Raw genomic sequence first — 137,445 nt, forward strand, 5'->3', positions numbered from 1 at the left:
AATCTTTCTTGTCAGTAAATTCATTATTTGGTTAAAGAAAATAAGAAAGATCACATGATTCCAACACTGTCCCAAGAAAATTATAGATACAGAGACCAAAAATAAAGAAAATTAAGTGCAGAGTAGAAGAGCATCTTGCTTGATGTATTTTTGTTAAAGACTACATTCAAAAGAATTATGCTGAACTTTTACCAATTCTTAAAACTGCTTCGTCACAGGATATTGATAAAGAACATGTTAAACAGCATAGACCAAATTATAACAAGTACACAAAGAGAGATTAATCACTGCTCTTTTTGTTTCTTCTAGATCCATAAAAATATGAATAAGAATACACACACAAATCACAATAGTGTGATATACCAAATGAACAAATCCACAAAGACCTTCATGAGGGTTTGAACTTATGTACGGGATGTTCTCAGATGTGACTTGTGGATTTGTTCATATGAACAAGAACTTGGCCAGGATTAACTTGCTATAAAATGTCATGTCATGTTATCTTTTCAGTACTGTACTGTACTTTTGAGAGGGGGCAGAGTATTCCATCCTTGCCTTCATTCCCTGGGACTTTAAATGTTTAATTATTTCAATGTGGATATATAAATAAACAAATCTTTAAAGTTGATAGCAAGTTTATTTGAACAGAAACCCTTTAATACATAAGGATACATATCACAGACTTCACCTACCAACTCAGCAAGAAATATATGAAAAGACAAGGCCTACCTTGCAATTGACACCTCATTTAAGCCAATCAAGTGAGTCACTCATTTCACAAAAGCAAGAATTCATTAACCCTGCCATCTAATAAATAACTTATAGTTCTAGTGGCAGAACTTGAGTCAGATCATCCATACCCTCATAGATGGTTATAACTAAGTTACATAGCTCATATGATAATGATTACTGTACACCACTTGATAAACTGAGCTGCCATATTGTTTATGTTCATGTTCAAAAAACATCTACAAGCACTCGCTGGATGGATTTCCTGTTATATGATGCTCTACACGTATCCCCTTCATTGTCCTTTATAATGCTCATATAACAACCAGATTAAACATTCTCTCCATTTTCTGAGTCACCTCTCAAAACATTTTACTAATAACTAAGTTTTACCTGTGTATATGTAATATGTGCAAGAAATTTACAGATCTGTTTCTATTTACAATTATATTTAAAAAATGCCAATACATAAGGCAAGATTTTCGTACTGCATGTGATACTTTGATTTTTCCTCAAGAGCACATTTATAAAATTTAGATTACCTCAATAAGTCAATCCAAGGCATATAGACCCCCTTGCACTAATGTCATACTGGGGGGACAAATAATGTCTTACTTGAATGATGTCTGTGATGTCAAATATGAACAATAAGCTGGTTCTAGCTGATTCTAGCATTGAGAATAACCAAGATACTGTTCAGAGCTTGATCATTGTTGTGATGTGCCATAATTTTCATTCTCAATGCCAGAACCACCCGATACAGCTTGTTATTGACACCTGCTACCAAGATATAATTTGAACCCAGTTTTGGATGATTATCAACATAACAAGCTCAAGGGGTGAATAACAAAAAGGGATTAACTTATCAGAGCCAAGTTGTAAACATCAGTGCTTAAAGAAGAAATGTACAGCGGTACCTCGGAATACGAGTGTCCCTGTATACAAGTTTTTTGGAATACGAGCAGGATTTGCTCGGAAAATTTACATTGGAATATGAGCGTTGCCTCGGAAGACGAGGGTGTTGATACGCGTACAGGCCGACTAGTGCATGGTGGCATGGCAACAGCGCCTCAGTTTACCAGTGCCTCGCGCCCAGTGACTATCCCGCCTGATTTCTTCACAAGGATTTACAGTTTTTTGTCAGATTTTTGGCTATTTGAGCATAAAAGTTACTATATATCTCGCCATGGGTCCCAAGAAAGCCAGTGGTAAAGTTCAACCTAAGAAAATAGTTGTGAGTAGAGGCAGTAGAGGATGTCCCTTCTTCATTAAGAAAATGTGTGAAGTATGGGAAGAACTGCAAAGTTTTGTTGAAAAAACTCACCCAGATAAAGCTGTAGCAGGCCGTTGCATTGACCTTTAAAATGACAATGTGATGTCTTACTACAGACAAGTGTTAAAATGTAGGGAAAAACAAGTGTCTTTAGACAGATTCTTAGTAAGACAAGCAAGTCCTAGTGGTATGCAGACAAAACGTGCCAGAGAGTGCACACCAGTGAAGTCCTCACTGCCTGATGTTATAATGGAAGGGGACTCCCCTTCCAAACAGTAACACCTCTCCTCCTCCTCACTATCTTCCATACGCCAACAGCAGTCATCAGCAAGGGTAAGTAATAACTTGAAAATACTTTTGTAGTGCAGATTTAGATGAATTAGATATAAAATTTAGTTTGAAGTGAGGTTTTTGGGTAGTCAGGAACGGATTAGTTCATTTCCCATTATTTCTTATGGGGAAAATTAGCTTCGGTTTATGAGTTTTCGGATTACGAGCTGTCTCCTGGAACAGATTAAACTCTTAAACCGAGGTACCTCTGTACATATAACGTAATGGAAAGCACTGGACTATAAGGATATGCAGCAAAGTGGCTTTTTTAAGACCATTGATTGAACCAGGACAATAGAACTTCATTACAAGGTATGCAGTTTAAACAAAAAATAATAAATAAATAAATAAACGACATGGATTGTTATATTAAGGCGATCTTTAAAGTGATGTTTTGCAAAGCTACACACATTGGGAGTGAGTGACGCATGTTGTTGCTGAACGGAGTAGACCATTAAAGGAAACTATTCTGCATGAACCAACCTCTTCAAATGACATTACCAACATATTAAACAAATTAAGGAATGTAAAATACAACTGTGGGACACATGAGGACAAATGGAGCTGCAAGGTGAAATTGTTTGGAAAAAATTATGATTTGCAATTTATTACAGAGACAGTGGACCATGAATAGAAGAATGTGATAAACTAAAAATGGATTCAAAAGACACAGATATTATTCAGTAACTAAAGAACATAACATTATTTATCATGGATTTGCAGAATGCCATATATAAAAGCAACAGAGATTTATAGTGTTAATTCCAGCATACTGTGGAATTATTATTGACACTTTACTGCTGATCAGTACATGCCACACCCTCTATAAACAGTTTTGTATGCACCATATGGGGCAGTCCTACTACATAAGTATGATAATAAAGAGTGAAAATATACAATTATCTTTTAATGTTAAGTTTTGTTTTAAAATGGATACAAAAGGAATATCAAACGTAATGGAGAGTATTTCCTTCATTTGACATGAAATATACTTGAAAATCTCAAGTTCTCCCGGTGCACTGTAACACTTCTAGGCAAAATTAGTGTAGGAGATGCAGGCAGAGCAGCTGCCACTCACGTGAAAGCAAGACAATTTATATTAAATCCCACCCTCTTGGTTCACCAGTATTCCATACCTGAGAAAGAATGTGCTCGATCTAAGAGCTATAAAATGACACTATAATTATACACAGTTTATTTTGTGGAACCATACTGCACATAGCACGAGCTTATTGAAATTATAGTTTCCTCATAAACGCACTCAAAAGTCGCCAGTACAATATGAATCTTTTGCATATATTAATTTTTTTGTACAATGAAATACATTATTAGTTCCTCTTTCTGGATTCTGGAATAAAGTGGACATTTGTCAGTTGCATATTTTTCTTCAATAGTTGTCAAGTAAAATAGAATGAAATAAGAGTTAGATTATCTACACAAATTCTAATCTAGCATAAACAATATCATTATCAATATAGCATTAATCATGTAAAATTGATTGTTACTAAAAATGGTATCATCCTTGCACAAGGAGGGTGGTTTGGTGAGATATGCACTCATATAAGTGATAGAAAAATTTGTATAATGAGTAAATATACATCATTCTACTTCATGGCAAAAAATATTGCAATTGATGATTATACTGAAGTTAATACAGTAATTCAAAATGAGGTCCTCAATAGCGAAGAGCTGCCTACACTGCATGACAATCAACTTTTCTACCATTACCATTGCTTTAAGTCTGAAAACTTTACTGCAAACAGTGCTCATTATATTACTATCCCAATTATCATTTAACAGTTTAAAGACTCGTAAAACAAATGGATGACTTTTGTTGAACTGAAAGGACTAAACATAACATATTTTGGTTAGACACTTGCAAAAGAATATCAGAGAAAAACTACACATCTTACAAAACCTTTTGAACTCCTCAATGTTCCACATCAACAATAACATAGTTTGCCGTAATAAACATACCGCAGTTCACATTTTTATGGTGATGCTTTATGAAAAGAGAATTTTTTAGTAAATGATGAAAGCCGAGGGCGATGAAACATTCTGGAAATTAAAGTTTTGCCTTAAAGATTTCACTCCTTTTCAGCCTACTTGCTGAGGCACTCCTCATTACATAAATACTGTACTGTATATCTAGCATGCAGAATTCTTCATAAACTGATTCAGGTATGTCTATCGAGTTTTCAACATATCGATATACAGTATTGCCATGGTCCACAACTATTGTTTCCGCAGATGATTCTATTTGTACCTTACCCACTACATACAGAAAAAAGAAGTGGATGATACAAGGTGAAACAGCATTCATAGCCTAGATCAATTAAACATTTTCTGTGGAAAGCCCCTCTGGCTCACTGGAGGTTACCAGTCTGATATACATGTATTGGACGTCAACGTCCCTCAGGTGGGTTTCCCGTCTGTTCCCAGTCCCGAAATGGGACTGTGCAGATCTGAGGTTCATTCTGGACTTGTCCCATTTGTACCCCTGGATCCAGTGCCCCTCGGATGACCAATCTGTCCCAGGTCTGGTTTCTTTTGGAGCCAGATGTGTCTCTGGACCTCTAGACACGTATTGGCATGTTCCAATTCATCTGGGGTTCAGGGACTGGTTAGGTTTTGTGGTGGGGTGGCTTACCAGGCTTACCATTTTCGTTGCCTTCCTTTTGGGCTAAATCTGGCACCTCGTGTATTCACGCGTCTTACCTGGGTCGTGGTGACCCGTCTGCGTCTTTTAGGGGTTTGGGTGCTGGCCTCCCTTGACGACTGGCTGGTGTGGGCTTCCAGCCAGACCGTGTGTCTGTTCACCAGGGATTTGGTTCTTTCCCAGTTCACCAGGTTTGGGTTCTTGGTGAACTGGAGGAAGTCCCATCTGGTTCCCTCTCAGGTTCGAACTTGGCTGGGTCTTGTGTGGGATTCTCGGACCGCATCCTTGTCTTTCCCTTCAAAGGGTATGCTGCGGTCCTGCCTTCAGCTGTTTCTGGAGGGCTCACGGGTCACATGAAGGTTGCTCGAGCAGCTGTGCAGGAATTTGAACTTCACTGTGCTGGTTTACCCGCTGAGTCAGGTTTGGCTGCAGCGTCTGTTCTGGCTCCTTCAGGGCCATCCCTTCCGCCGCTCTCACGATCGCTGGCTTCGGGGTCTGGGGGCCTTGCATCAACTGCTGCGTCACCGGCTTCCTCTTCGGGTTTTTCGGGGTTCAGTGACGTGGCACCTACTCGAGCCCTCACTTGATGAGGTCACAGATGCCTCGTCTCTCGGCTGGGGCTTTGTGACCCGTGCTCACCAGGCCAGCCAGGGGAGATTGGGTCCATCCTTCCGTCGGGCTCACAGTACCGTGTGGGAGTTCGCGGCGGTGTGGATGTTGCTTTGGAGGGTTCGGGTCACTTGTGGTTCGACAATCAGGCTCCATCCGGACTGCTCTCTGGTGGTTCATTGTCTGAACCGAGGAGGGGGTGAGTGTTTCTCTGCAGTCCTTGGCTCTTTGGGGCTGGTCGCTTCGGGTGGCTCGTCTTCTGTGTTCTCAGGGTTTGGCTCTCCTAGCCATTCATATCCAGGGTGTGTCCAACATCCTGGTGGACAGCCTGTCCCGTTTCATTTTTGTCTATGGAATAGATAGTCGACGCCGACTCCTTCCATTGGCTCTGTCAGACGTACGGGTGCCCGGAGGTGGACCTCTTTGCATCAGGGTGGTCGAGGCATCTCCTAGTATGCTCTTCCCCGACTGCGAAGTCATCGGGGTCAATGCTTTTCGCCTGGACTGGTTGAGGTGGGGTTTCCTGTACCTCTTTTCCCTAGTCCAGTTGTTGCTTCGGGTCTGGCTTTGTTGGAGACTTACCAGGGAAGAGTAGTCCTGTTGGCTCCTTGGTGGCCAGCCCAGCCTTGATTTCAGGCGCTGCTTACCCGGGGTCCTTCCCACGGCTCCGCCTCTTACGCCAGATCGGATCAGTATGGTACATGGCTGGTTCGATCTTCTCCTCCGATCTTCATGTCTGGTCTTTCTTACGTGCATTTATCACCACCTGTATGGTGAGGTGAGGTGCGAGTGGTGGCCGCCTCCCAGGAAAGTCCGTTTTTTACTTGTCTTTGGTTAGGTAGCTCCATAGAACTGGAGGGGCTCTTCACAGAAAACCAGCGTTGAATGTAATGAAATGCCATTTTCTGGGCGAGTCCCAGAGGCTTCTCGACAACCTTCCTCCCCCCTTTCAGTTGGTGGTTTTTGTAGGTTTTTTGATATTCAGCCTTTGAATTGAGGTGTGGATAGCCCAGCGCGAGGGGTCTGGCGCTCCCACTTCCCCCTCTGGGGGAGGGGAGGAGCTGCGCAGACAGCGGCGGTTGTGACGTTATGCTTGTTTGAAACCCACCCAACTACATGGGGGTTTCTATAGGCCACTGCTCCTCGTGCCTCTCTGAGGGGAGCCAGGTTCTGGTGCTGGTCCCCAGTCGGCATTAGAACTCGATTCGAAGGACTGTTGCCATGGTCTAATACATGCATATCAGCCCGAGAAGCACTGAGGAAACCTCTGGGACTTGCCCAGAAAATGTTGTTTAATTACATTCAACGCTGGTTTTTATTTTAAAGGGTCAATTTAGATTGGATTACCTTAGAAAATGTCCCACAAATGTCCAGAAAGGTTAAGATGATCATGAGAAGACAAGTATAGAGAGTTACATGCTGCAATTACTTAAAATTATTATAAAAAATTTAGGGAGAATAATATGAATTAAGTCTAAAGATAAAGTTAGGGATATTGTACATTAACTCTCAAGTTATGCATGCTATCAGAAACAAAAAATGTCGAGCAATGAACTTACATTTTTATGATTTAAAATAGATAAAATTTAATGAAAAGGTATATTCAGTGTGTGGAGATTCTGTATATGCAATTCAGCACAGCAAATCAAGAGTTAAAGAGGAAACATTAACACCAAGATTATATTTGTACAGTATATCCAACTTATATATAGTATAGTGTAATATGATTAAAAATTTCAAACTGATCCATCATGAAAAATCCCTCATTTCTATATCGAGTCAAATGTTAATAAAAAAAGTTTGGAATATTGTACAGATATAAGAGTAGCCAGCTTTTCTGCTTATCAACTCCTTAAATTTGATTAGGCATTGGAACATCCCAGTACTTTATATTGTTTACATATATATAGAACCAGCTTTCTATATACACTTGTTTTATAGAATACTGTAAAAGCAGAAACTATAATTTATCTTTTTTTTTTTTTTTAGCTCTATTCTTCAGATATTGAATTGTGTTGTATTCTCAAATGCAACAACAGTTTGCTTTATCCTTCTTGTGTGCTGTTGTAACACTATTCTTATAGGTCTATTCTATTATGATCCATGCAAAAAAATCTAAAACTATTTTTGATTTAGTCATTCCACAGCAAAGTTGCTGAATTCATTGCCCTCTTGTAATTTTTTTTTTAGGTAGTTGGTCAACTCACTGAATGGCAGAAGTCAAAGTTTACCTAATAAAATATAATTTTTTTCATTAGTCAAATTAGACAAAATTGACAAGTCTATTTTTCAAGACTTGATGCTCAATTCCACTTTACCCAATTTTGGATATGTCCTAAAAACTAAACCCATTATAATATATTTTTAATCTTGTTCTAAATTTTCTAAATATTCACTAATAAAAAAATGCGAAGAAAAAATTTGCTTAAGTCAGAGTTGAAATAATATATAGATGACTTTACAAAGTGATATTTTAAAATTCTAGGAGCCCATGCTTCATTTTCCAGGTTTCTGGTTACCATCAAACTACTGGTATTATAAATCAGTCTTGTTTATTTAAGCGGTGTTAATAAATACAACAGCCTTAAAATTAATTTTCCAATACCACATTCACCGGTTATGTGTGGAGTTATGGAATACATAACTCCAATTGTTTCTTGAAATTAGTGAAATATTTTACACCAGTCACTTCACTCAACTTTTCTTGGCGGTAAAGAAACTGGATGAATTCCACTGTTAGTCTGCTACACACAAGAGCAGAACTTTACTGAGAACAACACATGAATGCCTGACACATCAGGCCGTACTGGCAACAACACAAGATAATGTAGAACATAATATTCACCTGTGGAAGCCACGAGGTTGACAATCATTCCAAATTCCAACGAGTTCTTTACCAGTTAACAATCTTGCAGTTTTGTAAGATATAAAATCAAAGTTGAAAGTACAAGTATGATAATAAATTTTATCATTAATAAGATAACAAAAATCTGTAAATACATATCATATACAGATATAGGTGTGGAAATAAACATTTCATTAACCTGGGCACCAGGAGATTTGAATTACCGACCCTACAAGTGGGGGAGAAAACGCTCTATCCACCATACTATGAACAACTTTAATAAGGAAGAATTCCAGAAGCAACTAACTGCTGCCAAACTGGAATATTTGAAGCCTTCCCCAGCTGCCACTAAAGCACAGAGGAATTAGTGAACCTTGCCCACGTCAACTGTCAACCACACTACCGTGGATATTTATTTTGCAAGACACTACTCTTCATATACAATATATATACTTTATTGGAGTATAATTCTTTATATTAAACCAAACCTGTATAATAAGTGACTACTAAACCTATTATAAAACAACACATTCTAGTATCACAGAGAAGCATAAACCTAATGTGTCCATCTAACCATACATGATCACAACCTCTTCAGATAAACACTAAATAAACCTAATGAAAAGTAAACAATAGTACGGTAAATTGTTCTTATTCTTAAGGATTAAAAGTCATTCATTCATTCGAGTGTATGTATGTATACATGTAGGTATGTACAGTATATGCATTCATATTATATATAAATATATTGTGCATACACACACACACACACACACACACGGCGGGACCAAAGAGCCAGAGCTCAACCCCTGCAAACACAGCTAGGTGAATACACACACAAACTCACTCAGTTCCCAGCACAAAGAGTGCTAGGAAGACGGGACACCACGAGCGTAGCTCTCATCCTGTAACTACACTTAGGTAATTACACACACACACACACAAAACATACTTTAAGAATAAGAGGACACAGATTAAGCTAAGGAAACAAAGGTGCCAAAAAAATATTAGAAAGTATTTTTTTGCAAACAGACTTGTAGATGGCTGGAACAAGTCAAGTGAGAAGGTGGTGGAGTCCCAAACTGGCAGTACAGTAGTTTCAAAGGATTAAATGACAAAGAATACTGGAAAGATGGGACACCACGAGTGTAGCTCTCATCATGTAACTACACTTAGGTAAATACACCCACACACACATACTGTATATATAAGGACGAATTTTTGAAACCTGCAACGTCAAGAAAAAGTGACCATAGTTTCAAGCTAAGGAAACAAAGGTGCCAAAAAACAAAACATCCAAAAGTTCTCATTGGTGAAGTTATAAATACTTGGAACATTTTAAGTTAGAAAAGCATCGGCAGATTCAAAGAATCATATGACAAAGATTGTAGTGAAAACGGGACACCATGACTTAGCTCTAATTCTATAACCACACACAAAATAATACAAGTTCAAAATGACGAGGACAGTGCACATACCAAACTAAAGAACAGAAGGAGGTGAGGAGATATAATAACCATATTCTGACTTGTAAAGGAATAAGAAAAGACAAATGAGGTAGTTTAAAAAAATACATACAAAATAAAGTGGATTAAGCTGCAAGCTGAAGAAAATATATAGAAACTCATGGATGAGCTTTTCAACAAATGTAAAAGCTGACAAATGTAGTGTGCCAAAACCCACTACCAATTTTAAAGATACAGTACAGTATATCAAATATATAGAGAGAAGAGCCTGGGGAGTCGGTCGGCCGAGCGGACAGCACACTGGACTTGTGATCCTGTGGTCCCGGGTTCGATCCCGGGCGCCGGCGAGAAACAATGGGCAGAGTTTCTTTCACCCTATGCTCCTGTTACCTAGCAGTAAAATAGGTACCTGGGTGTTAGTCAGCTGTCACGGGCTGCTTCCTGGGGTTGGAGGCCTGGTCGAGGACCGGGCCGCGGGGACACTAAAGTCCCGAAATCAACAAAAGATAACCTCAAGAAGACACTACTAGTACAGCTCTCCTCTTTAAACCAAAATTACACATAAAAATACTGAACACATTCAAATACACCACACAAATATACCCACTAAACCTAACCAATGTAAAGAACCCCTTTTGTTCACCGGCACTTCACCTGCACCTGAATTTCAAGACAATTAAGATAAGAGAATACCATCAGCACTATAATGGACTGGGGCAAGAGTAACTAAATAAATACTTTACTTCAGCATAAGCTAATATCATTTCATTCAATAACTTCATTAACAGACACTGTTACGTAGATTTTATTTCATGGTAATAAACTTCGCATCCTGATAAAGAGCAAAGTTCTAGGGCAGACCGTTGTCACTTTCATTTCTTATGAGGGAGTTGGTTTATTTATCAGTGAAGTTCACATCACAAATTACTCACTTCTGCCACAATTACACGTTTTATTTATAAGGGGAAATATAAAGCAACACTAAAATAAATAATAAAAAAGAATAAAAAAATTAAAATAAAGTATATGGGCAATATCCTTGAGCATTTGTAAAAATTTCAAGCCCCTTGAGCATTTGATACAAGTGATTATGAAATAACTGTAATCCTGTTTGGACGACTAGACTCCTAACCCTTCAGATAACCCTAAATAACTATTAAGGTATATTTAGAGCACTAGAGCACATCAATTTTATCAGCTTTATTTTAACAAAATAAAAGCTGGTGAACACTGTCAAGAAGAAGCATAATGCAATAAAAGGTAAATACAACATGAAGATCTTTGTATGCGTACACAAAAGCATCAAGAAACTCCCAATAAGTCTTTTTCACAAACTATTCTGAGAGGATTATTTACAGACCATAATAAAGAGGACCTCACCAACCAAGAAACATTATGCACTTGAAAGTACACAAAACACAAAAAATACTATAAACAAATAATCCCATTAATATATTGGATATAAATTTCTATACTGTATTCAGTAGAGTACGTAAATTTATACTATTACAGTTATGTCTCAGTTGAGGGCTCTTGTCAGAGGGTATAACTGTGCTGGTCTTTCTTCTACAGTACAATATGGGTTTTAAATACTGCACAGCATATTCTATGCTAATAAAATAAATTATATACAGCATATATGTATATATATATATGTGTGCATATATAGTGTTTGTGTGTGTGTGTGTAAATAAAAAATTTAAATAAAAAATGTGGTCCCTTTATACAAGTGAGCAAGCAGATAGGAGCTACTGAACAGTGTCACTGACGTGCATTCCCTGTAAGATTCTGGAGAGATTTACAGGGAGACGACTCATGGAGCACTTACAGTAAAAGTGCTTTGCCTCTAGGCAACATGGGCTTAGTGATGGCAAATCATGTCAAACGAATCTATTACAGTTCTATAACTAAATGGCAGCAATGAAACTGGAGAGAGTAGGGTGTGCTTCCTTTGTGTTTCTCGATCACTTGAGTTTTTTATTCCTTCCCACACAAAAACCCAGCGTTGAATGTAATGAAGCCACACTTTCTGAGTGAGTCCCCGGTGGCTCCCTGATTGAGGAGGCCACAAGGGGCTTCCCCAGAAGGCTTCTATATGAATTTGAGAACAAAGTTGGGTAGCTGGAGGTGCTGGTAAGGCGCTAGGGGGCTTTGTACTGGGACTAAGGATTCTATTTCCTGGCATACATAGCTGCTTACTTAGCAGAGGTAAGTGACCTATTCCTCTATAGGCAAAGAAAACAAATAGCAGAACATCTCAAACGCTCTACTCTATCCCAACAATGACGAGGAAGGCTATGTAGGGAAATAGAAATGATTGAGCTCAAGCTGAAAGAATCATATATAATCCAAGAGAGGCAGAGAGAGCAAAAGACCGTAAGTGAAATAGAGAGGAACCCAAAATACTTTTTCTCATATGCAACAACAAGAACAAAAACTGCATCCAGCATTGGGCCCTTGCACAAGGGCGATGGAACTTTCAGTGATGACAACAAAGAAATGGGTGAAATACTGAGGCTTCAGTACGATTCTGTTTTCTGTGAACCCCTAAACACATTGAAGATCAATGATCCAAATGAAGATTCCATTTGTACCTTACCCACTACATACAGAAAAAAGAAAACCCTACTGGACTTTGAAGTAGCCATTGACAGCATGCCCTGCACTCTGCACCAGCCCCATTCGTGGAATTCTATATTCATCAACACAAGCAAAAACACCACTATCAAAGGCTCTAAACATCTGGAGTTGGAGCCTAGATACTTGTGTCATCCTTGACATACTTAAAACAATGGAGATCGCATCACTTATAGACCAATAGCTCTAACATCAGACATCATAAAAATCTTCGAAAGTGTGCCAAGAAGATTACAAATCACATGGAATCACAACATCTACATAACCCCAGACAATATGGGTACAGAACAGGGCGCTCCTGCCTCTTACAATTGCTACATCACTATGACATGGTCTTAGGTGCCATGAAAGACAAGCAAAATGCAGATGTAATATATAAAGACTTTGCAAAAGCTTTCAACAAGTGTGACCATGGTGTTATTGTGCACAATATGCATATGAAGGAAATTACTGGCAAAGTAGGGAGATGGATCTTCAAATTCTTAACAAACAGAATGCAGAGTGTAATAGTCAACACAGTAATATCCGGATCACCTACTGTGAAAAGATCAGTACCCCCCAAGGTACCATACTTGCTCCGGTACTTTTTCTCATTCTAATATCAGACACAGACAAGGATACAAAGGTACTGTATCATCATTTGCAGATGACACTAGGATTTTCATGCGAGTAGACAATATAGAGGACACGGCAAACCTCCAATCAGATGTAAATTGGGTCTTTCAATGGACCACAGATGATGATTAATGAAAATAAGTTCTAACTCCTGTGCTATTGGAAAAAAAAAAACATAAAACTGAATCAAATCACACCATAGAACGAAAAAGCAATGTAAAGTATCTAGGAGTAATCATGTCGGAAGATCTTACCTTTACAGAACACAATAAAGTAGCTGTCACGACTGCAAGAAAAATGACAGGTTGGATAAGAAGGACCTTCCAAGCAAAAAAAAACATACCAATGATGATGATACTTTTCAAGGGGCCGTTGATCCCCAGAAGCTACACAAGGTAGACACAAGGTAGGTAGGAAATGGCTAATTCATATTCCTGTTTGAGATGATAAGCTGATCAAGTGAGTTAAAGGCAAAGAAGACTGCTATAGATTATAGGGAAATCTGGAAGCATTGCAGCACTAGTCAGAAAAATGGCTGCCAGACTTAAATCCGGACAAATGAAAAGAAATGCATTATTGCACTGCGTTCTTACTCTGCCGTGGTAGCTGATGATCATGTTAAATCCTGGATCTTGTTTGTAGTTTATTGAGTAAGTCCTTAAGGTAACAGCTTGTACACAGAAACATACCGAGTTCTCCCACTAGGCCTACACATTGACAATGCGGCAGCCAAGAGTGAACTGGTAGGCACACATGCTGAGCTCCACATAGAGATACAAATCTCTAAAGTCTGTCCTGATTGACCAACCCCAGCTTCTACAAATATGCATGTTAAACATATAACTGACATGGCTCAGGTACTCTACTGTTGGCGTCCTTGTCGAGAGACTAACTCAAATAAAATTCTAGCTAATACATGAAGTAAGCAGACTCGGTACACAATGACATGTGAATAGTTGGACAAATGAGAAAAGGAGTGGGGAAAAGGAGACCACAGCCTAAAAGAAGATAACTCTTAGAAACAAAAAAGTATAAACATCTGGAAGCTTATGTAACTCCAAATCTGGCATCTGGCATCAGCAAACTAATGCCTGCAGCATATGCAAAGTTGGCAAAAGTCAGAGTTACTTTCAGGTATTTAGATAAAGACTTTCAGCACCCTTCTGCAGCCCCAGCCTGAAGTCATCACCCATAAAAAATAAAAATAAAAAAGGAAGAAAGTTGATACATATGCAACATGACTTCCAAAACTGCGAGACCTGGTTACACAGTTCCTGAGAGAATTAAACTTAACGTTAATGGAGTATTAACAATATATAAGATATCAAGACAAAGTGTCAGAGTGGACAATGAGGCACTGTTCAAGATAAGAAACGGTAGGACCAGGGGAAGGGGGAAAGAATAGGAGGAAGAAAGAGAGGGACGAGTCAGGGGAAAGTCAGGAAACACTTCTTTAGATTAAAAGTTATGAACAAGTGCAGTGTGTTACCACAAGAGATTTGTGAGGCAAACTCAATAAACAAACTTAAAAGGAAGTATGATGAGAAACATGAGAATAGAAGTTACTGAATTAATTGACCAGGTGGTTGGAGAAGCAGGAACAAGGAGCTAATGCCTCATCCTGCAAGCAATTCGAGGTGAATACAAACAAATATTCATTGCAAGCTCAAAAATCCATACAAATTCATACAAAATCTATTCTGAATTTTTGTAAATTCCACATTTTTTTTTTAAGAATTTTATCTTTTTTTGTTAACCACCAAATTATTTAAAGTTTTCCTATAACAAATGATAAAATACATATTTCAGCATACTTAGGCATACAGTATATATATAAAACAAAAATTTTAATTCAGTAATTCATTTTGCTGGGGACAGGCAGCCTGTAAATGTATGTATCTTTTATCAAATCTTTTATCAAGGTCCTCCTAAGTTTGAACCACTGACCTTCCCCAGAATGCAACCCCATAACAGTTGCCTAATTCTTGGGTACCTTATTTACTGCAAAGTGAAGAGAGGCATTAGGTGAAAGGAAACATGCCCAACTATTTCTGGTGCACCCAGGATTCCCATCTGAGTCAAGAACGATCCCAACTGTACTACTGAGACCCAGTAATAGTAATACAAATGTGATAAAAACTGTAATTGTTACTTACCTGTAAGTAGTTCAGGTTGTAAGTAGACTGGTCAACCAGTCCAGCAACCAGGAGGCCTGGTCGACGACTGGGCCACAGGGACGCTAAAGCCCCGGAAACACCTCAAGGTAAGGTACCTTACTGAAGATCTTCCTTATCCAGGCAAACTAAAGTACAGTACAGTACTGTAATTGTAAACTCCTTATCAAACTTGTAGAAATTTAAGCACTGAGATTTTCTCTCTCAATCTTTGCCACCAGAACTCTTCCCTGGTAGTTTTGCCATAAAAAGGCTGTGTTATCACCAAGCTCATCTGCCAGCCTCCTCAGTCCTAAGTAATGATCAACTCTTTTTCTATTTTTTCAATTTCTTTATCTTATATAATTCAACTAGACTACTCTTATTGGCAGATATCTTTTCTGCTCACAAATAATCTCAAAAGAAAATGTTATGAAGGTTACTGAGAATTTAGAGGTAACATCGAGCATAAGGTTATCCAGCAACATTATGGCTGTGCAATGCAAGTGTTGACAGGGAATTTCCAATATCAGACACCAAAACAGCCAAGAACCCTTGTACTGGGGCATTTTGAGTCAACAGCACAGACAACTCCATAAATAATATCTTGAAACTGAATTGAATCATTTTTGTGAGAAGCTATGAGAGCTAGACTTTTTTAACTTTGGCCATTTCTTATAATATATAGTATGTAAACATATACACCAACCTCAAGTAATATTTATATTCATTGCTCAGCAACATCCTGTCATTGAAAACATAAGCTGAACCAATAGGGAAATATTAGCCTAAAAATAATGTGGCGCTTTTAAAGGCATTTCTTTAGCAAAAATATCAACCACACGATGCATGATGTTCTATGATTGAACTCATTTAGCTTTTAAGAGACTATGATGGCCAAATGTTTTTAAACTTGAATGTTCTGAGTTATATACATTACAGTTGTACATATGAAAGCACATTTAGAGCAATCAAGTAACAAAATTATCAGGTCTTATTACCTTTATCATTTGACAAGAGTTAAATTTATTCCCAAAGAAATCCTCCATCAAATGGTGCAGACAGCTGGACTGAAATACTTTAGCCCGAAGGTGTGTGTTTCATGGCACAATAGGTCAACTGGTGAGACAGTAATGGGGTGGCAGAATGTCAAGATGAACTTCAAACGGCACTCAAGGCAAGTGAGCATTTTCTCTCACACACAAACACATACACATTAATGAAGAGACTGATAGGGGGAAAAGACAATGATAGCTGTTAGTAGTTATGAAAAACTACATCAAGGATAAATATAAAGAAGAAACCTAATACAAAAACTCATGAAAGACATGGACAGCTTAAGTTGGACAGAACATGCAGCTACTAACAGAAGAAGAGGCAAACAACATTTACAAGTGTCACACAAATAGAGCAATCACTAGTGTGGGTTTCACTAGGATCAGTACTAGCTCCAATATGTTCACACTTTATCTGAATGGCTTGCCAGAGGGTGAGTTACAACCTGAATAATTTACAAATGATGCAAAATGGGAAAACAAAATAAAAATAAAACCCCTTATAAAGGATTTAGATTAATGAACAAATGGAGCTTAAAATGATGATGGCATTTAATCCTTGGCAGTTTGGTCTCTCCCGACCAGTAACGTTTTGGGGCCCCCTCTCAGTAATGCACAAAAATGCTTACAATAATTTTATGTTTTCTATTACTTGCATTATGATTACAAATTTGGTGTCAAAATGTTTACAAATTAATTCTCTAAAGTATAGATACATAAAAAATATATATTATAATAGATAAGGTGCAACAGCACTGAATATACTGTACAAATGTTCATGTTATGTGAGGTCTCATGGGCAAGCAGGAAGCGCTCTAGTTAGTCCACTCATGCCCTCAATATGTTCTGCCTACATAATACATAACAGCAATTTTCATAAATTTTCAGACTGGCCGATGCAAACAGAATAGCTCAGTTAATGAAAACTGAAAATTTGGCAATAAGTTACTTTACTTTGCGGAAACCTTGTGATGATTTCGGGGCTCAACGTCCCCACGGCCCGGTCCTCGACCAGGCCTCCTGACCTGCATAGGATGATGCATTTTAGCGTAATCAGAATGTTTACTGTTGGAGTACAGATGATACATTTTGAAACAACTTTCACGTTCCAATGACACTGAAATGTGTCATCCGATGTATATAAAGGGCATGTAGGCTCAAGGGATTAGAGTGAAAACATTTTATGATGACTTAAGAAAATCACAAAGAAAATGACCTCATCACAATTATCAGCAGCAGTCTTGTGAAATGATGGCACAAGATTGAAAAAGTAGTATAGAACATACTGAACCTCTTTAGAGCTTTGTTGGAATGGGCCACAAAAGGAGGTAGTATGTGTGTGTGTGTGTGTTAAAACCACTGAATTTTTTGTTTTATGATAAACAGAACAGAGTGAATTCAAGCAATAAAATATAGGTATCCCATGCCAGCATGTTTCACAATACAAACAAGGTAGTTAAGTAGGCAGACAGGATGAAATGACTACAGGGTATTGAGACCAGATTGTAGAGGCAAGGTAATTATCAGGAGAAATTGCTAAGCCATTACAAATAGTGTATATAGCACTTGGAAGCAATGATAAGGATTTGAGATAGGATGAAGGGACGGAATGATGCCCAACCACTTGGATGGTCAGGGATTAAACGACGACCTGCAAGAAGCGATACCATCACTTGCTACCTACGGGCTCACCATAGCCCGTGCTGCTTGGAACTTTGTTCCAGGTAGCGAATCTTTAGCAACAACAACAATCACTTGCTTCTTATCCAGTCCAAGTGGTTGGACTCTGGAGTGTGGAATGAATGAGTATTATCGGGTGGAGTATTACAAGTTGGTGTAATAAGCACAATGGATGAATATGGGGTGGTGGTTGGAGGAGGCCTGGTCGGGGATGGGGCTGCAGGGATGGTGAGCCCCGAAATCATTGCAAGGTAATCGCAAAGTGGTAGTAATAGCGGTAATTATGGTTCTTGCAGTGGATGTTGTGGATGGTGGTAGATAATATGGTAGCTGTTTAGTGTTCATAGCAATTGTGGTAGTGTTTGAAGTATTATGTTAAAAGTAATGGTTATTGTTGGTGTTGTGGTTAGTTTTATTATGGTAGCAATGAAGGTGTGTTGTTATGGTAATAGTAGTGGATAGAGTAAGTGGAAAGAGAAAGATCAAATTGCAGTGAACTGGCAGGAGGATTAAATTGTAGGCCTCACTACCCACCTAAATTATATCGGTATGTATATGTGTATGTACTGTATACCTCTATACATATAATTTTATAAACGTGTCACTGTGGCCAAAAGGTTGAAGATAAATATGAATCATAATTATACAAGTAAATTTCTTAAAACATTTTGATGCAGTTCTGCAAGGATATATCAACCCATTCTCTTGATATGACAAGTATACAGTGTGTGTGTGTGTTTCTACTGTGCCAAAGCTGTGTGTGTGTGTGTTTCTACTGTGCCAAAGCTGTGTGTGTGTGTGTTTCTACTGTACCAAAGCCATGTGTGTGTGTTTCTACTGTACCAAAGCCAATGAACTTCCACCAACCCACCTAGTCTATCAGATGATTCTAATTAGTTAAAAAATCATACATTTCAAATGTTTTAGCAATTCATAAAAGCATCTAGTTGCTATGTTTGCATCTATAGCCAACAAATATGAGGCAGTTGGTGTGGGGACGGGTTGGCTACTGATTAAGGGCAATATCAACTTATTTCAATTCAAATCTAAAAACATGCAATTGACTATTGAGGTCAGAATGCTGCAAATTTATAATCTATATTACATGATTCTAAGGCATACATTTCAAATTTTAACTGAATATTTTAAAGTTATTGCAGTAAACATGAACAGCCAAAAATTGGCTCTTAGTGAAAAACTTATTTAGACAGCATGCAACTGAGTCAGACTACTGGGATCCTTCTCAGGCATCAGGGCACGTGTGGAAATTTTAGTACAGTGCAACAAAATTTAAACTTTTAGAGATATCGCTCAAGATGCACCAGTCACACTCTCCCAACAATGTGCTAAAATGCTGCTAAATCCTGCTACCAGGTTACATAGGCCAAAACCATGAGGACCTTATTTGAATAATCATACATGTTCATATGTATGTGTCTTCAAATAATCATATAGCTGAAATGTTCAAGCTGATCTTAATATATATATAATTTTCTTTCAAACCTAAAAGGGGTACCACCTCTGGGCAAGTGTAGGGACCCATAGCCTCGGAGAAGAAAATAAAGAGTACTCAGGGAAGACCTTGTGGATCCTCACTGTTGCCATATATAATATATTATAATATATTATATATATATATAATATAATATAATATAATATAATATAATATAATATAATATAATATAATATAATGTGTGTGTGTGTGTGTGTGTGTGTTCGAGGTTGTTGGGGGTCAGACACCTAGGGCTAGTCTGGCCAAACATATCAGGGCGGTGATGGGCAAGTTAGGTGGTGAAGAATAAGGAAGGTGTGTAGTGTTTGTGTAGAAGTGTGTAGGGAAGATGGTTACAGTGAAGAAGATAGTGAGTAGTGAAGATGATGGTACGTACTAAAGATGAGATGTCCTTCCCCTGAGCAATGCCAGGTATTCCCCCATTGTAATTAAATAAAGAAGGCAGGCGCACCATGCGGATAACTCTACTCCAGTGTTCACAAGTATTGACTCTCTCTCTCTCTCTGGCTCATTTTCACCCCACACACACCATATCTATATGAAGCAAAGGTGTCATTGTAATTCACTGTGCAGATTCAAGAAAACCTTCCCCTATGAGATGATGAAAAAAATTACATTACAATTATATTATATTGTAATTATATGAACCTGTGCAACCAATACGTATAAATCTACATAACACAAAATATACCTCAATTTTCCTATATTACATGTAAACGTCATGCACTTTAAATGCCATGACATTAACGTAAATATAATTGTTCAAGTGCACATACCTTAGATTCTGAATCAATATTCAACAATTTAACTTGTGTTTCCAATAAATATTAAGTACATGCAGGAAAACTGAAACCTCTTCCCAAGTAGACAAAATAACGTCACCATCCAACACACTACAACATAACACTGCTTTTATCGTCTGCAGCTTAATGCACCTCCACCAACTGAGGCTTAAAATTAAGAGTAAGAGGAACAAATCTTCAATTAACATTAGTCATCATAATTACACAATGTTCATTTGTTATGTCTACAATGGGGACTGATAAGCATTAATTATGACGAGTCCCTCTTCAATCTGCTGTGCTACGCATCTCCCAAAAATAATAACGTACAGTACCATGACAAATTGCACCTATAGAGACTTAAAATTTCTTCAGTATTATATGAAGGTTCAATGAAGTATATCATCCTAAGCTCCCAGATGCTGGGGCTGTTTTTCCATTACACAAGTCCTATTCTAAAACAAATTGGACTTAATATGTGCCACTTAACATAACAGCTCTTGACACTCCACTTTGTTCCTTCATATATAACCTAGCCATGTTCAACATGTTTAATTCCATACCATGGCTGTTTGCTGCCAAAGATTACATGGCAGTCCTCAAAAGACAACTCTGGAGGGGGTGTTAAACCCTCCTCCCCCTGGACCAACCCCACAACCACCAGGAGGAGGAGTATCATCATGATCCGAGTCATGGGAGAAGTTCGTCCCGCTCGACACCTGATACCTCCGTCTTTGAGCTTCGCGATCCTGCTCGCTGCGATACTGGAGGTTATCACTCTCGACAGCTTCTCGCAGGTCAAAACGCAGAGATTTAAAGTCTTCCATCAGTGGAACATCAGGAGTTAGACAATCACTTAGCTATGGAATAAACAAAAATTATAAGTTTTAAGAGTTATGGGAAAGAGATTAAAATATCATATCCTCACAAAAATTGCTTACATCCTTGATGATGTCACAGAGAATTATACTACCCTGTATATGCAGTCAGTGAGCAGATCCGTAGGAGCTGTGATGAGGGTTCAAACCTAAGCACTAGGTTCGTAGCACATAGGTTTGAACCCTCATCAAGGCTCTTACGGATTTGCTCACTGAGCATCACAATAATGTTATTACTCTCTGTGTACTATATGCAGTCTTTTAATAGGCAATGTATGTATTTTTGTATAACAGTGGCTTTCGTCCTACTGATGAAGTTAAAAATGAGAATATGTAAGCTGCAACCATCTTGTGTTAGCATAAGAACCTTAGTGTCAGACATATATTTAGTACTTTGTTCTATGTTAGCTCCGATCTTAAAAGCAACAGAGCCTCTTTATTAGGACAATCACTCTAAACATACTTGTGATTCAAATTTTGCATTGAGAGCTGACTTCCATGGTGAAGAATTTAAATCCTCAGATTCTCAGTTGACTTTCGAGAAAATGCTTTTAACCATTATCTTCTGTTTCATGGCCAAAGAAACTAATATTATACAGCATAGAGAAGTCAAATGATACCTGTATTTTGGAGTCCCTTCATATCTTTGACATACTGCACTTGGACCCACTGACTGAAAACATTCTGGCCTTTGGAGTTCACCACTAGGTTAATATCACACGTGAAAATGTGTCTGGTTAAGCAGACAACCACAATAGTCACTCTACTGTACCAACCATAATAGTCACTCTACTGTACCAACCACAATAGTCACTCTACTGTACCAACCACAATAGTCACTCTACTGTACCAACCACAATAGTCACTCTACTGTACCAACCACAATAGTCACTCTACTGTACCAACCACAATAGTCACTCTACTGTACCAACCACAATAGTCACTCTACTGTACCAACCACAATAGTCACTCTACTGTACCAACCACAATAGTCACTCTACTGTACCAACCACAATAGTCACTCTACTGTACCAACCACAATAGTCACTCTACTGTACCAACCACAATAGTCACTCTACTGTACCAACCACAATAGTCACTCTACTGTACCAACCACAATAGTCACTCTACTGTACCAACCACAATAGTCACTCTACTGTACCAACCACAATAGTCACTCTACTGTACCAACCACAATAGTCACTCTACTGTACCAACCACAATAGTCACTCTACTGTACCAACCACAATAGTCACTCTACTGTACCAACCACAATAGTCACTCTACTGTACCAACCACAATAGTCACTCTACTGTACCAACCACAATAGTCACTCTACTGTACCAACCACAATAGTCACTCTACTGTACCAACCACAATAGTCACTCTACTGTACCAACCACAATAGTCACTCTACTGTACCAACCACAATAGTCACTCTACTGTACCAACCACAATAGTCACTCTACTGTACCAACCACAATAGTCACTCTACTGTACCAACCACAATAGTCACTCTACTGTACCAACCACAATAGTCACTCTACTGTACCAACCACAATAGTCATGGAACTAGCATGACATGTGCATGACAATTATGAAACCGACTTTAATATTACTGCACAAAGAAGTCACGTTAACAAGTATCAAAGAGAAATTCTGAAGGAGTAGACTTAAAGACAAAATATTAGACAGTTTTCTGCAAGAAGTTTTAGACCAACTGAGATGTAGTGGACATGCGGGACTGTGGGCTACTCCAAGCAACAGTCTGTTGAAGCAAGCTCTCACAGGTCAAGCCTGATGCCAGGCCAGCTTCGGGAGTAGGAGGACTCCCAGAACCCACACCAAATAAAGTCCAGATGCCACTATCTTCACCAATTAGCAGGGCTCCAGCCAGACTGAATTAAGTGATAAAAGAAGATAAGCCAGACTGCCAGCAAAAGTTACCAGAAGCAACAGTGGGTCCAGCCTATATAAGTGGGTGACTCCTCATTTTGTAAAGTACTTGTGCATGGAGGTAGCTAAGTCAAGGTGGTACAGTAAGTGCCTTATATTCCTAAAACAGGTGAAGAAGAGGTAAATGATTTTACCTTTTTGTAAAACAATTGGTATGCAGTGTCCCGACTGAATGTTTTAGTGAGGTTGCATATGGTAGAAAAGGTGGTGTTGGTCACTCTCTCGTCATTGAAGTTGTACCAGCCACCCAGTGCCCCATACCTAGAAAATAAACATTACAATTTTATGTTATCCTCCAAAGGCAATAAACATATTTTTAGCTGCACTGCTAAATCCTGTGCATTTATAGTGAACATTAACATTCATACACACAAAATTATTTGGAGATTTTGACAATGTTTAAACAAACCAGCACCATCTAAGATTCATATCGAATCTCACACTTGCACTCCTTCTCTTTCACATATTTTGTACTGTTTGTTCACTACATTAGTTGTCATACATGAAAAGAACTGCATCTCAAACTTTCAAATACAGTACATAAATGTTTTTTTCTTCCCTCACAGATTCTAACGACTCTTTACATCCCAACAGTGTAATAGATGCCCAAGGATCTGTGGATAAATCATATTATATACAGCATATCAGTGTGAAGATTTAAGATTAAGAAATTATTAATAAAAACTTTTGTTGCATCCATACTGTATTAGGGTAAAATATTACTCTAGTTAAGGCTCTAAGTTACAGCCACATCAGAATTTATAAGTACTGTATCATCATAAGAATTAAGGAAACCGCAGAAGGCCTATTGTCCCATACATGGCAGCTCCTATTGGCCCATACATGGCAGCTCCTATTGGCCCATACATGGCAGCTCCTATTGACCTATATGAGGCAGCTCCTACTGGCTCATACAAAGCAGTTTCTACTGGCCTATACGAGACAGTTCTTACTGGCCCATACGAGGCAGCTCCTACTGGCTCATACGAGGCAGCTCCTACTGGCCCATACGAGGCAGCTCCTACTGGCCCATACGAGGCAGCTCCTACTGGCCCATACGAGGCAGCTCCTACTGGCCCATACGAGGCAGCTCCTACTGGCCCATACGAGGCAGCTCCTACTGGCCCATACGAGGCAGCTCCTACTGGCCCATACGAGGCAGCTCCTACTGGCCCATACGAGGCAGCTCCTACTGGCCCATACGAGGCAGTTCCTACTGGCCCATACGAGGCAGCTCCTATTTACCTCCGTCCAAACTCATTCATATGTATGCCTAACCTATGCTTACAACAATCACATAATCCCATGCATATTATATTACCTGGTAATTTGTTCCATAGATCAACCACCCTATTTACAAACTACTTTACCCATCTTTGTACTACATAGAATACTTTCTGTACAGTGTCCATATTGTATGCAGGAATCATATGAACCATAATACTATTCATAGTTTATTAACTCCAACTGGGTGTCTGCTGTAAAATGAAATTTAGTATGCATGACTGTCATTTTGGCCAAAATGTATTTACCTAATTATTTGACTGTTTCTATGACAAATAAAGAAGCTAAACATGAATTTAATATCTGCTGCAATGGGTGAATAAATATATTGAGTAAGTAAAGAAGCAATAGACTACCCTTCAGTGATCAGGAAATGACATTTAAAGATTAAATTGTGTATTTTATGAAGTTACAAAAAATATAAGCCAAACCTTTCTCTAGCCGACTCTGGCAAGGAGGCAATTGAGGAGTTGCGAGCATAGCAGTAGTAGTGTCCACCTTCTGACGAGAAACCTGAGTGCACCACCACTCCATATAATGCGTATCGTGCATACATCACTTCTTGCTCTTCATCACAGTCATCTTTAGGGGTCATACAATCTGATGATCCTGAGCTGGCTGGATATTCTATAGGAACTTCTTTCTCTAGACTTGTATTGGGCACATAACTACAACTTGGTTGAGGACTTGGCTGGCTGGAGAGTTGATGTGTATGCTGTAAAGTGGTATCACCAGACAAGTGTGTATCATCTACAACAGTCTGAACAAAGCTGCTTCTTGAGCTGCTATTAGAGAAGCTGCAACTAGCCTCAGAAATGACATCTGCAGAGTAACTACAGCTTGGCTGTGAATTGTTGTACGAGCTGCTAATTTTATGTGAACTGTTTTCATCATCACAAATGTCTCTAGACCATGAACTATACCATTTGTTAGTGTCATGCGAGTTTCTGCTGGCACCTTCATGAGTGCTGGAAGTGGCTTGTGAGCTACAATTCATATTCTGAGTGCTTGTGCAAGCCTCCGAAATGTTTTCCTCTTTCTCTGAAATTGAAAAATGCTCCTGAGAAGTGCTACAACATGCCTGGTCACTGCTGCTGACAATCTGCATATAACTACAGCTTGCCTGAGACTCATAAGAATGTTTTGGATGTGGAGAGCTGCACATGTCTTGGGAACCACTACAGCCACCCTCAACATTGCTGCAGGCTGCCTCTGAAGTGCTGCTGCTAACCTCTTCTCCACTCCCACTTGACTGTAAACAATTTTTGTTATAAGAACTACAAGAGGCTTTTTCACTATTCGCATTATTTACACTAGAACTTACTTGAGAATTATTTTTACATGCTGTATTGTCACAACAATATGAATTGCTTTCACTAGAAGTGCTAGAACTTGACTCTGGATTTGTTCTAACTGGTATGCTGCAACTAACCTGTGAATTATGCCTACTAGACAAGTTGCTACAATGTCCACTAGTGGCCTCTGAAAATTCTTCAGTGGGCCTCTTGCTCTCCTCCCCACTTGGAGACACCAGAGTTACAGCCACAACATCTCTGTCAGATCCTTCTTCACACCCAATGGATAAATTATCACGCAGCAAGCCCTGTGTGGAGTACCTTATTGGCAACAGAAGTTCTTCTCCAAATTCCACATTGGTAAATACTTTTTGTCGTTGGCCTCTGGCAGTGTCGTAGTAAAACCGTAGTTGAGTAAGAATCAGGTGTTCTGGCGGCTCGAGTATCTGAATGGAGCGTTCTGCATCCTGCTTTCCCCCACACCTCTCACATTCATACTGATTCTCTCCAGTTAATCTCTCCGAGGTAAGGTAACTGGTTATCAAGTCCTCTATGCTCAGATCAGTTGGGTTTTCTTGATGCTTTTGCTTGCACAGTCTATCTGGATTTCGTCTTGGAGCACCATCAGCGTTAAAACGGTCTGAATCTTGGAATGCTAAGTGAATATCTGTGAAGACATCTTTGTGTATAGATTCAGTTTTACACTGTAGACACTTGATACAAGTTGCTAACTTTCCACCAAATACTTTGTGAACCAGACTAACAAAATATTCATTTTCAGAATCCTCATTGTTACAAGTTTCTGTTACCACTTCCTCAATTGTTAAACCTCTGTTGCTTGCAAACATCTTCGGGCAGGGGCTGTTTGGATTGGGACTGCTTATATGCAACTCAATATCTTCAGCCAAGTCACCACTAATACCACTGTCTGAGCTATTGTCAATGTCTGATGTTACGTCACCCTTGGGAGATTTTAACATCTGTCTGTGGACTCCTTCGGGTGTCATATTATGTTTACGTTTATAGTTGCCTGCTTTGGAGCCATTTTCTGGGAGAAGATCCATCTCAACTGCCTCTGATTGACCTGTTGCAGCATTCACAGTATTTTTGTTTTCGGTTACATTTTCAATAATCAGATCACTTGTTTCTTGAACAGACTTCACTACGTCACTGGTTTCATCTGTCATATCTACATCATTAGGTTCTAACAATATTTCAGTTTTACTAGACTGTGCACTGAGAGTTTTTGTTTCAATTTGATGAACTCCTTCCATTGGTTCTCCTTCCAAATATTCTTTAAATTGTCTTACGTGAATAGCAACATCAAATTTTTTATTGTCCATATTCTGAGTAACTTTCATTGGACCCACATGCCTATCTACGTCTCTACCAACAAACACATCTTGACTTTCAACACATGCCCCAAGTTTCAATGTCTGCTCTGCATCGGCAAAATCTTCCGTTGCCGAGTCATAAGGTAGAGGCTGGAGGTCAGAGGCCAAGCTAGCAGTCTCACTCTCAATGATCACTCTCTCACGGTACTCGGGAAGGGTCTGGCCAGCTCGTTCCTCTTCATGTAAGGTAATCATTAAGTGCCTGAAATTAGTGCATTAAAACAATAGACTATTAATTATCACGGGTTAACCCTTAAACTGCACATGGTGTACATATACGCCATGAGTAACATGTCCCACCATGCGCATGGCGTATATTTATGTCATAGGGTACCAGGCATGATTCAAATGGTCCGCGGCTACACGGGGTTCACATCAGCTTCCTCAGGGCTATTGTAAACAGACGCTATGTTTAAAAAAAATCGTGGGCAATATTCTCCAGTGTGAGAGCCACAGTACTATGGAAGCAACCAAGGCTGACGCACGCAGTATTAGCTAACAGCATTGCTATTCAGCTTGTGACCACAGCATCGCCTAAAAATGTCAACATAAATATGTAACTGCTATTATTTAGCAATGACAGTACTACAGATGACCCCTGTGATAAAAATGACCAGGATTGTGATAATAGAAGAATTGTTGTGATAATTAGAGCTGTGTGGGAGGAGTAATGCTGAGGGAGGGAGATAGCGTCGTTTACTGACTGTGTGGCCACCTGTTATTGTCTGCATTCACCATACCAACTCAGTGGTTCTGCTGAATGAACCCACCATACCTCAGAGCTGGCATGCAGACAATAACAGGTGGCCACACAGTCAGTAAACGACGCTATCTCCCTCCCTCAGCATCACTCCTCCCACACCGTGCTAATTATCACAACAATTCTTCTATTATCACAATCCTGGTTATTTTTATCACAGTCAGGGGTCATCTGTAATACTATCACTGCTAAATAATAGCATTTACATATTTATGTTAACAGTGGTTCTCAGTGGTTCCATACCAGGTCAGTGGTTCTCTATGGTGAACACAAATGTAGATTCTTATATATAATGTGTGTATTAGTGTAATAACAGCAAAAGGATTATGTTGGGAGGAGGCATTTCGGTGACAGAGGTGGCATCGTCAGCATGACTTGTCTAGCTAGGTAGAGGGTGCCCAATATGCTCTTTAGGCACTCTACAAGCTTAGATGTACAGTTACGGTGCATACAACATGTAGATACTTATATATAATGTGTGTATACACCTGTATAGTGTAATAACACTACAAACCGTATTGTTGGGGGAAGAAATTTTAGTGCGCCTGATCTTGAATGAGTGAGGGAGGCAGCCGCCAGCTGACTGTGTGTGTTGTAGCGACGTCTCTTAGTGCCTGAACTAACTATATCAGCTTAGTTGTACAGTTGTGGTGAACAAAACATGTAGATACTTATATATAATGTGTGTGTATATAGTGTAATAACAGCAAAACTATTTGTTTATTGTTTTATGAACATAATAATTGAATTATTAATATGAACACCATACTTTTGAGTATAATGATGATTCACACATTTTATTATATAAATCCATAACAATACACACTATTGAATAATATTACTGCAAAAAAACTAAGAAAAAAAATCAGAGACATTGAAATAATTAGGTAATAATATCTTTGTGGCAACTCCCACCTGACAGCTCGGGTGACGCTGACCGCCTCTGACAACTGCTCTGTCAATGCCCACATTTTGCCAGACTTCCTCGGCCTATTGTGCCTAAAATATGTTGCCTACGATTTTCTTTTTTCCCGTGCTCAGGGAACACAAATTAACATTTTGAGAAGACGAAGAAATATTTTAGATTATTTTTTTCTTGCGCACAGGGGTGTAAATCTCCTCAGGACCCCTTAGCAGCTTAAGGGTTAAAGAATAAAGAATTAAAATGTTATGTTAGGGTTTCCCAGAAATGTTGAAACCAAGAGCACTTCAGATTTAAGATTTCAAGTTTTGTCTATCAAAGGAATAAAGGATATATCATCTTCCTTATGCCACCCTCAACCCGCATTCTAGAAATCACTAAATATTTATACATACACTAAATGTGTGTGACTTAACCAAATGGAATTTATTGCAGACAAATATTACATTATGGAGTGTGGAATAATGTACACTAATAATCAGGAGAAAGGAGGGGGGAAAGAAACTATCAGTAGAAAGCTCCAAGCCATTATGACTATATGGCACTTGGAAGGGATATGAGGATAAGGATTTAGGATAGGACAAAGGAAAGTAATGGTGCCCACCCACTTGGATGGTCAGGGATTGAACACTGACCTGCATGAAGCGAGGCCGTCGCTCTACTCTCCAGTCCAAGTGACTTGGCAGGGAGTGTAGGATAAGTGAGAGCTGTTCTCCTTCAGCATACAAATTATGTGACAACATATAAAAAAAAAAAAATCAAAGAAAAAGATTCATGAGCAGCTCATGATATTAAACTGTCACCAGTAGACCACACCAAAGGCATAGTCAGAGGAGCCTATGATACACCGGCCAATTTAAGAACTGCATTTAAATATTTAATATGATAGTGACATGCTTAAAAACTCCTTCATGAAGTTCTTGAGATGGAATGATCTAAGATGGGATGTGCAGCATCTCTTTAGTATCCATACTTAAAAAAAAACAGCGTTGAATGTAATGAAACATCATTTTCTTGGTGAGACCCGGAGGCTCCCCGGAGCTTATCCAGGTTGATATGAAACTATTAGACTTTGGCATCAGTGTGAATGGAGTTCTTAGGCCTACCGGGGACCACGAGCCAGAACCCTGGCCCCCTCAGAGACACACGAGGAGCAATGGGCTATAAAAATGCACATGTGATTTGGAGCATTCTATGTCTGCCATCAACTGGGTCAGACACCCAGAAAGGTAAGCATCCCAAAACAAACCCGTATTCTGGTTGAAACTACTACTAAAAGTCAAACGAGTGGACAGAACTCCCCAAAGAAAAACAAGCAAACAAGCATGATGTCACCAAGCACACAAGCATGATGTCACCACGTTGCCGCACTGCCATCTGCGCAACTCCCCCTCCCTGGGTGGGGGAAGAGGGAGCCCCAGACTCCTCACACAAGTGCCCCACATATCTAGTTCAAAGCCTGGATGTCAAAATACACAAAAAAACGCCGACCGGAGGGAGGGAGGGATGCCGGGGAGCCTCCAGAGGTCTCACCCAGAAAATGGCGTTTCATTACATTCAACTCTGATTTTCTGGAGGAAATCCCTTCGGCTTCCCGGAGCTACTTATCAAAAGATGAAAACAAGAGGGACTTACCCGAGAGGCGGTCGTCACTTGCCCCTCAACGAGAAGTCGAGACAACTGGCTGCAACCGCCGACCCAAAGTGACACAGGCCCGACTAGACCTCGAAACATTGACCAGGTAGCGAGCAGCCAGGACCCTGTTCGACCGTCAAAAACCCTGCGCCCAAATGTCAGCCCAAGACATGTTACCGAAGACGGCAGCCAGAGCAGCAAACTTACGAACGTCATGGGCACGGGGATAGACCGCAGGCTGGCTAGATCGAATAACCCTGTGGACGACCTGGGAGACCCAAACCCTGGAACAGGGAAGGAAAACTGGATCAACCCAAAGTGCGTCCCCAGACACAAAGGCCGTGGCACACAAATAACAGTGGAAAGCCGCAACCGGACACAACACATGATGCACCCCCGGCCTGACCAACCTAGCATCAACACCCCAAGGACCTCTCTGGAAAGCAGCAGTCTCATTCTTTGCCAGACAAGGAGATGGCTGCAAACGAACAAACCTATCAAACCTGTTCCCAAGGAACAGCCCCCACACCACAAGGCACCGAGCTGGTGACAATCAGGAGTCAGAGCGCACGACCTCAGCCTAGCACATCAACCTCAGAACCGAGGCTTTGGGTAGCCGGCACGAGGTTTCTGGGGCTTCCCCTTCCCGGGGAGGGGGGAGCTGCACAGACGGCGGTGCGGCAACGTGGTGACGTCATGCTCGTTTGCTCATTTTTTGGGGGAGAGTTCAGTCCACTATTTCGGCTTTCAGTAGCAATTTTTTTTACCAGAACACGGGTTTGTTTTGGGGCGCTTACCTTTCTGGGTTCCTACATGGTCGATGGCAGACACAGAACGCTTCCAACCACACAGGGATTTCTATAGGCCATTGCTCCTTGTTCTTTTCTGAGGGGAGGGGGGGGGGGGGGCCAGGTTCTGGCTTGTGGTTCCCGGTAGGTCTAAAGAACTCCATACACATGACTGATGCCAAAGTCTAATATAGCAATATCAACCTGGATAGCTCCAGGGAGCCGAAGGGGCTCCCGCCAGAAAAGATAAAATATAAAATACATAGACATGCTACTAGTGTGCTCCCACACAAAATATAAGAGCTTTTAGGAAAAGTTTCCACTAAATGTACGAAAACAAGAAAAGAAGAGAAATAGGATGGTATGACCACCACATACTTAAATTATAAAGGAAAACACAAAGTTTATAAGAAACGTTTGAACTGTGCAATATCAAAAGGAAAAGGACACTGCTGGTAATTGTAAAACAAATCTCATAAAAACATACAAAAATTCTCCTTTCCAAACAGTGGTACATAGTTGGAATAAATTACAAGACTGGCTAGTGTGTGCCAGCACCATTGAAAGCTCCAAATGGCTCTTGACAAGTCATTAGGAATAAGGGTTACCTTAAGAATATTTCTCATCCTGTAACAACATTCAGCTAACAGTGTCTGGGAGCTCCCAGAATTCTCATTACTGTACTATTTAGTAGTGTTGGGAGTATGATTATGAGTTGCAGTGGAAATGGAATGGAATTCAGGTACATGAAGCCATTACCATTTCTGACTATCTGCAGACAATGCCAATGTTCTGGGCTCAGACAACTTGACTCCAGGTAACCCTTGCTCCGTGTCCCATCCAATGAGTGAGGAAAAGGAAGAAACCCAAATCCAGGTAAATCCTAACCTATTTGATAGCAAAATTGATAATAGCCTATCTAAGGCTGGTCAGGTGATCAGACCCACTGACTCAGCAATAAGCAATAAAGACACCAGGCTTAGCGAAGCAAGAAAAAACCTGTCAACACTGATGAGGAACTAAACACCGAGCATCACATCGTGTCACCACCAGTATTTAACAAGTACTATAAAGCCTGAGAAACAGGCTGGAAAAGAACAAGGGACACTAACAAATCCAATAATGCAGCACTAGTTAATTGCAAGCCTCCAAGCTATCAGGATGGCAATCACTTTCGTGATCGTTAGTCAAACCACCAAAGTCCGGATGTGTGGTGGTGGCGTGTGAAGGATGGGGACATGCTGCTACCTGCAGGCATCTGAGTACGTTTCACAGACCTTTTAAAGTTATCCTTGGCCGAGTTAAATTAATTTCCAGCGACTCTTCAGAATCTTATATTACTCTGCAAGGACTATGAAAAGTTCCTGGTTTTGCTGGGGCATTCACTCCTGCCTGACTCCAGTATTCATTTCCAAAACCACAATACTGTAATGTTAAAACTTTGGAGAGTAGCAGAACAGGTAGATTCAGAAATGTGTATGAGAGAACATAGGGACAATTAACAGAAATCTAAATTTATTGCAATTAAAAATGAAATCCAGCTTAGCATCTTTTTAAGACCAGACTTCAACTCACAGTACAGATCAGTTACTTCTCCTTTTCATGATGCTTTCAAAGTGAGAAAAATTTAATACGCCAAACATTTTTGAAAATTACTACCTGTAATTAAACTGTAAATTTTTTATCAGGTGTGTAAAGTAGCTGTGAAAAGGAGTGATGTCCTTGGAAAATTTATCACTAAAAAACCAGCTTTGAATGTAATGAAACGCCATTTTCTGGGAAGAGCCTATCGGCTCCCCAGAGCTATCCAGGCTGATGTGCTAATGTCAGACTTTGGCATCAGTCATGTGTATGGAGTTCTGTGGGCCTACCGGTGACCACGAGCCAGAACCTGGCCCCCCTCAGAGAGGCATGGGGAGCAATGGCCTATAGAAAACCTTGTGTGGTTGGAAGCATACTATGTCTGCCATCGACCGGGTCAGGCACCCAGAAAGGTAAGCATCCCAAAACAAACCACTATTCTGGTGAAAATTGCTACAAAAAGCTGAACAAGTGGATAGAACTCCCCAAAAAGAAACGAGCAAATGAGCATGACGTTACACGTCGCTGCGCTGCTGTCTGCACAGCTTCCCCGCTCCCCAGGGACAGGGAAGAGGGAGCCCCAGACCCCTGTGCCAGCCATCCACCCTTCAGTTCTAAGGCTGGACATCAAAACACACAAAAAAACGCCGACTGGGGGAGCCCCGTCGGCTCCCCAGAGCTTACTACCCACAGAGGAAAATTAGAGGGACTTACGCGAGAGGCGGTCGCTGCTCACTCAACCCGAAGTCGAGACAACTGGCTGCAACCGCCGAGCCAAAGCGACACAGGCCTGACTAGGCCCAGGAACGTTCACAAGGTAGCGTGCAGCTATGACCCAGTTCAAATGCCAAAAACCCCGTGCCCGAATGTCAACCCAGGACACGTTGCCAAAGACAGCAGCAAGAGCAGCGAACTTACGAATGACATGGGCACAGGGATAGACCGCAGGCTGGCTAGTCTTAATACCTTGCGGACAACCTGGGAGACCCGCTCCCACAAACAGGAAAGGAGGGAAACCGGATCAACCCAAAGCATGTCCCCGGACACGGAAGCCGTGGCGCGCAAATAACGGCGGAGGGCCACAACCGGTCACAAAACATGATGCACCCCCCCACCAGGGCCTGACTAACCAAGCATCAACAACACAAGGACCCCTCCGGAAAGCAGCCGTTTCATTCTTCGCCAGAAAAGAAGGAAACGGCTACAGACGAAACAAACCGATCACCACGACCGAAAGAGCAGAAACCCCTGCGCCGGAGGAGAGCATGAAGCTCCCCGACCCGACCCCCAGAGGTGAATGCGACCAAGAGAAGAACCTTATCAAAACAGTCCCGAACCGAAGGGGCCACCACAAACTGAGGAGGAGAGAGATAAGAGTGCTCCCAGTCTAACGACCAGAACGGCTCAGGCAGTGAACGAGCCAGAGTTAAACGACCTCCACTCACCATCACAGCCTCATAACTGGAGTTGGACAGCTGGTGCAGGGGTCTGGGGCACCCCCCCCCTTTCCCTACCTGGGTGGGAGAAGCAGCGCAGACAGGTGGAACGGCGGTGGGTGTGACGTCATTCTTGTTTGCTTGTTTTTGGATTCAGTAGTTCTGCTTAGCAGTCGGTTTTCAGTGGTAATGTTTCATCAGTTGGGGTTTGTTTTGGCACGCCTACCTTTCTGGGTGTCTAACCTGGTAGATGGCAGACATAGAATGCTTCCAACCACATGGGGGTTTCTATAGGCCATTGCTCCTTGTGCCTCCCTGAGGGGGGCCAGGTTCTGGCTCGTGGTCCCCGGTAGGCTAGAACTCCATTCAAATTGACTGATGCCACGGTCTAATACATGCATATCAGCCCGGTATAGCTCCGGTGAGCCGGAGGGGCTCTCCACAGAAAAATTTCTTTGACATAAAACTTTAGATGAAATTCAGTATTAATGCAATAATATTTACTGACAAGAGTTCTAGGGATAACATGACACTACAGGTACCAATAACATGCATCACTACGTAAACCCACCTAGAACCAAGCACCAATCGTGTAGAACACTTAGTCTTAATTTGTGTCTTACACAGAGCCACATCAAATCAAGACCTAAAACCAGGAGATCTCTGTATTAATTATAAGTTACAAGGACAGTGGGCACCTCATTGTAGAAAACTACACACACACATACACAAACAATGCTCTAAAATAGGTAATTTTCCTGTGTATCATGAAAAGATATACATGCAATATTTATCATACAGATGTCATTTGCAGCTAATAAGATGTATCAATGGGTAATGTATATGAGAAATACAGCATCATCATCATTCCATTTCTCACATTTATTAGGTGCAGAGGCATCTGCTGAGAAAAAGCTCATCCATTCACCATATCATATAAAGTATGAAGCTTCATGGAGAAACAAACACTACCACTCTTCAGCTGGAGATCCCCAGCATCTCTTAGCATATTCCATGTGCTCTTCAAATTAAGTTTCTTGAGATTATCTTGAGGTTATCTTGAGATGATTTCGAGGCTTTTTAGTGTCCCCGCGGCCCAATCCTCGACCAGGCCTCCACCCCCAGGAAGCAGCCCGTGACAGCTGACTAACACCCAGGTACCTATTTTACTGCTAGGTAACAGGGGCATAGGGTGAAAGAAACTCTGCCCATTGTTTCTTGCCGGCGCCTGGGATCGAACCCAGGACCACAGGATCACAAGCCAGCGTGCTGTCCGCTCGGCTCCCTAAGTTTGTTTTCTCACACATTTATACACTCCCGGCTTTCTTCTACACCTACCCTCAACTTGAATCAGTTACTCTATTCACTAGTCCGTCATCACTTGTTCATTCAACTTCTTAAACAATTAAAGGAATGTTGAAGAATATTTATTGAGCTTTAATCACAATTAATCTGTCAGACTTTCATCACATAACCTGTCTGTTATACAGACATACCATTTTCCTTGTTCTTGTTGTCAAACATAAGCATACTCACAAACTGATCAAGACAATAGTTTACCAACCTAAGATATTCAGAACAATCTTGCTGCATGCCTGGATTGAACCATGGGGGTCGAGACTTGTCGTGAAACTGACGAGGAGCCACATACGTGCGATGGGTGAAACACAGCAAACTGAACAGCTGCTGCAGCTGCACCAAAAGCTGCTGGTTGCTCCGTGGTACAGCATGCAGGATACCATGACGAAAGCTGTTGATTGATTGATTTTTTAAGTAACAACTTTACTCATCATATTTTCTTTACCTATGTCCCTGCTTAAATTTTAATGTTAAATTTTAATTGAATTAAACCTATTTTGGAATTTAAACTGAATCTCCAGAAATAATACTACAACCTTAAGTGCCACTTGTGACTAGCAGTCTACAGTATCCACAATTCATAATAGTTAGGCAATGCTAAACTAAAGAGTTTTGGGTTTTCTCCACTGTGTAACGAAGTGACAACTCTTCACCATCCTTTATTAGAATACTTTACTTTAATATATAAACTACCAATTAAGCAACACTGTATGTAGAATGTTTAAACAAACAATACAAGAATTAAATATTTGTGCACAAATTTCAAACAAGTCAGTGAAAATCTAAAGATTTCAGAGCCAAAATATAAGGTACTCTAAGGAGAGCCTTATTATTTAAAACAGTAATGAACCCCTATCATTTACCAGTTTAAGTAATTATACAACTATCAACATATTCATCCTCAATATTTAAAACAAAATTTGCATGTTCATACATTTACAATATTGTATACTGTATAACACACACTATACAAAAGAATCTCTTCCACACACCTTAATCACACCCCATCACATTTATGCTTCCACAACAGCATCTTATGCAAGTGCTCAATCTATAAAAATAAATCTACCGACCTGTCTGTCATAAACAAGGCTTGTATAACAGAATTCATGTAGCATGTGTTTCCCAAGTTACGAAGGCCCACTCTCTGGCTTGCCGGTCTCTGCTGGTATACTGTGCGCGTCTCGGCAGCCACACCCACCCCATACTGGTGTGTACCAATCCCTCGTGCTCCACCCTCCGCCACGGCCCATCGGTGCTCTTGGATCAAGCCTTCAATGTCTTCTTCGGACGGAGACTGGTATTTCTACAATGACAGGAGCAACGTTAGCTTATCTTTAATATTTATTCACCTCTCTATACCATTCATTACATAATTAAGAGAATAAATGAGAACACCATTTTTTAACTAAGGAAGAAGTAAAAAGACTAACTATTAATCAGCAGACAACAAATCATTGAGATATCATTTTTATTATATTCAAAACTATTAACCAAAGACATGACTGGGCCAACATTAAAACCCAGATGCCACAGTCAACAACAATATCTCATCTTTACACTAAACCCTTTAAGATAACCCAATGCAAGCTCTTGCTTTAACAATGGACATACAAATGTTGTGTGTGTAATTACTAGGACTAGGAAACCGGCAGCAATATGACACCCTTACCTAAGCTTGCCATTTTTTGTAATCTTTTACTGATACAGAAGGCATTGATCTAATGTAGAAGCCTTGAAACATTTTTGTGTTTATGTTAGGCACTTTAAATGTTTATATTTTAGAGTGAGATTACCTGCATTCAGCACTAGTGTGATGTTACAAAGACGGGTCATAAATCGCCATGCCCCAATGGTGTGAAATATGAACCGGCACTGTGACAGATTCAGACCAGACATGTGCTGGATTCAGCCTTAGGAACTAGATGGGCCAAGAATGAACTAGATGGGCCAAGAATGAACTAGATGGGCCAAGAATGAACTAGATGGGCCAAGAATGAACTAGATAGGGCAAGAATGAAACTTACAAAATGCATGAAGTGGTGTTAACATTCCATCAAGAAGAGAAAGCCACGGGTAGCATGAATGATATCAGATTTATTGCAATAAAAAATAGAATACTTGAGGCAATTATTGAAGTCCAAAACTTGATTAAGAAGAGTTGTATCACTTAATGGAGCATAAGACACAACTGAACGTATGGAATGGAAAAATAATTTACAGAAAAATGTGATGCAGTGAAAATATAAAAATGCACAACATACAGTTCAGAATGCCTCAAGTTACGTACGAAGAAAATGACTTGAACAACAACATTCACGAGCCACACCTAATAAAAAAAAAAGACCCTAACTTACCATAAGAATATCCATAAGTGGCTGGTAAGTGTCTGGGTGACCTGGATGCAAGGCCATGAGGGAGTGGCCGAGGGTGGCCAAGCGACTCAGTGTTGACGTTGCGGACTGTGACCCCTCTCTCTCGAGGCGGTTAAACACATCAATGACCAATGGAATGATCTGAGCAGCAGATTCACAATGAATTAAATCAAGAAGTGTTAACTTGTTGACCAGACCACACACTAGAAGTTGAAGGGACGACGACGTTTCGGTCCGTCCTGGACCATTCTCAAGTCGATCGACTTGAGAATGGTCCAGGACGGACCGAAACGTCGTCGTCCCTTCAATTTCTAGTGTGTGGTCTGGTCAACATACTTCAGCCACGTTATTGTGACTCATCGCCTGCAAGAAGTGTTAATAAGTCAGGCAACATTATTTTAATTAAGAATAAATTGAATACATCATAACAGCTATATGATAGTTAAAGCAAATGTATTACACATTCAGCGAGAATCCAGAACAAAAATTTAATATGGGGTACCATTAAGAATTATTAAATAATTTAACATTTACATCTTCAATACAGGATTGGCTGATTTACAATTAATTACTCTGGCACTGTAACAATGCGGTCATTGGCACAGTAAACAAAAATATTCACATGAAAACTGGATATGGTTTACAATTTTGGTTCAATTCCCCCAAAATAAGAGCCAAACCAGCAGATAGGTTGTGATCCAACAAGACCACAATACTTTATCCCTAAAGGATGGAACACCCCGAGTCTGCCTAATATTCTTTGACCATAAAAACAATAAAGGCTTCAAAAGCCTTACTCAACTGCCTCCAGGTCATCAACACACACAAGCCCCACCACCTTCCAAGTTGAGTTCAAAATACTGTAGACTAGGAGGCCTGGTCGACGACCGGGCCGCGGGGTCGCTAAGCCCCGGAATCACCTCAAGGTAACCTCAAGGTAAGCACTAACTCAAGTGACCCATTCTTCCAAAATCAGTTCTTCTGAGATTGGGAACAAATATTATTTTAATTTAGTTGCTCTTTAATTTTAAATGCTAGAGAGAGAGAGTGCTGAAAACTGCCATGGAAGGCATCTGCTCAGTAAAATTAAAGTAAATTTACATACCAAGTAAAATGTTTATGTTCATCACGTTGCAAATCTTACCTTATGAAAAGCTATTGGCGAGTGCTGAAATGATAATAGAAGTGTTGATATCACAGACACAATCCCATTGCGAACCACAGGGATTTGCAGAGCATTCATCAACTGAAACAAATATATTTGAATAAATACATTCATATTCTGCATATCATGATCTTGGTAGTAAACAGGTCGCCCTGGATATCCATAACAAACCAATGATAGTATCTTAGTCTACACACACTACAGTATTGCATGCTGCTCAACTCTTACATCAACATATTATTCCATGTACAATATTTCACTTTATTTTGCCCTTACTTAGGCCTCCTTATCTCTTGTATTCCTCGCCATCACCTTTCTCATTATATATATACAGTATATATATATATATATGAATAAAGACTATATCTGAATAAAACTAAATTGTAAAGGCATTTCATGAAATTTATTACCTTTGGTACTCCATCCAGGGTAACACGTGCGGGCACAGACGAGCGTCCACTCTGATACAACAGCTTAACCAGGGTGCGGACCCACAAGCCTAAAGTTACGTGAGCGGTGGGCCACGTCACCAACCAGGCAGTAAGGCGTGTCAAAGTTGCAGTCAAAGCAGCATCGGTGGTTGTGGGATCCGACACAATTCGAGGAGCAAGAGCCTCTACCACAACAGTAGGAACTAGAGAGAGCAGGTGTGCCATGGCAGGACATACTTCCCATCCACCGTCTATTTAATAAAGCCAAATATAAGTAAAAGTTCATGGCCAAAGATTATAGAGCATCTCTTTAAATTCTGATTTTTTCTCCAAAATTTATAGTATGTTATAGACAAAATTAATAATCCAACCTCTCATGAATAGGGGAGTCTATAACACATCATACATAAACAAAAGAGCACTATTTCTACTAATTGTTAAACAATTGTGCAATATCAAACATAATTCTTGTAAGTTATATTTTTGCCTTTATTCGTACATACAAACTTTATTACATAAATGCTTTAAAAAGAGCACTGGACAACTCACCAGTGTTGGAAATAATGGCGTACATGGCATTAAGGGAGTACAAGATGTCTTCAAGTCGTAGGCCATTCCACAGGGTGTTGACCAGGCCACCTACACTCTTCATGTGGCCTAACACCTGGTGTGAACGAACAAGTGAATAACTTCATAATAACTATATACAGTATGCTACTTTAAATATAATGTAACAAGATACCTCAGGACTGAAACTATCTGTAAAACTTGCTGGACTCAAAAATCCAATCATTATTCATTAATATGTAAAAGCTAGAAAAATTTGTACTTGCAAAATCTAAATGTGACAACGTGGAATGTAAACTGGAGTTGATTTATTACTGTAGTACTAATACACTGTAAATGTAACCCTGCCAGAGCTAAACATTTGGGACCAAACACATCCCGGATTTTCAAGATTTTCGTTGAACGTTACAAAGGTTTTATGCAGATTTGTGCAATTTATATAGTACTGTATTTGTTTATTACAAACAATAGAATACATCTTATGCAATATACACAACAAAATAATATACAAACATAGATCTTTTACATATACAAACATAACTCCAGGAAGGTAAGGGAGTTTCAAATTGAAGAATGTGATTTCCTCAATTTCCTATTGTGATTTCTGTGTGTATTGAAGGGCGAAAAGGTAGAACAGCTTGTTGACAGAGCTCGGGTGCATGGGGGAATTGTATAAAAAGTGTACTACTTAAGCATTACTGGAATGGTAGTATTGTAGTGCAGAAGTCAATGCTGGCATTTTTTTTTCAAGGTAGCCTTACTTACTAATAAAGTCTCTACTTTATGCGAGCCATCTGCACTGGCACCTTACCAGAGCCAAAATACTGCACAGTATCACCAATATTTTTTGTTTACATTTTAAGTTAAAATTATTATAACTGGCTGCAGTACCTAATATTATAAATACTGTAATATAGTAATTGCATTCAAATTACATACTTCTGTTTTTGTTGGTGTTGGAAATGAAGCAACGCAGTTCATGAGTGTGACAGTAAAGGTGAGACGGGTGTGTGGCTGCGGAAGAAGTGCGGGACACACTGCGTACACATCGGCAAGCTTGGCAACAAACGCAGAACTGCCTCCACTCTCCCGTAGCTTGTTTTGCAAAACCCCTTCCAGGACCTACAGATAACATATTATTGCAATACCTATACTGTATACCTTCAAACTGTGGAAAATTAAGAACATCACAAGCATAACATATTAACACTGAAAACTAAACAATTTAAACTTATTATTTAAATGATTCTAGGAATTAATTTCTTTTATTCACAAAATGAAAATGCCAATCTTAAAAGTTATTATATAAACATATGAAAACTGTAATGCTAAAATACATATCACTAAAGTATTATGCTGTGTGTGAACTTTTTTCCAAGAGCTGTATTATTATGCCTTTACCAAAAGTATAGGGATCCTCTGTCTTTCGTCAGGATCGCCAGTTATACACGCACAAACCCATCTGCCCTTTGCTACAAGAATCTGAGAAACTGGATAAAATTTGAGGACTGGGTCCCCATGAAGTGAGGGGCATAATAAACTGTGCCCAAGGGTAAATGAGCTAACCTACTTGCAGTGCTCACGAGGATATGCACATATATGACTAAGATTGGGTGGTCATAAATGCCTCGTATGGGCCTATAGGCCTTCTGCAGTTACTTTCATTCTTATGTTCGTATAAACAAGTTCCCAAAGCTTACAAAATTGTTCTTTTGGCTCCATGTATTTGTTCCCACATGAGATAATAAATGAACTAGCCTCCAGATTCGAAAACTGATAGATCCATTCAGTTAACCCATAAACAAAGGATGAGTCTTGTAATTAAAATGCAATGCCTGAGTAACCTAATTAACTTGTACTTCCTTTACATAATATAATTCAGGCATTATAGTGTCTTTTGCAAGGCAAGGCCAAGTGAAATCCATGTGAAAGACATAATAATCCATCAGATTGTAAGCAACAGAAGAGTGCCAAGTTTTATAAGCATTGATTTAGCAAAAATTCTCCACCTATTATAGGAGTTCTCTCCGAGCCTGGTCGAGTAGGGGGTTTATTATTCATGCAGTGCAGACAGTGAGGATCAATATAAACTAAACAGCACTGCAGCTGACTCAACTAGTGTTTTCTTTTTTTATAAATAGCCAATTGTCTATATTTTGTAGTGAGGAATCATGACAGTATGAATGCACCAACTCTGCCAGCTAATTATACTGGTAAATGTGTCTTTGAATTGTCAACAATGCAGCAGGAAACTGCACTTGTTACCCTGGACAGTCAGGATGTATGTGGGTCAGAGCCACTCTAGCAGCAGTGCTACCACCTAATGGGGTCTGAGTAGTAGGCTGGTATTTTGATTACTGTATTTGTTGGCATCGTTTGGGCTTCCTTTCATAGTCATGTATATGAAGTAACTCAAACCAATTTTGCATTAGGCTTTTGAATAGACCCTTCTGACTATCTGCTACCTGGCTAGATGGCAATATATACAGTGACTTCCAGCAACTTTACCTGGACCAACAAAGGCACTGTACAGCAAATAAATAACATACAGTAGAGTAAAAATGTACTTTAAGTACAGTAAAATAAAGGCACTGTATAGTAAATACAGTAAATAATGTCTAATAAATACAGTACATAATAAAGTGTACATATACATATCCCCTTGAAGCACCATTGCCATGTGAGGTCCTGCCTAACTAACCCATGATCCATTCAAGATGCAGAGGATCATGATACCTTTGAGAGAGAGTTTATAATACAGGTCAAACATTATTTCTTACAATCTGAAGCAAAATATGCTAAAATAGCTCACAAAAATCAAACTCTAATTATATAGTGTGTACTTTGTTTAAATAACAAATATCTTTAGGAAATAAAAGCATACCAGAGCTACAGTTCTTTATCACTTCAAAACTGGCTACTGAACTTACTTGAGTCAAGGTGCATAGAACATCTGCATCTTCAGTTAAATGACAGAGTGCTTCCTTCAACCACACAAGGAGCAAAGTGACATTATTCTGACTTGAGAGAATATTGGTCACTCGTTCTGGTGTGATATAATCTCTCAGGTAGGACTTGTACTGCCCAGCCCAGTTGCTGAAGGCAAACACTGCAAGCTGAGCAGTACCCTCATTTTCAGACAGAGTTAAGATCTCCACACACGTGTCAAAAATAGATATTACATCCACTTTCTCTAAGGTTCTGGTGGTCTTTAAATTGGGGGTATGGACCAATTTAGCTAGCAGTGCTCTTTTGACATGGTCTGATTGGTTTGGCATGTGTATAATGCTGTACACAATCTTGTCCATGATGGCTGAAACAGGAAACCATTGAAAAGTTAGCACCTATTTGATAAACACATCATATACTGTACACGTTAAAATATTGTACCAAAAAAAGAAAAAGCTTTACTATTGTTGTTACTTTACTAGCTATTTGAGGATTATACTGCAAATACTACTTCTAAAATCAAATTTGTATTAAGTTATTTATAGCATTCAATCAAATACATACATAGTTTAAACAATACTATAATATTTTAATCCTCATCATCATCACCACATCATTTCCGACTTTAATAGAGATGAGAAGGCATCGACCAGGAGGAACTGGGTAACAAATACAGTATTGTACCATATTGGGAAAGAAGGTTTAAAATGCTCACAATGACACCTACCCATTCACCTAATCTTTCACACTACACACTATCACATAACCTCTGCACTATTATACTGGAGCCAATCCTATTTCTAATCTGTGTGTATGACCTAAATTCCTTCCAATCAATGTCTTGTACATCCACTAGTACTTGTAGCTCTTCAGACAAGTCCTAACTCCTATGTTCCCTGGAATACGACCCCGCGAAAAATCGTTTAACAACCAGGTACCCATTTTACTGTAGAGTTAAACAGAGGCTACAGTTAAGGATTTGTGCCCAGTAAATCCTCCCCGGCCAGGATACGAACCCAGGACAAAGCGCTCGCGAAATGTCAGGTGAGCATCTTAACCACTACACCACGGGGACTGCAAATGTTGATATTAAATGTTATGACAGAGCCCACTAGCTATAATTAAATCAGCTACTGAAAGACAGTGTTTAGAGTAAAATCAAGATACAGTATATTGAAAGTTTACAATGCTTGGTAAGTAAACAAATAAAAATGTTACCATACAGTAGAAGGAAATAGTTACCCAATAATAAACAGAAGAGAACATGAAAAAAAGTGTACTACACATTGTTTATAATTAAATAGTTTGATAAAGGTTAAGATCATGAGCATCAACGGTTTACTCCCTAAACAAAAATGTCTCTTAGAAATATTACTGGGCGTTTGTATGAGATTATAATTCAACCAAAATTTGCGAGTACTGTACATGTTGTTTAGATGGTTCGATGGTACACAAGCTAATTAGGATGTCACCGAATGCAAGGATCCACATCAAATCCACAGTTGGCACACCATACTGAATCACTGTTACTAATATTGTTCTGATGTTAGATCAATGTTACCAAAATTGGCCTCACATTAATTAATGCAGTGTGCTTTCTGTGGTGCATAAATGTGTAATAACTATATTTATACTAAATATTATTAATGTTTTATCAACTGTAATATTTAGTTTTAGCCATCTGCTGAATATCTTTCTTTTTTAAATTACCTAGCAGAGGTTTGCTTATGGGAAGGAAGTTTAAAAGAATTTACAATATTAGTGGTTGACATTATATTCACACACTATTTGTTTCTCCTAGCCATACACCTAGTGAGAGATTGCCAAAGTATTTGCAAAATGTACATACACATTTGAAACTAAAAATATTCACATAGTGCGAGTATGGCAGCGACTCTCTCTAACCTAAGAAACATGACCTGAGGAGTAACATGCGAGTACTCGACCTACACATGTATATACATTATGGGAAAGGGCACGGATGTCAAGCCTCTCTGTTCATTGTTTGGAGATTTGTACAGCCATTCATGTATAAATACCCCTCAAATCCCTGGAATTATAAAATTATGAAAAATCTTTTCCAATGAATTTGTTCAAAACATTGCCTGTATGTTTACAAGTAGTAAACATGAGAACATGTGCTGTGATGCTAACTGCAAATAAATTTAGGAAGCGTATTAATGGTACATGTAGTGGCTTTCTGATGACAATGAAGGAGTATATTGGTGGTGGTGGTGGCACCTAGTGTAGCAATATCAACTGAGGGAGATGTGTGATGGAGACAGGGAAAGACTGCTGTGCCTGTTGACAATTGTACACAGAGCTGCTTCCATGCATGAAGTAACTCAAAAAGTGACTGCTACTTACTGGGAAGGGGAAGGAGGGGTCTGCACAACACTCAGCTCATGTCAGGAGACTTGCAAACATTTCCCAGAAGACTGGTGCATAACTCATAATTCAGCCACAGCTGATATTATCAGTTTTCTTTAAAAACCACAAACTGTTTACAATCTGGAAGGAAAGGATACCTAATAAATATCATTATTTTTTTGCCCTAAAGGTACTGTACTTTTTGACAAATCTTCCTCCATAAATTATACTAGGTCAACAAGTACTTAGAAACAATGGAGTCGAGTAATGTGTGAGAGAACTTCTCTCACAAGTCTCATAAACTGTACCTCACTCATCTGGAAATAGTCCAAAGCCAAACTGCGACAGGGTAAAACCTCTCTTCACATTCTCAACTCCGCTACGTGGTCGGTGACGCGACCCTCCTCCGAGCATACTGTTGCAGCTGATCCCGAGGGCTCCTCGATGTCATTTATCTCGCCACAAGCCTCCTCAACACACTCATTTTCACTAATTTATCTGTGCCAGAGTAGACCGACGTCGTCCGATCAGAGGAAGCAATTGTAAACAAAGGTAGTAGAGTTGAACCCTGTGAGGCGGGCTAGAGGGGCCGTCCATCCCCCTCCCCGCGCGCTCTCACTACTCTGCGGATGCTCTCTTGTCTCGTGCTATAAGTTCCTTGAACCTCCTCCATAGCCTCTAGTCGCCCTCAGCTGCAACCTCGCTCATTCATATGCATACAATTTTTTTTACCCCCCTTGGCCTCTGTATTGCAGTTATGTAAATATAGCTATAAATACGATTAAAGCAGTACCACTTTTACCCTTTCTTCAGTTTATAAATGTTTTTGTGACATACAATATTTAGCATTATATATAGCTGCCTATTAATACCCGTATGATTAACTTGCGACCTTATTTATATAAAGCTCTGAATTCGCATTTGATAACGTAAGGTGTTAAAACAAGTAGCTAGAGTGTGAGGGAGAGGCACACTAGCTAAGAACAAGTATTGTCTCACAATGATCAACTAAGACGCAGCTAAAGACATTCCAACTGCGGAATATTTATGTGCGCGCTCAGCTCTCTACTCTTTTACGGGCTATTCATGCCCGTGTCACCTCTTGGGTGGCTTAATCTTTATCAATCAATCAATCTCTACTCTTTTACGGGCTATTCATGCCCGTGTCATCTCTTGGGTGGCTTAATCTTAATCAATCAATCAATCTCTACTCTTTTACGGGTTATTCATGCCCATGCCACCTCTTGGGTGGCTTAATCTTTATCAATCAATCTCTACTCTACTCAGAAACTATGTACTTATATCCCTGCTTGTGCTGGTTGGGCTCCAGCTCCTGGCTCCCATCTCTTTACCTTATATGTAATCAATTTTCCCTGGAATACGTTCCACCAAATCACCCAATGTACCTTCTTGTGTGTATATATATGCAAATCAATAAATAGATAAATTTAACAACCAGGTACCTATTCACTGCTGGGTGAACAGATGCGTACAGTTAAGGATTGGCGCCCAGTCAATCCTCCCCGGCCAGGATACGAACCCAGGCCAACTTGCTGGCACAGCGCCGGGCGAGTGTGTTAGCACTGCGCCACGGGGACTATCAATGCTCACTGTATTGACTTAAGTGGTTTACTTTGTCATTGTTCCTCTGTGTAGTGCCTACTTCTCCCCCCCTTCCCCTATTATTAAACTTCCGCTTCTGCACTGTACTTCTGTATTCATTTATTCGATGAATTCAGCTACAGTCCATGTAACTCTTAACACTTCCAATGTTACTGTTTCCCATTGTTAGGTTACTCAAGGAAAAATTTTCCCTATGTAAATTCCTCATTGTTAGATTTTTCCACTGAAGATACTGATATAAAATTACCTAAGCTTAAATTTACCCTTGTTATACTTACCAAAGTTACCGTAACTACACAAGGTTAGATTTATCCAACATTTAATTACATGCTATTTATTCATTCCTTCATTTCCCAATCTTAAATTTACCAAAGTTAAATTTACCCAATGTTGAATTACAAGTTATTTAAAAATTCAACATTTATAAAAATTCTATTAATTTATAATTAACATTTATATTTATACAAACCTTTATTCCTCTATTGTGTTGGAATCATCAAGATGAAAATAATTGATTCTCATCGCAGCTTACTAATGAGGAAGTGTAAATAAATAAAAATAATAGTGTGACAAAAAAATTAAAATTGTGGCATCTACATTATAACAATATTTTCCTGGGGAAAGAACTCATCTTTCTCCAAATCAAAAGCAAAAAAGTTTCTATATTTATCCAGCAATTAATATTCGAACCTGCTTCATGAAGACTTGGGTCAACCTACTGTATTCAAGAGAAAACATGAGGTGATAAGACATCTCTACATTTCAAAAAACAACTTAAGATACACCACCATATTCATGGATGAAATAATAATCATGCACAGCTCTTAATCATATATATTTAAAAAACTCATACATTATCCCCTTACTATAACCCTGATTTCCATGATTCTTCAATGGCTGATCAGTCTCATTAGCTCTGAATTAGCTTTGCTCAAAGCTCATTAGCTTTGCTTGCAAAAAGCAAAAATTCAATAAAATCAAACCATTCCAAACTTAATTTATGTATACAATGCTATCCATGTTTACACTTACTACTTCCTATAACTACAATTCTTTGTACAAAGAAGTTAACATAATTTTGAGGAAATTTGGTTCAGATGAATATAAATCTTCTTTATTATGCACGATTTGTCTAATGAGTTGTTAAAAATATACTAGTGAATATAATTGGGCAAATCAGTGCTGCTAAGAAAACGACATCATAGAGTAATGACACCAGCGAGTAATGACAGCAGAGAGCAATGACACCAGAGATTAATGACACCATTGTGCAATGATACTATAGAGTAATGACACCAGCGAGCAATGATACTATAAAGTAATGACACCGGAGAGCAATAACACCAGAGAGTAATGACAGCAGAGAGCAATAACACCAGAGAGTAATGACAGCAGAGAATAATGACACCAAAGATTAATGACACCAGCGAGCAATGATACTATAGAGTAATGACACCAGAGAGTAATGACATCTGCGAGCAGTGACACTAGAGAGTAATGACACCAGAGTAATGACACCAGAGTAAAGACACCAGAGTGTAATGACACCAGAGTAATGGCACCAGAGTAAAGACACCAGAGAGTAATGACACCAGAGTAATGGCACCAGAGTAAAGACACCAGAGAGTAATGACACCAGAGTAATGGCACCAAAGGGTAATGACACCAGAGGGTAGAGTATACCAGATGGCTAATGATATTAGAGTGGGTAATGATACCCCATTGGTAAATAACACCAGAAGGCATTGAACCCTAAGGGTAAATGACACCAGAAGGCACTGAACCCTGAAGGCAAATGACACCAGAAGACAATGAACCCTGAGGGTAAATGACACCAGAAGGTAATGCACCCTGAGAGTAAATGACACCAGAAGGTAATGAACCCCGAGGGTAAATGACATCAGAAGATAATGAGCCCCGAGGGTAAATGACACCAGAAGATAATGAACCCCGAGGGTAAATGACACCAGAAGATAATGAACCCCGAGGGTAAATGACACCAGAAGATAATGAACCCCGAGGGTAAATGACACCAGAAGATAATGAACCCCGAGGGTAAATGACACCAGAAGATAATGAACCCCGAGGGTAAATGACACTAGAAAGTATTATCGGAGAGGGGTTAAATTAATTAAGGTAAACTTTTTTTTTTTTGGTGTACAATCACATGTTGTCTATTAGTTTAATTCTCTAACCTTCCCAACTTTATGGAATTTCCTATATAAAGTATCTGTAACACTGTATTTCCTGTTAGATTTGATACTTTTAAGCATCCACTTAATGATATAAGCAGAAAAGTAACTGATCTAGTTACTTGCATCATACGGTGATTACCTATGTTTAACCACCTAAGTCACTAATGCTCTTGTATGATCTCTGATGCTGGTGTATGATTACTGATGTTGGTGTATGATATCTGGTGCTGGTGTATAATTACTGATGCTGGCGTATGATTACTGATGCTGGTGTATGATCACTGATGCTGGTAATTACCTAAATAACTACGCCTAAGTGTAGTTACAGGATGAGAACTACGCTCATGGTGTCCCGTCTTCCCAGGACTCTTTGTAATATAACAAATAATATGTGTTATTAAACACAAAATTATTGTGTTATTATGCTGGTGTATGATCACTGATGATTGAGTATGATCACTGATGCTGGTGTATGATCACTGATGATGGCAGACCTCCACTGTAGGTCTGAGCCAAAATTTCTCTCCAACCACTCCAATATTTGTTTAAATATACATTAGTTATTTGATCCGTTTCAGCCTAAAAATACAGAATTTTTATGGTCCTTCGAATCTAATTATACTCTAAAATAAAGTCCCTGCTCCTTTGAATGTTGAACAGCAATTTAAACTAAGTAGTGTTCAACATAAGAGTTAGGAAGGCTTTCAAATAACAATGCAACATTCTTGCAATGTTCCTGGAAAAAGTTGATTTCAAAACATTTACACAACAAAATTCTTTGATCAGGTTTGATGTTATAAATGAATAAGGTCTTCATATATTTATACTGTATTACAATTATGTTTGTTTACACATAAATTATAAAGTTATGATGAAAACATATTGACAAGGCAGCCACAGGCTAGGCTGCTCAAGTAGAACAACTCTTAACATCATGAACAGGCAACAGGTTTTAATTACTGTTCAAAAAGAAATAAAATGTTACACTACCTATCTAGTCCTTGCTTTAGGTTCTCTGTTAATCAAATGCTGTATTATTGGAAAGGATACAGAATGAACATTGGTACTGGAAGAGACACTACTATCTATGTTATCAAATAACAATGTAAGAACAAATAAAAGTTATGAAGGTTACAGAAAACGAGTAGGTTATGAAGTTACAAAGAAAAATGTATTTTAAATAAAGAGTACAACCAAATAAACACTGGAATGTTATTCATGTATGAATGGATTGAAGATGGCAAAATTTATGTAGTCTAAATATTTTGATGAGTTAAGGGGATTGGCATTGAAGATCACCAGTGTTTCCTGCATACCGAAGAACTTAATTGGAAGGTTAAGATAATTCGAGGCTCTTACCATTTCAAATTAGAATCTTTCATGAAGGCATTTAGTGTCTGTGTTTAGTTTGCCAATTGTGCACATATACTGCCCCATTTTCTTTGAAGAGAAGGAATGTTGATTAACAAACTGGTATATGGATAAATATATATAATATATGAATGGATTGAAGATGGCAAAATTTATGTAGTCTAAATATTTTGATGATATCCATTATTAGTACTTATCAGTTGCATATGTCCTGGGGACCATTCAGGCTTGTTCGCATATATTTAAATTTACATTTAGTAAGTACAGTAAGACAAAAGATGTGACAACACTGCAAAGTACTGAAGGTATAAGAAATCCAGTCAAATAAAAATAATTTGAGCCACAGGTGCAGACAAGCGTAATATGACAAAAAGATGCAAAAATTTTAATTGTCTTGAAGTGGGTGAGTATAAAAAGAGTGGAATGATCAGTGAAATGATCACTGAATAACATGAGTGGAGAGAGAGCAAGAAAGGATACATTAACAGTACAGGTACTGTACAATATTTTGAGCTTAAGGGAAGGAATGACTTATAAGAAAGAAGGATGGTGTCTTGTGTACATACAGTACTTAAAAGAGTGTAAATATGTAAAAAAAAAAAAAATGCATCAAAGTATAATAGAGGCCTGCATTGTAACAAAGATTTTTCTAAGATGCATGGAGATGATGTGCAGGGTAAACCTGGATGAGGTGAGAGACTGAAATGAGAAGGAAAGTATGCATGCAAGATGGGATAACGCCAGACAATCTTGCTTAAACCATAAGTCTACACAATAATAAAATAACCTGTGAAAGAGATAGCCATTATTAGTACAGTATACTTATTCAATTTTAAAGCTTTAGAACGTAAGTCTATATACCTAACTATATCATAAATGCATTATCTTGCTACAATACAAGGCTGTTGGTGCAAATCTTTTACTCTAACCAAGATCTTCACAAATTTTTGCTACCTTTCACATAGTTTGCACATACACACACACACACACAAACACACACACACATCTCATTGGGAGAGTATAATACATGATATCCAGTCAAAAATTTTAAAACCAAAAATCAGATCATGACAAATAGATCAAGTAAAATATCTGAACTAATATATACAACAGACTGCAGAACATTTTAACAAAGTTCACCATTGTATTATAACAATGCATAGTGTAAAGGACATTACCGTTTATATAATACAGGATACAGTACTCTGTACACTGCAAGAAATGTATGGTAAGGTGGTTTGAAGACAGGAATATGTACAAAGCCTAGACATTGTCAGGTAAGTCTAGGTGTATACATGCCAACTTTGTATGTATACACATTCAGATGAGTGAAACCAATAGAGACAGAGAACAGAGAGATGTATACAGAGATGTATGGAGTGCTGCTGTCTGTATCCATTGTATAGGTCACTTATGGCGTGTACCCATCTGTTATTGTTTGTGCTGTGGATTATAAATTCATATTATCTAATAAATGAAGTACCCACCATTGTCCAGGTGAAGAACAGGGGGGGCCACATCTTCACTGCTATGGCCAATCATCCCAGACCGGATTTACACTTGGGTAATTACACATACACACACACCGATACGCACACGCACACACAAAATTCTCAAGGGAATAAACAGGGTGGACAAAGACAAACTCTTTAGCATGGGTGGAACACGCACAAGGAGACATAAGTGAAAACTAAGTACCCAAATGAGCCACAGAGACGATAGAATTTTTTCAGTGTCAGAATAGTTAACAAATGGAATGCACTAGGAAGTGATGTGGTGGAGGCGGACTCCATACATAGTTTCAAATGTAGATATGACAGAGGCCAGTAGGCTCAGGAATCTGTACACCAGTTGATTGACGGTTGAGACGCAGGATCAAAGAGACAAAGCTCAACCCCCACAAGCACAACTAGGTGAGTACACACAGACACACTCCCTGTCTGAGTACTGTACTAAGGAGATGGGATACCATGATTGTAGCTCTCATCCTCTAACTACACTTAGGTAATTACACATACACACTTTCTCTCTCACCCAAATAATAATTTAATAGTCATCAATTAACTCCCAGGTACCTATTTACTGCTAGGTGAAAGGAAACGTGCCCAACCCTTATTGTCCCCCAAGGATTCGAATCTCAGGATTCCCGAGTGTCAGTCAAGAACAAACACAACTGTACTACCAGAATCATGACCGAGTTATACTATAATTTTATTAGCATTAAATCCAGATTATGAAGCTTAGTGGTCGAGTTACTTATGAATGGTTTATAGACATTTGCTAATATATTAAGAAAATGTATTAATAACATGAAATAAGTAATTAGTGTGTGTAAATACCTAAGTGTAGTTACAGGATGAGCTATGCTCAGTGTCCCATCTTCCCAGTACAGTAGTGTCATGTAACGCTTTGAACTACTGAGTTTTGGCCACCACCACCTTCTCACTTACCTTGTTTTAACCATCTACAAAAGAAAACTGTCTAATATTTTTTGGGCACTTTTTGTTTCTTTAGCTTGAATCTATTACCTCTTGTTCTTGAGGTTGCAAATTTCTAGAATTAATATTTGTCAATTTGGTTGATTCTTGTTGTGTGTGTAGTGAGCATATCATTTCTTTTTCTTCTATCTTCCAGCTTTGACATATTTAGCATCTCTAGCTTCTCCTCGCAGCTCGTGTTTTTCAGTTCCGGAAGCCATTTGGTACCATACCCTTGCACATTTTCCAGTTTAATGATGTGCCTCTTGAGTGTATGTGTATATATGATGTGTGTAAGTTAATGTATATGTAAATACATATTTTCTACACTTAACTAGACCCCTCACTAGATACTGTACCACCAAACCAATAGATACTATAACAATGGGAAATTGGACACTGCAAGAGTACTTCAAGTCAAACACACATCAAATTGCCAACAGGCATCTGACATCTAGGTATAACCTTCTATCATCACTTCCAAGAGGGCCGAGCAAGGTGATACTCCACCCACTTCCCCAGCTGTCCAAGGAGAATACAGGACCAGATTACTCTGTTAACTCAATATTGATGTCACCTCTTCTCTTATCACACCTGCTTGGGCTATATATTCCTATGTTTATTCTTTTGTATTAATATTCCCTTTTCTTTTGAAGATGCTAAATTGAACTTAGAAAAGTATGTCAGTTTAATTACAAGTAAAATAAACTTTTGAAGGCAAATTTTGTAACTTTTCCTAAGTGACAAAAAAACTAAAAATAGAGATGACTTGTGCCAGAATTATTGATCTAAATCTTTTGGGAAAAAAATTTGTAAATTATACGTAACATTAAGTTTTAATTTTATCTTTTTGTTTGCAGATACTGTACTGAGAAAAATAAGTGCATATACACCAAACTTCGTACACTGGAAAACATAAAAAAAAAAAAATTATAAATGAATGCATAAAAATTGGTGGAGAAATGTTACACATTGCCGTAACCATTCTCAGAGTGCAGATTGATATATGCATGATTGTAGGAGCTCTATTTGAACACAAGGCTATAAAACAAAAAAATTGTCAAAAAATAACAGAATCGAGCAAACTTTGGTTGGCCTGGATCTAATACAAATTCGTTCATTCAAGCAAGTTTGTCTATACATAAACATTACATATATTTCTCACTTGATAAGCGAGATATATTCTGTGAACATTGTTCAGAAACCAGAAAGTCGTTAAATGATTGTCAATTTTCCATTGCCAATAACATGAATAACTTTCTTAACTTGGGAATGTGCATTATAATTTTATAATGAAGTAATCCAGTAAGTATAAAATATCACATATGAAGAACCACAGTGCTTGCAGGGGCCTAGCACTTATATTATTTGAAAATGAAATGTCAGCATTTTCCTTTAGATTCTATTGATAAATATTTTAATTTTGACATTGGCATGTCAGTTGTGTAAGGCACTGAGGAGGTTGCAGATGGTATTGATCTTACAGACGCAGAAATGATGAAAAGCAATTTGATGTCAGACTGTGAAGCTTGGCTGTGCTCCTCAAGACACAGTTCATTGAAGCATGAAATTACTTCACAGATCATATAATTCACTTCACTGCTATGTTCTAAGTTTGGATCAGGTTGAAAACAAAAGACTTCTTACATTATTCTGTTAGCTTCAGCCAAGTTTTGTAGGTTAAAATTTTAGGTGGGTGTTCAGTAGCTTTAATATCATCCTCATATTAAATCTTTAACACGAAGACCTAACAAACCCATTCAAATGCTGTACCCTTATACTTTAGCCTCAACTGCTTTGCCATTAACACTCACTGTCACACCAGTCATCTTCAGATGAAGCAAATTGTACCATTTAATTAATTTTACTATCCACCTATTTACTATTGTTACTGTTAGTAATAAAAAGGAGGCCTGGTTAAGGACCGGGCTGTGGGGACGCTAAGCCCCGAAATCATCTCAAGATAACCTCATCTCTCAAGATAACCCGGCACAAGAACCAGATTTTTTCACTCACAACTTTCTCACCTGTTAGCTTCCTTTTTGAAATGCTTAGACAAACTAAGTGCCTTCACCTAAACTAGCACTGTACTGAGCACTGTGCTGATTCTAATACTAATAAAGCACCATTCTCTGCATCCTGACTTTTAATGTTCTTAACATTCTTGGGTACAATATAGTACAAACAACTGATGGGGCTATGCTCATGTTGCAGGCTTTTTTCACTGCCTTTTAGTTGCTTATTATTTATGGCTTCATATCAAGTTTTATTGCTTTCCTCTCACTTTCAGAGCACTAAAGCTACTGTGTCCACTTGCTAGACTTTTGTAACTCATGGAGGATGCCGAGGAGCAATAAGAAGCAAGGGGGGAAATACTATTGTACAGTACGCACGGGTGTATGTGGACTCGGCAAAACATTCATATAAATGGGTCAAACATAGGAAAATTTGACTTTGAAGCCTCCTTGGGATCAAGTGACCATTGTGTACTAATATCCATGTACAGTATATAGTGAAAGTAGGAATGAGTAGTTTGGGAAATGGATCAGGAGTTAGTAGGGTTTGCTCATTGAAAGGGCAATTGAGATGAGAAAATTTATATTAGGAATGCCAAGGGACACAGAACTCAAGAAAGAAACTCCCATATGACAACATGATTCATCTACCAGAAATGCTGGGAAACAGTATAGTACAATAAGGCTTTCCTTGTCTCAAGAGTTGACAGCAGAATAGTTAACAAATATTTTAACCAACTGTCTAAAGTGACAAAACTCACATACATAAGTTGATTGAAAACTTATTTGAATGAGGGGATGAGCGAGTGGTACAAGAGAGCCAAGAAACAGAGAGAGAGAGAGAGAGAGAGAGAGAATTTTAAAACACAGCAAATAGAGAAGACCCAACCCAAACTGCTACACAGCCTCAGCCATATTAAGAGGAAAACAAGAGTAAAATAATAAGTGATAAAACTGAGAGCTGGGAAGGACACATTCTAGAAGAAAATAACAATAAAAACATGTGAGGAACCAAACAGGATTGCATAAAAAGAGAAAAGTCCTGTGTGAACTGACATGAAGTAAGGAAATACTTGCCGGAATAAAATATAAGCGTGCACGCACACACACACACACGTATAAATGTGCCATCATATTACATATGAACTTGCATATTTACATACAATTTTAATAACTGGCAGTCTTTAACCTATCCCCACATTTGTGCTAAACCTTTATGTACAGATTTTTAACACCAATTAAAATGAAACCATTTAGTAAAAAATTCACTTACAATTTATTTTTTTGAGATGGGGAAGCCAAAATGAAAGTGAAATACAACCTTTTCAAGTATAATGTAGGCCTAACATAGAAATAACTCTATATTAATTTGTTACGCCTAGATTAAATTGGCTATGATTTTCATCTTTATTTGAAAATATCCCATTTTGTAAATGCATTTTAGTACTAAATGGTTAAGTTCCAAAATGGACTTTTTGATATGTACATATAGCACAAGTATAACATAAACCATGAGGATAGGTTGCTATCTGCATTCTGTGCTCCACCTGAAGTTGTGTACACTGACCTGCAGAGCTGCAATCATACAACTTCTTATATTCTGTTTACACATTAGTGCTTATGAAATGACCTCCAATTCTCTGACGTCTTCTAATACACACCATCTTCAAGCAACAACCCTTATTATTTTCTCCATTAAATGTTGCTAATATTAATAGATTAGCCAATCAGTGCATGATGCAGCTGTAAACAAAGCTTGGATAATTATGGTTCAATTCCTACAGGCAATCAAACTAGTCAGACTCTACTGTTCAACTATATATTAGCACACCACAAAAATACACATCTATATGTGGGTGATGTTTTAACAATTAATTTTTTTGTCTGAACAGTCAATCTAACATACAATTAAGTATAGTACAAAAATACAATGAAGTACAAGAAGAAATTCACTTCTTAATACTGTACTACAATGGAACCATAAGATGGTATGTATTTTACATAACCATTTCTCATTTCTTTTCATATCACTATATTCTTAATGCACCTTAATAATTTTGAATGAACTGATGCTTATATATATTTTTCTGAATGAAGGCATTACATACTGTACAGTTGTGGCCATCATTTGGTGGCTTTTATTTTTTTATTTATTTTTTTATAAAATTCTATGCAAGGGCTTAGTGGAAAATAACAGTACTGTATAAACTTCGGTGATTGCTTGCCACTGGAGATAACTTACATAACTATGATAACCTTCGTATCAAATAACAAAGCAATTAATATTCACAACAGGGCTACTTCTTTACAAATAATGTGAATATGCAGTTATTTTTGCTTCTCCTCCAAAAGAAAACATATCACCACAGAAAAAATACTGTAATAATATACAAATATTCCACTTTTTTTTATCCATTCACTCACTCACTCACAATTTTTTACTGTAAGCTTAGGAAAAACACAAATGCATATCAAGAAAAGGAAAGAAAAATATGTTCAACTCAGATAACACATTCCAGATTACTCGCAAGTAAAAGAGAATATTTTTCACAGAAGCTTATCTCATTACAGCCTTCAGATGAATATAGTAATAATAGCAGAAGTACTGAATATCAGTCCTTCACCCCTCCCCCCCCCCTACTGTTAATGACAATTTCTTTTAAACATTTCCAAAATATTAGCAGATTTTAAAATAAAACATCGACCATTATAGGTATATAATTCACACTATCCTTCTTCTTCACTTAAAGTCGAAACAACGTACGTCACTGTCCATGCAAATAAGGCAAAACCAACAACAACCAGCAGGTTTGTTAGTGCAGACATCTGGCTTGCGTCGAGGTTCTGGTTCGTACTATCATTGCTTGTTGGGCCTCTGTCACTTTGGCTTCCACTTTCTGCAGCCTTCGCTCTCTCTGCAAGCTCCTGTTCACGCTGGGTCAGTTTATTTTGAATTTCCTGAAGTGAAAGCAAAGAAGAAATAATTTACTATAAAATATGAACCAAAGATCTTAAAATTAGATACATTATCAATACAAGAGGAATAGTAATAGAAAGACGTCTACAGAGTTCCATAACATGGTTCCTGGTGAAGTAGATACATAATCTAAATATCTACTATTGAAACTTGAATACCAACAGCCAGGCTAACTAGTAAGCACACATCTTAAATTGCCTTTTCTTATAGTTAGTGGAGAATCTGATTGTTTACCACTTAAACAACATGTTATGTGATTACAAGTCTCCTGTAATGGGCTTAATAACTATTGGAAAACCTATGATATGAATAAAGAGAAGCTTATCTACAGTCTGACACTACAGTCTACTCTTCATTAGTGGCCAATGTTATGTTAAACACAAAATATGCAGCCACCTCAGTACTGGTACTTGGCCTGAGCGTTATATAATTTTTTTAAGAAATTTCACCAATGTTAACATATGTATATAGTTGACCTTCCTTTTAACAATTTTGTACAACATTCCTATAATAACATTCTTGACACCCACAGGAGCATACATGCACCAGAAAACAAAGAACAAAATAAAAAATAATGCTACATTAAACAATATTTCTTACTTTTTTGCAAGAATCACGCACACGATCATGAAAAACCAAGAGCTGTAATTTGTATTCTCTCTTTTCAGATACTGTTCATATTTCAACATGTTATTGTAATGTATTTTAAGAGTGCTTGGTATATTTGTCATTTTGTTAAATCAATGCTTGAAGATTAACACTGAATATATAGTGAAGGAGCATCGAGCTAAATAAAATTACCTTAATTCAGGTTTCTCTGTTTATTTGTATACTTACAATACCTGTCCTTTTTATGTTACTTGCTGCATAAGTTCATTCTAGTAGGTACATATACTGTATAGGACTGTATTTGTGCATATAAAACCAACACCACATAGAAATTATCATCAGCTAACATGAGCACAAGCAGGAAGCAGCAGTCACCCACATAAGTACATTTTCTCTGGTGGGTTTTCCCCGAGAGTGCTCTCACTCTCGTGCTACTTGAGGCTCACATCCTTATCCTTCACTTACACATTTTCTTTTAAATAATTACCATTTTGTTATTCTCTCCTTTTTTCTGCTCATGTGTTCATTTTTTATAATAAAAAAATAATACTGTAGTAGTAGTAATAACAATAATAATAATAATAATAATTAACATTTCAGGAGGGTTCTAGGAGACTCGAACTGCGGACCCCAGGCATGTGAGACCGAAGTTCTATCAACTGGGCTACTAAGGTTGGATTCTCCTAGAGTCCATGTGAATACAATGTTTATTTCCATGGAAGTGTAGATGACAATTAATAATGATAATGATAATAATAATTTTTTCCCTCTCTTCTGCTACTACTTCAGACTACAACTTTGATGTGTTTCAAGGATTCTTGTAGGTGTACTTGAAACATCTGTCAAAGTATATCACCTCCTGGTAATGTTTGCTTGGAAGTGTAGCAATCACTACAAGGAAAAAATATGAGGACTGACTTCCAGCAAGACCATTCAGGTGAGTAAGTAGATAGGAAGATAAATAACAAGATAGACACTTCTCTAGCTCTTCTATTCTCTCACTACCCCCAGGAAGTGAGATAGTCATCTCAAGGTAGTCATCTTTCTTTGCACATATTCTTCTTTCCAGTTCATGAAAGCAACTGTACTTAAAAATCTGTTAACAAAAAATTTGAAATGATCATCCATGATGGAAGGGAAGTTGCCAGACTGAATAGGGCATCAAGAACATAGAAGTAATAGCTTATGTATTCTTCCTGAATCCTCTGACATTTACTGCAGATTAATCATGTTAGAGAAAGTATTTGCTCTGTGAACCTACTTTGAAGAATAATACTGAAAGGCATTGCTAATTTAATATGAAAAACATGCAAATACTATACAGAAGTGACACTAATGAGATCCTGACTTACCTCTGCCATATCAGCAAATAGTTCAGTGAAGACCTTGTCTTTAAGGTTAAAACTCAAACTCTGTTGAGCCAATTGTCTTTTTTCATAGTCACTGGTCTCAATGCTACCAAATGTTGGAGATTTTTCAAGCTGCAAATATAAAAACCAATATATAAGATAAATGAAATATTCTCTCATGGCGTTTGGTCACGTTCATTTATGGATGCATATTACACACGAGTATTATTTTAACTCTCAGTCGACGTTCTTTTTCCACTTTCAGAAATAAAGGTACAGTACTGCACATAATCCATATGGTATATGAAGCATTTTGTCACATATAATATACATATGTAATTAATGGTTATATTCTGAACTGCAGTACACACGATACCATAAAAATAGAATGTTGAGTGCCGTGAAAAAAAAAAAGTGAGAAAGTGAGAAATTTGTACATTTGTATCAAAGTTTTTTCTAAATCATTTACATACTAAATGAATAAAACCCCAAATACCACTAAAAACTGAATACAAAATCTAAAAATCTAAAAACATCCATGTGGCTCTATATCCAAGATTACTTAAAGATGACAAAGGATTATTTCTGTGAATATCAACTGTTCCATCCTAATAAACTTGAGTTTCTTAAATAATGAAGTTGAATTCAATCAAACTTTTCTCTGCTCCCATTACATTAATCATTTTGATTAGACTGCCACATAATGGTGCAAAATATACTTGTCATTTCTCTAAAGCTGTGTAAATGCAACATTTTGTAACTACAAAAACTTATTCTACTATGAGCACATAAAACGAAATTTGAGCTAAAATTATATCAAACTGCCTTGTCAACTTTTCACTCACCACAGCAAAAGATTCACAAGTTTTAACCCTGGACACTTACATACCAGTTTTCAATAATACATCCCAACTCTCACTTTAAAAATAAAATTTGCGGACTAATAATAATCATGTTGTACTCATTTTGTGAGCTGCGGAATAAAAGCGTTATAAAGAATCCCAGCTTGCATTACTTTTACCATGTCATGGTGTAGCAATGCTACATTGATATCTCCATATAAATCTTATATGGAGAGAGAATGCTACACCATGACATGGTGTAGGTACACTTAAGGCGTTTGCTTGGGAGTACCCAGAGCAGCAGTTCAAATCTTCTTCGTGGCTCCTACTGATTTTCTCATCAACATATCACGGTAACGTGATTTCTTTGTGCAGTGTTCTAGACTCACCATGAATGACAACAGTCCTGTAAGTATTGTTGCCACAGACCAGGCTGGGTTCCAGGTGTCTGGATGGAAATCTGATATGGAGAGACAAAGACGAGTGTTGGTTTTGAAGCGACCAGAGGGTGTGATCATGTAGATGCTGGGAGGGCGAAAGGGATACTCCATGGGAAATACCAGCTTGCCATGATAATACCCACCTTCGTAGGGGCTTTGTTCGGGGCCCTCAACTACATAATGCCTGAAGGTAGATACATATGTTGATATAATAACCACACTAAAAAACATACTGTTAAGAACAAGTTAATATAGAAGCTCATTTAATTTTTAGTGTAAATAAATTAAATTACAGGAATTTGCTCAGCAAATCATGCATAATTTGTCACAACTTTTTAACTATGTTGCACATGGCTAGCTTGAATTACCTAAAGTAAGGTAAATTATTTTACCATAGTCTAGATAACATTCTAGTCCTATGCAGACATATACTTACCATTCAAGAATATTGGAAGGTAGGGGTTCAGCCATAACATAAGGCACAGGGTCACGTTTGATACGCATGTAGTCAGCCCTAAGGCGTGCTGACGCCGTGCCCGAGTGCTTCGACATCTCAATATTAAATTTCTGGAACAAAATTGACATTTCTGATAAAAATTACAGTACTATGAAGTATTTGCCTAAAAATAATAAAATAATACAATTGAGCTTTATTATACAGTATTGTGTGAAGTAGCCAGGGAGCCATGGAAATTAATGATATCAAAATTACTGCATATCCATAATTTAAGAGACCTTCACTCACACCTCTGAAGTAGTAAATTAATAATCAAGTGATATAAGATATATATGGTAATAATAAAAATAAACTTGGGACTTGGATGATACACTAATGTAACCTATGAGGAGTACTAGGACAAGGGCGCTGCAGAAGGGCAAGCACAACTTGGAAGCATTTCCTCCCCTGCAGACAACAGTTTAAATACAGTACAAAGCACTAAGAACAGGTTGTGTTTATCTCTTAAAATCATTCAAAATTGAAATAATAGTAATGTTTTTAATATTATACAGTAATTACATTTCATTAAACTTGATTCAATTAGGTTTCTGTCTTTGAATGGGGCTACTTTTACTGTTGTCTCAAACAACTATACAATCATGTCTCAAGTTTACATACAGCACATTAGATTCCTGACCTGTTTGAATGCTTTATTTATTTTTTTACCATTTAATCTAAAACTTTAACAATGGGATAGCTCAATATGGAGCTTAAGTGGCCAGGAACCAACAATCTAACCCCAAGTGATTCTCCACTATTTTTTAATCAAATACATATGTTATATCTGCCCGAAATGCTGCGCATACTAGTGGCTTTACAAGACTGTAATTACCATTTTATGTATCCTCACATTCCCAATGTACCTTCTTGTATATGCATAAATAAATAAATAAATAAATATCATGCTAGGGTAGAATGCTATGTTATCCAATATCAATATACAGTACTCTAATGCAATGTTCTGTATACAGTACCTGTATCCAAAAAGCACACCAGCGAACCTACAAAATGGTCATACTTATACCAATCAGCACAAAATACAATGAACCTAGCCTAATATATATGGGTCATCAGTGAATTTCACAATCATCATATTCTCTGTGGGAACATTTCTATGATAATCTGGGCATGGGAAGATTTTAACCTCTCTCTTGCTGCTCTGGATCAAAGTACATTACAAGACTATGGTAAGGTTACCATGCCAAATACAAAGTGTTGTAAAGTGCTTTAGTCTAACAATACTCCCCTAAACTAACATATAATAAAAACAAATCACCCTAATGATGCACATGAGTGTTCCGTATCACTTTGAAAAAGGGACCAAATTGAAACATGTGGAATATCTCGGAATAAATTTGGGAATCGTCCCTAAGACTGTTAATCAAGTCTAACAAACCATGGGGTGCTGCATTATAGAACTTTAATACAGGATAAAATACTGTAATCATCAATGTCTGTTACATCATTTACATTATATCCAAACAGAGCAGTGCCTTATAAGTCTAACAGATAATTTTAAGTAGGTAAATTCTAGCAGAATTAATAAAATGATAACAAATCCATTGCAAGAAAAAAAAATCATCCACCAAACAGCCACTGCAGTGGCTCCTGAGAGATTTACCCTAAGCTGGGGGGGGGGGGATTTATTATTCAGACAATAATCTAATTAATCCCTGAAAAAGCTCTGCTCATTTTCCAATATGATTTCACTTTCCAAACCCTACATAACACAAGTATTATGTCCTCAAATATGACGACCAAACTAACCAGACTCACATTTCCTCGGCTTAATTAACTTTCTGGCAGTAGAGTTTAAAAGTTATATATTGAAGAAAATATACAAGAAAGCAGATATTACCCAATGAGAATACATTTCCCCCACAAAAGTGTACAGGCCATGAGACGTGTGAGAGTAAGATATATGTGAGGCCTCACCTCTTCTCCTAGCACTAGTCACATGTACAAATACCTTCTAAATGCAGGAAAGTGTCATTTTGTTAGGAAGATGAGGGCCTGTGAGAGGTGGTTGTATCAGCTGACGGTGAGGACATCAGCTGGCGGCGCCCGCTTGACACCTCATACCTCATATACTCCTTCTCCCTCACAACCTCGTACCTGTACTAGTACTCTTCTCATATATTTCTGCATTATCTGCCCGTAAAGGGGCAATTTTATTTTTTGGGGGAAGCATACTAATGAAAACTGACACATTTTTCATTCATTGCGCATATCTTAGCTCAATTTTCTAATGTTTATGGTGCAACGCTGAAGAAAACTACACCCGCCAAATTTAAATGAATGAAATGTTATTTACCCGCGAACTACTACACTAGCTAACACTAGATACAGTGCTAGTTTCAAGCATTAGGTAGGAAACTATGAAGATGAAATTTTGCTTTCTTTCTTGCTTTTGAATTCAATTTTGCTTTTGAATGCTTTCTTTACTTCTTCCTTGTTTTTTTTTTTGTAGATTTCTAATATAAATTCAAAAAGTTCATTCTGTATAGATTGTGATGTTGCTTTAAGCACCACAATATTATGTATATGAGTAAGCTGTAAACCTGGACACAGGCTTAATCAATTAAGCCTCAAAATACCCCTGAATTTTTAGAGCTCATAGTTCATCGTGTCCTCTATATGAGGGAGTTGAAATTTCCCACAAAATTGTCTATAGTTTATGATTTTGGATAATACATTTATGTTGTCTCTACCTCTTCGCTATTTTTACAACCGAAAGCTTGTGTACTGAACCAATTTGAGCTGAACCCAGGACTGGTAAATCAATCACTTTCCAACGCTTTGCGTAATAGTGGCTTTAGGCATTGTATGTACTAGCCCTATCTATAAATCCATCATTCTTTGTAAAATCTCTTGTATGTATGTACCTTACCTAAATAAACATTTATTTATTTATTTAATCACCTTACGTAAACACTAATGCAAGAGGGACTAGGCTGCTCCAATTGCAGTTTCTCCTTGCCATATAACGCCGATAAATCCTACACTATTGTACAGCATGAAACCTCTATTTTTATTTCGTTTTAACGAAAGTGTCAAAAATTTAATTATAAATATATTGACAGTAACATATAAAGACATTGTTATGACACATTTGAAAGATGTTTATTAATCTGGTGTGAGGTTGATGGCATCGTCCGGGGACTGGAGCGCAGCAGCTGTTGTGAGCGAGATCCCACTGGTTGGCACAGCCTCATTTTAGGCAAGTGAGCGTTCAATCCCCGATGGTCCAAGTGGCTTGATCACTATTCCTGGACCTTGTATCCTAACCCTTGTCCTCACATTCGGTCAGAAGGGAGCCGAGCGGACAGCACGCTGGACTTGTGGTCCTGGGTTCGATCCCAGGCGCCGGCGAGAAACAATGGGCAGTTTCTTTCACCCTATGCCCCTGTTACCTAGCAGTAAAATAGGAACCTGGGTGTTAGTCAGCTGTCACGGGCTGCTTCCTGGGGGTGGAGGCCTGGTCGAGGACCGGGCCGCGGGGACACTAAAGCCCCGAAACCATCTCAAGATAACCTCATTCCTTCCTAATGCTGTATGGTCGTATTGGTAGTGCTTGACCCTCATGTTTACCTTACCTTACTACACCACTATAACCTTTAACCCTTATTAATGATAATGAACGATAATGTGGGAACTAAAACAATTTTTATATTTATGTATACGTTTTTAATAACTATACAAAATAATGATTTAACTTTTTAGATTATTGTATGACTGATCATATGTACTGGAAATGTAAATAATGCTTAAACAATAGCACGTTAAACATCTAAATAACACTGGTACAGTTGTTTACAGTAATATTTAGACTTTTCAGTGGTAACCGGACTAGTGTTAAACATTCTCACACCAGCTAAAGCACTTCTAACAGGTGCTGGAACAGCTGTTTGCAGTAATATTCAGCCATTTGAGTGGTGACTGTCCTTGTGTTGTAGTCGAGGACGTGGATAAGATGGCCCCTGAAGGAGTGGAACATGTGGCTCCAGGTTCCATTCCTTTTGTTGATAGAGATGGACCTGAAGACCCGGGTCACCCTTACATGCTCTCGCCCCTCCGTCACCAGCGAAGTCACGTCGCCCAGATTGGAGGTGTAGAAGTCTGCTGGTAAAGGCGCGTCCAGAAACTCCCTTGGGTCGTGATTGCTTTTGTTTTCCAGCTTCCTGAAGGCTTCCTCCCAGAGAACCGTACCAGTCTTCAAGTGATGCTGCATTTCTGCGTGGATCTTCCGGGCAAAGTTCCAGAAATTCTCTGAGATGTTTATGGGAGTATCTGTGTAAAACTCGATGTTATCCAGGACGTGACAGCCAAGGACCATTGAGGTGGTGTTTTTCCAATACCGTCTTGCGTTTATGGCGTGGGAAGTAAGGAGATCATAAGTGTCTTGTACAATACCGTTGTCAACCAGGAGGTCGACCAGCGCCACGTGAGCGAGAGCCATGAAACCTGAGTTGAGAGATACGCCTTCAGCCCGGCACTTGTTGAGGAACTTGTTAGTGGTCGACGAATCCAAGTCACGTATGAGAAACAGACTTTCCTCTTTGATCTGCTTAGGAACTTTTATTGCACTTTTAAGCAAGGCCGGCTTATCATTCCGAAGTCTGGCTTTGTCGACAAATTCTTGCTGAAGTTTAGGATCAGTCTCAATCGCTACTTTCTTAGCCTCAATTAATTGTATCGTCTCTCCGTGTATGACATATTCCCCAAGCTGCTCATCATTGATGGCTTTCCCGGCGATGACATCGTTGAGTAGTGTAACGATGAACCCGCACACAGCCATGGCCGTCATGCCGTCAACAATGCCGTGGTGCAGACCGAGAAACAGGTGGTGATTATGAGGGTAGGCGGGCTGGAGGTGGCTAGGATGAGGCTGTGTGAGGTGTGAGGTGGTGTCAGGCACGAGTCTAGCGCACCACAGGGGCCCAGTGGCCGAGCAGTACCGGTACGCCCGCAGCTCTCTCATCACCTCGTGGAAATCACCATCGGGAATCACCTGCACAGATTTCGAGATTTAGAAAAATATGTTGCATACAGAGTAAGAAAATATAACTAAATCTATAATGGTTTAGAATAAGGAAGTGCCTTAGTGCGTTCTCCGCATTCTTCTTAGAATAAGCAACATGGGTTTGCACACTGTTACGACCCTGGGTTCTTTAGTGGAAACCAGAGGTCAAAATTGAGTTATTAAACTTAACTATAGTATAGCTGAACGCAACCCTATGCGTCATTGTCTGTATCTTCCCTGCCAGACGTAAGACTATTATTGTTTCTCAAAGAGCATTTAAAGACTGAGCTGGGGGTTGATTATTAAATAATAACATAGGCACCAACTTCGCTTACTAATACTTTCTAATCATTTGTAAAGTAACAATACGTTGCATAGGGGAAGATCTTTAATGTGCTTAGCTGCATGATCAATTAGGCTCCTTCCGGCACCACGACATGCGGGAGGCCTAGCTGGTCGCTAGGAGCGTTCTTTGGCTGGCGTTCGTGGGGACGAGACCTACTCTGTGGCTGCACCCCTACTCTCCTCCCTTCTCTTACTTATTTCCCTTACCTTAAGTTCCTGTACCATTAAGTTAAGTACTGTATGGTGTTTTAAGTGTGCCTACTCTGGTAGTAACGATTGGTGAGACCTGGGGGTAGTATTGGCCAGTGTTTTGGGTACCCCTAAGTGTTGTGTTTTGTATTAGGGTACCACATAGTCTCACTACCCTAAGCTGCATCCAGCTTCAGTGCTTATCCAGTAGTACTTTACCCTAGCTTGTTCTTAGTGTAAACCTTGTATCCTGTCTATGTGGACCAAGGCTTTTAACGTAAGATAGTGTGGTAAAGTTATTATTATTATTGTTATTGGTGTGAGTGTACATGGGGGGTTGTTAAGGGGTTAATAAATAAGTACATGAATTATAGGAGTATCCCTTCTTCCTGTGTGGGAGTGCATTGATCAACCCTTAGACTGACATATATGGTCTAGTAGCAAGGTATTATTACTGTGGATAGTTTATTTTGGGGGCCGGGCCTTTTAGCTCTCCCATATTTGATACTCTGTCTTCTAACTACCCTTACCCCTTAATAGTACCAGTCTCCCATAGCAAGCCCACCACACAATTATTTATAACACACACTTTAATCTTGTCTTTAACTGAATCATCTTGTTGGAACTTTTTTTTACTGAAGCACTAAGATATTCACATAATAATGCATTACCAAATATAATAAGATTACACAGGTTGCAACATCGTTACCATATTACACACACACATACACACAATTGAATTCTACGACCAGGCAACAAAAATCAGGCAAGAAAGAGAGGGGTGGGCAGACTGCATATTTTTGGATTGCCAGAAAGTCTTTGGCATAGTACCACACCAGAGACTAGTGCAGACGCTGGAGAGGTTCAGAGGTATACCACTAGGTTAGTCCCAGAACTAAGAGGCATGAATTACGAGGAAAAGCTGCGTAAAATGTACCTCACGACACTTGAAGACAGAAGAGTAAAGGGAGACATGATCACGACCTACAAAATTCTCAGAGGAATTGACAGGGTTGAAAAGGATAAACTGTTTAATACGGGGAATACGCGGACAAGGGGACACAGGTGGAAACTGAGTACCCAAATGAGCCACAGAGACGTTAGAAAGAACTTTTTCAGTGTCAGAGTAGTTAACAGATGGAAGGAAGTGTTGTGGTGGAGGCTGACTCCATACATAGTCTCAAATGTAGATATGATAGAGCCCAGCAGGCTCAGGAATCTGTACATCAGTTGATTGAAAGTTGATATGATATGAAGCCCATATCAAGAGGATAACATCAGCGGCATATGCCAGGTTGGCCAACATAAGAACGGCCTTTAGAAACTTGTGTAAGGAATCATTCAGAGCTTTGTATACCACATATGTTTATTTATTTATTTATTTATTTATTTATTTATTTATTTATTTATTTATTTATTTATTTATTTATTTATTTATTTATTTATTTATTTATATACAAGAAGGTACATTGGGGGTTTAACAGAGAATATAGAAATTAAGTTGAATTTACATTCTTGTAAAGCCACTAGCATGCATAGCGTTTCGGGCAAGTTCTTAAAATAACAGATAATTTTTAGATAATTTAACAGTAAAATTGATAAAAAATATTTACAGGTACTTTACGGCAATTTACTTTACAGGTACAGATAATTTTAAATAGAATAATTACAGTAAAATTGACAATGTCTGACCAATCCTGGAGTATGCGGCTCCAGCATGGAGTCCATATCTAGTCAAGCATAAGACTAAACTGGAAAAGGTTCAAAGGTTTGCCACCAGACTAGTACCCGAACTGAGGGGTGTGAGCTACGAGGAGAGACTACGGGAATTAGACCTCACATCGCTGGGAGACCGAAGAGTTAGGGAGGACATGATCACCACATTCAAGATTCTCAATGGAATTGATAGGGTAGATAAAGACAGACTATTTAACACAAGGGGCACACGCACTAGGGGACACAGGTGGAAATTGAGTGCCCAAATGAGCCATAGAGACATTATATTTTTTTTGTGTCGGAGTAGATGACAATTGGAATGCATTAGGAAGTGATGTGGTGGAGGCTGACTCCATACACAGTATCAAGTGTAGATATGATGGAGTCCAATAGGCTCAGAAACCTGTACATTAGTTGATTGACGGTTGAGAGGCGGAACCAAAGAGCCAGAGCTCAACCCCCGCAAGCACAACTAGGTTATCTTGAGATGATTTCGTTTTTTTTTTTAGTGTCCCCGCGGCCCGGTCCTCGACCAGGCCTCCACCCCCAGGAAGCAGCCCGTGACAGCTGACTAACACCCAGGTACCTATTTTACTGCTAGGTAACAGGGACTTAGGGTGAAAGAAACTCTGCCCATTGTTTCTCGCCGGCGCCTGGGATCGAACCCAGGACCACAGGATCACAAGTCCAGCGTGCTGTCCGCTCGGCCGACCGGCTCCCTAGGTAAGTACAACTAGGTAAGTACACACAGCCGAGTGGACAGCGCTCTGGGATCGTAGTCCTACGGGCTCGGGTTCAATTCCCTTCCGAAGCAGAAACAAATGGGCAAAACACACACAGATGACAATAGCGTGGTATATCAAATGAACAATAACAAGTATATTGAAGTACAGGTAGAACATCAAGTTGACAAGAGCCCCGGTGCATGGGGGGGGGGAATTGTGTGAAACCCTGATTAGGCTTCGGAGAAGCTTCGGGATCCTCGGCCAGCTTAGAAAAGGATTCTTTCCATTAACGTTTTTCATACCGTTTTGAAACTTTATGAGAATTTCCTGCCCACCTAACCTATCAGAGGACCCTTAACTTACTGTTGTTGACAAAAAAAAATCCCAAATTTATATTCATTTTTTTTTCATTTTCAAATAACGTCCATATTCGGCCATACGGGCAAACGGCCAAAAGCGACGTTCTTTTTAAGAGGACAGGTTGCTCCTCCAGGTTGCAATTCTTTTGACCATTGAAGGGGCCTCGTAGCCTGGTGGATAGCGCGCAGGACTCGTAATTCTGTGGCGCGGGTTCGATTCCCGCACGAGGCAGAAACAAATGGGCAAAGTTTCTTTCACCCTGAATGCCCCTGTTACCTAGCAGTAAATAGGTACCTGGGAGTTAGTCAGCTGTCACGGGCTGCTTCCTGGGGGTGGAGGCCTGGTCGAGGACCGGGCCGCGGGGACACTAAACCCCGAAATTATCTCAAGATAACCTCAAGATAACCATGTGGTGGTACAGTTGACGTCTGGGAACTCCCTGAGAACTGGTATGATGTTTTATTTTCAGTATATTTTGCTTACATTCAAGTCAGGCCAGTTTATATTATTTCAACATATGTTTTGCACAAATTTAAAACAATGTTTAAGGGGGTAACATGCAAGGGAAAACTATAATGAAACTGAAGTTCACATCACTGAAGTAGGGCAACAGCTGAAGGTACATGATCACAACTTAAAAAATACTCGGTGGAATCGACAAGGCAAAATGAAAGTAGACTTGGCGTTCCCAGGACCATTGAAGTGGGGGGGGGGCGGGGGGTCCTCAACGTCCCTAGGACCTTTATAGTGGGGGGGGGGGACCTTGGTGCCTTCAGGACCAATAAAGGGAGAGGCGCCCCCCAGGACCAATAAAGGGAGAGGCGCCCCCCAGGACCAATAAAGGTAGAGGCGCCCCCAGGACCAATAAAGGGAGAGGCGCCCCCAGGACCAATAAAGGGAGAGGCGCCCCCCAGGACCAATAAAGGGAGAGACGCCCCCAGGACCAATAAAGGGAGAGCCGCCCCCAGGACCAATAAAGGGAGAGGCGCCCCCCAGGACCAATAAAGGGAGAGGCGCCCCCAGGACCAATAAAGGGAGAGGCGCCCCCAGGACCAATAAAGGGAGAGGCGCCCCCAGGACCAATAAAGAGGGAACCTCGCGCCCCCCCCCCCCAGTACCAGGAGTGTTTAAACTGTGCTTTATAAAATAGTAGCTTCAAATTATACCGTTTTGGTACATTTGTACCGCAGCTACAAATAAGTACATAAGTACAGAGTGCTTCCCTTCACCCTGTCAGGAGACAGGGTGAAGGGAGTTCACTTAGTACATGGAGTACTAAGAACCCAGCTCAAGAAATTATCGTACGCTACTAACTGGGAGTCGTCTGTTGGGTCAGCGTGAGCCCAGAGAGTGTTTACAACAACCCCATGATTTATTCGCATTTAAATCAAAAGGGCGAAATACAACGTGATTCGAACACACGAAGATAAGCACTTGGTCGATGTTTTGATGCTGGGCTGTGATGAAACTCCACCTGGCTTTAAAATGGGTTTATTAACAGATTCATTGAAAATTCGAAAGTGCAAACTGCCTGGATGCTCTAGTGAGGCCTCAAGCGGGTCATGCCAGTATGACGGGAACTTGTGCGAGTGGTGGATGTGACAGACGTCTCTGAAATGTATCTGAAAATCTTCCCAAGTGTTCGGTCACACCGAGTTATGAAGACTGGATGCTGTTGTTATATTTAAAAAGGAGAGATTCAGCACTAGTGTGTGGATTAGCAAATTACAGTGCTGTGGTTTACGGTTATCTTGAGATGATTTCGGGGTTTTAGTGTCCCCGCGGCCCGGTCCTCGACCAGGCCTCCACCCCCAGGAAGCAGCCCGTGACAGCTGACTAACACCCAGGTACCTATTTTACTACTAGGTAACAGGGACATAGGGTGAAAGAAACTCTGCCCATTGTTTCTCGCCGGCGCCCGGGATCGAACACAGGATCACAAGTCCAGCATGCTGTCCGCTCGGCTCCCTACAGTATTTGGATTCTTAGTTTCGTGTCTAGCAAAATGCTGAAAGTGCATTGTTAAGAATACGCAAGACACAGGACCCGCCGCTAGTAAATGTTAACGTGACTAAATGGTAATTCTTAGAAAGTTTACTGGAAATATAAGGTAGAAATTGACTTTTATTACTGTGGCAAAATTCCGTATATTTGTTGAGTACTTTCAGTGTTCCTCGTCTCATACTTGATATTTAATTCACTGTGAGTGACTCGTGAATGTTGGAAACACCGCTTTTGTTCGTGATAGTGAGTACATGGTGACTAATGTTGAGGCTGACCTCACTACGGACATCACTGACCCTCCTATGTCAGACCCCACCACGGACATCACTGACCCTCCTATGTCAGACCCCACCACGGACATCACTGACCCTCCTATGTCAGACCCCACCACGGACATCACTGACCCTCCTATGTCAGACCCCACCACGGACATCACTGACCCTCCTATGTCAGACCCCACCACGGACATCACTGACCCTCTTATGTCAGACCCCACCACGGACATCACTGATTCCCCTTGTCTGATCCCACTGCGAACAGCGCAACCATCCTTCAGGAGAAGGTAAGTATGACCTTGATCCTTGTCACCTACGTCTCCGCCTCTTGCATACCAACATGGAGATGGATGCGACCATTCATATGTTATATATGATTGGTTTGAGCTACCTATGTGCTTTAATATACCTACAATTTTCTCTCATTTTTTTACTTGCCTTGTAACTGTTATCATTTTTTATCAATTTTGCAAGTATTTACCTACTTAAAATTTTCTTAGATTAAGGACCTGCCCGAAACGCTGCGCGTACTAGTGGCTTTACAAGATTGTAATAACCATATTATCTAGCCTCGCAATCCCAATGTACCTTCTTGTATGTAAATAAATAAATAGATAAATAAATGAGATTCGAGGTTTGACCGCCAGAGGGGGCAGATCTCACCCCCTCTGGCGGTCAAACCTCGGAGCCTGTTGCACTCTCCAGTTGTTGGTGACCCAGCCTTGAGTGCAGTTCAGGGAGGTGTTGTTAGCAGGGACCCCTGGGCCCGTGTTTACTTGAGTGATGGGGAAGACCTTGCACCCTGTGCAGTGGTCCCTGACAATTGGGTCCACGATTCTGGAATCGTGGATTACCCCGCGGTGGATCCGACCTTGTTCAACGTTTTATGAATTGACGTCGCTGACGTCTGGAGTCCATTTAATTTCAAGTCATCAGGCTGTGGTTAAGTTCGGTACTGCGGTGGCTTTTCCAGACTTTCTTCACCGACGAGCGCACGTTATAAATAAATAATAAATAAATAAATGTTTATTCAGGTAAGGTACATACATACAAGAGATTTTACAAAATTTGATATTTATATATAGAGCTAGTACATACAATGCCTAAAGCCACTATCACGCAAAGCGTTTTGGGCAGGAAAAACATTAAAGACTAAAACTTAATACTAATTGAGTTTAAAGTATAAAATATGTTGAGAACAAATAAAAATAAAAAAGTGGGGAACATGGCTGGAAAAGCAGCACAAATACAATTAGGTCGACAAACAGCGTTGTTTAAGAAACAGACATGGGTTGACAATATAGGGGTAAGGTAGGTTACAGGGAATTTATTAGGTAGTACTTAGTTTTTATCTTAAACTGGTTGAGAGAGGCACAGTCTTTAACATGGTTGGGAAGGTCATTCCACATTCTGGGCCCCTTGATTTGTAGAGCATTTCTAGTTTGATTAAGTCGTACTCTTGGAATATCAAAACTGTATTTATTTCTGGTGTGGTGCTCATGGGTTCTGTTACAACCTTCAATGAAGCTCTTGAGGTCAGGATTGGCATTACAGTTCAGCGTTTTATATATGTATAATACACATGAGAGAATGTGCAGTGACTTAATATCTAACATATTCAGAGATTTGAGTAGGGGTACCGAGTGATGTCTGGGGCTAGAGTTGGATATTGTCCTAATAGCAGCTTTGTGTTGAGTAATTAGAGGACGTAAATGATTTTGGGTAGTAGAGCCCCAAGCACAAATACCATAGTTGAGATAAGGATAGATGAGAGAGTAATAGTGTCACCAGGGCAGGGCGGGGTACATAATATCTGATCTTAGAAAGAATGCCAACAGTTTTTGAAACTTTTTTGATATATTTAGAATGTGTCTCTGGAAATTCAGCTTGTGGTCAATGAGAACGCCCAGGAATTTGCCATCTATTTTGTTACAATTTTGGGTATTGTTTATTCTGAGATTTATTTGATTAGAGGATTTATTGCCAAACAGAATATAGAAATTTTTGTCAATGTTGAGGGTGAGTTTGTTGGCAGTTAGCCAAAGATAGACTTTATTTAGCTCGGTATTTACTGTGGCATTTAGAGCAAGGGGGTCAGGACTGGAGTAAATGAAGGTTGTGTCGTCAGCAAATAGAATTGGTTTGAGGTGTTGGGAGGCATTTGGAGGGTCATTAATGTAGATGAGAAAGAGTAGAGGGCCAAGTATGCTGCCCTGAGGAACACCAATGTTGATGGATAGGGTGGGAGAAATTGAATTATTCACAGAAACATACTGGAGCCTGTCAGTAAGGTAAGATTTGAGATATTGCAGGGAGTGACCTCCGACTCCTTAATGATGCATAACGTTCCGGATGCTGCTGGGTCTGTGGTTGTTTCAGACCGCAGCACGAAAGACAGAACACGAAACAATGAGTATAAATTGAATAAGTTTAGATTTAGGAAAGATCTGGGTAAATATTGGTTCGGTAACAGGGTTTTTGATTTGTGGAACCAGTTACTGCATAACGTGGTGGAGATGGGGTCCCTTGATTGTTTCAAGCGTGGGTTGGACATGTATATGAGTGGGATTGGGCGGTTATAAATAGGAGCTGCATCGTATGGGCCAATAGGCCTTCTGCAGTTACTTTTATTCTTATGTTGATTAATAATTACTTTTTCTGTCTCTACAGGTAAGGCTTTTTTAGCTCATCGCGGGACACAATTCCACCAGCTTAAGGTACGTTCCTGTTTCCTTTTGTTTCCGAAGGATATTTTGTTCAACAAAATATTACAGGACACGCAGTTACCATAATATAATTATGGGTAAATATCAAATCCTCGTGCAGGCGATGAGTCACAATAACGTGGCTAAAGTATGTTGACCAGACCACACACTAGAAGGTGAAGGGACGACGACGTTTCGGTCCGTCCTGGACCATTCTCAAGTCGATAATCAAATCCTTGTCATTTGTCGTGGGAAACCCGAGGCCCCTCTTTTATTGATCGTGGGGGTGTCGAGCTCCCCTCCCCTTTTACTGGTCCTGGGAACGCCCAGGTCCTCCCCCCTTTTACTGGTCCTTTATTAACCCTGGGGAAGCCGAGGTAACCCTGTTTTATTGGTTCTAGAGACGCCGAGGCCCCCATATTTAACTGGTTCAGGGGGCACCAAGTCACCCCACTTTTGGTGGCCCTGGGGCCGCCGATGTCCCCCCATTTACTAGTTCTGGAGGCGCCGAAGCACCCCCTTTTGCTGGTCTTTTGGGTACCGAGGCCTAATTCCTCTTTATTGGTCCTGGGGGCGCCGTGGTCCCCTCTCCGTTGGTCCTGGGGGGCGCCGTGGTCCCCTCTCCGTTGGTCCTGGGGGGCGCCGTGGTCCCCTCTCCGTTGGTCCTGGGGGCGCCGTGGTCCCCTCTCCGTTGGTCCTGGGGGGCGCCGTGGTCCCCTCTCCGTTGGTCCTGGGGGCGCCGTGGTCCCCTCTCCGTTGGTCCTGGAGGCGCCGTGGTCCCCTCTCCATTGGTCCTGGGGGGCGCCGTGGTCCCCTCTCCATTGGTCCTGGAGGCGCCGTGGTCCCCTCTCCATTGGTCCTGGGGGGGCGCCGTGGTCCCCCTCTCCATTGGTCCTGGGGGCGCCGTGGTCCCCCTCTCCATTGGTCCTGGGGGGCGCCGTGGTCCGCCTCTCCATTGGTCCTGGGGGGCGCCGTGGTCCGCCTCTCCATTGGTCCTGGGGGGCGCCGTGGTCCCCCTCTCCATTGGTCCTGGGGGGCGCCGTGGTCCCTCTCTCCATTGGTCCTGGGGGGCGCCGTGGTCCCCCTCTCCATTGGTCCTGGGGGGCGCCGTGGTCCGCCTCTCCATTGGTCCTGGGGGGGCGCCGTGGTCCGCCTCTCCATTGGTCCTGGGGGGCGCCGTGGTCCGCCTCTCCATTGGTCCTGGGGGGCGCCGTGGTCCGCCTCTCCATTGGTCCTGGGGGGCGCCGTGGTCCGCCTCTCCATTGGTCCTAGGGGGCGCCGTGGTCCGCCTCTCCATTGGTCCTGGGGGGCGCCGTGGTCCCCCTCTCCATTGGTCCTGGGGGGCGCCGTGGTCCCCTCTCCATTGGTCCTGGGGGGCGCCGTGGTCCCCCTCTCCATTGGTCCTGGGGGGCGCCGTGGTCCGCCTCTCCATTGGTCCTGGGGGGCGCCGTGGTCCGCCTCTCCATTGGTCCTGGGTGGCGCCGTGGTCCCCCTCTCCATTGGTCCTGGGGGGCGCCGTGGTCCCCCTCTCCATTGGTCCTGGGGGGCGCCGTGGTCCGCCTCTCCATTGGTCCTGGGGGGCGCCGTGGTCCCCCTCTCCATTGGTCCTGGGGGGGCGCCGTGGTCCCCCTCTCCATTGGTCCTGGGGGGCGCCGTGGTCCCCCTCTCCATTGGTCCTGGGGGGCGCCGTGGTCCCCCTCTCCATTGGTCCTGGGGGGCGCCGTGGTCCGCCTCTCCATTGGTCCTGGGGGGCGCCGTGGTCCCCCTCTCCATTGGTCCTGGGGGGCGCCGTGGTCCCCCTCTCCATTGGTCCTGGGGGGCGCCGTGGTCCGCCTCTCCATTGGTCCTGGGGGGCGCCGTGGTCCGCCTCTCCATTGGTCCTGGGTGGCGCCGTGGTCCCCCTCTCCATTGGTCCTGGGGGGCGCCGTGGTCCCCCTCTCCATTGGTCCTGGGGGGCGCCGTGGTCCGCCTCTCCATTGGTCCTGGGGGGCGCCGTGGTCCCCCTCTCCATTGGTCCTGGGGGGGCGCCGTGGTCCCCCTCTCCATTGGTCCTGGGGGGCGCCGTGGTCCCCCTCTCCATTGGTCCTGGGGGGCGCCGTGGTCCCCCTCTCCATTGGTCCTGGGGGGCGCCGTGGTCCCCCTCTCCATTGGTCCTGGGGGGCGCCGTGGTCCCCCTCTCCATTGGTCCTGGGGGGCGCCGTGGTCCGCCTCTCCATTGGTCCTGGGGGGGCGCCGTGGTCCCCCTCTCCATTGGTCCTGGGGGGGTCCAAAGTCCACTTTCATGTAGTGTCCATTTTTTTTTAATTTCAAAAGTCCAGACTTCGAGGGTAGTGCTAATATTGATAGACTTGATGTGAGTACTTGGTGGTGAATGTTGGGGCTTGTTGTTTAATGTAATGATCCCACCTCCACCGCGTAACGTGGTGGAGGTGGGGTCCCTTGATTGTTTCAAGCGCGGGTTGGACATGTATATAAGTGGGTTTGGGGGGTTATAGATAGGAGCTGCCTCGTATGGGCCAATAGGCCTTCTGCAGTTACCTTTGTTCTTATGTTTCTTAAACACCCTCAACACTCCTCCAATATTGTTGAGTGCCTGAGGTAGTTAGAGAGCTATAAGTATCTCACACCATTTCTTACAGAGCACTCACATATATATAGTATTGGAGAATGTGTACTAATTTGTTTACATACATCATAAATCGTTAATTCGTGCTTTTTTTTTCTTTTGAGTGATTGCTCCTCTGCAGGACCTAATTTCCTGAAGTGTGTGTGTGCTTTACAAGAAAGAATGGATTATCTAGGCCCAAATTCTGTAGGACATGTATATTGAAATATTCAAAACTGTCCTGACTTTAGTATACGCAAAATTAAAAAAAAATAGCAGCTACACAGAAATCACAATAGTGTGATGCATCAAATGAACAAATCCTCAAGGGCCGTGACGAGGATTCGAACCTGCGTCCGAGAGCATCCCAGACGCTGCCTTAATCGACTGAGCTACGACATGGTTAAAAGAATTGCAACCGGGAAATCCTCCTGATTTACCAACGGATCCTGCAGCCTCTCCGAGACACAAACCAGGGTTACGCAATTCCCCCCCCTACCTCGGGTGACATAGCACCCGAGCTATGTCAACAGGCTGTTCTACCTCTTCCAGTTACATTAAAGAAAACAAATCCATCGTTTCAGGAGGTTATTTGGGGATGGAAATGTATGGGTGGTAACTAGTGTATTAATATACTAACGGTTCAGTTCATTAATGTACTATGTCTATTTGTATGTAAATATTTGTATTTAAATATACAAGAGTTTTTACGTTCTTCGTGGGAGACATCTCCCGTCACGCAGGGTGCAGTCGCACCTCCACGGCTCAAAAGGGCCACCACTTACGGGCTATTCATGCCCGTGCCACCTCTTGGGTGGCTTAATCTGTATCAATCTGTCAATCTTACATTCTTGAACAGCCACTAGCACGCGTAGCGTTTCGCGTTTCGGGCAGGTCCTTAATCCTATGTTCCCTGGAATACGACCCGCCAAATCGTTTAACAACCAGGTAGCCATTCACTGTTGGGTGAACAGAGGCAACAGTTAAGGATTGACGCCCTGTAAATCCTTCCCCGGCCAGGATACGAACCCAGTGTCGAAACGCCAGGTTAGTGTCTTACCACTACACCACGGGGACTGTTGGATTATAATTTAGTATCATAACACACTGTTGAAGGGAGAACGGGCTGCAACGCACACATCCATTAGTGTATAGAACCCATATAATGATGCTCTATATTTATTTAATGCAACATTGTCACACGTGAAAGAGAGAGCAAGAAAGGAAACGAATAGGAGTCCAACAAGAGAGAAGAGACAGCGACAAACTACTAGTCCAACAAGATGGGTTGACGCAGTGTTCTCACCTGGAAGTCTATGTCAGGGTTGGACGCCTCTTTCAGCCACATCACCCCGTCTCGTTCTGCAATGCACACCTGGAGGCACCTCACTTTCCTGAGACAATCAATATATACCTTCAGGAACACGTATGGCCGACATGCTGTCGATGCACTAGACATTTATACCGGTATATGTACACACAACACCTGTCTGCATAAACAACACCACACATGTACCTGTAGAGGTGTGTGAGAGCCAGCCTGACGTGTCCCTCCTGGAGAGGCTCCGGAGTGCTAAGACTCATATAGTAGCAGAGAAGGAAGTTGCCATCCTGGTGGCCCACCTCGCAGTTCCTCTCCATAGGGGACGCCGGCCGGAGCCACTGGCCTTCAAAGCCCTTCTGCATATCGTGACGTCGGGATGTGGCGCCAAGCTGTCTCTACACTAGTGTTTAATTTGGGATCTCTACTCGCTCCAGCAGCTGTGTTATGCCCCAAGAAGGAGTATTAATTTAGAGAGGTTAATATTGTCATCAAAGAAGCAGGATATAGAAATCTGTATTCAATTTATAAGAGTGATTAATCTGGTTCAGTGCCTGATGCATTCAAATTGGCATGAATTATCGACAGTTGCCCCAGAACACATGAGGACTTTGCATTAACTTGACTAATACATTCAGAGGTCTCAATTGTTCTATCCCTGCACCCTAAACTTTGGAAGATGACTTAAAACTTTCAACTTGGCTGAATTACAGTTTACATGGTATTATATTCTCACTAAGAAGGTTCGTAATGGTGGAGAACATGATTTACAGTCAAGGAAAGTGGGGAGTTGCTTGTGGGGGCTGACTTATTTAATTTATTTATATACAGGAAGGTACATTGGGGTTTGTGAGAATACATAGCATAGTATATACAATCTTGTAAAGCCACTAGTACGCGCAGCGTTTCGGACAGGTCCTTAATCTAACAGATAATTTTAAGTAGGTAAATTCTAGCAGAATTAATAAAATGATAAGATACATTGCAAGAAAAAAAATGAGAGAGATTAGCAAGTATATTAAAGCACATTGGTATATGAAAGCTCTGATTGATTATATTGACAGCTTGATTGGTAATTTAAACAAGATTAATAGACACCAGACAGCAGATTGATAGCACATATAAGACAGCAATGAACACAATGGTAAAGATGTTCGGATTGGGTACATAAAGATTGGGAGATTGGGTAGCAATTAATACAGAGCAATTTTAAGGCAACAAGGTAAAAAACTATGAAGATAAAATTAGGTACTTTTTAGTTTTTTTTTAATGACGCAAAGGTTTGACAGCTTTTCAATTCAATAGGGAGTGAGTTCCATAGACTGGGTCCCTTTATTTGCATAGTGTTTACACAGATTAAGTTTGACTCTGGGGATATCAAAGATATATTTATTTCTGGTGTGGTGATAATGGGTCCTATTACATCTGTCCAGGGAGAGTTTCAGAGAAGGATTTGCATTTAAGAACAGGGTTTTGTAAATGTAGTTGACACAAGAGAATTTGTGGAGTGAGATTATGTTTAGAGAGTTAAACAAGGGGGCTGAGTGTTGTCTGAAAACAGAATTTGTTATTAGTCTGATAGCAGATTTTTGCTGGGTGATGATGGACTTGAGGTGGTTTGCAGAGGTTGAACCCCATGCACAGATACCATAATTAAGATAAGGATAAATTAGTGCATAATATAGACAGATGAGAGCAGAGTTTGGAACATAATATCTGATTTTGGAGAGTATACCAACTGTTTTAGACTTTCTTAGTTATGTGTTGTATGTGGGTGCTGAAGTTGAGTCTCTTGTCTAGGAATAGGCCAAGAAACTTACCATCAATTTTAATACTAATGTTTACATTGTCTCTGAAGCTGAATTGCCTTTGTAGATTTGCTTCCAAATAAGATGTAGTCGGTCTTTTCTATGTTAAGTGTTAGTTTGTTGATTGACATCCATAAGTGGACTTTTTTTAGTTCATTATTAACAACATTATTTAGTGTATGTGGGTTGGGGTTAGAGTAGATGAGAGTAGTATCATCAGCAAACAATATAGGTTTCAGAATGTTAGAGACATTAGGCAGATCATTGATGTATATAAGAAATAGGAGAGGTCCCAAGATGCTGCCCTGTGGCACTCCAACGGTTATTGGTAGAGTGGGAGAGGTTATATCATTGATGGCTACACATTGGTGTCTATCACTAAGATAGGATTGGATATAGTCCAGTGCATGGCCTCGGATTCCATAATGATGGAGTTTACGTAAGAGGTAGTTGTGATTAACAGTATAAAAGGCCTTTCTCAGGTCAATGAAGAGTCCAATCGGAAACACATTTTTGTCAAGGGCTGAATAAATTATATCAAGGAGACTAATAATTGCATCGTTGGTACTCTTTTGGGAGCAGAAGCCAAACTGACAGGGGCTAAGAATGTCGAATTTTACGAGATAGGAGTAGAGCTGTTTGTAGATAATTTTTTCAAATATTTTTGATAGTATGGGTAGGTTTGATATTGGTCTATAATTGTTTATGTCTGACGGATTACCTCTTTTATGAACTGGCGTTACTCTTGCTTTTTTAAGGATATCAGGGAAGGTATGACACTCTAGGGATTTGTTGAACAGCAGAGCTATAGGTGGTGCAAGGGCATGGGAGGCGCTTTGGTATACAATGGATGGGATTTCACTGATGTTCCCAGCTTTGGTTTTTAGTGAGTGTATGATGGACACAACATCTGTCGGGCTGACTGGTGAGAGGAGAAGAGAGTTTGGATAGTTGCCTGAGAGATATGTGTTGATATGTGTCTGAGTCTGTGGGATTTTACTGGCAAGGTTAGCACCAACCGATGAAAAGCTATTAAATTCATTTGTCATTTGCCAATGGGCTCAGGGACTGAACCCCACAATTCATTTAGCTAAGCAAGTTACAATCTTGATGATCTAGTTACAAAATTATATGCACATCGTCACATCAGCAATGGGCTCGAGACCGACCACAAGTACAGTTTATATTTTAAGCAACTGATATATGGGGAGAGCTAGTGTCACAATTGATATGTTTACCTACACTCCGCCCCCATCCAATGGACAGCGGTGGATAGGTTATAATCACTCAGATGCTACCTACATTTAGCAAACTGGGGATATTTGGCTAAAATTTCTGGTAGCAGATCATTTTGAATGAAATATGTACACATCGTTGGAACATTGGTTATAGAATTGTCTCTAAATTCACGTATCTTTTCGCACTCCATCACATAGTGACGGAGGGTGTGCGAATAATTTTATTGAGTTTACATTTGGTCAGGTCTACATCGGCAGATAATGAAAATTCCCAGAGATACTTGTAACCGAAATGCTTTAACAAAATCCATGTATACTACATCTACCGGTAGATGCACGTTTTTTTTTTTTTTACATACTGCTGAAGTCCTTTGAGTAGCTGTTTCCAAAAATGTGAGCAAGTTTGTAAGGCAGGATCTATTTTTACTAAACCCATGTTGTGTTGATTTTACAAGACTGTGCAAAGAAAGATGGTGACTGACAGGAACATAATGAGGGTCCAAAAGGGTCCAAAAGGCCAGACACAAGAATAACCATTTAATTCTCCACATATATTTGAATATATACAGTGACGACCTATACCTACTGCACAACACTATAACTATAGTCTATGCAAGAAAGCCTAATAAAAACGACGGTTAAACTGTACGCTCACCAGAATGACGGTTGAAATTGAAATAAGTTTATGGAGGTCAAATACACACAAAGGGATGAGGTAGCTCAAGCTATTCTCACCCCGTTCAGTACATCGTGTTCATACATACATAGACACACATCACAAACAATAAACATATTACCGAACATTCTGAGAGGTAAATATAGTAACATGACTATGACTCACCATAGATGTAAAGTGAGGGTTCGTCGCTGGTGCACTGGTGCTACTGAAGCTGGGGAGCCTCTCATGTCTTCTGTTTATCTTGAATGTCACGCGGTAATCGCTCAGTTGCCAACACCAAATTGTGACATTTTACGACCGCTAGATTAACATATTGTATTAAATCTAGTATTAATCTTAATACTTTAGTATTAATCAAATCTTTATTGTATCAAATTTAGTATTAATCTAATCTTTGTGTATTGTGTCAAATTTTCTTACATATTTCTTTCTTTATTATGCACCCTATACCCATCCCGTGGGCGGTGGTGTAAAGGATTTGAGGAACTGAACCCTCTAGTTCGTTTAGCTAAGCAAATAACAATTTTTGACGCTAGTTACAAAATTATTAATGTTATATATACATGCACACATTCTCATACATACATGTACATGTATATATATATATACGTATACATATATACATACTCATACATATCTATTCACCCGCACAAATACACACATCAATAATCTTTTGTGTCACAAGTGATCAACAAGAGGCTCACAACAGTCACTATACAAGGCACTTTACATCTATGGTGAGTCACACAGTTACTAGTCTTGCTGCACACCCACCCAACTGGGCGGCAGCTTTACAGTCATGTGCTCCACACCCACCCAACTGGGCGGCAGCTTTACAGTCATGTGCTCCACACCCACCCAACTGGGCGGCAGCTTTACAGTCATGTGCTCCACACCCACCCAACTGGGCGGCAGCTTTACAGTCATGTGCTCCACACCCACCCAACTGGGCGGCAGCTTTACAGTCATGTGCTCCACACCCACCCAACTGGGCGGCAGCTTTACAGTCATGTGCTCCACACCCACCCAACTGGGCGGCAGCTTTACAGTCATGTGCTCCACACCCACCCAACTGGGCGGCAGCTTTACAGTCATGTGCTCCACACCCACCCAACTGGGCGGCAGCTTTACAGTCATGTGCTCCACACCCACCCAACTGGGCGGCAGCTTTACAGTCATGTGCATGCATTACCTACAGTAAGCAAATGACTCGCTGCCGGCGCCATTGCTAGCTGGCCGCACACGGATTTGTTCCCGGAAAAAACTCACGATTCTGAGCACCCATCAGCTCCATTCATCGCGGTTTTATGGGGAAGAATACATCAGTACTCCAAGACCCAGACAATATCTTGTTTTGAAGGAAACAATTCCGATTTCGTCTACAATAGACGGAGAAACATCGTTGTTGATTACCTGCTGCCCAGCTGACTGGTATTCTGCGCAACCCAGTACGCAGGCGACCCAAACTCTCGTACCGGACCGTATCACTGACCAGGTCACTTAGAGTCCTACCCTGAAGGGCGAGGCGATACCCTGCGGGCAGCGCCACAAGGGGGCACCTTAGAAGGTGTACCTGAGCCTGACAGGGAAAGGTAGACCAAACAACTCATTTAGGTGTTAGGTATCCCTGATTCCATCCGGGGGAATCATTCTACGACCTCCGTTGGAGGGGAATGAATTTCTCCAGGCCTAGGAGTGTCTCAGGCATTAGGTAGGGCAGTGATTCGGTCCTCACTACGTGGAGAGAGTCATGGGGAAGGCTAAGAGAAAGAGGCAATGGAGGCAGCTTTCAGACGAGGAGGGACGGTGGACCGATGTGCAGCAGGCACCGAAGAAAACTGCTATCGAGGCTTCACCACTTGCTTCTACCAGCAAGACAGCAGACGTAATGGACCTAGAGAGGATAGCATCAGTCTCTCACCAGCCAGTGTCAGACAATGCTTCTCTGTCCACAACACAGCCACAGGACAACAGTATGAGACAGGAGAGGACACCATCAGCCTCACACCAGACATCGCCAGACTGCACAGCTTCCAAAATTCAAGATAATGCAGACCGACCACTTTCCTACAGCATATGGAGTAGAAACGGGAATGGAAAAAGAACAATCAGAGCTCAAACTTTCCATTACAGTCAACCTGAAAGTATAAATAATAACACCACCACAAGACCAACAGACTGCAAATTACTTAGAAAAAGTAAGAGTCCTGCAAGGGAAACCTGTATGCTTGGAAAAGCTGGACCCTTCAGAAAGACGCACACGAGTCCTGCTTTTGGGATAACCAATCGACTTTCCCCTGGATCCAGTACTAGAACACAAGCAAATCCTGAATGCGGAACGATGCCGCACAAAAGTAGACAAGGTAGCGACACGTCAGGTTCTGGTCACCGTCATGGGACATGTGCCAGAAACATTCAGTCTTGGAAATTGGGGAACATACCGACAGAGACCATACGTCCCAGAACCCCTGCGCTGCTTCAGGTGTCAGAAATACGGCCACCATCAATCACGCTGCACAGGACAGGAGAGATGCGGAGTGTGCAGCCTGAGACATCCAACCAAAGACTGTATAGCCAAGCATAAGGCAAACCAGGCTACAACAGCCAAATGCCCAAATTGTGGAGGCAAACATCCTGCCTGGAGCACAACCTGCTCTGCACGGAAAGAAAAGATGCAGACAGCTCAGGCCAGGATAAACACACAGACCAGCACCACATACACCAACACCAACGTCTGGAACACTCGTGCACAGCCACAACAGACACCCACTCTCACAGAGCAAAACTTCCCGAATATATTAATTTCAAATCAGAAAATACACAAACGTGCTGCAGAAATACAGCAAATGCAAAAGAGTAAAAAACAATTACTTTCGGAATCAACACAACAGATATACAGTTTTACCCCCGCGGTCCAGCTGAAAAACATGGTGAACATCATGGCAGAGACCGTTATCAATTGCCTACAGGTGACGCAGAACGCCTCACAGCAACAGACTCAAGAAATCACTTGTGTGATAATGGAGAAGATCGTGCAGCAGACCACAGTTACACAAGAAGTAGACAGTCTGAGACAAGACGGAGCACAAGAGGACAAACAACGCAACATGGACATACAGACTACCAACAACAGTCAGGGTAGTCAAGACACCAGAACATCAACATTTACAACAGCAACTGTAAGAAGCAGTGACCACCCAAGATCAACAGAATCTTACAACACAAGAGTCAGACAACAACAGCCAATGCAGTCTAATATGCAACAACCCCAACAAAGACGTATTGAACAGCAGAGATGCACAGGTTCCAACAACACAAGAAACAGCCACGAGCAATCAATGCAGTCCGACATGCAGCAATACCAACAACAAAGTGATGGACCACAGTTATGCACAGATTCCAACAACGTCGGGGATGACCACGAACAATCAGTGCAGTCCGACATGCAGCGACACGACTTGCGAGGTGGAGAATATAGAGGTCGATCCCGAAGAAGAGTTCTGGTAGAACAGGCAACACCAACCGTACACCGTCGTCTAGCCATTACGAATACTGCAGTGGAACATACAAGGTCTTGGAAATAAAAACCACACACTTCAGGAGGCTGCAATCAGTAAGAAAGCAGATATAATCGTTTTGGAAGAAACTCTTTTTCCAGCCACGAAATCCTTCAGATTAGCTGGATATCAGCACTATGTTATACCTGTATGAGCAGGGGAGACAAAGAGGATTAATGACCCTAGTCAGGAACACAATACCTGGCAAGAAAATAGACCCAGTTTCATGTGGGGATGGAGTAGAGGTATTAGCAGTAATAGTGAATATGGCTAATATTGAGCTCCTCATATACAACGTCTACAAGCCCCCTAGACGTAAACTAGAAGCAGAGGCAGTGCTTGCCTTGGCCACGCAGGAAAATGTAATTATTGCTGGGGATTTTAATGGTCATCATCCAGAGTTAGGTGCGACTGGGCCAGCCAATGCAGATGGGCGCCACTTAGCTGCAGCTCTGCGAGAAGTACCTGAAATTACACTTCTCAACACTGGGTAACCCACTCACATTCTAGGAGGTTCCCTTGTTCTTACATTCATCTCAACAGCACTCAAGCATCAGGCGAAGTGGGAAGTAGACCCAGTGATCACCAGTGACCACTATGCTACTGTCACAACACTAAACATAGAACGTCCTCCTACACCACCCTACACAACCTAGGTGGAATTTAAGAAAGGCCAATTGGAATATATACCAAGAAGAACTTGAAAAATGGTATGCAACGTACACGCCACCTGAGGATTTGAACATACACGAGACCAATCTGTAGGAAGCCATTGCAGCTGCTGCAAACAAAGCTATTCCAATCATTATCACAGGAAACACAAAACGAAAGAACTATTGGTTCTATAGTAATGAAGTTAAAGAACAGAACCACAGAGTCAACATCTTCAGAAAACATCTAAAGAGAAACCCCACACCAGAAGGAAGAACTTTGCTAAGAGCGGTGATATCTGAAGCAAGACGAGTTTCTAGAGAAGTAAAGGAGGCAAGATGGTTTGAGTGTTGTCAAACTCTAAATGAACACAGTAGTCTTGGCAAGATACGGGGTCAGATTAAAACTATATCAGGTCGACCAGCCCGACCACAGGCATGTATTCAACCATTGCAGGAGGCTGAGAGACTTGCTCTCCAATTTGCAGAAAGAACAGCTTCATATCAGCTTCCTGCAATGGTCCGGAGGCAGCAAGAACACTTAAAACAAGAGAGGATGACAGTCATTCATGAGGGCATAGCTATAAATGACGAATGTGACTGTCCCTTCACCAAACAGGAACTAATCAGGGCCAAAAAAGGTGGTAAGGACACTGCACCAGGTGCTGATAACATTACATACTCAATGGTCGCACACACAGTTCCTGCTGGAGAACAAGGAATATTGGACGTCATCAGTGCATCTTGGCAGCAAGGCAAACTACCAACCTCTCGGAAGAAAGCAGACATCATGCCGATTCCTAAGCCGAAAGAACCTGGCAATTACAGACCCATTTCATTAACATCATGCATTAGTAAAACTGCAGAACGGATGGTCTTAAATAGGCTACTGTGGAAGACTGGACACCTGCATAAACACATATTTGGCTTCACTAGAGGAGTAGGTACTGCAAACTGCATAGCAACATTACTAGGAACAGTTAACTCAGGTCCAGCTATAGTGATCTTCCTTGATCTAGAAAAAGCATTCGAACTTACAACTCCGCAAGCAATTTTACACACCTTAGTTAAAAAAGGTGTAAAGGGAAAAATTCTAGCATGGATTCAAGATTACTTAAGTCACAGGTATGCCAGAGTAAAGTTGCAAGGACAAGTGTCGGACTACCACTTGCATGAGAATGGGACTCCACAAGGAGGAGTCCTCAGTCCTAGTCTTTTTAACATCTTTATGGAAAACCTTGTTACCATGACATTTACAGAAGGGGTTAAATTGCTATGCTGATGATATAGCATTAGTCATTACAGGTCCTTCACTTCTAAATACAGCACAAGGTGCATTAGATAAAGTAACATCTGAATGCAGCGTTTTAGGGCTAAAAATATCTGCACAGAAGTCTAAGGTAATGAGACTAGGCGGCAACACTCCAGACAGGCACCTACGCATTCAAGACATTAACCTTCAGTGGGTTACACAATATCAATATCTCGGAGTGTGGATAGATTTTAAAATGACATTCAACAAGCAAATTCAATATCTAAAGGAGAAAGCAAAATCACGACTGAATATAATGAGAGCAATCACAGGGCCCCGTCTAGGAGCGGGACACAGAGTGTTGAGAATGTTTTACATACACGCCGTTCGTTTCCTAATTGATTATGCAGCGCCTGCCTTACTCACTCTTTCCCCTTGTCAGTGGGCAAACGTTGAGGTTATTCAAAACAATGCGAATCATAACAGGAGCTCCCAGATGGACTAAAATACTGAACCTAAGACTAGAAACCAAGCTAACGTCGATTGAAATAAGGGTAAAAGGGATTGCTGCGTGCATGCTGACCAAGATATTGACTAGACCTAGAATCAGTTCACTTAAAGATATAATCACTGGAGCACTAACTCTGGACAGAAGAGCCTCCAATAGCAACAGGTGGACCCATTATGCGATAAACACCATCAATACATTCGATATAACAAACACAGTCACTGAGAAGGGTGTCGACGACATACATGCAGACTGTTATGCAAGCCCCTTGGGAATCTCTGCCAGCAGACTTTAAGATTATGGTTCTTGAAGGAAAAAAGAACCAGACTAATCCTCATCTGCTACGTAACATTGCACAGATGCATATAGAAGCAAACATGGCATCCGACAGCTTCACATACTTCACAGATGGATCAGTAGACCAGCAGGGACAAGAAACAGGAGCTGCAGTTATAGCAGGAAACTGTAAATAGTTGGAGGACTCTCAAATGGGTGTTCGACTTTACAAACAGAGATGCTAGCCATTCAAAAGGCTTTGGAACATGCTCTTGCTCAACACCGACAACATGTTATCATACATACAGATTCGAGAACCGCCATTGAAACCTTGCAACAAGAACACATATGTGATAACATACACCTGATCACAAATGTCATATCATTAATGCAAACACTCAAACGACAAGGCCGTCGGGTACTTATCAACTGGGTGCCAAGTCATGTGGGAATAATAGGAAATGACATTGCAGACGAAGCTGCAAAACTTGCAACTAAGAGAAGAAATGTAGATATTTACATACCACAGAGTCTATCACAGATTAAGAAAGTAATTAGAAACAGAGCAATGCAAAAGATGTATAGTGACCACAACACAGCAGTTGCAACATCAGGATCTGCGGGTTGGTACAAGAATTCAACCAACTACGAACCACTTAGTTTGATGAAAGTGAGCAGTAGAGCAACAGAAGTGCGCTTACTTCGCATTAGGCTTGGATACCCATGTGCATGGGAAATAGGCTTACAGGTTCCGGAAGATGAGAGGAAATGTCAACACTGTGGAGAAATGGCCGACAGACCACTGAAACATTATCTAACACAGTGCACAGTTACAAACCCATTAAGATTTCAACTTAGATTCAACAGAGTAGAAGAAGTTGTTAAACACATGGCAAAATCTTACTGAAGCGACCATACGAGTATTAAATACTCATACTCCGCCCAAGTAAAACAGAAACAAGCAACACTTAGTGGGCCAGCCAGAGGCTTAGGGCCCACGCAGGAATATCCCTGCAAAAAAAAAAAAAAGCAAATTTTGGATACTTCGCTAAGATTTCGGGCAGCACATCATTATGAATGAAGTACTTACACATTTCTTGGACACTATTGATGGTGTTATCTCTAAATTCCACGATTTTTTCACATTCCATTATATAATGACGCAAAGTATGCGAATAGTTCTGCTGACAGAGTTTACATTTAGTCAAATCTACATCAGCAGATGTTACAAATTCCCAGAGGTATTTGTAGCCGAGCCTAAGCCTAGCCTCTAAACATTTTTTGTCAATTTTACTGGAATTACCCACTTAAAAATGTTAGATTAAGGACCTGCCCGAAATGCTATGCGTGCTAGTGCTTTACAAAAATGTAAAATCTTCATTGCTATGTACTCACTTAACCCCCATTGTACATTCTTGTATATAAATAAAAAATCAGATTTAAAACAAAAAATGGCGCGAAAGGAGGACATGTTGTCCCGCATCTCCGTCAGTGAGCTACTGTGGTGGCCTTGATAACCCTCCCGCAATGATAGGCTTTTATTACCTCAATTAACAAAACTAAATACAGAACGAAGATTTATTTATTATGCGCGTAGATACATCCTGTAGATGGGAACGTAATGGTTATTGCCACATATCGGGTATCTGCCCGAAACGCTTTGCGTAATAGTGGCTTTAGGCATTGTATGTACTAGCTCTATCTATAAATCCATCAATCTTTGTAAAATCTCTTGTATGTATGTACCTTACCTAAATAATCATTTATTTATTTACATACTGGGGATCAGGAATTAGACCAGAAAGTTTTTGACTAATTAGAGGGCCATTCTCCCCCCCCCCCTCACCCCTTTAAAAAAACTATGGAAGATAAGGTGAGTGGCAGTGTTTGGTGAATGTGAGATTACTGACCACTCTCAGATAACGCAATACGATACTCATGGCTTCTACTGACCTCAGCCGTCTCCTAATCTATTGATAAGCGTGAACTAACAGCTTATCAGCTTATTTTACGGGTTCACCCTAGCCCGTGCTACATGGACACTTCGTCCTGAGTAGCCAAATCTGAAACAACAACAACAGCAGCAGCAGCTTATCAGTCTCAGGTCAATGACTCCTCACCTTGTTATATATAACTCACTGCAAAGCTTGTGACTCCACGGGAGACATCTCCCGTCACGCAGGGTGCAGTCGCACCTCCACAGATCTCCAGTATCAGCTCTTGATACTGGTAATGGCTCAAAAGGGCCACCACTTACGGGCTATTCATGCCCATGCCACCTCTTGGGTGGCTTAATCTTTATCAATCATCAATCGTTAGCAGTGTTCGACCTGGTCACCACTTGGTCCGGGAGACATCTCCCGTCACGCAGGGTGCAGTCTCGCCTCCACAGATCTCCAGTATCAGCTCTTGATACTGGTAATGGCTCAAAAGGGCCACCACTTACAGGCTATTCATGCCCGTGCCACCTCTTGGGTGGCTTCATCTTCATCTTGCGACTCCCACGGGAGACATCTCCCGTCCACGAGGCTAACCATAGCCTGTGCTTCTTGCCCCGCTCCTGTGCCAGGTAAGTTACGGGCTCACCATAGCCCGTGCTACTTGGAACTTGTTCCGAGTAGCTTAATCTATAACAACAACAACTTGCGACTCGCCCTAAACGCTATGCTGGTACGTGGCCTTGCAAAAAATGTGCCATTTGATGACCAAAATTTGTACTGACACAAGTAGTTCTATCCCATTTCCTCGGGGTGAACCGTTGACGTGAACCAGCATCTTCCCTCGTATTACTCTGATCCCTAACTGCAAGGCTTTCACTGGAAATGTTTTTTGCTGGACTGGAGCCAGATTCACGAAAGCACTTACGAACCTGTCCATCTTTTCTCAATCTTTAGCGACTTTGTTTCCAATTATTGAACAGTTAATGAGCTCCGAAGCACCAGGAGGCTGTTTATAACAATAACAGTTGATTGGCAAGTTTTCATGCTTGTAAACTGGTTTAACAAATGTAACCAAAGCCGTCAAAGATTGAGGAAAGATGTACACGTTCGTAAGTGCTTTCGTGAATCTGGCCCCTGGTCTTGAAGATACATTTTTTTTTTTTGAGATATATACAAGAGTTGTTACATTCTTGTACAGCCACTAGTACGCGTAGCGTTGCGGGCAGGTCCCTGGAATACGATCCCCTGCCGCGAAGAATCGTTTTTTCATCCAAGTACACATTTTACTGTTGCGTTAAACAGAGGCTACAGTTAAGGATTTGCGCCCAGTAAATCCTCCCCGGCCAGGATACGAACCCATGACAAAGCGCTCGCGGAACTCCAGCCAAGTGTCTTACCACTACACCACAGAGACTGGTGTAGTGGTAAGGACTACACTGGTGGTAGTAAGGACTGGTAGTGGACTTGAGATCTAGGAAGGTAGTATATGACTTTTCAGTGTGCAGGGTAAGAAAGGTGGTGATGCAATGATGCACACTCCTTCCATGCTGGAAGCCATATATCTGAGGGGATAGCATGGTTCTTATTCTATGGAGGAGACGGTTTAGGACCATTCTCTCGAATGTTTTGCAAATGCAGCTAGTAAGGGAAATTGGCTGGAAAGCATTCTCTTGATTTGGCTTGGGAATTGGAATGATTATACTGTTGGTCCAAGAGTTAGGAAGCTCCCCAGTAACATAGCTCATATTATACAGCTTCAGCAGGGGATTCCCTGGTACTAAAGGAAGTAGACGCAATACGTCATAAGTGATACCATCATCACCGGGGATGTGGCTTTACCTTTGTTTAGGGCCGCGAGTAATTCAAACTCGGTAAATGACACGTTGCATTCATCTTCCTTGTGGAGCATGAAGTCAACGAGCCTTTCTTGATCTCCGTAACCAGCATTTAATCTGAACTGTATGTCTGGGGGAAGATTATTGAAGCTAGAGGTGGTTGCCCAAGCATCGACTAACTCGTTTGCTCTGTGTAGAGTGTGAGGGTGTGCTACTTGGCCGATCTTATCGCCTTTAATTCTTTTAATATCCTTCCATGCCTGGCTGAGGGGGGTGTGAGAGTTGAGACTGTTAACAAAAGTTTCCCAGTTATCTTGCTTGAGCTCTGTCATGCGTTCCCTCGCCTTGGCTAGGGCTTTCTGTAAGAGCTTGAGCATTGCTGGCGTACGTGTTTCCCTATATGCAAGCCCAACTCGTCTGGCAGTGCGTTTTAAAGTGCGCAGTTTAGGGTCATTATAATAGGCATGGTGTTTATTACCTTTCATATCGTTCCTGTTATTGGATGTTGCAGGGGGCCGACCTAAAGGGTCAGCAAACATCTGAATGCTCTGTACTAGACCGTCGTTAAATGTCTGGACTGTGGAGGGATCATAAGTGCTGTACCACTCTGACACATGAGCAACAAAGTCTTCACGTCGAGCAGGAGGAACACTGAGCCATTTGTGTTTGAAAGTCCCACCGGGCAGGATGGTATTTCCTATACATAGAGTAGTCAATCTAGGGTGATGATCTGACAACAAATGTTACAATAGATGATGTGCACCAGACGTGAGAGACGTTCAAACCAACACAGAGGTCTAGAATGCCTCCACAAATATGCGTGGGTTCAAGGTCGCCCACAATTTGCACATCTTGGTGACTATTTAGAAGTGACAACAGTTGATTCCCATTACGGTTACTGAAGCGAGAGCCACCAATGTCCTTGTGTCTAGCATTGTAGTCACCAAGAATGATGGTGGGCTCTGCTTGACCGAAGGCCAAAAGATCAATATAATTTAACTTTCCTGCTGGAGCATATAGATTAAATACATTGAGGACAGAGTTGCCCACAGATCCTCACTCCATGATATTGCTGACCGGCAGTTTGTTTTTCTGGCAGAAGTTGATGGGGTAGGGATTGTTTAATATAGAAAATGCAAGAGTTACTGGATCTGAGGCTGTAAGAAACAAATGAGGGCAATTTCGGAGATGAGGATCTTGCGGGAACTCTGCACTCCTGGAGACATTCAATATCGATGTGTTCAGTTGTTACTTTTGTGATGTAAATCTGAGAACCTTTTTATGAGGGATGCAATGTTCCAGCTTAGGATGGATAACTTAGTTATTTGTGCACTTAAAGTCAGCATTATATATTGATATTATTAGTCCACTTAATATATATTATCTATTTCACTACGATATAAGTCCAGGAACATTTCTTAGTTTATTACCAATGTCACACATTTGCCTCCAATTGTCTAGTACAAGTTGTCTGTCATTTCCAGCTATAGAGTCGTTTTGGACATACTTTAGCACAACTTTAGCAGTTAACCTGCGTGGAAGGACTCCACTACACAAGATTTCAAGATCACTAGAAATTTTCCCTGATGGGCAAGCGAACACATGTTTGGAGGGTTCAGGGGTGGAAGGGATAGTTTGGCAGTCATTGCTTAAAAATCCCCTTATACACATGACCATCATCGAAATATCGCTGGTGGATTTTTTCTCATGTTGGAGTTGCTCTTGCAGCCGCTCCATCTCCTGCTGTGACTGCTGTTGGTGTTCCTGCAACCGGTCACGAAGGGCAACCACTGCTTGAATAGTGGAGCGACCCAAGGGCGAGGTGGTAGGGAGGCTGAGGTTGCGATCTGTCTCATTTTGATCCAGTTCCTTATCCCCCACTTCCAGTTGACTGTAGGGTCCAGCTGTGGATGGTGGTCTCACAGTAAGTGACATTAACCCAGAACCAGGAAGTGGCCACTCTACATCAGGGGAAGGCCCACCACTGGCAGAAGATGCAGCACCTGGTTCTTGTGGGGGAGCTGGGATGATGGCAGGAGTCTTCAGTCGGGCACCGGTCCCCTTGTGCACTTCGTAATTTAAAGGTGGTGAGTTTGGCAGCCAGCTGGAGCGAACATCACCTCCAGATGGCTCTGCACAGCGAGTGGGACTGATGGCAGCATTTGGCAACTGCTCTTCATGGTGGTGTGAAGGGTATGACGAGTGTTGTGTCAACACCCCCGGGAGGCAGGTTCCTGGCACCTGATGGGCAGGCGCAGGCATAAACTGTGGCAGGAGCGGTGTTCAAGTCTGGCACCTTGACTGTGTCAAGCGACGAGCTGCTTACAGTCAGGTGCCCAGCCCCGCCCACCCGGGAGGACGGTTGCTGGGTACTGCTGCCGGCTCTAATTCCTGTGCTGAGCCACCTGGACGTAGTGTTCGTAGCAGCTGGATACCAAATACTTCATCAGCTGGATACCATCTGCCAAGCACCAAGTGCACGGGGCCAGACGACAGGTGTCTGTTCAATAGCTGATAACTAGTTCAATATTATATTTAATCAACAACAAGCTCAGTCTGAATGCTCTGTGAGAAACAAGATTCATCTTATGTTTGGCAAGGGCGACGGGAATAACGCATACCCCCGGTTTTAAGGAACCCTGTTATAAATATTATTGTAATTAAATATCCTTCTCACATGATCCAATTCTATGAATTAATGTATAGTAATTATTTAGAGCTCAGTTTGATCTCTGGTTTCCAACTAAGGAACCCTTGTTTGCTTGTTTGCTGTTGGGGAGTTCTATCCACTAGTTTGGCTTTTGGTAGCAATTTTAACCAGAATAGGGGTTTGTTTTGGAAGCTTACCTTTCTAGATGCTTGACCTGGTCGATGGCAGACATAGAATGCTTCCAACCACACGGGGGTTTCTATAGGCCATTGCTTCCCTTGCCTCTCTGAGGGGGCCAGGTTCTGGCCGTGGGCCCCGGTAGGCCCTAAGAACTCCATACACATGACTGTGCCAAAGTCTGACATTAGCATATCAGCCTGGTAAAGCTCCGGGGAGCCGACGGGGCTCCCCCCCAAAAAATCCATATTTCAGAGTAAACATCAATATTTCCTTCATTGAATTATACCTCATACAAAAATATATGTATTATTCATCTCTGTTCTGTTAAAATGGGAATTTTATATAGAAAAAATTGCATACATACAGATTTTTATGCAATATTAAGTTTTCCTGTTACATACAGTAATCTAAGTTCTTATCTCAATGTAAAACATTGAGCTTCATATTAAGGTACTCAAAACAAAACACTGAATTATATATGAAAGACAAATCTTCCAAAAATCACATTGATTGGACGTGTCATTTTAGCTCATACAGTACTGTATATACATTAATTTGCAACATTAGGATACATTAGGATATATACAGTATATTTGGTAATACCTAAGCCATGTTGTGAGAGGTTTTAATGTGGATAACCTTGGCTATATAACCAGTATGGTTATGTAGTACAGCATTAATTAATTCGGAGAGAAATTAAAAGTTTCTAGATATTAGTCAAAACTATTTACAGTATAGACATAGGTTACCTATGTTGTTGACCAGTTTCACCGAGAATTTTATTGAGAAAAAATTTCTTTAAAGAGCTACCGTAGTTGGGAATCAAAGTTCCAATAGACAACTAAGTGGAACAATGCAATATGAACAGTAAAGGTGAGGCCTTTCTTGCCACTAACTGCTCAGGAGTTAACTGTGTGGTGCCAAAAAAAACAGTAGCCAAGCCGAGGAGCAAGAATCCACTCTATCAAACATATAAATTATTGGGACTGATTAAAAGTTCTAAATCTGTATTCTCTAGAGCGCAGGTGAGGGAGAAACATAATAATTTACATGTAGAAAACATTAGACGTTTATAATTTTCACACAGAAATAACATCATGTGAAACTAGTAAGGATGGCAGGATGTGGAAAACAGCCTCATTGAAATGCAGAGGTGCAGTAGGTATGCTGAGAGAGAGCTCCATCAACATCAAAGGCCCAAGACACTTCAACTTTCATTTTTCAAGGCCCAAGATATTTCATTTTCTCCCACTATACATAAGGGGCATAACTGGCCAGCCTCTTACGGTGATCAAGAGAGAGCTCAATAAACCACTCCAAAGGATACCTGATCAATCAGGCTGTGATCAGCCACTTCCAACACCTTGGTTGACCAAATGACCAACCATTAGTCCTGGACAGGACCGGGTAGTGGGAATGTTCATTCCTGAAACCACCACTGGGTAGGTATGGTACGAAAATATGAACTTCAACAAAAAAATAATTATCTGTCTGAAGCATACATTTCCAGTATAATTGTCTAAAAAAAATATTTTCTTATATCATAAAAGTTTAAGTTAAAAATAAAATCTGTCAAATTAGAAATATAAAAAACTGAGCCCCCCATTTATCTAGGCAAGAGGTTAATTCATACCAGCACAAGTAACCTAACTCCTGTAAATAATGACTAATTCTAACTCCACAAACACATCTGTGAAACACTAGAGACTGGTTGGATGGAGAAGTTGCAACACACAGTATAACTCCCTTTCACCAACACAAATATTGCAAGTGACAAAAATATATAAATTGCCAAGATGGAGGGTATTCAGGAGCAAACTTTCTATTAAAATTACCAATCCAAATTCTCTCAAGTGTGTAATATTTTTCCAACACAATGGTATAAATTTTTTTTATATCTTGCTCTTTTTTTACCACAATTTCTCATTCCTATCATTAATTTCACTATAATGAATTTATATACTGTACTGTATTCATAGTCCTTTAATCTTCTGTCTCCGCATACCTGAACCATTTCACTACTCCATCTTCCATTTTGTTACCACGCCTCTACTATTACCTTACACCTTTCTTTCATACTCTGTCCAAACTTCTCCTTATATAACTAACCTTCACAAACTGTTGGTAATTCTTGCTATCCAATTAGAATTCTAGACCAACTTACCAGTTCAAGACATTTGCTTAATATCCATCATGGTATTAAAGAGACTCCAACCATAATAATAGGCCAAGACCCCACAACAGTCTTCACAAGCTCACCTCCACTGTTAGGAAAGTTAGCTAAAGAGGCGATGAATCACAATAACGTGGCTAAAGTATGTTGACCAGACCACACACTGGAATGTGAAGGAACGACGATGTTTCGGTCCGATCTGGACCATTCTCATCGACTTGAGAATGGTCCAGGACGGACCGAAACGTCGTCGTCCCTTCACATTCTAGTGTGTGGTCTGGTCAACTTAGCTAAAGAGGTATAGTTTGAATGTGACATTCGTGTGTGTGTCTTGCAGCTTGTTCTTCCATCCAGCCCCGAGTGTTTCACACACGGTGTATGGAGGTGTGGAGTTAAAATATCGTATTGCACGTTTAAACTTGTTCAAGCATATACTCTTTTATTTATTTATTTATGCATATACAAGAAGGTACATTGGGATTGTGAGGATACATAATATGGTAATTACAATCTTGTAAAGCCACTAGTACGCGCAGCATTTCGGGCAGACCCAGATCTTTTCTAGGTACAGTACAGTATCTGTATAGGAGAAATGACAAGGGAAATTTTGAACAGGTTATATTGGTTAATTCCATATTATAAAGAAATGTATATTGCACAATGTAAAATTTAAATTACAAAATATAAACTATACACAATTAAGTAGTTATCTGGCCAGGAACACACACAAACATACAATACTCTTAATTAAGTTCCTCCTTACTTTATTTTTTTTTAATAAAATATTTAACAAAGTATTATCCTTGAATACTACTTCACGCACTTAAGATACCATCTTGGCCCCCTGGTCTCACCTCACATGAAACTTAACAAAGTTTCTGCTAGGAAAAAGTTACTTTTTTTTTGTAATTTAATCAAATTGTAAAAATAAATATATAAATGCCTATATTATATATATAATAAAATGTATTGAATGTGCAAGATGAATAAATTTACGGAATGTCAACCATTTTGATGAGTATAAATCATTCTACAGACTGGAATGTGCTGTATGAGTCTGATGTTCCTCCTTCTTGATCCAAGATGCTGGACAAAGCCACATCACGCTTGTTTTTTACAACTTTCCATGAGCGCTGCGTGTAAGTGAAATATGCCTCAATTTCCCCAAGGGTGCGGCCCTTGGTCTCCGGAACAAGTAAATACACGAGTATCAGTCCAATAACACACACACTGCTGTAGACTGTGCAGGTACCAGCAATACCAGTCAAGGATTCCAATCTAATTAGAAATAGAAATAATGAAGATTGTAGTACACTACTGTAATCCTAAATATACTGTATAGCAAGTAAGTAATCATGAAAAGAAAAGTCAAAGCCCAGAAAGCTATATAGATAATGTACAGCAAAATATGCATGTTACTTTTAACAGAGGCAAGAGCTGGTATTATTTACCGTCCTAAATAATTTGGCTTTCTAGGTCACCACTTTGGACAAATTAGGTTAGTCAGTTTTGGAAATTTTAGATCTTGGTTTAGGTTACAAGTGGCCCTTATATAAGACTGCTGTTTGTCAGAATTTGAGCAGTAGGCAAGAAAACCAGCTTGTAATAATGAAATACCTCTTACTGGTTGGGCTTCAGTGACTCCCTTGTCTTTTCCCCCCTCTACCAGGTGAGTTGAATTGTTGTCATAGGCTTTGGCCTGATGAATGTTGACAAGGGGAGCCAGCAACTCCCAATAATGCTGCCATCTGTCAATGGTCAGCTGTAACTAGAGGGTTTTGAACCAACAACTGGATTTGCAGATTTCTTTGCTGCTTGAATTTTTCTCCGTGAACCTTTAAGTTGCCTATTTTGCTTCGCTTACACATTGGATGTTTCCTTGGTAAGGATAATTGTAACACTTCCCTGCTTTTGTGAGTAGGGAGAAGCTCGGGAATCTGGTCTCCAGTAGCTGGTGTAAAGGACTTCTAGTGCAAATGACTCAATATGTGCGGAGCTATCTCAGTGTGGCTAGGCTACAGGGTTGTTCATTATAGTCACCAACAATGACCAAAAATTATTCCATTATTTCCGTCTAAGAGAAAAAGTTTCTATTACAATGCTGCTAAAAATCATTATTAAGCAAGTTAAATTAAGTAACAATTTTCAATATTATGGGATAAAATTTGAGAAATTTGTACTCCAGAAAAAATACAGTAACATATGTAAACACTAAGGCTTGTAAAGTATATTTAAAGAGTAAGCATGACAAGATAAAAAAAAAGGTGCTCCTATAAAATAAAAATGATATAGCCTGCTTTGCTTAATATAAAAAATAAACTTGTCCTTTTATAAATGTATTTCACGAAAAACCAGACTACGAATTCAAATAGATATTTTAGCAGCTTAAGGTCAACTCACACCTTGAATCAAATTGCACATCTCCTTTGGAATGCATAGGTTAAATACATTAGTTTTAGTTGTTACAGAGATTTTGCTCATTGTTCTTAATCATAACTTTATGGGATGAGATTTAATATATATAGTTAATATATATTGCTCATGATCGCTGCAAAACTAACGCTCAATACACATTACAGCATATTCAGCTATTTACAAATAGGACTAAGCAAAAATCATAAACTACTTACCTGAAGTAAGTCTTGGTAATTATGAAAGCTAGAAACCAGTTTAGTACAGAGATGACAGCAGCGGCCTTTTCCCTCGCTGCTTGTGGGAACATTTCCCCCACCAGCACCCACGTGATCGGCCCCACGCCGAACGAATAAGCGCTGACATAGACGATCGCAGCAAGTATTGCAACCCAACTTCCTCCTGCATTATGACAGAAAATATATATACTGTACAGTACATACATATATTTAATCATGTTGCTGATAGATACCATTACTTAGTATTTCTGAATTCTGTACTCCTTCCCGGCTTGGTGCCTTCTTTTGAAATTCACTTACTTAACCACTGTGTTGCGCCGAGTTTATTGTGAAATTCCCCATGCGCATGAAATCAAGTGTTCCCAAAAATGATTTTTTCTTATTAAAATGATGAATTCCCTTCCCTAAATATGTCTATGTAAAAATAAATGTCTAATTCCACTTACTTTGGGTGTGGGGACGTGGACACAATGTGTGCCGTGACGTCATCAGGGGCTGGTCGCCCGTGCATGAAGCTCCCAGACAAGGTCGCCCGGGCCATTCAAGCACCGCGTGTTGCCACAAATATATTTTCAATTATTTGTTCTATGTATTTCCAATGCAGTTTTATTTTTTTTATCATCTATGATGCATATTTGTGTCCTTTAGAATATGTATATGGTAGAATGTTCATAATGTTCCATGGCACTGTGATACATGTGTCAGTAATGTGTCCACAATAAATGTTTATTGTCGCAATATTACTTGTTAAAAATTCACTAAAATTACAATATGTACAGTTTCACACACTATTTACACAGTAACACACTGTATTACACACTCAGTACTTCGGAAGTGAGTAATAACCAACGAAGTAGTCCAAGGTACACAGCGCGACTTCACTCCCGTTGCACCAGGTACAGATAGATTTTTGCTTAGTGTTTCTTCGTTCTGTGTGCTTACAAATAACGCACTCACGTACACCCTTGGCTTTAGTACTTGTAGGTGGTATGTAGCCAAGCTTGTAAAGCATAAAGTAGCATTGAAAAGATTATAGGAAAAGATCATTTTGTAAGGTAGTCTTGAAAAGATCGCTTTGTAAGCTGAATCTAAGTGGGTGGCTGAATCTAATCCTGTGGCTTAGATTCAGCCACCCTCGAAGAGTTTCCGTCAATCTAAAAGTGATTCAGGCATTCTCGAAGAGATTCAGGCATGCTGGAAGAGATTCAGCTATTCTTGAAAATATCTATGGAAAACACCACCATGGAAGCTGGTAACACTGTTCATCTATGCTAATTGTATCAGATGCATCGTCACTGAACACAGAAAACGATTCATCTATTTATCATCTACAGTGGTACCTCGGAATACGAGTGTCCCTGAATACTAGCAGGATTTGCTCGGAAAATGTGCTCGGTAGGCGAGGGTTACCTCAGAACACGAGTTAGCCGATACGTGTACAGGCCGAACTAGCGCATGGTGGTAAGGCGATCATCGCCCCTCACCCCTCAGTTTACCAGTTTAAATATTTCAACTAGTTGAAATTATGGAAGCTTAAAACAAGAATATACTTATGGTACCTTAAAACCCAGCATTGAATGTAATGAAATGCCTCTTTCTGGAGGATCCTTGGTGGCTCCCTGAACCTATCTTCCTGAGATTGTTTTTCATATTAAACTTGTTTTACTGTGTACTGATTGTTGCAGTATTTTTGCCTGATGTATTTGTAACTCCACCGAGCTCTTTTGAGTAAATCTCTTGTTCCGTGTGACTCATTTGCTTTAGTCATTTGGCAGTTTTCGAGGTTTCATTCTCTGTGAACTCTCCAGTTCCCGTAAAGCTGTGCTTTCTGGAGGCTATTCTCTGCACCTCTGTGAGGGGGCCACAGTCTGGCACTGGTCCCAGTTGGCTAAAGAGAACTGTACAGATATGCGGCTAATGTGACCGTGTAATGTGTAGAGATACACGGCTAATGTGACCTTTCAGTATGAAGCAATCTAAGGAAGATTGATTTTAGGCAAAGCCTAAAATTACCCGTGAATGAGCACCAATTTGCACACCACAACCTAATATGTATACTCATTCAGTTTGGTAACATCAATTTTCATGTTACCTCGCTCGTTTTGGTATCAAATTGTTAACAATATAAAGATGCGTATTTTAAAACTAGTCCCATAATAATAGCACAAATAGAATTTTAACAAATATTTTAAAATTTAAAAATTAGACCCAAAAAGTATTTATAATCTTTCAAGTGTTCTGGCATTAAATTTCGCGTTACATCTTTCATTTTGGTATCAAATTGTGCGCATTCTAAAGGCACTTATTTTGAAACTATCCCGAGGTCGATCGGATAAAAAATGGATTTTATACAAATATTTTTGTAGTGGATGCAAGTCCTGTCCACGGCTAGGAATCAAGAGAACAAAAAAATGGACGTGATCGGTGTCCAAACCGAGCGATACTGTTAATTACTGCATATGAGAAACATTACAGCAAATGGATCTTGCTGATACAGCATTATAAAAAATTATTTGGTAAACTCAATATGGTTTCAAAATTATTACAAAATTTTAATTGAATAATTAAAGCTTGGTCACAAACCTGCTCCATATTTAGTTGCAACTTCACAGATTGCAATGGTAGCCAGTGCAATAGCCATGGCAGCAATAGATGTCATGAGCAATTTTCGACGCCCTAACTTGTCCACAAAAACAGCAGCCCCAACAGTTGAAAATACCTGTAACATTAAAACACATAAAAACAGCAGTGACATCAAAGCTGCACAACGACTAGGAGCAAAAGTGAAACAGTTTGAAAGGCGTTATGAAAGGCGTTATGAAAGGCATTATGAAAGGCATTATGAAAGGCGTTATGAAAGGCGTTATGAAAGGCATTCATAACGCTCCAATTCCGATCAAATTCAATGATCCAACAATAAAATCAAAATGGCTACAATCAGTGGGGCCATCAAACCCTTTCCAGGTATTTCACTAAAAAAACTTACTGCAAAGTATTCATTTATACATGAGTATATGGATCTCTGCCATGACACATCTTAAGTATTTGAAACTATTCTGCGGTACTGTATTGTACTTGCAAAGCCACCCCATTATTATAGTGTATGATAAGATCATCTGTGGAGGAGGCCATCATCAGGTATCAGTACAGTATATGGTCAAACCGATACTACTCCTCACAGAGTTTCCTAACTAATATATCACTCTGTGTATCATAAAAACTGACTTAATTATAAACTAATACCGGCTTGCACTTTCCAAAAATCACATCACTACAGTTGTCAATGAATACTGATCATTTAGAAGTCATTATAAGAGCAAAGAGGCAATAAAAATTCCACTCAAATAATGCCTTTCATATAGAGTTGCTTTAAGGCAGGAAAATAATGGAAAGAATCCAGCATTCTTCAGAGGTTTTGCTAGTGCAGGCACTATCCACGTATATTTTATATTCTTGTATATAAGATGTTACAACATACTAAACATATCAAACCTTAATTATGTAAACAAAAATTGCATAAGTACGTACGAGTGTAAGCGTTTGAAACGAGGCAGGATATACTAAGTCCAAGTGTTTGTTTACAATGTAAAAAAACCCTGGGCAAAAATTATATGATTTGGAAATATTTTTCTAGACGCAGTTACAAAAGTTGAATATCATAACACTGATCGAATTTACCTGATTTAAGCATTACCACGCAATGCAGCATAAGGTACAGAAACACCAAGATAGAAAATGCCATTTAATGTATACAAATGGGCTGAATAAAATTTTGTGAAATACACAATACTGTACATTAGAAAAGTGGTAGTGTAGTACTGTACCTGCATGAGTGTGACCACAGTAGCTGCCCAATATTCACTGACAGCTGGCACAGCTTGATGAAGGAAGGTGGCACAGAATGTTATGATAGCATTGTAGCCAGAGCACCGATTGACCACAGTTACCAAAGCCACAACTCCAAGAGGGAACACACATGATCTATGAGTTATGATGTCAAGCCATGAAAAAGCATTATATCTGAAAAAATGGTGAATATGAATAAGATTATAGTATCACATTCCTTATAATATACATACATAATAAAATGTTTGTATTTTTATGGTAAAAACCAGCATTAAATGTAATGAAACTCATCATTCTGGTAGATCCCCGGTAGCTCCCTGAACCTATCTCACCAAGATGGCTTTCCACTATTGGGTCACATCAGTCACAGAAGTCCTGATTGACCTACTAAGAACCAGAGCCAGAACCTTGCCCCACCTCACAAGAGGAACAAAGAGCAGGGGATTGTTACAGACAACTGCAAGATTCACAAAGTAAAGTCACTGAACCAGCCAAATGACTCCACAAACGATTCATGCAGGTAAAACTCGCACCCCCTCTCATACCAAGAACTGCAATGAAAGATGCAAGTGGATTCCAATAACTAAGCCACCTGTAAACCATAGAAATGTTAACATTTGTGTCATGAATTCCAGATGCATGAAGGGGCAGAGAACATCGAATCTGCAAGGTACATCACCAGGCCGATCTGTTGGAAGAAGCAGAGCTGCAGAAAAAGCCCAGATGCCACACTGGGCCAGAGGAGCCATAAACAAAGGCTGAGCTAGACAATAAAGAGCCAAATGGGAAAGGCTTCCACTGCAAGAGCTTTGTTTTCAGGAAATGGAGCCATGTAAGTGGGAAGCTGCAGGTTCTACACTGACGTGAGAAGGTCCACCGCAGGGTGACCAAACATCTCACCGAGTCAACAGGACGTGGTGCCATTGATGGTTCAATTTATAAAAACAGAACAGAAATGAGATAAAACCATCCATGAGAACACTGAACACACCCTGCACATGAACTACGCAGAGAGTCAGAAGCTGAGCTACTCGTCCAGTTCCAAAAGAGAAAAAACCAAAGTGATCCCCTGCTGTTCAATGAATTACCGAGGAGCAGTCGGAATGGAACCAGGAAGACAAATCTTCTGAAGGTCCTGCCACACTGTTGCAGACTTGTGCAGCGTGCTGTGTGCCCATTGCTCAAGGCCTGAGCAATGACTCGTGGAGGCTTGATGAGCACTGGTCACAAAAGCCCCATCCAGAACCTAGGTGTCTGTGAACACACTGAGTGACAGGGAAGGATGGCACTATGGAACTAAACCCCCAAAAGCCCAAAGAAGCAGCAGGTGATACAAAGTCAAATAAGGACAAACAGGGGCGGAACCAGATGGTCCCGGCAATAGTTAAATGGGCAGAACCAGAGGAACCAGTACAATGCCCCAAAACAAAGTGTACCAAGGAAGAATACCATGCAGGCAAAGTTCAGGCTCCTGCACAAGTGCTTGACCAACAACCTTTGGCTTCCTTTCCCCTTCAAAACATTGTGATTATGCTTATAGCCTGGCAAGATGCCGAGCTGGTTTTGGCATCCAGCCAGTCTGCGTGTTTGCAAGTTGATGTCCTGGTCATTTCTGTCTCGTCAGGTTTCGGTTTCTGGTGAATTGATGAAGATCCCATTTGGTTTCACTGTGGGTTTGAACCTAGTTGAGCCTAGTCTGGATTTTTTCAAATGGCTTCCCTTTTCCTTCTACCTGCATGCCTGCTATGCTTGACACTTGTCTCAGACTGGAAGCAAACAACATCTGGGTCATTTGTTGGCTTCCAGTTGCCAGTTTCCTCTTTCGTTTTTGGGGCAAAAAGCCATTCTCTCCCTCTGCACTCCCCCTCTTCCTAGATTCTTTGGCATCTAAAGGAAGACACCACTAAATCTATACTAACAGAACCAACACTTTTAGGATGGTAATAATGTCTTGTAATGCAGGAGTAAACTAAAGGATAGAAATGGCATAATAGGCCAACACAGCCTGGTTATGACTGAGAAAGTTGACCTTGCCATGCTAATGTAAAGCACACAAATACACACTGCACCCCAAGCCAGAGAATGCTGCACCCTACTTGAGTAAAGACAGGACATTCAAGGAAAAGAACCCAACTCAACCCGGGCAAGGACCACCACAAGTGAAGAGAGCTTATAAGGAAGTGAACCCCAAATACCCCAAGGAAAGAGTACCCTGAAATGCATGGACATTATTAGGGAGCACAAAGGGAAGAAAACCGTGTGCACATGCAGCTCCAAGCACTAAAGTCCAGGCTCACACTACATTGAATAGTGTAAAGAAAAGCCAACAAAGTTAAGAAAACCATCACTTAGCTGAAGCAGGAGACCAGAGACCAAGTGGAGAAAGGCGACCCGATACACACACACTACACACATCAGCATAGAACCGAGGACTGTGTCACTGGCTGACTGCACGCTACCTCTCCCCTGACTGTCCAAAAATGCCTGGGAGGTTAGGTAAATGAGTTGGTGCTTCTTTTGAAACTTTTCATTAATTTGTTGACATTGTTTTAGAGGTCTTCTGGTGTTCATGAGACTACGTTCTCTTCTTTAGTCATCTGTGGTTTGTTTTATCTCGCTGACTTTCTGGGATGCCTTCCCCAGAGGTGGCACAAAAAAAAAAGATAAATGCCACTTCTCCCTGTGCCTCTCCAACGGTAGCCAGGTTCTGGCTCTTGCTCCCCGGTAGGCCAGATAGAACTCCACGGCTGATGTGATCCAGTAGTTGATACACTATCAGTGATAGTAGCTTCAGGGAGCCACAAGAGCCCCCCCCCCCCGAAAAACCTAAATTATGTGTCTAGATATGGGGGCTGACAGGTGTATCAAGATGATCAATAATACTGTCGTTACTGTTTTAACAGAAGCAGTCATTACTGCAAAGCATGCAGCATTTTGGGTGAGAAATTAAACCTAACAAAGTAATTGAGATATGAAAAACATGCCATGATTTATAACTTACAAGGTGAACAGTAAATCTTGAATGATATAACAATTAGCAATATTATTTATCATTAAACCAAAATTACAATAATGTCATAGTTAAATCAAACCTATTCATTGTTTATTATGGAGAAAAATAATTTTGAACGATATCAAATACATACTGGCTTGCTTTAGAGGATATAATTTGCTGCAAATCGTATTCCACACAATAATGATGTCCACGTAGCCTCGTGAGGGTCTTCCTTGCATCATCCTCTCGGCCGCATGCTACTAGCCACACAGGTGAATTAGGAATGAAGAGAGTAGCCACAAAGTACACCACAACAGTAAAGGCTCCAAATATGGCTAAGCCTCGCCATTCCATAAATGTCCCTGAAATTCAAAATGTTATTTTTTTTCTGCACCATAAAGCAGGCTTGAGCTATACAACTTTATTTTTTATTTTTTTGTAGTAGTTACATATATATATATATAGCAGCTGTTGCTTTACCTTGTAAAATAAAGACATAATGTGATGGTGGACGAGTCGAAACATTTAGTATTGGTTTAAGTGCAGACAATAGAGAGATAAGAAAAGAGAACAGACTGTACAGGTGTTCATGGTTATTTAGTCAGGTAAGCTCTGAAAATTGTTTGAAAATAAAATATGACATTTATTATGTATCAAATGTATTATCTAGCAGGTGTTTACAACAATAATAAAAGTGAAAAAAAAAGGTGGCACAAAAAATCAGTGAGAAACTAAAGAATTAAGAATGGGAATTTATAAGAAACAGAAAGACATTGTGAAAGCTAAGAAAATATGGTAGAATAAGTAACTACTGTACATACCTGTAGTTACTAGGTTCAATGCAAGCCATTTCTGGCCCTAAATCTGGAAATATTTCAAATCATTTCATTATAATTGTCTATATAAAGTCATAAGAATTACCAGTCTTAGAGTAAAAGACACAACTGGTGGAGAGAGTTGTTCAAGTATGGTCGAGTGTTTCTTAATAAACACTACAGTTACTGTACATAGGATACACACAATATCTTACTGTAGAAAACCCAAAGACTAAAATATTACCAAGGAGAGCTATAGTAAAGATGCCCATGTTGACTCCCAGCTGTACCACACAACTCAGAGCACCACGCATAGATGAGTGAGCAATTTCACTAATGTAAACTGGTGCTGCTGATGTTACAATTCCTAAAGACACTCCAGTCAGAAACCTGAGACAAGCAAAAATAAATTACAGTTATCATTTGAATAAATAAATAAATCAGTTAACTAAAGTTAAAGAGAATACCAGATAATGTGAACAAGTCCTTTCCATGATAAATGCAGTCAGTGCACAGCTGCAGAGAAATCACTGTTGCTTTAACTGTTCCTGTTATTCATCTCCACAATTTTTAGCAACTATTAATAAAACTCAAAATAATTAATTTACACACACCTGCCACCATACATCATATACACATCAGATGCAGCACTAATCATTATCCAACCAATCAAGCGTGGGAGAGCTGAGGCCAAAACAGCACGTCTCCTGCCCAAACTGATCACCCATGATGATACGAGAGCCCCAATACAAGCACCAAGTAGGAGCAGCGAGCCCAGCCACGATGCTTCCTAGTGGATAAAGGCTAAAGTTACTACATGCCCAAAAGATGTTTTATTTGTAGATTTACAGTACTGCAACATCAAGCATAAGTCTTAATTATATGAAATTTTGTAATTGTTAATTTAGGCATGTATTAAATTACCTGGCTAATTAGTGATTATACTTAACCTAGGACTTTTCCCACTATGATAACCATATTCCAAACAATATATATTCTTTGCCTACCTCTTCAGTAAGGAAGAGATCTGTAGATAACTCTAGCTCTGTTTCGCCTCTCAATAGAACAGATAAATCATCATTTGAGTTGCTTGAATTCAAAAGGTAGCTGTTGTTATGAGTAACTGGTCCAGCATTGGAACTGAAATTGGAGCCGAGTGTGGTGCTGATGGTACTGACGTCTGACATTAAGGTGACGTCAGTTTGATTGTCGTAAGTATCTTCTTGGAGGAGGGTGGGTATGGCTGGGGAAGTGTATCCTTCTAGTACACCTCCGGAGAGAGTACTTAGTCCCATAACACATGCTGCTATTATCTGAAACAATTTCAGATATGTAAACATCATCCAAGAATGTAAAAGCAGATGCTCTTCTCAGCTAAATTAATAGTGTCACATATAGTACAGTATAACAATTTATAAACATTAAGGTTGATAACACACTTTATATATTTACACTTAATTTTTGGGGAAGGGGGGGGGGGTATAGTATTATAACTTCTAAACACATATACTAAGCAACTATCATATGCAATATAAAACACATTAACAAACCTCAAACTTGCGAGTCACTGACTCTGCTCCTCCAACAGGATAAACACCAGGATAAAGTTCATCAATGTGTACTGCTCTCTCTGGGACAACCACCACCACCTCCCCTTCATCCACACTATGCTCCTCTCTCATCATAATGCCTTATTACTACAACAAAGCTGGAGACAAGTTAAAGCTGTGCTCAGTACCATGCTCAGTCACCTCAGCTCATGGTATATGACAACTTCCAAAACTCAAAGAATATTCATTTCAGCACCAAAAACTTCTAAAGTTCATTGAACTTCACTCAATATTTGTCAAAATAATCCTGCAATTACAATAGTATTATATGTAGTAATACATGACAAAAAATTCACTTCAGCAAACCATAAAGTACATTTCCAAACAAGCATTATATTAGTCCATTATCACATCAGGCAGTAATGTTTTCTCTGGGGTACTCTCTCTCCTACGTTTTGCCTGAATACCACTAAGACCTGGTTGTGGTTCAGTGCTTGTTTGTCTCACTACAAATTTGTCAAGAGACATTTGTTTTTCCCCTTCGTTTTAACATTTGTCTGTAATGATGCATCAGTGTCATTGAATAGGTTAAGGCAATGACCTACTGCAGCTTGATTTGGGTGAGTCGTTTCAGCAAAGGTTTGCAATTCTTCCTATGCTGCACACATTTTCTAAATTGTTGAGGAAGAGACATTCTGTACTCTTGTTTCTGCTCTATGGTCATCCTTACATGGGTTTTCATATGTTGAGCCTTATCACTGACTTTCCTGGGACTCTTAGTGTGATATATAATAATTACTTTAATGTTCAAAATGCAAAAAATCACCACAAAAGAGGAATTTCTTATAGGCGCGATCGTCACTAAGCGGGCAGCTGTAGTAAACTGAGGCATGTCGGCCAAGTGACCAGGAACCATGTGCTCGGTCGACCCGAACGTGTACCAACAAATATCGGAAGTCGACGACACCATCGGATGTCGAGTCGCATTTTTCTATGAAATTTACATTGTAACTCGAAATTATCGTAAGTAGGGGCAATTGTATGTCGAGGTGCCACTGTACGTAATATGTTGAGCTATGAATAGGCTTACTGCCTTGTAATTACCCAAGATATTTTGAGTACATACTGTAATGCTAATTCCTTCACATTAGAAATAAAGATGGCATAATTACAGCACATTATCAGGTGTTTCTTAAAGATTGGTGTATAACAGCACCAAAAGACAATGAAATACAATAATGAATGAATGTAAGACAACACACAATTGCCATTCAGCCTACATATATTTTTCTTTTTAAATGAGCCTCATAATCACTCATTACATCCTGCAAAATGTTATGTAGATAACACTTAACATCATGGAGATAGGATACCTCAACTTATATATGTAACATGTTTGAAGAGAACATTTTGAGTGTAAAGCTTCATAAAGGTTTATCTAAACACAATATATAATCACTTTCATTAAGTTAATTGTTAACATGTTATATATTTTGGTGTTTAAAGTATTGAAATTTTGTTACCTTGCCAGAAGTGAATTTCTCAAATAGTATACAGGTACTGTACAAGAAAGAATTGGATGACTGACAATTGCAGATTAAACCACATTGAGGATAAAAATACAAAATACATTCATCACAAATTTTCAAAATCTCAAAAAGCTAAGAATTTAAATATTTACAAAAATTATAGAAGCTATATATATATAATTAATGAATGTCTTAACACTGTAAATATTACTAATTTTAATGAGAACTATCAAAGTATACATAATTTGTATACAATAATTATCATGCATTTATGATTAAAATGTGTATTCATGTGCAAATACATTACAAACCCTTCACCTACACTAAGTACTGTGGATTTGTTAACAACAGGCACTTGGGATGATGTACTACTTGGCTGGTCAGCAGAGTCTGTTATAGCCAAAAGGTTCGGGAATTGATTCCCACATCAGGACAGACATTTGAGCAACATCATCTTTCACCTGATATCTCTGTTCACTTAGTAGTTAATAGGTACCTGGGAGTTAGGCAACTGCTGTGGGTTCCATTGTTAGGAAAGTCAGGAATTGGCCAAGGGTGACAATGATATGACAATGAGGCTTACTGTTCCCAGATGAAGGAAATCCATGACTGCAATATTGTATAATAACTAACTGCAATATTGTATAATAACTATGGTACAAGACAACCAGTGTTATGGGCTGATCATGGAACTACATGATGCAGCATTCTGATGCAATGGCAAGGATTCAGGCATCTTTAAACAGGGAAGAATTTGGAAAACACTGAAAATGCATTGCAGGTACTATAATTATAAGTCTAAACACCTAACCTATGATACTTGTTATGTTTTATTTTTTATTTTATTTATTTTATTTATATATATACAAGAAGATACATTGGGTTTGTGAGAATACATTGGATAGTACAGTATTTACACTTTTGTAAAGCCACTAGTACGCGCAGCGTTTCGGGCAGGTCCTTAATCTAACAGATAATTTTAAGTAGGTAAATTCTAGCAGAATTGATAAATGATAATGATACATTGCAAGAGAAAAATGAGATGAGAGATCTTAGTAAGTATATTAAAGCACATTGTTATATTAAAGCTCTGATTGATTACATTGTATATATAAAGTACATTGTACAATGTAATTATGAAGGTAAAGCACTAGGCCAATATTTCTATATAGCAGATAGAGTACATTTGAAAAAAGCCAATACTGCCTATAAGGCCACGTTAATCTCGGCCTTCATTGAGTACATAATGACCAGATTCCATATTTTCCTCTCGAGTGTTGCTCCTCAACAGTTGGTTCATAATAATAAAATGTCTTGTAACAAAAGGTCCGATTTAAGATCCGATCTGATAGAAGACAATGTTCACAAGAGCCGTCCAGCAGCACACTGGAGTCACGGGTGGTTCAAGTACGTTTATTGAGACAATAAAGTAGATCTCAAAGGGGTAGAGCAGTTTAGGCTATTTCCACCCACCCCACGGGTGGTGTCACCAGGGAACAGCAGTCATGGAGCGTCCTGCACCAGTACTAGTCCCGTCATGTGACCACTACTCTTGAGGCACCGTGTGTGACCTTACATCGCGTGACTGACACGACTGTTGTTACCCCGGCGACCACCCTATTGTTTACCTCGCCGCCCTTGTCCGCACCCTCCAGCTGGCCCTGGCTTCCACCTGTCATCCGCACCCTCCAGCTGGCCCTGGCTTCTACCTGTCATCCGCACCCTCCAGCTGGCCCTGGCTTCCACCTGTCATCCGCACCCTCCAGCTGGCCCTGGCTTCCACCTGTCATCCGCACCCTCCAGCTGGCCCTGGTTTCCACCTGTCATCCGCACCCTCCAGCTGGCCCTGGCTTCCACCTGTCATCCGCACCCTCCAGCTGGCCCTGGCTTCCACCTGTCATCCGCACCCTCCAGCTGGCCCTGGCTTCCACCTGTCATCCGCACCCTCCAGCTGGCCCTGGCTTCCACCTATCATCCGCTCCCTCCAGCTGGCCCTGGCTTCCACACCTCACCACCTGTCGTCCGCTCCCTCCAGCTGGCCCTGGCTTCCACACCTCACCACCTGTTATCCGCTCCCTCCAGCTGGCCCTGGCTTCCACACCTCACCACCTGTTATCCGCTCCCTCCAGCTGGCCCTGGCTTCCACACCTCACCACCTGTCGTCCGCTCCCTCCAGCTGGCCCTGGCTTCCACACCTCATCACCTGTCGTCCGCTCCCTCCAGCTGGCCCTGGCTTCCACACCTCACCACCTGTCGTCCGCTCCCTCCAGTTGGCCCTGGCTTCCACACCTCACCACCTGTCGTCCGCTCCCTCCAGCTGGCCCTGGCTTCCACACCTCACCACCTGTCGTCCGCTCCCTCCAGCTGGCCCTGGCTTCCACACCTCACCACCTGTCGTCCGCTCCCTCCAGTTGGCCCTGGCTTCCACACCTCACCACCTGTCGTCCGCTCCCTCCAGCTGGCCCTGGCTTCCACACCTCACAAGACAGAACACGAAACAAAGGTTTAAATTAGATAAGTTTAGATTTCGGAAAGACCTGGGTAAATTCTGGTTCGGTAACAGGGTTGGTGATTTGTGGAACCAATTACCGCATGACGTGGTGGAGGTGGGCTCCCTTGATTGTTTTAAGCGTGGGTTGGACATGTATATAATTGGGATTGGTTGGTTATAAATCGCAATCTTTGCTTGTTACAGCCCCGCTCCTGTGCCAAGTAAGTTCATTACGGGCTCACCATAGCCCGTGATACTTGGAACGTTTTGTTCCCAGTAGCTGAATCTTAAACAACAACAGGTTATAAATAGGAACTGCCTCGTATGAGCCAATAGTCTTTCTGCAGTTACCTTTATTCTTATGTTCTTAATGTTAATGATAGCGTCAATGTTAACGAATACAACATCAATGTTAATGATAGCGTCGAAAGTAATGATAACAGCTCTTTTTTTTTATTATTATACTATTTTCTACCACAGACGCAGCATCTACAATGCTAACCAGCACATATACATTTTCTTCTGTCCTCCATGGACAGGGTTAGAGAAGTGTTAAACATATAGTTCAAGGGTTTATTGAACACTCAACCACAGAAGGTGATTAGGTGCTTTTAAAATGCTAAGCTAACCTACATACGTAAATACATATACACACAGATTTACGTATGCCCTACATAAAGTGTTTGATGTGTCCTTTACATAGTGTCATTAATGTACATTCACAAAGGTGAAATGTAATTCTGATCAGCTTCCATATATACTTTATACCCATACATATACATACACATCCCGGGACCAAAGAGCCAAAGCTCAACCCCCGCAAGCACAATTAGGTGAGTACACACACATATACATACATATATACACACACACACATGCATTCACATACATTGGTCTCATTTACTCTGACAGGGTGAGATAGCTGGTAAAGAAACTAGTGTGCAATTAAGCACTTAATCACTGAAGGTGCTTTTACAAGCTCAGGTTATATAGTTACATCATATATATACATTGTATAATTGATATATTACATGGTCAATCTTGGATACAAGTCCAATATATCATCAAGTGTTCCAGTACTCATATAGTAATTACACAGTTCAGCATACCTTAGCCCAGGAGGGCGAAAGTCAGTCAGTATGGGACATTCTACAATATAATGTTCAAGAGAGTGCATGTTTTCTCTTTCACAAAGATAACAGCTTCTAAGGTCAGAGAACTTCCGTAATGATAACGGCAACAGTGGTAATGATAACAGAATGAACGCTAAGAGTGCACGCACCTGATGAGTCTTGCAGACATCAGTAGCCTCGCCACTCTTCGTCTCCACCTTCATCATCCTTATCATGTCTGATGTTACATTGCACGTGTACTGAGCGGTGTACTAGTGCTTAACCACCACTTATCGTGAAGATGAATTATTATCCTGAGTGTGAACTGGGCGACACAGCTTGGGTTTCCTGGTACCAAGTTTAACACTTTAGCACATTGACTTATCCTGTCATCAGCCTCAAGCACAGCCAAAGAATCCAGAGCGTGGAGCTCGTGTGCGCGTTTAGACACGACACCGCACCTTTCTCACACTCACTGGTCTAAATTACAGGACAGCATGTGTGTGCTTATCATTACGTAAGTACACCTGCTAATACACCTGTGCTCAGCGCAGCAAATAGGTCAGGGTTCAATTCACACGGCAGGATAGAAGTCTGATGCCTCTTCTTGATAGTGGGTGCAGTTTGCATGAAGTGTTTGTTCTCCCGATGACTGCACCAGTACACATGTTGGGATACGCGTTTATGCTGAGGATGATAAGAGTTTCAAAAGTGCTTGTTGTGTTGTGCTGTAGGTGGAGGAGCGGCGACTAAAACAGAGGTGTATGTTAGAGGGAGACTTGTCGCACCGTAGGGCGGTAAGCTGTGTTTACGGCGTCAGCTGATCCATGGTGTTGCCACAAGGCACTTGTTTCCTGTGTTTAGCTGTTGGTGGCGCCAGGTATAAATGTGGCACAATTTGTTGGTCGACTGGAGATATTTAGCCAGTGCTTTGACTTTGGTATTTTTCCTGTAACGAGGGGTCACCGCCGCCTCCTATATAGCAGGGCAATATAGTGCCTTTTTGGGTCTGAAGCCATATTGGCAAGAGCTAAGTATATTAAGTTTGGCAAGAGTAAAACTGCTTGTAGATTAGTTTCTCAAATATTTTTGACAAGTTTGACAGAATTGATATAGGTCTGAAGTTGTTGACGTCAGTGAGATCACCACATTTATGGACAGGGGTTACTTTCGCTTTTTTTTTTAGAATATCTGGAATGGTTTGGAATTAAAGTGACTTGTAGAGCAATGCAGTGGCAGGAGCTAAAAATCTGGAGGCTTTTTTGTAAATTAGAATTGGTATCTCCGCGAGGGCACTAGACTTTATTTTAAGGGAAAGGATTGTCTCATTAACATCAGTGGAATTAGCAGGCGTTAGGTACAGAGACTGGATAGTTACCTGCAAGGTAGTCCTGAACATTAGTACTGGAGGATGGAATATTAGAAATCTTTCATATGAAGAAAGATTAACAAAGCTTAACTTGCATTCACTCATAAATCATTTATATATATTATAAACAACAGAGGTCCCAGGACAGAGCCTTGAGGCACTCCACTTACAACATTTTCCCACTCTGACTTAACCCTATTTATACTAACTCTGTTTCCTTTGGAATAGCCATGCCATAATCCAACTTAATATATCATCCCCAATACCATGAGCCTCTATTTTTTTAATCAGTCTTTCATGTGGCACTGTATCAAAAGCTTTGCTAAAGTCAAGGTACACAACATCACAATCCTTACCACTATCAACTGCCTCAACTATGCTGGAATAAAAAGATAGCAAATTTGTTAAACATGAACGGCCATTTGTAAAACCATGTTGCGACTCATTTATTAATTTATATTTTTCAAGATGAAGACGAATTGTATTTGCAATTATCGATTCAAGTAACTTTCCCACAATAGACGTTAGGCTAATTGGCCGATAGTTTGACGCAAGTGATCTATCTCCTTTCTTAAAAATTGGTACCACATTAGCTACCTTCCATGACTCTGGCACTCTACCTAACTCTATTGATTTATTAAATATGGTAGACAGTCGCTCGGAAAGCTCCTCTTTGCATTCTTTAAGCACCCTGGCAAACACTTCATCCGGCCCTGGGGATTTGTTTGGTTTTAGTTTTACTATTTGTTTAATTACATCCTCCCTGGTAACTGCTAAACTAGTCAACCTGTCCTCGTCCCCACCCACATATATTTGTTCGGCTGAAAGCATTTTGTTAAGTTCCTCTTTAATAAATACAGATATAAAATATTTATTAAAAATACTACTACTCATCTCGTCATTATCCATTATTTGACCTGTCTCAGTTTTTAATGGACCTATCATTTCCCTAGTCTTAGTTCGATATAACTGAAAAAACACTTTAGGATTTGTCTTCACTTGCTCTGCTATGCGAACTTCGTAGTTTCTTTTTGCTTTCCTTATCTCTCTCTTTCTGATCAGGGGGAAAAAGACACAGGCAGTTTTGGGGGCTTATTTATTAGTAAATTAAATTCTGCAGAACATGTAAATATACAAGTAGGAATTAACAAATGTAACGTGTCCATGTCTGAGTACTAATATTTAACTTAAAATGTACCGCTTAGCCTAGTGACATGGCAAACACGTTCTGCAGAAGCCTAATGGCAGATGAAATGTAATTAGAGCTAGGTATAACAGTCAGGACACAAAGGGGAAAATAAAGTGAATAGATCACATAACACTTAACGGAGTCCGACCAAGACATAATGGTAAATCCTAGCTGAATTAACAGGAATTAACAGGCGGGCAGAAAATACCTAGTGCCTGGGGAAAAACTGATATGACAGTGGGAGAAGTTTTTCCCAGGGCGTGAGGCCGGCCGCCAAGGAATAAGGAGAAGGGTTTCCTGACTAAAGGTAGGGCTTACTAGCACCTAGACTGGGTAAAGTATTAGCTACGGACAGCGGGACACTTGGGGACCGGCGCTGCACCCCCACCGCAGGCCAACTGGCCGGACCCCCCCCCCCCCCCCCAGGGCGAGGCCCGCTGGCCGCAAGGAGGCCTCAGAGTGGCAGAGCAACAACGTTCCCGCCTGACGTAGGAAGTTTATTTAGGTTTATTTAGGTAAAAGTAAAGTAAGTAAAAGCGCTCCTCTTCCACCTGCCGACTGCCATTATCTCCGATTGGCGAGCCCGTCTAGAGACAGCTGGGTGGCCCTGCCGATACGAAAGGAATGAGGGCGTAGTCGGCTGGAGGCGAGCCTAGCTCTGCGAGGGTGGCGCGAAGCGCCCTGGAGAAGTCTTGCCTGGTCACTGGGGCACGGGGCCGGGTAGAACTTCCCGGGGGGGTCGCTCGCCAGGCTAGGGTATGCGTGCGTCCCGCGCTGTGCCTGTAGGATCCGAACATAGTGCCGATTCCTGACCATGTAAACGATACCTGGTCCAGTCAGAGCATGTGTCGACCTTTTGCCGCGTAGATTACCTCCCCCGGGCTGAAAGTAATAAGGTAGTAAGGGTGGGCCCCTGCCGAATCGGCAGACTGATGAATGCAGGACCGAGTACTGGTCCACGTGTCGTTACCTGATACCTGGTTGATGGGGTTCTGGGAGTTCTTCTACTACCCAAGTCTGGCTCGAGGCCAGACTTGTGAGAGTTTGGTCCACCAGGCTGTTGCTCGGAGCGGCCCGCAGGCCCACATACCGCTTTGTTGTTGCAAAGCAGAGGCCATTTTCCGTCACCTGTCGCTGGGTTCACGTCACGTTCAGTATAAATGGGGTTAAGTCAGAGTGGGATAATGTTGTAGGTGGAGTGCCGCAAGGCTCTGTCCTGGGGCCTCTGTTGTTTATAAAATATATAAATTATTTAGATTCAGGTTTGAGTAGCAACATTTGCAAATTTGCCGATGATACAAAAATCGGGAGGGAAATAAACACGGAAGAAGACTCACTATCACGTCAAATCGATCTAAATAGGGTTTTGAAATGGTCAAAAAAATACAGATGCAGTTTAATGTTGATAAATGTAAAGTTTTGAGGCTAGGTAATGATGATACAAGAGTTACAAGATACGAGCTGGATGGTGTTGAGATTGCGAAAGAGATCTGGGAGTTATGATTAGTAAGAATTTAATACCAAAAGATCAATGCATGAATGTTCGTAATAAGGTAAATTACTCTGGGATTTATTAATCGAAGCATTAGTAACAAGACACCTGGTGTGGTTCTTCAGCTATATCTTGCTTTGGTTAGGCCCAAAGCCTAACCAAACATTTATAACATTTTGCTATAAAATGATACTTTTTCACAGTAAAAATATGTTTTTCATGCTCTACATTCAGCACAACATTATAATGAATAAATATATCATATTTATTTAATACTAACGTAATGCTAGGATGCTTTGTGTAGCTTTGAGTAAGTTTGGGTAACTTAGGTAATTAGACGGACCCATTATAAGTACGTGTCCAAGTCTTAGTGAAGAGAGTACATGATCCTCAACTGGTGTAACCACTTTACCACTAATGTCTTGGAGCAATACAATCTTCCTTAAACTAGCATCATATTATTTATTTAAAAAACTTGTGTGGGGTGATGTCCTAAATCCATAAGTTCATGAACCACTACCTGGGCTATACACCCATGAACCACTACCTGGGCTATACACCCATGAACCACTACCTGGGCTATACACCCATGAACCACTACCTGGGCTATACACCCATGAACCACTACCTGGGCTATACACCCATGAACCACTACCTGGGCTATACACCCATGAACCACTACCTGGGCTATACACCCATGAACCACTACCTGGGCTATACACCCATGAACCACTACCTGGGCTATGCACCATGAACCACTACCTGGGCTATGCACCATGAACCACTACCTGGGCTATACACCCATGAACCACTACCTGGGCTATACACCCAGGAACCACTACCTGGGCTATACACCCATGAACTACTACCTGGGCTATGCACCATGAACCACTACCTGGACTATGAACCATGAACCTCCACCTGAGCTATGAACCATGAACCACTACCTGGGCTATGAACCATGAACCACTACCTGGGCTATGCACCATGAACCACTACCTGGGCTATGAACCATGAACCACTACCTGGGCTATGCACCATGAACCACTACCTGGGCTATGAACCATGAACCACTACCTGGGCTATGAACCATGAACCACTACCTGGGCTATTAACCATGAACCACTACCTGGGCTATGAACCATGAACCACTACCTGGGCTATGCACCATGAACCACTACCTGGACTATGAACCATGAACCTCCACCTGAGCTATGAACCATGAACCACTACCTGGGCTATGAACCATGAACCACTACCTGGGCTATGCACCATGAACCACTACCTGGGCTATGCACCATGAACCACTACCTGGGCTATGAACCATGAACCACTACCTGGACTATGCACCATGAACCACTACCTGGGCTATGCACCATGAACCACTACCTGGGCTATGAACCACGAACCTCTACCTGGACTATGAACCCAACCTATATTCTCTATGATGTAGAAGACCTCGTATGTCTTGTTTAAAAGTGTCTAGGTAAATACTCTTTAAAGAATCAAGAAATAAATAGGAAACAGAACAGAAGTGTATGTTTTAAACCCATTGTGATTCTCTTACATAAAATTTGGATACAAATAAACATATACATTGCAGATTTTATTGTCTCAATAACCATTTAGGTTCATATATATATTTTTTTGTTTTTATAATGCTTATATTTTTGTACTTTTATTAATTGCAATTACATCTAGTTAATGAGTACATTAATAAACTAGTCCAAATCGGTCGGTCGTCATCGAATATCAACAAGGTCGGGTACAGTTCCGTGACATCATCAGTAAGGAATATGGGGCTAGATCCTGGTATATAATGTACACCAACATTATTACAGAAGATGGGAGCACGGCTCTGTATGGGGCTGGATACACCACGATTTTGCCAACCACAACAGTTACGTGCTCAACACCAGTTAAATATTTGGTCCCACAGCCTTGATTTGTTTTCACATGCAAGTGTTACTATCATGTTTCATCATACACATACATGGGTTACCATCATGTTTCATCATTCACATACATGGGTTACCATCATGCTTCATCATACACATACATGGGTTACCATCATGTTTCATCATTCACATACATGGGTTACCATCATGTTTCATCATACACATACATGGGTTACCATCATGTTTCATCATTCACATACATGGGTTACCATCATGCTTCATCATACACATACATGGGTTACCATCATGTTTCATCATTCACATACATGGGTTACCATCATGTTTCATCATTCACATACATGGGTTACCATCATGCTTCATCATACACATACATGGGTTACCATCATGTTTCATCATTCACATACATGGGTTACCATCATGTTTCATCATACACATACATGGGTTACCATCATGCTTCATCATACACATACACGGGTTACCATCATGTTTCATCATTCACATACATGGGTTACCATCATGTTTCATCATACACATACATGGGTTACCATCATGTTTCATCATACACATACATGGGTTACTATCATGCTTCATCATACACATACATGGATTACCATCATGCTTCATCATACACATACATGGATTACCATCATGCTTCATCATACACATACATGGATTACCATCATGCTTCATCATACACATACATGGGTTACCATGTTTCATCATTCACATACATGGATTACCATCATGTTTCATCATACACATACATGGGTTACCATGTTTCATCATTCACATACATGGATTACCATCATGTTTCATCATACACATACATGGATCACCATCAAAACTGGTGGGCAAATATTTATTCGCTTAAATTCTTCAAACTATTTCGGTGGAAATTCAATGGGCTTGAGTCCTGCGGAGTTATCACATAGTTGACACTCGCACTCCTTGATGTTATCATATTTATAAGTGGTGTTCTTCCCAAACTCACACTGCAGCTCTACCGATATCTTGATAAATGCAGAGGGTTTGCAACACTTGCATGTAGACACATGCATTGCTTCTTCACCTAAACGATAAGATATATATTTTTATTGAATCCATTTAAAAATCGAGTTGGACTTACAAGACTTTGTATATATACACATTATTTCAGTTTATTATGTACTGGGCACTATGTAGTGTTTATTAAACAAGGCCTGTAGTTATTTTTGTAATAATTGTAATTGTAGTTATTTGTAGCACTGTATATTAGGTGTCATTATACTTGAGTATGACTGATGTTGACTGTCAACCATTCTGGTCACAACACTGAGGTCACCTGGGGTCACAACACTGAGGTCACCTGGGGTCACAACACTGAGGTCACCTGGGGTCACAACACTGAGGTCACCTGGGGTCACAACACTGAGGTCACCTGGGGTCACAATACTGGGGTCACCTGGGGTCACAACAGTGGTCACCTGGGGTCACAACACTGTGGTCACCTGGGGTCACAACACTGAGGTCACCTGGGGTCACAACACTGAGGTCACCTGGGGTCACAATACTGGGGTCACCTGGGGTCACAACACTGTGGTCACCTGGGGTCACAACACTGTGGTCACCTGGGGTCACAACACTGTGGTCACCTGGGGTCACAACACTGTGGTCACCTGGGGTCACAACACTGTGGTCACCTGGGGTCACAACACTGTGGTCACCTGGGGTCACAACACTGTGGTCACCTGGGGTCACAACACTGTGGTCACCTGGGGTCACAACACTGTGGTCACAACACTGTGGTCACCTGGGGTCACAACACTGTGGTCACAACACTGTGGTCACCTGGGGTCACAACACTGTGGTCACCTGGGGTCACAACACTGTGGTCACCTGGGGTCACAACACTGTGGTCACCTGGGGTCACAACACTGGTCACCAGGGGTCACAACACTGTGGTCACCAGGGGTCACAACACTGTGGTCACCTGGGGTCACAACACTGTGGTCACCTGGGGTCACAACACTGTGGTCACAACACTGAGGTCACCTGGGGTCACAACACTGTGGTAACCTGGGGTCACAACACTGTGGTCACCTGGGGTCACAACACTGTGGTCACCTGGGGTCACAACACTGTGGTCACCTGGGGTCACAACACTGTGGTCACCTGGGGTCACAACACTGTGGTCACCTGGGGTCACAACACTGTGGTCACCTGGGGTCACAACACTGTGGTCACCTGGGGTCACAACACTGTGGTCACCTGGGGTCACAACACTGTGGTCACCAGGGGTCACCTGGGGTCACAACACTGTGGTCACCAGGGGTCACAACACTGTGGTCACCTGGGGTCACAACACTGTGGTCACCTGGGGTCACAACACTGTGGTCACCTGGGGTCACAACACTGTGGTCACCTGGGGTCACAACACTGTGGTCACCTGGGGTCACAACACTGTGGTCACCTGGGGTCACAACACTGTGGTCACCTGGGGTCACAACACTGTGGTCACCAGGGGTCACAACACTGTGGTCACCTGGGGTCACAACACTGTGGTCACCTGGGGTCACAACACTGTGGTCACCTGGGGTCACAACACTGTGGTCACCTGGGGTCACAACACTGTGGTCACCTGGGGTCACAACACTGTGGTCACCTGGGGTCACCTGGGGTCACAACACTGTGGTCACCTGGGGTCACAACACTGTGGTCACCTGGGGTCACAACACTGAGGTCACCTGGGGTCACAACACTGAGGTCACCTGGGGTCACAACACTGAGGTCACCTGGGGTCACAATACTGGGGTCACCTGGGGTCACAACACTGTGGTCACCTGGGGTCACAACACTGTGGTCACCAGGGGTCACAACACTGTGGTCACCTGGGGTCACAACACTGTGGTCACCTGGGGTCACAACACTGTGGTCACCTGGGGTCACAACACTGTGGTCACCTGGGGTCACAACACTGTGGTCACCTGGGGTCACAACACTGTGGTCACCTGGGGTCACAACACTGTGGTCACCAGGGGTCACAACACTGTGGTCACCTGGGGTCACAACACTGTGGTCACCTGGGGTCACAACACTGTGGTCACCTGGGGTCACAACACTGTGGTCACCTGGGGTCACAACACTGAGGTCACCTGGGGTCACAACACTGAGGTCACCTGGGGTCACAACACTGAGGTCACCTGGGGTCACAATACTGGGGTCACCTGGGGTCACAACACTGTGGTCACCTGGGGTCACAACACTGTGGTCACCAGGGGTCACAACACTATGGTCACCTGGGGTCACAACACTGTGGTCACCTGGGGTCACAACACTGTGGTCACCTGGGGTCACAACACTGTGGTCACCTGGGGTCACCTGGGGTCACAACACTGTGGTCACCTGGGGTCACAACACTGTGGTCACCTGAGGTCACAACACTGTGGTCACCTGAGGTCACAACACTGAGGTCACAAACTCAGAGACCAAGTACATGACATGAAAATAGCCTTATCAAATAATTGATCTAAACAGATAAGCAGCCAAGTGTACAGAAATGTCAACACATTATAGCGTGTCAACGCCCCTTACCTTGGTAGCTAGTGGAGGAGTTACACTGCCCGTAGCACTGCATAAACTTTTCCACAGCAAAATTATTTTTACATTTTCCGGACTCCGGGTTAAATTTCTTAAAGATGCCCACAGTGTCTTGGGGAGGCATTTCCTCTGGCACACACACTATTGGAAGTCATAATTTTGTTATAAGACAATTCATAACATTCTCTTTGTCTATTTTCCACATCCAGTTGTATAACAAATACAAAACATTCACAAAAGGTTACAGGAAAGTTGGGTAAACCTCTTTGTTTTTAACTTATTTAATAAGAAGTAAATTAAAACTATTAATGAAAAGTCTGGCGCTTTTAGTAGATCTTTCCTATAAGTGGTGTTACTCTTGTCCCCACTTCCACGTTCTCACACGTACTCTTTATGACTAGCACCCGCTAGCTGTAAAGTTAGAGCCGCTAGCTGTGCTGTATGTAGAGCTCTCACTACTAGCTGTACTGTATGTAGAGCTCTCACTACTAGCTGTACTGTATGTAGAGCTCTCTCACTGCTAGCTGTACTGTATGTAGAGCTCTCTCACTGCTAGCTGTACTGTATGTAGAGCTCTCACTGCTAGCTGTACTGTATGTAGAGCTCTCACTGCTAGCTGTACTGTATGTAGAGCTCTCACTGCTAGCTGTACTGTATGTAGAGCTCTCTCACTGCTAGCTGTACTGTATGTAGAGCTCTCACTGCTAGCTGTACTGTATGTAGAGCTCTCACTACTAGCTGTGCTATATGTAGAGCTCTCACTGCTAGCTGTACTGTATGTAGAGCTCTCACTACTAGCTGTGCTATATGTAGAGCTCTCACTGCTAGCTGTACAATATCTAGAGTTACGTTATTGAACGTTGTGTACAAGATGTGTTTGAATGGCATTCATGATTATTAATTCAAGAATTTTCCCAAACTAATGGTCAAGCTATGGTGCCAATAGTCTAACGCTTGTGATCTCTCCCTCTGCTTAAAAACCTGCACCACATTTACAACCCTCCAATATTCTGGTTACCAGCATGCACTGAGGCCGAGTAAATATACAAAAAGTATGTGTCCACCTACGACATCGCTACTATTTAAATATAGCTAACCACACTTAGTCTAAAGTGACTTAGCCTAATGTAAATAACAAAAATTGTTGTTTTATATATTCTGTGGACGAGATGTGTGACTTCACTATGACGTTTTAATGTTTATATCAGTACAGGTTTTAGACTCCTACTGACTAAGGTGGTGGTGTTTAAACTATCTGCTCTCCTCTCTCCAGTCCTTTGTATATAAACTCGGTAATGTCACTTATGTCACTAAACTCTAAATGCAAACAGCAATTATCTGTCAGTGTTTTGTATGTAAATTAAAGTGCAAAATAAATCTATGATTAAATTTCAAACTTGTTTATTATTCTAAATGATCGTCTTAGGCAAAGACATTGGATACTTACCGCGTTGCTTTTGTCCGCAATAACTGCAGCAACCCGAGTCGTCCTGATATGTGTCTTCGGCAGGACACTCCGGGTTAAAGTGGGGGCATTCTATGTGATCAACGACCAGTGTTGGGACGTCGCTCGACTATAAATAAATAAATAAATAAATAAATAAATAAAAAATAAATAAATAGTTTATTCAGGTAAGGTACATACATACAAGAGGTTTTACAAAAAATGATAGATTTATAGATAGAGCTAGTACATACAATGCCTAAAGCCACTATTGCGCAAAGCGTTTCGGGCAGAAGCTATCTCTCAGCTATCGTTGCGACAAGGGTTGTCGCTGACCCACTGATCGCCCACGGAATATGTGTATCAAAATACTGTACACACAAAAAAGTCAAGACCAGCAATCAACAGCCAATTAATGCACAACTATATTCTACCCACTTCAAGACTCCGAACCAATATAGAAGCATCAAGAGGAAGTATGGGCCAATAGGCCCTCTGCAGTTACTTCCATTCTTATGCTCTCATATCCAATTAATACCCACAGTTTCGTGTTCTATCTTGTATTTGTCACAAGTTTGTTCACCTCACCCAAATGCGAGTACAAGTATGACGGATTTGCTGACTGTGTTTTTTTTTTCCCAAACTACGGGCTCACCATAGCCCATGCTACTTGGAACTGTTTTTTCCAAGTAGCAAATCTTAAACAACATGACTCTGTTTAGTGTTTACAGGTTACAATTGTGTGTGTAAACTAAAGTCTTTGAAAATGTAATAAGTTATTACAAAACGCGTTCAAGTGTCGCGTCAGACTAGAAATAGAAATGAATGTTTTAGAATTGATTTTTCAATTACCATCGACAGTAAAAAGAAACATAAGAAATATTGAGAAAATTCGTGTAAGAATTATTAACCTTACTTTTTTGGTCATATTTAAATATATCACACACATGTATATACGACACACATGTATATTCCACACACATACATGTATATACCACACATGTACATGTATATACCTGTACCACACACATACATTGTATATACCACATACACACACACACATACATGTACTGTATATACCACAGTTAAGTATATCGACTCATTAATGGGGTTTTATAATGAAAAATGTGTACAATTTAAATGAATTAACACAATTTCGATATTATTTTCAAGATAAAAAATCATGTGAATATGAGATAGATACAGGATGTCTATTAAAGGTTTAGCATGCACACACGCATATATTAAATGCAACACAGGCTAAGAATTGTATAAAGTTTACTTACATTTTTGTTACACGTATAGGTGGTGCAGTTGTCGTCTGAGTTCCAGATCTTGCCCACTGGTATCGTCTCATTCTTCCAAGGACACCCCACCTACCACAGTGTACACACTTATCATTAAACAAAGTTTTCAAAGTTTTGAGCCAAATAATTGTTGTTGAGAATACCACATACATGTGATAGAGATACATATGTGGGAAGCCATCCTCTTAAAATTACAAGGGCTTATAACAATTGCTGGGTCAAACTTTCCCATATGTTTGGCAGGACAAAAAATTTCCTGTTTTGTACCATTCATTTTGTAGAGAGCATGAAATATATACTGAAATGCATGCTTACACATTCCTAGGCTTACTAAAGCGCGTATGTGTACTATATTAGTCCTGAGAAACAGTATATTTGGCATAGGATTGCTAGGTCAGATCAGGTTCATTCAGTTACATTTCCAATTTTGTAGAATACCATTTTGTGAACTTTTGGAGGTTCAACAGTATATTTTATTACATGTCAGCACACAATTGATGTTATCTTGAGGTTATCTTGAGATGATTTCGGGGCTTTAGTGTCCCCGCGGCCCGGTCCTCGACCAGGCCTCCACCCCCAGGAAGCAGCCCGTGACAGCTGACTAACCCCCAGGTACCTATTTACTGCTAGGTAACAGGGGCATTCAGGGTGAAAGAAACTTTGCCCATTTGTTTCTGCCTCGTGAGGGAATCGAACCCGCGCCACAGAATTACGAGTCCTGCGCGCTATCCACCAGGCTACGAGGCCCCCTCGTAGACTGGTTGTAAGTACTGCCACTTTAGGGGGACAGGATGACGCGTGGTTAGGCCCAACTGGCAGTTGAATTAAGACACAAGTCTATGCAACAGTCCCTGATAAACTGACCGAGTTGCCTGCTTGTAAAACTTGTACACAAATCAACTGAAGGTAGAAAGACTGACCCATAGAGCTACAGATAAACTCCAACCCACCTAGGTTAGTACAGCTAAGGATAGTAATTACTCGCCCTCACACATTCACCCCATTTACCCCTTCCCCTCCACTTCACACTCATCCCAACCCGCATACACACTTTATCCCCCCCCCATATTCACCGCATTATCCCCCCCCCCAAACACACACATCATCCTCCCCTCCCCCCTCCACATACACACACAATCATCCTCTCCCCCCCCCCCCCACACACACACCACATCATGTAGTGTGCTAGAATACACAAACTGGAAAAGGTGCAAAGACATGGAAGTAAATAGTTCCCAGAACTGAAGGACAAGAGCTACAAGGAGAGGTTAGAGGCATTAAATATGCCAAAACTAGACGATAGAATAAAACGAGGCGATATGATCACTACATACAAAATAGTAACAGGAATCACTAAAATTGATCGGGAAGAATTCCTGGGACCTGGAACTTCAAGAACAAGAGATCATAGATTTTAACTATGTAAACAAAGTTGCCGAAGGAATATAAGTAAATTAATTTTCGCAAACAGAGTGGTAGACGGTTGGAACAAGTTAGGGGAGAAGGTGGTGGAGGCCAAGACCGTCAGTAGTTTCAAAGCGTTATATGACAAAGAGTGCTGGGAAGACGGGACACCACGAGCGTAGCTCTCATCCTGTAACTACACTTAGGTAATTACACACACACACATACTCACACACACACACATTCAGTAATTACATATTATAACCCATTGCATACTTTATTCCCCAAAAAGTCACTTTTGGGGAATGGTCACTTTTATCAACGTGTGTGTGTGTGTGTGCGTGCGTGTGTGTGTGTGTGTGTGTGTGTGTGTGTGTGTGTGTGTGTGTGTGTGTGTGTGTGTGTGTGCGCGCGCAGCTCCTAGGAGGGCTAGGAGCTTAGCTCGACCTTGCAAGCACATCTAGGTGAGAACACACACACACACACACACCATAGTGTATAGTAGGTCACTGGAAACGGGAGACCTACCAGAAATATGGAAGACTGCTAATGTATTACCAATATACAAAAAGGGTGACAGACAAGAGGCACTGAACTACAGGCCAGTGTCCTTGACTTGTATACCATGCAAGGTGATGGAGAAGATTGTGAGAAAAAACCTGGTAACACATCTGGAGAGAAGGGACTTCGTGACAAATCGCCAACATGGGTTCAGGGAGGGTAAATCTTGCCTTACAGGCTTGATAGAATTCTACAACCAGGTGACAAAGATTAAGCAAGAAAGAGAAGGCTGGGCGGAGTGCATTTTCTGGGATTGTCGGAAAGCCTTTGACACAATACCGCATAAGAAGCTGGTACCTAAGCAATAGGAAGCAGAGAGTTGCGGTGAGGGGTGAGATCTCAGATTGGCGTGGTCATCAGTGGAGTCCCACAGGGCTCTGTACTCGGTCCTATCTTGTTTCTGATATATGTAAATGATCTCTCAGAGGGTATAGATTCATTTCTCTCAATGTTTGCTGACGATGCCAAAATTATGAGAAGGATTAAGACAGAGGAGGACAGCTTGAGGCTTCAAGAAGACCTAGACAAGGTGAAGGAATGGTCGAACAAATGGTTGTTAAGAGTTTAACCCAAGCAAATGTAATGTAATGAAGATAGGTGTAGGGAGCAGGAGGCCAGATACTAGGTATCATCTAGGAGATGAAATTCTTCAAGAGTCAGAGAGAGAAAAAGACCTGGGGGTTGATATCACGCCAGACCTGTCCCCTGCAGCCCATATCAAGAGGATAACATCAGCGGCATATGCCAGGCTGGCCAACATAAGAACGGTATTCAGAAACTTGTGTAAGGAATCATTCAGAACTTTGTATACCACATATGTCAGACCAATCCTGGAGTATGCAGCCCCAGCATGGAGTCCATATCAAGTCAAGGATAAGACTAAACTGGAAAAGGTTCAAAGGTTTGCCACCAGACTAGTACCCGAGCTGAGAGGTATGAGCTACGAGGAGAGACTACGGGAATTAAACCTCACTTCGCTAGAAGACAGAAGAGTTAGGGGGACATGATCACCACATTAAAGATTCTCAAGGGAATCGATAGGGTAGATAAAGACAGGCTATTTAACACAAGGGGCACACACACTAGGGGACACAGGTGGAAACTGAGTGCCCAAATGAGCCACAGAGATATTAGAAAGAACTTTTTTAGTGTCAGAGTGGTTGACAAATGGAATGCATTAGGAAGTGATGTGGTGGAGGCTGACTCCATACATAGTTTCAAGTGTAGATATGATAGAGCCCAATAGGCTCAGGAACCTGTACACCTGTTGATTGACGGTTGAGAGGCGGGACCAAAGAGCCAGAGGTCAACCCCCGCAAGTACAATTAGGTGAGTACAATTAGGCGAGTACACACACACTTTCACGCACATAATTAACACTGTCACCCACATACGAATAAAGGAATATATAGGCTGCCTACAAGCCGGCCATACTCGCACACGCTCACCTGTTTACATTGCCCACAGCACTGGTTAGTGTTTTGGGGCGGTGGTTGATAATGATAGCCTTCGGGGCAAGACTCGTTACAATCTTTAATCGTCTCTCTCGCCTTCACCTCGCCTTCTTCGGTCTTCACACACTCCACACTTCGACACCTTTCAGTTTTATTATCTCCAACCTGTCAAAATGTGTTTAGATTTTATATCTATATTCACTTTTAACACACAAGATTTAATGTAATTAAAACATATGACAATGTAAGAACATAAGAACAAAGGCAACTGCAGAAGGCCTATTGGCCCATACGAGGCAGCTCCTATCTATAACCACCCAATCCAACTCCTATACATGTCCAACCCGCGCTTGAAACAATCCAGGGACCCCACTGTCCTAAGAACTAACTGTCAGGTTCTGAAGAGGAAAATACCTAATGGAGTTTCATCTGAAACTGATCAGTTGTTGTAAATGGCCGGAGATCACATTGTAAAGTCGTCACTCACGACTTTGTGATTACTGAACTTTTAGGGGTCCAGGTAGCACAGTCGGATTCATTCTCGACCCACAAATGGAGAATTCTGGGTTCGAATCCTGGGCAAGACAGAAATGGGTGCGTTTCCTATCACCTAATCCCCTGTCCACCCAGGAGTTAGTCGGCTTGTTGTGACATTACATCCTAGGGAGGGTCAGTAATTTAACCACGGGGAGAACCAATCATGTACAGTCTGTATAAACTGGATTCCTGTCCCCCAACACAATTATTATTATTATAAATATTAATTATAGCCTATTAATCTTCAGTTTTTTTTTTTTTTTTTGAGATATATAGAAGAGTTGTTACATTCTTGTACAGCCACTAGTACGCGTAGCGTTTCGGGCAAGTCCTTAATCCTATGGTCCCTGGAATACGATCCCCTGCCGCGAAGAATCGTTTTTTCATCCAAGTACACATTTTACTGTTGCGTTAAACAGAGGCTACGTGTAGCGTTTTGGGTTAAATTACCAATCAAGCTGTCAATGCAATCAATCAGAGCTTTAATATACCAATGTGCTTTAATATACCTACTAATCTCTCTCATCTCATTTTTTTTCTTTCTTGCAATGTATCCGTTATCATTTTATTAATTCTGCTAGACTTTACCTACTTAAAATTATCTGTTAGATTAAAGACCTACCCGAAACGCTGCGCGTACTAGTAACTTTACAAGATTGTAAATACCATGCTATGCATTCTCACAAACCCAATATACCTTCTTGTATCTTAGCGAAGTATCCAAAATTTGCTTACTGTAGGTGCAGCATGCACATGACTGTAAAGCTGCCGCCCAGTTGGGTGGGTGTGGAGCACATGATTGTAAAGCTGCCGCCCAGTTGGGTGGGTGTGGAGCAAGACTAGTAACTGTGTGACTCACCATAGATGTAAAGTGCCTTGTATAGTGACTGTTGTGAGCCTCTTGTTGATCACTTGTGACAAAAGATTATTGATGTGTGTATTTGTGCGGGTGATTAAATATGTATGTGTATGTAAATATGTATAAGTATGTATATATGTACATGTATGATTGTGTGTACATGTATATGTAACATTAATAATTGTGTAACTAGCGTCAAAAATTGTTATTTGCTTAGCTAAACGAACTAGAGGGTTCAGTTCCTCAACCGATTATGTGCCTCTGTAATCCTTTACACCACCGCCCACGGGATGGGTATGGGGTGCATAATAAAGAAATTGAATTAAATTGTATATAAATAAATAAATTATACTGAGTGGTCTGCTTCCTTAAACCACATGGATTCCTATCTACATATCTGTGATGTGCTGAATTTTGATTAAGGTTCTAAATAGTAACTGGCAAGTATACCTTTGTTGTAAACAGAGTATTCTCAAATTATAACTGAATGTGTATGTATGTATGTTAGCCATCATTAACCACGTTTTCTTTTATGAGCTTTAAAGTCAAGGTTTTCTTTTAAAATTAAATCTAGGGTATACTCAAGCAGGCCAGAATTTCATGTTTTCACATGTCTGATGATGCATTACAGTAGCATAACCTTATCTGAAGTAGAGAAACATAACATCACCTTAATCTAATCTAATTAAGGATAGGAGATACAGAAGCACTAATTACCTAGTGTGTTTTAACATGTGTATAACAAAGTTCCAATACATATACCCCTGGGAGGATATATGCTATGTGTGCTAGTCGCTGTTAAACAGTGTAAAAACTCTTGTACATATAAATAACTAAAAATATATAATAATTATATGACAGAATTAAACTGAGATGATAAGAAAAATAAAATTTAATTTAGGCTGCATTGAAATGTTGGATTATAATAATGTAATTAGAACCTGGCAGGCCTAAACTATTGTAATCTCAGGCGGACAGAAATGGTTGGGCACATTTCCTTTCACCTAATGCAGCTGTTCACCTAACAGTAAACAGGCACCCAGGAGTTAGTCAACTTGTCGTGGGGTTGCATCCTGGGAGGGGTCAGTAATTCGACCTTGGGGGGGGGGGAAGGGGGGGGGGGTGGACCCGGTAAATGCCTAAAGTGTATGAATACTGTCTGGCTTCCTGTCCCCAGACACAATGAATTAATAAAAGCCTGGTAGGCCTATACTATTATTGAGAGACAGGAGACATGTCAGGATTGTCGAGGTTCATCTAGCCGAAGACAAGGCTGAAAACATACGTAATCAATGTACGAAAGTGGCGGAAACAATGAATTCACCGTTATGGTAGATACACAAAGCAACATAAAAGTTAATATACTCTTCCTGTGTTGTCTTTATCTTGTGTTAGTTAAATTTCACATATGATAACGACAAGCATGGCAGATGACTTACTTTAATGATAACTCCGTTATCCTTACAAGCAATTTTCTTGATGACGGGGCAGCACTCATTTGGTACTCTCTTCTCCTCGTACTGGTCGTTGTCAAAGTGGGTATTGCGGGAACATTCCGTTTGGACACACTGATAGTGAGGGTAGCCGTCAGAGTCCTCCAAGCACTTACAGCTCCGGCATAACCCGTCAAGCCACTTCCCACCAATCTGGCCGATGAAACATAGAGTCATTTCACCGAGGATTTTATCAATTTGCATAAAATAGCCAAGTTTTGCTCACAATAAAGCCATATAATACAGAGTATATAGAATAATTATACACAATATGTTACCAGTGTGACGGTAACGATATGTCAATATATCTGCAATGAGTGGCTAAAACTATATATTATGGATACATGATTCTAAAACAAAAATACACCTCTGATTATTGAAAATAAATCACTAATGTTTAATGAACATTCACAAATGTCAATATAATTTTATTCAAAATTATATGAAGAAGTAACATTAGAAGTACTGACTTTTTTGTAGCTGATGTGTGTTGACCATTAACCACACTAGTCCTAGCTGTAGTGTTGACCATTAACCACACTAGTCCTAGCTGTAGTGTTGACCATTAACCACACTAGTCCTAGCTGTAGTGTTGACCATTAACCACACTAGTCCTAGCTGTAGTGTTGACCATTAACCACACTAGTCCTAGCTGTAGTGTTGACCATTAACCACACTAGTCCTAGCTGTAGTGTTGACCATTAACCACACTAGTCCTAGCTGTAGTGTTGACCATTAACCACACTAGTCCTAGCTGTAGTGTTGACCATTAACCACACTAGTCCTAGCTGTAGTGTTGACCATTAACCACACTAGTTCCTAGCTGTAGTGTTGACCATTAACCACACTAGTCCTAGCTGTAGTGTTGACCATTAACCACACTAGTCCTAGCTGTAGTGTTGACCATTAACCACACTAGTTCCTAGCTGTAGTGTTGACCATTAACCACACTAGTTCCTAGCTGTAGTGTTGACCATTAACCACACTAGTTCCTAGCTGTAGTGTTGACCATTAACCACACTAGTTCCTAGCTGTAGTGTTGACCATTAACCACACTAGTCCTAGCTGTAGTGTTGACCATTAACCACACTAGTCCTAGCTGTAGTGTTGACCATTAACCACACTAGTTCCTAGCTGTAGTGTTGACCATTAACCACACTAGTTCCTAGCTGTAGTGTTGACCATTAACCACACTAGTCCTAGCTGTAGTGTTGACCATTAACCACACTAGTTCCTAGCTGTAGTGTTGACCATTAACCACACTAGTTCCTAGCTGTAGTGTTGACCATTAACCACACTAGTTCCTAGCTGTAGTGTTGACCATTAACCACACTAGTCCTAGCTGTAGTGTTGACCATTAACCACACTAGTCCTAGCTGTAGTGTTGACCATTAACCACACTAGTTCCTAGCTGTAGTGTTGACCATTAACCACACTAGTTCCTAGCTGTAGTGTTGACCATTAACCACACTAGTCCTAGCTGTAGTGTTGACCATTAACCACACTAGTGCCTAGCTGTAGTGTTGACCATTAACCACACTAGTCCTAGCTGTAGTGTTGACCATTAACCACACTAGTCCTAGCTGTAGTGTTGACCATTAACCGCACTAGTTCCTAGCTGTAGTGTTGACCATTAACCGCACTAGTTCCTAGCTGTAGTGTTGACCATTAACCGCACTAGTTCCTAGCTGTAGTGTTGACCATTAACCACACTAGTTCCTAGCTGTAGTGTTGACCATTAACCACACTAGTTCCTAGCTGTAGTGTTGACCATTAACCACACTAGTTCCTAGCTGTAGTGTTGACCATTAACCACACTAGTCCTAGCTGTAGTGTTGACCATTAACCACACTAGTCCTAGCTGTAGTGTTGACCATTAACCACACTAGTCCTAGCTGTAGTGTTGACCATTAACCACACTAGTCCTAGCTGTAGTGTTGACCATTAACCACACTAGTCCTAGCTGTAGTGTTGACCATTAACCACACTAGTCCTAGCTGTAGTGTTGACCATTAACCACACTAGTTCCTAGCTGTAGTGTTGACCATTAACCACACTAGTCCTAGCTGTAGTGTTGACCATTAACCACACTAGTCCTAGCTGTAGTGTTGACCATTAACCACACTAGTTCCTAGCTGTAGTGTTGACCATTAACCACACTAGTTCCTAGCTGTAGTGTTGACCATTAACCACACTAGTTCCTAGCTGTAGTGTTGACCATTAACCACACTAGTTCCTAGCTGTAGTGTTGACCATTAACCACACTAGTCCTAGCTGTAGTGTTGACCATTAACCACACTAGTCCTAGCTGTAGTGTTGACCATTAACCACACTAGTTCCTAGCTGTAGTGTTGACCATTAACCACACTAGTTCCTAGCTGTAGTGTTGACCATTAACCACACTAGTCCTAGCTGTAGTGTTGACCATTAACCACACTAGTGCCTAGCTGTAGTGTTGACCATTAACCACACTAGTCCTAGCTGTAGTGTTGACCATTAACCACACTAGTCCTAGCTGTAGTGTTGACCATTAACCGCACTAGTTCCTAGCTGTAGTGTTGACCATTAACCGCACTAGTTCCTAGCTGTAGTGTTGACCATTAACCGCACTAGTTCCTAGCTGTAGTGTTGACCATTAACCACACTAGTCCTAGCTGTAGTGTTGACCATTAACCACACTAGTTCCTAGCTGTAGTGTTGACCATTAACCACACTAGTTCCTAGCTGTAGTGTTGACCATTAACCACACTAGTCCTAGCTGTAGTGTTGACCATTAACCACACTAGTGCCTAGCTGTAGTGTTGACCATTAACCACACTAGTCCTAGCTGTAGTGTTGACCATTAACCACACTAGTCCTAGCTGTAGTGTTGACCATTAACCGCACTAGTTCCTAGCTGTAGTGTTGACCATTAACCGCACTAGTTCCTAGCTGTAGTGTTGACCATTAACCGCACTAGTTCCTAGCTGTAGTGTTGACCATTAACCACACTAGTTCCTAGCTGTAGTGTTGACCATTAACCACACTAGTTCCTAGCTGTAGTGTTGACCATTAACCACACTAGTTCCTAGCTGTAGTGTTGACCATTAACCACACTAGTGCCTAGCTGTAGTGTTGACCATTAACCACACTAGTCCTAGCTGTAGTGTTGACCATTAACCACACTAGTGCCTAGCTGTAGTGTTGACCATTAACCACACTAGTCCTAGCTGTAGTGTTGACCATTAACCGCACTAGTTCCTAGCTGTAGTGTTGACCATTAACCGCACTAGTTCCTAGCTGTAGTGTTGACCATTAACCGCACTAGTTCCTAGCTGTAGTGTTGACCATTAACCACACTAGTTCCTAGCTGTAGTGTTGACCATTAACCACACTAGTTCCTAGCTGTAGTGTTGACCATTAACCACACTAGTTCCTAGCTGTAGTGTTGACCATTAACCACACTAGTGCCTAGCTGTAGTGTTGACCATTAACCACACTAGTCCTAGCTGTAGTGTTGACCATTAACCACACTAGTGCCTAGCTGTAGTGTTGACCATTAACCACACTAGTCCTAGCTGTAGTGTTGACCATTAACCACACTAGTCCTAGCTGTAGTGTTGACCATTAACCGCACTAGTTCCTAGCTGTAGTGTTGACCATTAACCACACTAGTTCCTAGCTGTAGTGTTGACCATTAACCACACTAGTCCTAGCTGTAGTGTTGACCATTAACCACACTAGTCCTAGCTGTAGTGTTGACCATTAACCACACTAGTCCTAGCTGTAGTGTTGACCATTAACCACACTAGTCCTAGCTGTAGTGTTGACCATTAACCACACTAGTCCTAGCTGTAGTGTTGACCATTAACCACACTAGTCCTAGCTGTAGTGTTGACCATTAACCACACTAGTCCTAGCTGTAGTGTTGACCATTAACCACACTAGTCCTAGCTGTAGTGTTGACCATT

At 40.9% G+C, this 137,445-nt stretch overlaps 5 protein-coding genes across 16 annotated transcripts in view; all 5 read right to left on the reverse strand.

The window, feature by feature from the left end:
- Positions 1 to 20,180: 20,180 nt before the first annotated feature.
- LOC123745675 (ubiquitin carboxyl-terminal hydrolase 38) lies at positions 20,181 to 46,039 on the reverse strand. 2 transcript variants are annotated; one of them, XM_069312218.1, is made up of 14 exons: positions 45,800 to 46,039; positions 45,489 to 45,632; positions 43,103 to 43,485; positions 41,112 to 41,294; positions 40,155 to 40,269; positions 39,585 to 39,856; positions 39,154 to 39,255; positions 37,992 to 38,150; positions 36,708 to 36,940; positions 35,840 to 36,025; positions 25,897 to 27,355; positions 24,896 to 25,716; positions 23,315 to 23,441; positions 20,795 to 21,206 (listed from the first exon to the last, which is right to left on the reverse strand). In XM_069312218.1, exons 3-14 carry the CDS (start codon positions 43,478 to 43,480, stop codon positions 20,946 to 20,948), a joined length of 4,296 nt encoding a protein of 1,431 aa, XP_069168319.1. In that variant the 5' UTR covers positions 43,481 to 43,485; positions 45,489 to 45,632; positions 45,800 to 46,039; the 3' UTR covers positions 20,795 to 20,945. The 2 variants fall into 2 exon arrangements, with proteins under 2 accessions (XP_045582441.2, XP_069168319.1); XM_045726485.2 differs by having other exon boundaries at positions 20,181 to 21,206; positions 24,896 to 27,355.
- A 1,893-nt stretch (positions 46,040 to 47,932) lies between these two features.
- LOC123745674 (ubiquitin-conjugating enzyme E2 J2) lies at positions 47,933 to 64,015 on the reverse strand. 3 transcript variants are annotated; one of them, XM_045726484.2, is made up of 5 exons: positions 63,858 to 64,015; positions 61,826 to 61,956; positions 61,339 to 61,573; positions 60,111 to 60,239; positions 47,933 to 58,130 (listed from the first exon to the last, which is right to left on the reverse strand). In XM_045726484.2, exons 2-5 carry the CDS (start codon positions 61,939 to 61,941, stop codon positions 57,900 to 57,902), a joined length of 711 nt encoding a protein of 236 aa, XP_045582440.1. In that variant the 5' UTR covers positions 61,942 to 61,956; positions 63,858 to 64,015; the 3' UTR covers positions 47,933 to 57,899. The 3 variants fall into 3 exon arrangements, with proteins under 3 accessions (XP_045582440.1, XP_045582439.1, XP_069168322.1); XM_045726483.2 differs by lacking the exon at positions 47,933 to 58,130 and adding an exon at positions 58,956 to 59,854; XM_069312221.1 differs by lacking the exon at positions 47,933 to 58,130 and adding an exon at positions 58,956 to 59,854 and having other exon boundaries at positions 63,824 to 63,961.
- Positions 64,016 to 65,552: 1,537 nt separating this feature from the next.
- Positions 65,553 to 85,446, reverse strand: LOC123745673 (uncharacterized). Of its 3 annotated transcripts, none has more exons than XM_069312222.1 (4): positions 85,323 to 85,446; positions 79,352 to 79,596; positions 79,142 to 79,229; positions 65,553 to 66,899 (listed from the first exon to the last, which is right to left on the reverse strand). In XM_069312222.1, exons 2-4 carry the CDS (start codon positions 79,519 to 79,521, stop codon positions 65,763 to 65,765), a joined length of 1,395 nt encoding a protein of 464 aa, XP_069168323.1. In that variant the 5' UTR covers positions 79,522 to 79,596; positions 85,323 to 85,446; the 3' UTR covers positions 65,553 to 65,762. The 3 variants fall into 3 exon arrangements, with proteins under 3 accessions (XP_069168323.1, XP_045582437.1, XP_069168325.1); XM_045726481.2 differs by lacking the exon at positions 85,323 to 85,446 and adding an exon at positions 83,044 to 83,311; XM_069312224.1 differs by lacking the exons at positions 79,142 to 79,229; positions 79,352 to 79,596; positions 85,323 to 85,446 and adding an exon at positions 83,044 to 83,315.
- Positions 85,447 to 98,507: 13,061 nt separating this feature from the next.
- Positions 98,508 to 115,719, reverse strand: LOC123745672 (uncharacterized). 4 transcript variants are annotated; one of them, XM_069312225.1, is made up of 10 exons: positions 115,062 to 115,718; positions 109,760 to 110,066; positions 109,217 to 109,522; positions 108,824 to 108,999; positions 108,454 to 108,599; positions 107,546 to 107,756; positions 104,378 to 104,573; positions 103,137 to 103,272; positions 100,533 to 100,716; positions 98,508 to 99,180 (listed from the first exon to the last, which is right to left on the reverse strand). In XM_069312225.1, the coding sequence occupies exons 2-10, from the start codon at positions 109,892 to 109,894 to the stop codon at positions 98,928 to 98,930; spliced, it is 1,743 nt and encodes a 580-aa protein (XP_069168326.1). In that variant the 5' UTR covers positions 109,895 to 110,066; positions 115,062 to 115,718; the 3' UTR covers positions 98,508 to 98,927. The 4 variants fall into 4 exon arrangements, with proteins under 4 accessions (XP_069168326.1, XP_045582432.2, XP_045582431.2 ...); XM_045726476.2 differs by lacking the exon at positions 115,062 to 115,718 and adding an exon at positions 112,865 to 112,922; XM_045726475.2 differs by lacking the exon at positions 115,062 to 115,718 and adding an exon at positions 112,762 to 112,901.
- A 4,815-nt stretch (positions 115,720 to 120,534) lies between these two features.
- Positions 120,535 to 137,445, reverse strand: part of LOC123745671 (mucin-2) — a 142,688-nt gene continuing 125,777 nt past the window's right edge. For all 4 annotated transcript variants that reach the window (XM_069312226.1, XM_069312228.1, XM_069312227.1 and 1 more), the window contains 6 exons: positions 133,442 to 133,648; positions 130,601 to 130,771; positions 127,167 to 127,256; positions 125,884 to 126,010; positions 124,431 to 124,577; positions 120,535 to 121,929 (listed from right to left, as the gene is read on the reverse strand). In XM_069312226.1, coding sequence (XP_069168327.1) covers positions 121,742 to 121,929; positions 124,431 to 124,577; positions 125,884 to 126,010; positions 127,167 to 127,256; positions 130,601 to 130,771; positions 133,442 to 133,648 — 930 coding nt within the window. In that variant the 3' untranslated portion in view covers positions 120,535 to 121,741. The remainder of the gene's footprint in view (positions 121,930 to 124,430; positions 124,578 to 125,883; positions 126,011 to 127,166; positions 127,257 to 130,600; positions 130,772 to 133,441; positions 133,649 to 137,445) is intronic.

Source organism: Procambarus clarkii, chromosome 71 (assembly GCF_040958095.1).
Source record: "Procambarus clarkii isolate CNS0578487 chromosome 71, FALCON_Pclarkii_2.0, whole genome shotgun sequence".
Lineage (NCBI taxonomy): Eukaryota > Metazoa > Arthropoda > Malacostraca > Decapoda > Cambaridae > Procambarus > Procambarus clarkii.

Excerpts from the sequence above, each read along its gene's own strand:
- LOC123745675 (XM_045726485.2), bottom strand. The coding sequence starts at position 43,480 with ATGGACAAGATTGTGTACAGCATTATACACATGCCAAACCAATCAGAC. Across the intron at positions 41,295-43,102 it reads TTCTATGCACCTTGACTCAA|GTCCTGGAAGGGGTTTTGCA; the intron begins GTAAGTTCAGTA and ends TGTTATCTGTAG. Across the intron at positions 38,151-39,153 it reads CGCCAATAGCTTTTCATAAG|ATCATTCCATTGGTCATTGA; the intron begins GTAAGATTTGCA and ends TCTGCTGCTCAG.
- LOC123745674 (XM_045726483.2), bottom strand. The coding sequence starts at position 61,941 with ATGTCGAAGCACTCGGGCACGGCGTCAGCACGCCTTAGGGCTGACTAC. Across the intron at positions 61,574-61,825 it reads CCTTCCAATATTCTTGAATG|GCATTATGTAGTTGAGGGCC; the intron begins GTAAGTATATGT and ends ATCTACCTTCAG. Across the intron at positions 60,240-61,338 it reads CAGGACTGTTGTCATTCATG|CTTGAAAAATCTCCAACATT; the intron begins GTGAGTCTAGAA and ends TTATATTTGCAG.
- LOC123745673 (XM_069312222.1), bottom strand. The coding sequence starts at position 79,521 with ATGCAGAAGGGCTTTGAAGGCCAGTGGCTCCGGCCGGCGTCCCCTATG. Across the intron at positions 79,230-79,351 it reads GCTCTCACACACCTCTACAG|GAAAGTGAGGTGCCTCCAGG; the intron begins GTACATGTGTGG and ends TGATTGTCTCAG. Across the intron at positions 66,900-79,141 it reads ACCCTGACATAGACTTCCAG|GTGATTCCCGATGGTGATTT; the intron begins GTGAGAACACTG and ends AAATCTGTGCAG.
- LOC123745672 (XM_069312225.1), bottom strand. The coding sequence starts at position 109,894 with ATGATGAGAGAGGAGCATAGTGTGGATGAAGGGGAGGTGGTGGTGGTT. Across the intron at positions 103,273-104,377 it reads CTGTGGTCACACTCATGCAG|GTATTTTCAACTGTTGGGGC; the intron begins GTACAGTACTAC and ends TTAATGTTACAG. Across the intron at positions 99,181-100,532 it reads ATTACCAAGACTTACTTCAG|ATTGGAATCCTTGACTGGTA; the intron begins GTAAGTAGTTTA and ends ATTTCTAATTAG.